Consider the following 144,179-nt stretch of genomic DNA (forward strand, 5'->3'; position numbering starts at 1 on the left):
TTCAAACATATATGTGAAGCTGTGTTTAGACATACCAGACACACTACATGCACGGCAGGTTGTGTGCATCACTGTGTCCGAGTGTGTGTGGGATGCTTTAGTTTGAATATATCATGCAAAGACTATCTATTATTCAAGTAGTCTAGTGATGGTGTGTGTTTTCTAAGCAGAGTGCAAGATGAAGCTCCTCTTGCAAGGCTGCTTCATCTCACACATGCAGCTGTGTTCACTCTCAAACACACAGACATAACTGTGGAGGCTCAGCAGGAGTGCTGACAGCTTGACTGTCTGACTAATGATTTTTCTCCCGCTTCCTCTCCTATCCTCCTCCTCCCTCTCCCTCTCCCTCTCTCTCTCTCTCTCTCTCTCACACACACAGCCAGGTGTGGCCCACACTGACAATGTTGCTCAGAGAAAGTCAGCTGTTTGCCATACTCGGGTAAAAGCTGATCCCGTTAAGCTGTTTACATGCACCTTTAAAACCCGACAAAACAGGAGTATTGCACAGTGACTAAACCTGTGAACATCTGTGAATATCTGTGCACCTGTGGTGGCCCATCCATGGTCCACTAGAATGAAACAATAACTGTTTAAATTACTCTAAGTAAAATAAAAGCAAAATAAACGATTATCCAAACAATGATAATCAATAGTAAGTACTTCAGGATGTTACAGAGAAATAGGCCCTTGATACAACATCAAGCAAACAGCCTTTAATTCCTGTTTTATGAATTCATAATGTCAATGAAGAGTAAAATAATAGAGTAACTGAGTATTATGAGCTGTAGCAAGGTTGCTTATTTTTACCAGATGGTAAAAGGACTGTAAATTGTTTCTTCATTTTCCTTTTTCACTGGAAAATATTATGTTAAGTATGCATACATGATGTGCCTGTTTGCAGGCCAAGTACCACTAATGCTAAATTTTGCCATATAATCGTATGTTTAGTTATGTGTAATGTACTCACATGGGGTTCTAAGCCTCTGACAGCAGATTTCCTAATCACAGGTTTCTAGTGATTATGGTGATCTTGAAATTTAAGCTGATACTACTGTCATTGTTGCTCCGGGAAAAGGCTACTCTAAGCTAAATCCCTCATATGTGCCTGTCATATTTGAATGTAAAAATGTGCGTGGCGCTCTATAATGGAACCTGATGTGACAATTTAATGGCAATGCCAAGAGCTAAGAGAAACATTTATGTCCTCCATCACAAAAATATAAATACTCACCACTGGGCAGATCCCACAAGGCTTATGTCAAAGACCCTAACTTGTACTATTTTCATATTGTATAAATGTTTAACTTACCAATCTCTTTAAGTGGCAAGGAAGCCAGCAGAGTTGACTCAATTTTCTGTGCTAATAGTGACCTCACATAACCAAGTCCCAACTTATAACAACCTGCTGTGGAGATGGGTGTTAAGACGACTGAGCATGCTAGTGGCTCTGCAAGGCTGTGATGAGGCAACGTGCCCACAATGATAATGCCAACATGCTGATGATCAGCGGGTATTTTATCATGTTCACCATCTTGGTTGAGTGTGTTAGCACTAGACACCAAATACAGAGGAAAAGTTAAATGAAAAGTTGAGGGATCACCAAAATGATTACACTTCATCCAGAGGGGGACGTGAATGTCTGTACCAATTTTCATGGCAATACATCAAAAAGTTGTTGAGACAACACCACCACAAATGTTAACCTATTGGAGGTGGTAGAGGGAAGTTAAGGGGAATTTGTTTCCAATAATGCAATTCACTAAACCCATCCTTCTGAGTAGAAGTACTCTTATCACCCCAGCCACAAACTGTTCTGCCTGCTGTCGTCTGGCCGTCGGTACCGCAGCATCCGAGCCCGCACCAGCAGGCTCAGAGACAGTTTCATCCCCCAGGCCATAAGACTTTTAAACTGCCCATAATCTGCACAAACAATTTTGCACTGCCCTATTTTGCACCTCTATTTATCTATTATCTATTTAGCTGTACATTTTATTTTATTTTCTTATTATTTTTTTTAGTTGTATATACCTAATTTATATTACTTACTTGATACTGTTAGCAGTGTTACCGGGAACCAGAGACACAAGAATTTCACTGCCAGTGATTGCTTCATGTAACTGCTGAGCATGTGACAATAAAGTCTTTGAATCTTGAATCTCGAAGTATTGAGTTTGGTTGGTTTGAGGTCAATTGATCAGACTACGGATTAACGTTTAGTTGATCTGATTAGTGTATTGATGCTGAGGGGGTTTTATAAATGTTGCTAATTTGAATAATCCTGATGAGTGTCAGATTATGGAAAACAAGAATGGCTGCTCTTGGAATTATTATTTTTTTTGTGCCATTATCTCTTAATCCCAAATTAATTATTTTCTCGTGATAACGCGTTAAGTTACCTCGTTAAAATATCCATGGCACTAGCAGTTCAGAGGCTTCAGGTGGGTACTAATGACACAAAGTCACACTAAAACATGAATGCAGACGTACAGCGCTCAGTATACGCAGCTCCCGTTTGTGGAGCAGTGGTGCTACTGTGAAGGCTAACCTAATCCATCTTTGACTATTAAAGCAGTGAGCAGTGACTGGAATGATATTGTGCTGGCTGATATCATGCTGGCAGGCAATATTTCAACAGATAGGAGAGGAACACATGGTATTCCCACTGCTTTTTATCCTTTTACTCACACAAAACATACTAACTTGCACACTTTTGTGTACAGGATAGTGCATTAGGAGCTGGAAACCAACTAAGTATAGGCAACGAGATAGGAGTGACTTTTACTTATTTATTATATTGACTTTTTCATTGATGTACCAGTATCCATTGGTTCAATTTGTCTTTATTTGAAATGGCTCTTGTCTGCCAATTTTGACAGCACTGATTTTTTTTTCTGTCTCTTTTTATGTCCAGGTCAAATTTCAAAGTTATTAATGAGGAGAGAAAATGTTCCCCAAAATACCCCGGAGATAATGGTGGTTTCGGCTGCTACCAATTTTTACATGTTTTGAAAGCCTTGCCAACTTCTCACTAAGAATCAACCTCAGTCTATTATTTTACAAGTATAAAATCAAGGTAGTCTTTGTTAAATGAATCTGTACAAAAAAACAAACTGTTGATTCATTAGCTTTGGTTCTTGTTCTGTTAGTAGGTTCTTAGGAAACAGACTTCTTACTATTCTCATGATATTTCCTATCATGGGTTAAAATAATTATTGCGAGTCCCTGTGTGCTTGCTGTTTTAAAACAAATTCAGATTGGTTGAAGGGGTGCACAGGATCACTTCATTAGGACAGCTTGCTGCACCACAGGCCAACTGGCATCCAGTCAACACACACACGCGCACACACACACACACACAGTCTCACAGACTCTCTCTCTCTGTTTCTCTCTCTCTCTCTCTGTATGTGTGTTTCTGGCTCTCTCATACATAGTTTTGAGGCTGCCAACACTGTGTTGCCACTGGTTGTGGGATTAAAATGTCACAATGTACCAATGATAGAGTGGAAATGGAAGGGAAAGAATAAGGAAGAAGCTAGATGAACAGAGAGGACAGGGGAAACGGGAAGTGATAGCAGTAGCAGTAGAAGTAAGAGAAAAATAAGGTTATGAGGAAGAGGCTTAAGAGTTGACAGCAAAATGACAAAAAGGGAAGATGGAGAAATACAGAAGGAGCATAGTGGTTCTGTATATATGTGTTTGTGTGTTTTCCCTCAGGGAGGCCCGAGCATGACATTAGAGTGCCTCGTGTGAAGCAACCTTGTCTCTTTGTCTTCTTTTATCTTTGTGACCTTAATCGTATGTCTGTCCTCCCCTCCCCCTCTTCTAACTATACCATAACTACCAAATTATTCTAACTATTCCCTCTTTGGTTATACTCCCTCACCTACTTTGTCTCTTACCCTTCATTTTCTGCTGAGAAAGCTGTCCAGGAATGCTGGATTGTGGTTTTACTTTGCCGAGTTCGCCCTGACCCCACTTAGCCCTGATCTTAAAAGGTGATTTTTGATGCTATAGTAAGCCTGTTACCGGGTGCCGCAGCTTAGCACACTAGTTAAATCTCCATCCACCAACCACTCCACTTTCAATCACTCATACTTGAACTATTACTGCTCAAAGTGGTCACTCGACTGTCTGTGGCTGGCTGCTTGTTGGGTTGACTCACTACACGCTTGTATTGAACTGTTAAGAGACAAAAACAGTGACAAAGCGGAGCTACAATGAGTTCTTAGCACAGAAACGCAGCTTGCTGCTATATTGAATTTGTAATTATAGTTAGAGAAAAGTAATACAGTGTGAATTTTGTATGATAATTTGTCAGTGTGAAACGTGTGAGGCAGAGCCCATTTGAATAGAAAGGCAGTGGTTTAGCATTGCAATAATACAGTGGATAGTAAAAGGGTACAGATGGTGGGCGGAGGGTGCAGGATGGACTGATACATTTCACTTCGTCTGGGCCAGCTTTATGTGTTTTCTTTTTCAAATAAAATCAATTTTAATGTCAATCCTTACAATTAAATGTAGCCAAATTTAATAATGTAGGTGAACTCACTGCAAATAATAACTAACGAGATTGTACTTAAACAAAGAGGCTTTAAAACCAACCAGCCAACACAGTGAGATCTTTGGCAGACCGTGGTCTAATTAGGGAGGATGGTAACTAATCAATGGTGCAATCGGAAACATTTTGCACATACACAAACTACAGCAATGATAGCAGAGCATCCAGAAATGAAACTCATATGATGTATATATGAGGGCGACATCTTTGAAAATGTTTCTTATTTTTGCTAAATTGAGATCATTACACATTAATGTTGGATGAGATGATGTAGATTTTGTAACACTAAAGACATTTCAGACTAATTAACATTAATGTCACAAAAGTTAAGCATGATGGCTCTTGTTGAATCAGACTATATTCACATCGTCAGCCACAAAAGAAATGAGCTGCTCCCTTATAGCAGCAACAATGCAGAAGACGAGAGTTTAGCAAAAAAAAGTTTTAAAAGGAATTTCAAGCTTAAGGTAACTCTGTGCCTCACAAAGAAATATATGCTGGTAGCTCATACACAGGAACATACATATAATCAGGTGTTTCTGGAGAGAGTCCCTATTCCCAGTTTCTCATATATCATTATGTCTCCATTGTCCTTGTGATCAGCCTTTTTCTTTGGGACCTAGAAGCTCGGAGAGCAGGATAAAAGACAGAAAGAGAGATGCATAGGGAAATGACAAAGACGAAGACAGAAACTTTGAGGAATGGAGAGACATAAACAGAGCAGACGGAGAGGCAGACACACATACCAAGAGTGAAACATGATTAGTTTAGTGAGCTGCTGTGAGGTAGAAATCTGAGGCGGAATGTATAAATAAATTATGGATCATGTTACAGTGGGGTAAACTACTGGATTCTCTGCACACCAAAGACGTTATGGCTGAACTGAATTATATCCACTATGACTTGGCCCAAGTTCAGCAAAAGTGCAACACCCCTGGAGCTGCTTAGATTGAGACAAAATAAAAGTAATGCAAAAGTTTTTGGTTTTTTTTGCTTGATGCATTCGCCTTGTGCCTGTCTATGAAAATGTTAATTTTAAAGCCATACTGAATAAAACAATGTTCTGACATTTTCCTGTAAAAAGAAGAACTAGAGCAACAGTGTCAAAACTAACCAAAATTAAGCTGAAATCTAAATCAAAATTGAAAATGAACCGGCTCATTCAGTGGGTTAAAGAAAATGCTGAAATCCCCGTTTGAAAAGCTGCACAAAATGTGATGAGTGCAGGAATGACAGCCAATAATTCATGACGGGCACAGTACAACCACTTATCACTTGCCGTTAAAAATTCAAAAGAGTCATCAGGTTTTACAATCATATTTAATCCACTGAGACATTTGTGTCCCCTGCAATGTCAGAAAATTTAAATATGCGGGCGAGGGTGCTCCTTCACAACTGTCACAGAGCACCCTCACATTGTTGTTAGAACAGTCCCTCTTTTTCACTCACAAAACAAAATTAAATTTGTGGCCTTTAGAAATTAACTCAACAAATCGTCACAACAGCAGTGGATATCCAGCTTGAGTTTATTTTACCATAAAGGACACTGAGGCTCAAACTCATTTCAGTCCGAACATATAGATTGAAGATAACATAATGGCTAAAAACTGATGCATATTAAAGAGGCACTTTTTATACCCTTGTCGCCACTGCTTAGTTCTCACTCATGCTCACTTTCTCGACCTGTGTGTTAGAGCTGTGTATTGGGCGGCTTTATATAGATTTTAAAGTAATTCAAACTTGTCTTCTTGGATTCTCCACTGAGCCTCCAGGGGCTGCAGACAGAGACAGTGGGTGGCGGTCCAACATTGACCAGGAGGAGCTCTTATACAGTCACTTCAGACTCTGTCATTTAACTTGTAGAAATGCAAGTAAGTAAAACAGGGGGAGAAACTGAAATGCTGTGAGGGATGGGTGGTATACCGGGGTGAACTCAAGAGAACTTGAGTTAAATATAACAACTTTTTAAAGCAGGCTTTCCTGCACTCAAGTTACAGCTCTCCAGTGAACAAAAGAGCTGCTTTTTATGAAAGGTTAGAGAGAGGTTCGTGCAACCGACAAACTGGGTGTGCATCTCATTCACTGTACTGAAAGTACAAATACAGAATAATAGGCTGATATATTGTACACTTCATGATATTATGGGGTGAGACTATAGCTATTACACTGTCTTTGGGGTGGCGAGGGGGCCTGAATTTTATATTGCATTCAATTACAATGCAAAGCTGAATGAAAGATATAATTGTTAAGATTCAATTCAGAGTTGGCCCATGTCAGTAGAGAGCCGGTGGCCTTTAGCCAAGATGAAAACTGCATGAGCGAAGGTATTCGACCGACTGACTGACTGACTGACTGACTTGATATTGAAACCTCTATAACGTTTCCAAGCCTCTGATATTTGTAACTTTATGTTTGCTGGAGACATACAAATGAAGGCCAGTCACATTCACTCTAAGTGGCTTTTTTTTCCCAAAGAAACTGAATGCTCTATAGGTACAGTGGGGCAAAAAAGTATTTAGTCAGCCACCAATTGTGCAAGTTCTCCCACTTACAAAGATGAGTGAGGCCTGTAATTTTCATCATAGGTACACTTCAACTATGAGAGACAGAATGGGGGGAAAGAATCCAGGAAATCACATTGTAGGATTTTTAATGAATTAATTGGTAAATTCCTCAGTAAAATAAGTATTTGGTCACCTACAAACAAGCAAGATTTCTGGCTCTCACAGACCTGTAACTTCTTCTTTAAGAGGCTCCTCTGTCCTCCACTCATTACCTGTATTAATGGCACCTGTTTGAACTCGTTATCAGTATAAAAGACACCTGTCCACAACCTCAAACAGTCACACTCCAAACTCCACTATGGCCAAGACCAAAGAGCTGTCAAAGGACAAGAGAGAAACAAAATTGTAGACCTGCACCAGGCTGGGAAGACTGAATCTGCAATAGGGAAGCAGCTTGGTGTGAAGAAATCAACTGTGGGAGCAATTATTAGAAAATGGAAGACATACAAGACCACTGATAATCTCCCTCGATCTGGGGCTCCACGCAAGATCTCACCCCGTGGGGTCAAAATGATGACAAGAACGGTGAGCAAAAATCCCAGAACCACACAGGGGGACCTAGTGAATGACCTGCAGAGAGCTGGGACCAAAGTAACAAAGGCTACCATCAGTAACACACTACGCCGCCAGGGACTCAAATCCTGCAGTGCCAGACGTGTCCCCCTGCTTAAGCCAGTACATGTCCAGGCCCATCTGAAGTTTGCTAGAGAGCATTTGGATGATCTAGAAGAGGATTGGGAGACTGTCACATGGTCAGATGAAACCAAAATAGAACTTTTTGGTAAAAACTCAACTTGTCGTGTTTGGAGGAGAAAGAATGCAGATACAGTTGCATCCAAAGAACACCATACCTACTGTGAAGCATGGGGGTGGTAACATCATGCTTTGGGGCTGTTTATCTGCAAAGGGACCAGGACGACTGATCTGTGTAAAGGAAAGGATGAATGGGGCCATGTATCGTGAGATTTTGAGTGAAAACCTCCTTCCATCAGCAAGGGCATTGAAGATGAAACGTGGCTGGGTCTTTCAGCATGACAATGATCCCAAACACACCGCCCGGGCAACGAAGGAGTGGCTTCTTTAGAAGCATTTCAAGGTCCTGGAGTGGCCTAGCCAGTCTCCAGATCTCAACCCCATAGAAAATCTTTGGAGGGAGTTGAAAGTCCATGTTGCTCAGCGACAGCCCCAAAACATCACTGCTCTAGAGGAGATCTGCATGAAGGAACGGGCCAAAATACCAGCAACAGTGTGTGAAAACCTTGTGAAGACATACAGAAAATGTTTGACCTCTGTCATTGCCAACAAAGGGTATTTAACAAAGTATTGAGATGAACTTTTATTATTGGCCAAATACTTATTTTCCACCATAATTTGCAAATAAATTCTTTAAAAATCAGACAATGTGATTTCCTGGATTTTTTTTTTCTCATTTTGTCTCATAGTTGAAGTGTACCTATGATGAAAATTACAGGCCTCTCTCATCTTTTTAAGTGGGAGAACTTGCACAATTGGTGGCTGACTAAATACTTTTTTGCCCCACTGTATAGATATATGCATCAAATAGGTCTGACTGCCGTGCAGTATGTTCATGTATAGAATGGCTTCGTCATCACTGTGTTCTTCATTCATTAGAGCTACAATACACCATTTCTTTCTTTTTTCTTCTTTAGTGGATGACATTATCCCCTGCTCTAATTTGAAAATCGCTTGAGGCTTGAGAGGTTGTTGTGGTGAATGCAATATCAGTTGGGATAAATTAAATGAAATTGTTGTCTTTATTGTGGGTATTGAATAGGAGTCTAATCTAAAAGGCACAGTGGCCACTGTCCAAAGGCCATTTTTGTCTCCAACGCTGACATCATGTAGTAAATACTGGAGGTTTTTTTTTTTTTTGGTCAATGAGAATCTTTTGAGAAACTCCACCCTGCACATGTAGCAGCTTCAGAGGTGTCTCACAAGCGCTTATGTCTGAACGCCCACAATTTTGCAGATAAATCCCTATTATGTGTGCTTATCGCAACACTGAATGTAAGCCTTCGTGAATGCATTCATTTTTCTACTTTGGCAAAATAGGGGATCTACATGTCAGGCCAGAAAGCATTCAGTGAATTAATTAAAAGTTGAAAGGGCCATAAAGAAAGAGAGTGACTGAGAAAGAAATAGAAATAGAGACACACTGCTACGTCAGTACAGACACAGAAGAAGGTTTAACAGAGGATTGCATTTGTCTGAGAAAAAAGGATGATGGCAAGTAGGTAGCATCTGCCAGACATTTCCTGTTTGCATCTGAGAGATACAATGAATCTTTATCGAGTGAAGTGAAGTGAAGTGAAGTGAAATTTTATAACTAATTATTATTTCAAATACCCCATCAGCTGATGTACGATGAAAGAGTCCCGGCAAGCATTTCTCTAAAGTATTCAGATTTTACAGTCAGTATTATTTCTGATAACCTACAACAAACTTTGCAGCCAATGTCTTTAAATGGGAAAATACAGAAGTTTAAGGCAGAAAAAGGAGACAAACAAGCAAAGCTGACAATGATGAAAAAGAAAGAGGGTGAAGAGAAGGGTGGTGAAAAATGAACCGGAGACATTGGACAAAACAGTGAAAGACCGAATTCACCTGTTAAATTGCACAGTAATGAGGTCTGGGGGAAATCAACTGTTGAGGAATGGACCACAGGATATATGGTGTGTCACAGTGACCATGGCTCACTGCAGCACTGTGTGTGTGTGTATATGGAAGTTTTTTTTATTAGTGAGGGTTGATTGGGTCATACTGCAAGTTTAGATCAGCCAGCCCCCTCATTATCACTGCACAGTCACACACACACGTATACTTGCATGGTGGGGATAAACAGATAAATGAATGAGCGCTGGCCACTGCACAGTGGGGAAAGGCAATGAGGAGCAGGTGGGAGGCAAAGAGTGAAGAAACAGAATGGAGGAAAGTAGTTAGAGGGGTGGGAGGGAGGAGAAATTACAGTTGTGACATGGAAGAAGAGAGGACAGAAAAGCTAAAAAAAAGTACAAGAGGAGGCAATGAAGAAATAGAGACATGGGGAGAGGGCCAATGAAGCACATTAAAATTAAGTTTAAATTCCTACAGTAATTGTGGGGTGAATACAGACAGATAAGGAAGTATGGAATGCACAAATGAGAAGGTAATGGATAGGGAAGGGAGCAGGCAAATGGAAGACAGGCAATTTTAGGAGGCAGTGATCAAATGAGGGAAATAGAGTGAGAGTGTCAAATGTAGAAGAGGGGGAACAGATGGAAGAAGAGATGACCAAATGGAGAGAGTGTTAGAATATTGAATAGAGGGGCTGACAGGATGGAGATGAGGGGGGTGATAGTGACGGCGATGGGAAGCACATTCTGGACAAATCAGACTTAACATCTCAAGGTCAAACTGCTATTTATTGACAGTGAGGAGTAAGAGGACCTTTTGGGGTCCTAGTTCTCACAGTGAGACTGCTGCTATGACGTGTCATTATAAACCAACTAAAGGAAATACAGTATGAAATTATTTTGGACACGTTGGCTTATGCAACGTTTTTAGAAATAAGATATCAATGTCAAATGTCATCTGATCGTTCCACCACTTCGGTGCTGACTTAAATATCTGAATAACTGTTGGATGGATCGCTGTGACATCTGTGACAGAAATTGGTCATGGTCCCCAAATGATGAATCAGAAAGATGTAACTTTTCCTGTAATATACCTCAACATCTGCTGGACAGAAGGCCGTAAAATAGTCCACACTTGATGGTTCCAGATGTACCATACCGACTTTGGCGAGCCCCTGACTTTCCCTCTAGTGCCACTGCGAGATCTGAATTGGTGGCTTTGAGTGAATTGTGAATTGAAATGCATTTCATGGATGGATTGCCATTGCATTTAGTACACACATTCATGTTACCCACAGGATGAATTGTATTGAGTTTGTTGATCACATTAATTTAGTGCCATCGAAGTCAAAAATTAAATTTGTCCCACACCCACAAGGATTAAATACCCGTAAAAGTAATGGCATTCCTGTCAGCCTATTACAAAATAATTGGCAAATATCAGCATGTTAGCATTGTCACTGTAGACATTTTAGCATGCTGACGTTAGCATGTGGTTCTAATAAGCACATTTTTACTGCCTCACAGAGCCGCTAACACAGCGGTAGACTATTAGTCTTGTGAAATAAGAGTAAAGTGTGATATAATTCTTACATAGATAAAGAAATGTTCTCCAGAGTGGGTCAGTACTCAGCAACATCATACACAGAGGATGGTGGTGGTCACAGATGCAAAAGAACACCTCCAACCAAGTCTTTGAGTGATGCTGGTGTGGTTAGAAGCAAAACACACTGGAAACGTGTGTTTGTTTTTCTATTTACATCGTAATGCTACGATTCACCAGCTATTCATGACACAATCTGGCATTCTCCAAAATGTATGTGGCACAGTCACAGATAGATCGTGACCAAGATTTTATTAGACCTATTTCGCACAGTTCAACACGGAATGAACCTACAAGATTGATGTTACCATGCAATGTTTAGGGGCCTTAAGGTAAAAGAAATGAGTAAGAGGGAGGGAAGAAAGGGACAATGGAGAGGAAGCAAGGGATGGTAGGAGAATGCAGAGATTGGGAGATAACTTACTGTTGTCTGACTACCATTCCAAAAAAATTGGAAAAATAAAGGGACAAGGGATGACGGTAAAAATAAAATTAGGGTGGAGAGTGTGAAGGAAAATGAGGAAATTGAGAGGATGAGAGGCAGTAAATAAAGAGAGGGAGATCTGAGTAGGGTTGGGTATTGAACTTCATTCTTTTATTGCACTGAATGGTAAAATGGCTAGATACTGTACTGTTAAAGTTAAAACCATATTTTTACAACTTTGCATGTGCAAAAACACCAATAAATAAACCTTGTAATTCGTAATTACAAAATATTTTTGTTAAAATGGATTTTAGAAAATGACTATTGATATGATTATGATGATTATGATGATATATTATGATTCAGGAACCTGAAGTTAACACACAGGTGTTAGAAACATCTGAACGATACCCGGTCCCAGACATCATATACTACTTTGATTGACAAAGAGAGGTTAGAGACAGACGGCACAAGACACAAGAGGGAAAGTGAGACAGTGAGAGAGAGACAGGTGGTGGTGTTTGGGGGGTGGGGGTGGAGGAGAGGTCAGTGTTAACTGCTGTGGTCTGGCTGGACCTGTCACAACCTATCAGCTCACTCTGGTGGAACACACACACACACACACACACATAACACAATGGCCGGTGATGTGGACAGGCTAAATAGAGAGGAATAGTGGTGCTGTAAGTGGGTGGGAGATGAAGAGCGGGTGGGGATGAGGAAATTGTTTCAGATGAGAGAAGCTGGTGCAAGATCATACTCCTGAGTGAGTGTGTGTGTGTGTGTGTGTGTGTGTGTGTGTGTGTGTGTGTGTGTGTGTGTCATTTTGCACATGGGGGCTTTTATGTGTCTTTTGTGTGTTTTATGTGAGGGGAAATAGAATCAATTTGACCTATGGCAGAAGGTGTAGGATACCACTGTGTGTACAGTCTACCTGCCTGTGCTTTTGTGATTTGCCTGTGTGGCTGACTTTGCCAAGGTCATGGACCGGCTGAGCCATTCCCACACAAACTTCAAAAATTGTTGTACAGGGTCAAGACATGCGGCTCAAAAACTTTAGCTCTGTTTTATGACAAGAACCTTTTGTGTGGTTGTTTTTTTTTAAAGCTTATGACAGAAGACAAATGTCTGACAAATGTATCACCAGTGCAATGTTATTATTGGTGTCTTGTAAGTGCATGTGGGCTGGGCACTGGTATGTGCATGACACAATGAACATAACTATTGCTATATGCTGAGGTAAAGGGGTAGTTCAGAGATTTGGGATGGCATTTCTGTATAGTTCAGGGAAAGTAATCCCCATGACTATCAGTTGACGCGTGAGGTATAAAATTGAGTAAGTTCCCTTTTTGGTATTTTCTCCTTTGCTTTGCCACAGTACCATATCTGTCCAGATGTATTCAGAAATGCAAGCCTCTGACTTCGAGGGCTCTAAGAGGAGAAAAGGGGGGCAGGATGAGGAAGACAGGAGAAGATAAGGGGAGAAAAGAAAGAGAAGAGGGGACACTAAAGACAGCTGTCAGTCATTGTCGGTCATGTGACCTGGAGGCAGGGCAGAGCGATTATATTACAGACATCACCTGCACACCCAGACACAGACACACACACACACACACACACACACACATACAGTGTCAGTGTGTTTACATGCTCAACACCATTGATAATTGAAAACCAGTTAATGCCGCTAAGGATTGTTAGTGGTGTTTAAGACTTATGAAAACATAATTTACGTCTTATGCAAAGTGCTGCTCAGCTGCTGAGTGTTTACATTGAGAGTTTACTTGTGAAGGCTTCATGTCAAAAGGTGTTTTAGGGATCACTTCCTTTGGAATAAGAGTAAGTTTGGCTTCTCTCTGTCAGACTGACTCACAGGCAGTCCTATTGATTGACACTGAACCCCCAAGAGAACCTGCAGACGGAGAGAAATGGTGGGATACCGTTTAGATGCAGTAAAGTCTCTGTCTAGTGTTCTCCAAGTCTGTTTGTCAGCTCCCTCCTTCCACATATCTATCCTCCATTTATCATTTTTTCCTCTATTTCCTTTCTCTTTCTTGCTCACTCTCCCAGTCATCTCTAAGAACTAAATTAAAATTTCTGCCCTCTATTTTGCACAATTCAACCTCTTTTTGCAGCAGAAGCCGCATGATGGCTGATTGCCAGGTTTCATTACATGAATTAGTCATTCCCCTTTATTTATTATTAAAATAAAATTACATATCATGGTTTTGGTGCAGCAATCCCACCCTAATGCAAAAATCCTTTTGCATTCAAAACACAGCTATTATGGTTATTATTGGTCTTATCTAAATTCGTAAACAAAAACCTTTCCCAGAACTTGTGCTGTCCGTCAGGAATAGTTAATGTCCTCTTTCCTGTTATTCCATATTGTATTTCCCTTTAATGACTTTCACTATCTACAGAATCATGCACGATTCATGCTGCTGCCTCAGATTCAGACATGGCAGAGTAAATTAAAACATCAAACAGATCACCTAATCCGACTGCTTTGCAGAGTGGCTCTATATAAACAACAGCACAAAAAGAAAGCTGGATAACAAGTGAAGCGTCCGATAAATAATAGAAGTGGGCAACAAAGAGATCTGATTGGACAAACTGTATCAGCGAAATGGGGGTGACATTATCAGCGGGCTCATACCCTGGAGTTGCAATTGTTTATCAAAGATATAAGAGGCTTATTTGCCGATGTACAGCGAGAGGCTGATTCATAACGTGAGCGTGAATGTGAACAAACCTAACATGTTCATTGTCAACTTATCTCTGGTGATATGTAGGATAAATGTTTGGAGATGTATCTGTGTGGTAATGCTACGGACTGTTGTGTTTGGATAGATTCATCCTCTTCCTCTCTCCTAATCTCTAATCCCTCGCACAGCTGGGACACTGTGTGTGTGTGTGTGTGTGTGTGTGTGTGTGTGTGTGCGTATGTGTAAGCGTGCTTGTGTCTGTAAGCGTGTGTGTCTGTGGTGCATTTGCATGTATGTGAAACTGAGAAACTGTGCAGTTTAAGGTGTGAGGGAACACTAACATATAGAAAATTAGTTTAAATGGTCATCTGTGACGTTTCAACAGCATTTTGTTAAACATGCTGAGCTATTTAGTTTAAAGATGACAAAGATTTCCACCCTGTGGTCAAACAAGGACGTGATGACTTATGAAGCAATACATTACTGCATCATCATCCCATCAACCCAGTTTGCTTGAATTTGCTTCTGCTTTGGCTTAATCTCATTCAAAACAATGGCCAGTGTTGTTCCCATGAGGTTTGTCAATCCTCCAGGATGTCGGACACCACAACAGAGGAACACTTCTTTTGGTTGTGCACATTCTCACACATATATTGGCCTTAATTAGGAGTTTAGTGTGTGGAAAAAAAAAAAAAAAGGAAAAATAACACAAAAGCAACATTTTTGTTAGAGAGGAGTTCAGACAGTCAGCTCTTATTTACGGTACAGTTGCCTGTTGGAGCCAACACAGAAATTAATTTGTATTTATATTTCTGAGTTGTATTTGGATCATGCATTGTTAATGATATATTTTCTGATTGATCATTTGAAACTTTAGATTTAGAGAAACGTTGCATTGCTAGAATTATTCTAGCGTATCTGGCGCTGGTCATCTCCTTCCTCCGCCCCCTCCTGCATTATAATCAGCTGACAGGAGACAGCTGATTAAACAGATTTATGACCACAGGTCTTAATTTTAAGTTGTTCTTTTGTTTAATTAATGAGAATTTAATTTTGACGGAAAAGTCAACCTCAGAGAGTTTATTTGTTGACGTAACTTTCAATAAATGTACATCAAGGAACGGATTACAGGATCTCTGAGAGTGCTTTTTTTGTACCGTGAGTCTAAACTCATCTCCTAACCTCCAGCACCCCACACGGAAAAGTTGCCCCCACAGTTGCCAATGTGTTTGTTGTACTACAGACAGATAAAGAACAAACCAGGTATTCTCTTTTGAAAGCATCCATTATGTTCATTTGTTGTGATAACAGTGATGTTGTAAAGGTGGATAAATATTTGGATAAATATTTGGAAATATTTGGCGTAGGACGCCTGTTGGTTAAAACAGTGCCGCTATCAAATCTGCATTTTGACACTGTTCACTATTTAGCAATTAAGTAATTAAATCCCTACTTTGTTTTACTTGTTTGGAAGAAGTTGCACATACATTGTTCTAAATAAAGGTTTGTTGTTCACATGCTTATCATTAAAATACATTAATAATGGAAAAGCATGTATATTTGAGTGAAGGTTTTCTTGTTATTAAAACATGTTTGACTACCGATGATTTATTTTCATCTCAGTTTATCAATTATCAACACAATATATACCACTGACAGAAATAGTATGTGCATGTGCATGTTATCACTTGTAGGTACAAGTGTTAGTGTTCTTAAGTGCACTGGACACATATGTGTCATCATGGCCAATGACACAACATCAGAGCGGCAGATCAAATGTTAGACTGTGTCCAGATGACCGTGTGCACTTAAACACACATGCTTTCACGCACACAGTGTAGGCACTTACTTTTTGCCACTGCGAGGTAGTGTGTGTAGTGCTAAAAGGCTCGGCTGTCAGAGTGGAGCTTTTAGAGGTCATCAGAGAAACATTTAACCACATGAAATGCTTTTGATAGACATTTTTGCACTTCGCTAATCTACCTGGTAATTTCGAGTTTATCAGACTCATTAATGTTTCACATTTGGCAGATACCTTGCTCACACTCTGCTTAGGCGTATGCATTTGACAAATGGACTCCACTGAAATCATTTCCATGCATTATTTTTGCTACTTTCGTGCTCACATAATGTGTTACGTGACTTCTATACGTTGCAGTGCATGCTGCTGCATGCATTTAAATTCATGTGGTGCTGTCCTTATTTTTTTGCTTTATTAAAAAAAAGAAAATATTTTTACATACCCAACTAAAACTTAAATGACCTCATTAAGGAGATTAAAATGAATCAAAATCTAATCAGATTTACAGTAGATAAACATTACAGCAGGTGTAATGAGGTTATTCTGAATGTTGACATTCATTTCTCAAGAGAAAAGAAGCTTCAACGATTTGTTGATTGAATGGACTGTGATTAACAAACTTGTGGTAGCCATGGAAACAGTTTCTCTTCATATGTTGTATCATACATTTGTCCTATAGTGTCTCATGAAGCCCCTCTGTCACTATCTTACCCTTATCCTTTATCCTCTGTGAGAAGTGCAGTCAACACCAACACGTGCTCAGCCAGATAAGCAGGTAGAAAATTAGGCTTAATACACACTGACACTTTACCTCCTAGATGCTTCTCTATAACGCCACAGTCTTTGTTTTACGGTGTCTCAGCAGCAAAACCAGGACAAATGGCATATTTTTTTGGTTTAATGGTTGTTATTGAGTTTACACCGTCTTCTGCTGCTTTTTAATGGGATACACTTTGGCACACGGTTTAAAACTAAATGCCAACGGATAGAAAAACAGTATAAAAATAAATGCATTCAAGAATATCATTGAAAAATATTTTTAGCTTGGTTACATCAAGACTACAGAAAGACAGGGAGCTTGACAGTTTTTCATTCCTCTACGGATCTCAGTAGATTAGTCCAACATCTTTACCTCACTCTTGACATAATCACCTCACACCAGTTACACTGATGTGTTCAGTCACTCAAGTGGCTGCAGTGATGAGACAGTAAGGGAGAGTGAAAGATACAGTGTGTGTGTGTGTGTGTGTGTGTGTGTGTGTGTGTGTGTGTGTGTGTGTGTGTGTGTGCTTCAGTATCCATGTGACTGTGTGTTTATGTCGTTGGATTGCAGAGCAGAGCAGAGCAGATGGGTTTATAATGAGGAAACAGAATTATTCTGATAATGATGACCAGATAATTATACTCCATCTGAAGGAGGGAGGGAGGGCGGCATAGGGAGGGTGGCGGTGGTGTGTTGGGTTAAAGAAAACGAGTTAAATGGATGAGAGAAAGACGAGTGCATGTACACACACAAAGAGAGGTTAAGAAGAGCTGGAGTCGGTGTATCTCGAGAAATGGAGAGAAGAAGAGCAGAGGAGATGGGATGAGAGGAGAGCAGGGCGCTCAAAGGCCATTAAAAAATCTTTAAATATCTTGCTGAAATATCTCCAGTGAAGGTTCAAGGCCTGTAAAGGTTTTACTTGAAGTTACATAACCATAAATTCGCTTCTCATGTTCATACTGACCTATTCCATACTAGGTAATAGATTTAGAAGAGCATCTACACTAGAGATGTTTTGGGCATGTTTTGGACGTATGTCTCCCAGAATGGATACACTCTCTTTTATTAATGCTGCTGTCCACCCACACTCATGGCTGGGCTACTTCTTATATGCACCAATCACACCTGTTGGATCCATCTCAGAGAGTTAAGTTAGGTGCAATGCTTCGGCCCGCTCAGTGTAGTAACGATTCAATTTGACCCACAAGGGGAAAGGTTTGCAAAACACATTAAAAGTTAATTCAAACACACATAAAAGCAACCAAAAGATACAAATACAATGTAAGAAAAGAGCTGAAATACACAAGGGCTCAAAAAGGCTGCAGCTGGCCAACACTATCCAACTGTACGAGTGAGCGCACATTATGTGACAGTGAACCTGAGGTTAAATACAAATTGAAAAAATTCAGTAACGGCCAGTTCCACACAGCAGGAAGGTAGCACTAATGAGGATTAACACTGCCGGAGTCCCACAGAGCTAATTTCATTCCTACCATCGTTACTCCACTTTGTGCTTAAACATTGTCAAAGAAAGATATATTATCTATTACTGCTAAAAACACAAAATGTAAATTGTTCAGACAGATTCTTCTGTAATGTTTCCCTAAATACCTGTACTGGTTTAACTGACTTCAAGTTTTATACAGATCTTTAATTTTTTAATTCTTATTTTTCCCTACACTTTGAATTCTTTACAGTTTTAACTAATGAGGCTCCCGACTCCAGTCTTTATTGCAATAGGTGAATAGATGTTTCTGTGCTCGATTTGTGTTCTTAACTGCCTTTCTATTAATTATTATGTCTAAGAAGCCTTCGTCAAGACTTTACAGGTTTAAAAAGTGAACTGAAGGACTTCAGTGTGTTTCTTGACAGAACATATCAGTCATCCTTTTCTGTCAAAGTTTCAGAATGTTCTTAGGTATAATTTATACCAGCTGGTGTTTAACATTTATTGAATGGCCTCTTTTGCAATACCACAAGGAGGTGTTTGCTTCTAGTATGACGGAGTGAATGGGTGGCAGTGCATTGTTGAGCAGATGGTTTGAATCAGTTTAAATGAAATGTTCACCACTATTTTTTTTCCCCCTTTCCTGAGTCTCTCCTGGTGATACTTGTGTTAAGCCTGTGGGTGAGATCCTAAACAGGTGTTATATACCACTTATACTGCGCAGAACCCTCAAACTCCCGCGCTTGAGGAAGACCTATCACCGCCCCCGAGGGGAGGCTGCACCTGGGGTCCTTTCTGGTGTGGTAGACCCCCACCTCTATTGATCTTGTACTAAGTGCCTGCTCTTGTGCTGCCCTGATTAGTGCTTCTGTGCTGTCTTTTAACCCAGTCTTCTCCAGCCACTGGTAGGATCAATAGATAGATAGATACAGTGGGGCAAAAAAATATTTAGTCAGCCACCAATTGTGCAAGTTCTCCCACTTAAAAATATGAGAGAGGCCTGTAATTTTCATCATAGATACACTTCAACTATGAGAGACAGAATGGGGGGAAAGAATCCAGGAAATCACATTGTAGGATTTTTAATGAATTTATTGGTAAATTCCTCAGTAAAATAAGTATTTGGTCACCTACAAACAAGCAAGATTTCTGGCTCTCACAGACCTGTAACTTCTTCTTTAAGAGGCTCCTCTGTCCTCCACTCGTTACCTGTATTAATGGCACCTGTTTGAACTCGTTATCAGTATAAAAGACACCTGTCCACAACCTCAAACAGTCACACTCCAAACTCCACTATGGCCAAGACCAAAGAGCTGTCAAAGGACAAGAGAGAAACAAAATTGTAGACCTGCACCAGGCTGGGAAGACTGAATCTGCAATAGGGAAGCAGCTTGGTGTGAAGAAATCAACTGTGGGAGCAATTATTAGAAAATGGAAGACATACAAGACCACTGATAATCTCCCTCGATCTGGGGCTCCACGCAAGATCTCACCCCGTGGGGTCAAAATGATGACAAGAACGGTGAGCAAAAATCCCAGAACCACACAGGGGGACCTAGTGAATGACCTGCAGAGAGCTGGGACCAAAGTAACAAAGGCTACCATCAGTAACACACTACGCCGCCAGGGACTCAAATCCTGCAGTGCCAGACGTGTCCCCCTGCTTAAGCCAGTACATGTCCAGGCCCGTCTGAAGTTTGCTAGAGAGCATTTGGATGATCCAGAAGAGGATTGGGAGACTGCCACATGGTCAGATGAAACCAAAATAGAACTTTTTGGTAAAAACTCAACTTGTCGTGTTTGGAGGAGAAAGAATGCAGATACAGTTGCATCCAAAGAACACCATACCTACTGTGAAGCATGGGGGTGGTAACATCATGCTTTGGGGCTGTTTATCTGCAAAGGGACCAGGACGACTGATCTGTGTAAAGGAAAGGATGAATGGGGCCATGTATCATGAGATTTTGAGTGAAAACCTCCTTCCATCAGCAAGGGCATTGAAGATGAAACGTGGCTGGGTCTTTCAGCATGACAATGATCCCAAACACACCGCCCGGGCAACGAAGGAGTGGCTTCTTTAGAAGCATTTCAAGGTCCTGGAGTGGCCTAGCCAGTCTCCAGATCTCAACCCCATAGAAAATCTTTGGAGGGAGTTGAAAGTCCATGTTGCTCAGCGACAGCCCCAAAACATCACTGCTCTAGAGGAGATCTGCATGGAGGAATGGGCCAAAATACCAGCAACAGTGTGTGAAAACCTTGTGAAGACTTACAGAAACCTCTGTCATTGCCAACAAAGGGTATATAACAAAGTATTGAGATGAACTTTTGTTATTGACCAAATATTTATTTTCCACCATAATTTGCAAATAAATTCTTTAAAAATCAGACAATGTGATTTTCTGGATTTTTGTTTTCTCATTTTGTCTCTCATAGTTGAGGTATACCTATGATGAAAATTACAGGCCTCTCTCATCTTTTTAAGTGGGAGAACTTGCACAATTGGTGGCTGACTAAATACTTTTTTGTCCCACTGTAGATAGATAGATAGATAGATAGATAGAGTTTATTTTGAGAGAAAAAAGACGAGGAAGAAGAGGAATTCCCTGCCCTGCCCTGTGTGTGTGTGTGTGTGGTATGGGCGGGGTATCGTATGTGCTTTACTATTAGTTTTTCAGCTCTAAATGATTATTTTAATCAATTAGACATCTGAAGTTGAGTTTGCACATTAATCTTTGTTTCTCCTTTCGCTTTAATGTTCAAAGCTAGAGTATCAAGGATATTGTCGGTAAAAAGACAGCACACACACACACACACACACACACACACTTACACACGCCTTGTGGACGACCTTCTTTCTACTTAACACACATACACACACTTTGTCTTTCTCCTTTTGTCTTTCGTATTCATGCACACGGGCATACACGCAGTGAGCTCACTGACAGGTCATTTCACCACAATCTAACATAGCTGAGTGGAAAGCACAGATGCTAAGTATAGAGGCAAACCGAACAGAATACCAACGACTCTCAAGATTACACAACACAGACGAGCAGAGTGATGGTTCACATGAGGCAATAAGGCAGAGTTTCTCAAAGGCAAGTTCAAGACCTAAAGGTTGTCAATGGGAGGCTTGAAATAGGTTAAAAAGAAGAGCTTTGGGGGGAATTTGAATGAGGTTTTGCTTGAGCAAAGTCTCAGAAAAAGTATCACAGTTCAATAGAAGTGGTGATGAAAATGAGATTAAAAGGATTTGCTGATTTACAACCGGCTTTGTATCATCACAATGTTGGTAACATATGCAAAAGAACAATGTTTAACTTTCCTCTGTGTCGCCTCCTTAGCTCCCCGCTCTTGGCATCCGCCGAATCAGATTAGATTCCTTCCAGAAAAATAGTGTCATAACCTTCAGTCCATGTGTTCTGCCCCTTGTCCACTCTCTTTCTAAAACAGGTTTGACGTCACATTAGGTGATGTTTCATCATTCTTTGTTTGCTCTTTGCTGGCCAGCTTTTTCACTTATGCTGCTAAGTAATGCCGTGCAAAATAAACACCATAATTTGACAGTTTATAGATCGTAAATGGACCGCACGGACTGCATGCAGAATTCTGACCTTTAACTTACTTCTGCGTTCAATTCTTCTTACGGATTGTTTCACAGAAACAACAAAGAAAACACGACATTATCCGGTAATTAAATGTTCACATTAAAGATTCTAAAGCGGCTGATGCATCGTACGTGAAATGAACATGGGCTGTGGGTAAGGAGGGAAGGTTGTGTTCTTGATCAAAAGAAAATGGAGGAGGCAAATGAAATAACTGAAGAGCATAATTTAGCAATTCAATAGGCACAAAATTTTCCTTCTATTAATTAAGCCGAGGAGATGAATTAAGTAAATCCAGATTAAAAATTATAAATACAAGGTAACAAATTATTATTGCTTCAAATTATTTTTTCCTCCCTGAAGACTTACCAGACTTAATAGATTGTTCAATTACAGATGGGATTTTTTTTGCCTATTAAAACGTGGCATACAGTATTTTAAGATGGAGCCCTGGTGGTTCATAAAAGCCACTCTATGAAAGTTTACTTTAATTCTAAGTACCTCATTGAAGCCAGCAGCACCTTCCACAAGGGACTTAAACGTAGCTGCAGCACCAGCATAACATACCGCAGAGTATCCCCTTGTGTATTATTGTTTTGATAGTGGGCTGCAGAAGTTGAGCTAAAAAGCGCTCATAAATAGAAGGACAGACGATTAAAGAAAAAATATAATTACTGTGGTGCTGTCACTGCCTGAAAGGATGTGTGTGTCAGTGTGTGTAAATTCCACTTGTTTTTGAAGGGAAAGTGGAGGTGCCTCTCATGAAGTTAATTATTACTTTTCATGTCAAAAGCAGCCTGTGTACGCACTGGTATTTAGCATGTTGCGGCGGCCAACAAGGATGAAAAAAGATCTGCCACACTGGTGCTGTTGTCAGTGCTCAATGAGTTGAGTTGTCAGAGTGTGTGTAAGAAAAAATATGAAGTATCAGCTTTATTATTGTCACTAATAGCTTTTGGTAATATGTGTACATTCATCTCTGAGCAGGTTCCCCTGTTGGGTGTCTACAAAATGATCAGCTGTCCCACTGTTATGTCACATTGGTGTTTCATGTCTTAGTGATGAGACGCCTTTGGGCCTCTGATGTGAGTAATGATTTTCTAATAACTTGCAGCTTGTTAGTTCAGCTGGCTGTAAAACTGACTGCAGAAAATGTCTGCATCCCGTTTGATGTGTGTGTGTGTGTGCGTGAACATGTGTCTCTTTGTGTACTCTTTTCTACGACACAACTGTACGGACTGTCAGTTTCAATTTGGTCGTACTTTGATCCAATTGTGAGAAAACAGACATAATTTTTGCATCAGCACCCACATTTCGAGGTGCCAAAAGCACCTTTTCAAAAGATCTTTTGATGAAGGTTTCTAACAAAAGTTGCCTGGGTTGGGCAGACATATTGCACATCAACAAAATATAGACCAGTGTAGTGTTGCAAAAAACATTGACAAAAACGTCACTAAAAAGTGGCATGCGTTTGTATAAATAACATTTAGACTATATTTATGCCCTTACAATTTGACACCGATCAGCTTTAATTTCCAGCACGTCGGTCAGCCCGACCACATTTAACGAGACTAAGCACTAATGTTCCAAATTTGGCTCAGAGGAGAGAGAATCACCGCTTGTTCGGGTCCCGGCTAGACTGGATACTAGTTTAGTCAATACTTCGAGGCATAGTTACATAATGCATGACCTTATTTTTAAGATTTTCACGTCCATATTCTGCAAAATGTACTTTTTAATATCTTCTCAACATGAATATGTGTCCCTGGTGTGACTATAGAACTTCAGACTCTGAATGTCTGTGAACACGCCATTTAGATTTGGCTTCCTTTATAATGTTATAAGGGAATCTTTTGGGCATGTGACTCTCTACGGCCCTTCAGCAGGCTGAGTCCTCCTGAATCTACTTAGCTGTCCACCATAAGTGTGCCTCAGTAACACCAGCTCCTGGAACTGCAAAGATGTCAAAGGGCTAGAGTGAAGCAGCAGGTTGTTCTGTTCCTCTAAAACTGTTCTTCTAAAGCATTCAGAAAAAGGCTGAAAACAGCTGCAGCGGCCACATCTGCTATGAGAAAAATAATAGGTTTTGAACATAAAACCATGTAAACCTGTTCTTGTTGGACCTCCAAATACAAATATGAACTTGAAAATGGGCAGAATATGAGACCTTTAATGAACTGAACGGCAAAGTGATGCTGGCTGAGTGAGGTTTACACTCTAGTAATAGAAGTAAACAGCTAAGGGTGGCGTCCAGCTGTCTCTTGAACTCTCGCAAACTCTCGCATGTTTGACATCATAATATCCACGAAAAAGTGACATCAAACTTTCCTTAGGAAAATCACAATAGAGAGTGAGCTTTTCTAGTCTCTTCTATCAACTGAATGCTACTTCTTATATTCACTTTGTTGTTGAAAAGAAGAATGGAGGACAAACAGGTGGCAGGATTACCATTACAGGATTCACTTTGTGATTTTGAGTGAAATTTCTCTACATCTGTCTGTCGGATTGCCATGAAATTTGGTGCACACGTTCATGCCCCTGTCAGGACGAAATGTAAATCTCTTAGTGATCTGCTGGATTTTTATCTAACGCCATCAAAAGGTGACAAATAGCAAATGTTAGCTAACATGCTGATCTACACTGATTGTCATTGTGATTGAATGTGCAGGCTGAACTGTACTGTATATTGTAAATACTACTAAAATGTTGTGATATTCCTATAAGCAGTCATGCACTAACCCCTTGTTATGTCTCTGTGTTCTCTTTCTCAGGTCTTTGGATACACCTTCCTGGGCCATCTTTCTTTTCAGTCCATCTACCACTCACCACAATGTATCTTCATGTTGAGTCTTAATAAATTACAGCACACCAGATAGAGGTAGGCATGGATTCACTTACAGCTATTTTGAATAAATATAAAACTTTTACTAATTGAGGGATGCAGAAACGGACTCTCCCGGGGACTGTGACAAGGAGCGTGCACTGTTGTTTCTTTTTAATTACATCTGAAACATACAAACAGTTATTGCCAATTAATTTTCAGAAAACTTTAAGGATCCCCTTTGGGAAATTAGATATCTATAAGATATATTATCAGCAAAATACACTCACACACACACACTTTTATTAAACTAACCACATCAAAAAATGTGTTAAATCTTTGGGGATAACCTCACCTCAGACGTTTGTGAAATTTCTTACTTGTGGAATGTAGGCATGTACATTCATTTTATAAATTAGATTTAAGTTTATTTAAGTTTAAGTTTTTTAAGTTTAAGTTGCATGCACCTGTGTGTGAGAGAGAGATTTACTGCTATTAATGTTGGATAGCTGGAGGATAGATGGATGGGTGGATGGATGGATGGATGGATGGGTGGGTGGATGTAAATCAAACAGCGAGATTGTGACACATGCCTGCTGTTGTCTGAGCTGAAATTAATTTTACATTTTCATAACAGAGCATCTTGGTCGAGCATCTGCTCACCCTTACTGTAAAAGTGAGACCTCAGTGCTGCAGATAGCAATATTATTTTATTAAGCTTTCCTTTTGTTTGGTAGATATGGGATGCAAAGAAACACAACACTACTCTACTGTTCTACTTCTCATTTACTCATGAAAATATAAATTGAAAGGAAATTGTCTTCATAAATGTTCCTTGTCAGGTTTTGTGCGGTGTTAGGCACACTGCTTTTCATTCTGTCTACTACTGTAGGTTATTGGTGCATAATCGCTACAACAAAACATGGAAACCTCAACCCCAGATTCTCTCGTATCTCTTCAGTCTCTACTGCTTTTGCCTTTTTTATGACCACAGAAAGTGTGGAGCTTTTTAATTGGACTTTCTTCCTGTTGGAAGTGTCATCAATATGTGACTACTGGCAGCTCCCCAAAGAGCAGTCATGAAGACATGTCAGGCAATCAGTTAAAGCCATAACAATCCCGCAAACAATTTCTGGCAGTGTAGGTGAACATTTTCTCCTAACATTTTATCAAACAGTGTTTTCTGTTATTGCTTTATATCCCACTGTTTTTTAAATGGGTGCATTCATTACATCTGCACCATTTAAGGTCTTTGCCTTTAAACCCTGCGTCGCTTTATGCTGTTTATTTTTTTTCTGCAGCTTGGTCACCCAAACACACATCAGTGCATTTGCTGTAGATGGTGAATAAGGTGTTTCAGACACAAAGTTACACAAATATGGTAAACGCAGCTGCCAAAAGTTCAAAAGTTCTTTAAGAAAAAGGATAAAGCTATTCTAAGACCAATTCTCATCTGACCTTTTACTTTAACAAAGTGCTGCTGCACCTTTATATAATTCTTGGTTTTACATGGTCAGCTAACTGGGTTTTTGTAGCATGAATAAAAACTGTTTATTCACCAGAACAGTCAGCAATTTCCTTGTTAATAGAATTTTGTGTGAATGCAGCACTCTCATAATGCCCCATTGGATCATAACTGTTACATTGCTTAACATAGCAGAACCCACAGTATTTATATGAGTCTATTTCTTTGGCATATTGGTCACGTTCCAATGCCACTGAGAGTCCATATTAGGATGAATAAAACTGAACAATAAGAAAAGACAGACACAAACTCTTTATCCAAGTGTGAGGGTACACGGCTGTTTGAAGCTGCGCTGAGGACGGGCTGCGTGTACGCCGAGCAGCGGTAGAGTCAGAAGGGGTCCTATGAAGTGTAATTCCACTACAGAGGCTCTCTCCAGCCAACCTATTACAGAGTATTAGCTCTGGCTTACACACCGTTTTAGAAGTGGCTTGAAAAATGATTTTATTACAGAGGTTGCTGAACAATTTGTACCACCATTCTATTTTCCTCTTGCTCGTAGCCTTTCCTGCCTTTCCTCACACTATTTTATTTTCTGCCAGCACCCAGGAGAAACATCTGCCATGAGCGGTTTATTAGAGTGGACTAAACGGCCCAAACATCCAAGACATTTTATATTTCATGTTTGTTCCAAGAAAGCAGAGAGGCAAAAATAGCCACTCATCCAACACTGATTGATGTGACTTCAAATGAGGCATTTGTGACATTAAAATAACTTTTTTAAGGGTTTACAATTAGACATTGAGTCAGACAACTAACTTCTTATCTGCCTAATAGTTTCTAAGATTGCTCGAGATTTCTCCTTTGAACTATGTGATACAATGTTACAATACGGTCTATTTTTATTTCTCTATCCCCTTGTGAAATCTTTCATAGATTACACATCTGAATCCAATAAAGTATGCAGTGTGGTATCAGAGAAATTTCAGTTTATCTGAGATGACTTATCTTGGAAATTGAAGGGGATTGATGTGAGAGAAATGGATATTTGAAGTCTATATCTCTAGAGCTAAAGATGTACAAGTTCACAAAGCCTAGAAAGAGGAGAATAGTTCACACTGATTCCTTTGTGTGTGTGTGTGTGTGTGTGTGTCTGAGGGTAGATGGTTGCTCAATGCTAGCCCTTTAAGAAGTTCTTTGACAAAGATTTTGAGAAAGAATAAATGTCAACCATGTCCCGAGAAACATTTTCTGTTATGTAGAAGTATCTCAGATCTTGTATGTTTACATTTGGATGTGTTTTCTGTAATTAGTAGTAGTCCTGTACAGCATTCATTATGGATTGGTGATTCATTTGCTTGCGTGTTGTTAAATTGCTGTGGTTGGATTTTAGATTTCCTGGTCTTGAAAAAGAGCATTCTCTCTGCAGACAATAACAGGAAGGCGCTGTTCTTTTACTATCAGCTTATTGCAGCTTTTTCTTAATTCACGTTTAGAAGGGACAAGCATTCAAGTCACTGCTGAAACTGCTGATTCGTTGCTAATTATTTTGGGATCCGGTGCACCTGCCTCTAATTAACAAGGTGGATTAAGTGTAAGTACAGCAGTCTGTTGTGTCCTTTGTTCACACATGCGCATATATCAGATAGAAACACTCTGGTTGGATGGCATGGTCATCTTTTTCTATTTAATCAACCTTACTTAATACTATCCTTCTAAGAGGAGCAACATATAGATACTCTTATATACCAAAATAGCAACTGAACACAAGTACTGCAGCTTGGGTCTGTTAATTTAAAGTCCTCGACAGCAGGAAGAAGTTGGCAGTCGAGAGCAGAGCGAGTAACTTTACAGACTTCAAAAACCAGATCTAAACTTAGAGTGTACTTAAACTTGTGTAGGAAACTTATAGACTTATAAACTGTAGATTCAAGCCTACAAACCATCATGTGGGCTTTTTGACTAGTCAGTAAGAGTTATTCGTTAGTAGGTAATAGTAGTTAGTGACAGTGTATTAAGGAGTAGTGAAAAAGATATTTGAGCTTTTCTTATTCGGTGCCCTTTTCTGTTCACAAACCTTTAATTTTTCTTCTAAAAACCATGTCAGATTCAATTTTGTGGCTGCTCTCACAGCGCTGTCCATGCATGTGACGTCAATTACTCACACAGGTCAAAAGTTATGATCACTGCATAAGTCAGCACAACTGTTGAAGCCTCGTGTATGTCTGTACATCTTACAGACCTGGTTGGCAGTAAGGTTGAGTTACTGCGACTACACACACACACACATATCAAGACACATTTAATTACATGCCTTGTTTTAAATTTGCTGTGTCTGTAGGACCATTGCTTACTTTTAAAATAATATTATGATGAATTTAAGGTTGCAATATATTTTTATTATTTTATTTCATCTAAAAGCAACTTTGAGCAAATGCAACTGTCAAAATAAGTCAAGATTAACGACTGCACCTTGGAAAACCTTGCAAAAAAATCACATTACAACCATGATTTAATAATGGCGTTTTCTGCGCCATAATTAAAAACCCTGATGGTCAGTGAAACATTCATATGTGCGTGAAGAAAAATATGCATCTCTAATTATTGTCTAGTTATTGCCATTTCGCCTTGTTATGTACAACACATGCAACCCATGTATATGATCTAAACTCTACATCTATCTTAATACCACTTTGCAGAAAGCACCTAAACATCTGATTGTAGTTTCTAAATACGTCCCCTCTGTGCTGTCTTAACCCATTTCCATCTGAAATGTGTTGTTTTGTCGCTGTGTATACAAACATACATGTGTTACTGTGGGTATGTATTTCTGTATAATCTATGCCTATAGAAGTGGGGAATGCATATATTAAGATAAATATTGTTAATATATTGCAATGTTTTCTATCTAATTCCAACAAACAATGCTGTTGGTGTGATAAACAAAAGCACAAACGTCATTTTAACAGTAAATGAGAGAAACAGCTGAGACCAGTTATTATAATCAGATATCAGAGATTATAGAAAGTCACAGTTTCTAACACCTCGTCATTGAACTAAATATGGCTTTTATTATTGATATATTATTATACAATAACTAAATTCTTGTCTGGCAACGGGGGTTAAAGGAGGCTATTAATGAAAAAACAGAAAATTGAGGGAAGGAAATGATAGACTTGACAGTTCCAGTATGACAAGAACATTATGATCAAGTGGCAGAGCTGCCGGTTCAATTAAAAATGGTTTTTGAAAAAAAGTGGGACATAGTTGGATAACAGTGAAGAAAAGTGAAACACTAAGTCAGTGACAGAATTCTTGTAACATGATTAGCTGAAACGATGAAATAGTGTTGCAATGAGACTAAAATGAGCTTGTCCAGTGAGCGGGAATGTGCTTTATTTACGATGATACAATGACAATGTGACATCAACTGCACTGTTGTCAGTGTGTTTGAGAATTACTTTATTAGACCGCAAATTCCCCCAAAGCAAAGTGCATCTGCAGCTGGATAATCCAGATATCAGCTGGCTCAAAGGGGAAACATCTTGAAGAGGGGATATCATTGCAAGAATTATGAACATGAATATGCAGTTAAGCACTAACTGAACCAGCCACAGACAAATGCAATGAACTACCTAAAGAATTAGATAAGTCTCTTAATGATACTTAGCAAACTGGAGCAAAGGGAGCTTGGAATAGAGGTCTCCAGCATTCAGCAACCAGGAGCTGGAACAACAAAGTATTTAAAGTGAGCTTGGCAGGTGGGGTAAATCATTGGGCTGATCTCTCAAAGCAAACTATTTGCCATCAGTGGGATTCCTGCCCACCGGTGGAAAAGTTGGGTAGAGCTCCAGACAGCCCTAGATTCAGCACCCTGTTACGACCGGAGCTCAGAGATGAAGAATAATGGACAAAACAATCCTCGGTGAGATCATTTTAGTCTGAATCTGATCATTTTTCAGAGCCTGCGTTGCTATTTCACAATATATATCCAGCTCTAAACTATCCCGCATGCCAGTGCCTGATTTCACCTGCTGTGTGTTTATTCTGCTGCGTCATGCCACAGCCCGTCTCCCACAATCCTTTCTATCCAGATGCATGCCAATCCCCCCCACTGAGCTGTGACCTTCACTCAATGGCATCTCAAGGCGTGTCTTGCATTTCACCTTACATTCTCATTGGTATGAATATACAACATGCCAGCACATATCACAGCAAAGGTAAATAACTTAATAGATTTCCCACCCAGAGACCCCAGATAAATAGAGAATCTAAATATTCTATTGAAGCTGAGAAGCATGACAGCCATGTAATTCCCTAAGCTGCCTCTGAAAGCCATAATATTCATATTTCTTCATAGCAATAAAACCATATTACCATATGAAGGCCATAGGATAATATTATTATCAGCCAGCTCTGTGTGTGTGCCTCTCCAGTGGCAGGGATCAGTTCAAAGCACACCCCAAAGCATGAGTGCATGTGTGTGCGAGAGAGAGAGTAAGATACTGTGCGCATGTGCATATGTGTGTGTGTTTGTATCTGTGACTGAGTGTGTGTGATCAGTTCCCTGAAGCGACAGCTGCACGGCGAGTTCCTGAATGGAGAAAGCTCCTCTGTGATGACTACCAAGTGGCATACACGTCTCTCTGCAACCTCTTTTCTCCTCTCCGCTCCCTTCCCTCTTGCTTTCCTTCCCGATATCTGCTGCGTTTCTCTTTATTTCCCTCTTGTCAGTGCTTGTATTCTGATCAGCTCATTTCACCGTGTTTCTGTTGTCCTCTCCTTTTCCACGTCCTTTTTCCTCTACTTATTCCCACCTTCTCAGATCTATTTCTCCCTTCTCTTTTTTTTTTTTTTTCATTATTACTCCCCGCTCACCATAATCACAGAATCAGAACGGCTTGCTGCTGTTCTCTGCAAAATGAGACGCATCTGTCACAGCTAAACCTGTATAAAACCTTGAATGAGGGCAGGGAGAAAGAGGAGAAGGAAGGCAGGAAAGAAGGAAGGAAAGGATGTAAGAAAGCATAACAGGAATCAGGGAAGGGAAGAGAGAAAGAGAGAGAGAGAAACAAAAGAATGAAAAGTGATTAATAAAGAAATCATTAAGAAGAGGCAAAGAATGTGGAGAAAAACCTGATGAAAAGAAAGGGGCTATATTTAGTGGTGCTTCAGAAGCGTTTGATGTCAGAACCCCATTAGCTACAGCACTGAGTATTTGGAGAGATCCTGCTGTATAGACAGTGTGAGTGTGTATAAGCAAGACAGAGATGGATGGGGGGGGGGGGAACCATGTACTGGTGTGCTGCATGGCTCCGTGGCTTTGGAAACTCAAGGCCACAGTATCGGAAACCTGCTCGTGACAGGGTTCAAAAATATAATGAAAAGACACCTTTCCCATTTCCGTTGCATTTATTAAAATCTACATGCAAACATCTTACAGGCAGCTCTTTAAAGGCTGACTTGGCTGTGCTTGTTCCAGCATATCAAATAGCTGATGATCAAACAGCTCCTAGATCTTCATATTCCCTTGACTGCCTTGGCTGCTCTTACAGTGCAGTCTTGTTGATATTGTTGCCGTCTTTGTCACTGGTTTGCAGTTTTTCCTGTAACGCTGTGATTACCTCTCTGGGACTTGTCGTAACATTCAAATCAGTGGAATTGGAGTGGAAATTACTGCAACCTCTTTGACAGTGTAATAATATATAGAGAGAGAGATGTGAGAGAGAAAGATGTAAAATGATTTGAAATTCATATGTTCAACTTGTGCATAAATGGCAGAAATTTGTGCAAAAAAAAAGAAAAAAGCATATATTTAAAAAAAATAGTTTTTTTATGCTTTGCTGAGAAAAAAGAGAAGGCTGCTGAAAAACAGATTTTTTTAAATCCTTTGAGTTTCAGCCTCCATTTCTTCTACTGCAAACAAAGTAGTCATGCCTTGCTGCCACTCACCGGCACTTGCCTCCATTCCACCAGAAAACCCCTAAAAAAAACCCATAAATCACGATGTCACAAGTACACAAAATCACAGCGTCCCCAGTTTGAGACTACAAAGGAGCTCTTGTTGCATGCCCACCCCTGCCTCTCTCTCTCTCACCAAGGTGGCTGATAAATACAGCGTAGGGTACTGGTGCATGAGGAGAGTGAGATGCATTTATTACTAAAAGCACACGTGCCATCTTAGGTGAGCAGCACAAAAAATGGACATGGACATTTTGATCCGACTAAATTCTGACTTACCTTTAATGGAAGCGTGTCGACTGTCTTTAAATAATTATAATATCAACATAGCGTTATGAAAGCAAGTGAAAAGCTAAAGGACTTTTTTTTACCATAATGCAAAGAGACAGACGGACGGACGGTTGGAACCAAGCAGGCAGAGCTTTATGTTACATAGGTATAAAGATAAAATTATTGATGTCATACAGCACTGGTGATAGTGAGATGGGGCTGGCTGACGTGAAGTTATTGTGTGCCCGTATGGGAGCAGAGATGCGGGAATGACGCAACAGAGATGGCCCTCATTAAAAATGGGAATGATGAGAGAGATGTAAAGTCTGTGAAGTAGTGAGGCAGCGGAAAATGTGATTGGTATCACAGAGAAGAGACGGAGCAACAGGTCCATGTGTGTGTGTGTGTGTCAGTGCGTGGGGTTAGCATTACTCTAAACCAGAGGTCGTGGTTAGTATTACAATGGAGTGTGGCGCGACAAGCATTGATGCACTGTTCTAGCAGCCGCAATCACCTCATTATCTACTGTACTGACAGCGAGAGGGCAGAGCCTTAGAAAGAAGATACAGAGTGGGATGGAGAGAAAGAACACAGACAGGGGGGAGGGGGGGGGGATGATGATGACACAGAAGGAGAACCGGATTAGTAGATTGAACAACACAGAATTGGAGACAGTGTGAAACAGCAAGAAAGAGAAGTAAATAGAGAAAGGAAAGCGAAGGAGTCATGTAACAAAAGAGCCATTAGCGAATGTCTGTTTCCCTTCCCTGCTCAGATCTCTGAACGACAGCATCTGTGTGTGTGTGTGTGTGTGATTGTGTGATTGTGTGTCTCAGATCCCAGTGGTGTATCAGTTCCACATTGGAGATTAGGGTTTATCTGGGCAGCTGTGTGTATCAGCACCTGTGTAGCTACGTTGATGTGTGTATTTGTTTGTGCTGCTGTGCGTGTATTTGCAGGCAATCAACTTTGTGCATCCCTCAAACCCCCCCCCCCCCCCCCCCCCCCCCCCCCCAATCAAAATCTCTTTGCAGCTAGGTGACCGGAGATGGACTAAGACAGGGGTGTCAAACTCAATCAAAGAAAGGGCCAAAATTTAAAACACGGTCTAAGTCAAATTGCCAACACTGCCTCCAATAACATCACATTTAGTCACAAAAGAAATGCAGTAATTATAAGATTGTAAGATTGTGTGCCAACCACTTAAATAATAGGGAAAAATAATATTCAAAGATGCGTGGAGAGTGCACTTAAAAGGAGCTCTTCATTCAGCACCAAATAAAATCGCAATGTAAGCTGCACGAACAGTGATGGAATAACAGCAGTATTTCTTAACAGGAGGAACACAGCAAAAGGCTCATTTTCTGTCCTTACCGCTTTCGCCAGGGTAGCCTTGAAATTACATTTATCAGAGTAAGCCAGTTTCAATTACATCTTTTAGAAGGCTATCTTGAGTGTCCTTCTCTTGACAATGAGATGATCTTTGCTGCTTACTTACACTGCATGCCCACAGCACATTACGCTACAGTACACCGTCCCTCAGATGTGAATGGAAAGGGCTGCCAACAAAGACTGCACGCGGGTGGGAAATTATCAACTTCTCTAAGCTACTTTTCTGTGTTTGCATTACTTTCTGCAATATGTAAAAATACTTCTTCTTTGGGAGCTTCTCTCTAGATCCTTCCTCATATTCTCCTTGAGGCTCCTATTAATTGGCTTGCTCTTGCTTGTGCGTCACATGCCCAGATGCGTTTTAACCATAAAGGACTTCTTTATTTAGGCACAGCATGAAAAGTTAATGCGAGGACTCGCGTTTAGCATGTCATGTCATGTTCAAATATCTCTGAAATTGAGGAAAGCAGAGTGCAGTTTAGTCGGGTAGAGCTCACTTACAATTCAAACTCTACAGCAATCAAATCATTATATTATACTGTAGAAATCTGAGGCGTCGTGCCCATTCGAACTGGGGGAGGCACGTTCCCCACCAGATTTTTGATATCTGGACTATCATATTTATTTTATTGCCATATTTATGTCGTTATAATTATTTTATATTATTAGTCAAACATATATGTCTAATTATATCAAAGATCATATGTCGTGCAAAATGGCATGCACCCCCTTTCGCTGCTGTAATGGTTTCTTCCAAAACAATGCCAGAAGCAGGTGTTAGCACACACCAGTCAGGAGAATAAGAGATGTAGGCAACAGCTTAGCATGTGTTGCTAGAATGGATAGTGTAACATCAATCCCTTTTTCAAACATGCGAAACTGAAATGCAAATAGTTATACACACTTGGTTGCATCTGAGAAAATAACGGCATCATTTGCTTTGCAAAACAATCGGCTAGTACCTGCTAAAGTTAGTAGCCATTCCTCAGTGTGGTTTCCTCTGGCCCTCTGGCTCACTTGACTTGTGATATGTCAGCATATTATCCTGTTTGCTATTGATAAAGGAGAGCCATGTGAATCCATTTGATGTGTCCTGATTAAGATGCAGAGGACAATCTGACAGAAAGCCCCAGTCAGGGGGTTGATAGTGAAGAGGTAGGTTATCCTGGGTGAGATTTGTATGATGGGGTTATAATGTTTTTTTTCTTCATGGAAATATTTGTATATTTAAATAAAAGACGTGTTCCCTCTTTTGTGTGACCGTTTCAGACCAATCAAGGGATGATGATGATGATCAGTAATAATAATGCTAATAATAATTGCAGACAGACTTTAAATAGGCTATTGCTGCTCAGTCTTTTATTTGTGATGCAGCAGCCGCAGTCTCATCTTGTACTCATGCTGTTTCATTGTGTTTGAAAAATGCAGCTATTACTACGTTAGTAGGTTAGTGGCATCTGTGCCTTTATTCTCTCTTAATTAATTTGCACCCACCCCACCCTTCAAAGTCTTTGAATACATACGTCAAATTACAGAAAATTGAACCATTACTTTCTTTTTTTTTCTTCCAGTAAAGGACCACTACGCCCCGTGCTCTAATTGTGCCACCCAATAATTTTGCCAGCTTGCATGAAGCCGCTGGTAGAAATCTATATTCAACCTTTCATATCAAAGCAAAGCAGAGTCAGAACTGCATTGAACAAACACTGAAAGCAAAGTTGTAGTTCTAGGTTGGAAAGCGCTTTCTGACCCGTTCAATCTGAAACATGGGTTCATTTATGGGTCGACGTGTTGTCTACATGGGAATGTGTCTATTCATAGATGTATGCAATGACAAAAAGTCAGTGTGGTTGAGTTTGAAGGGTAAAAGCAGAAGGCCAAGTAAGATCAAAGGAAAGAGTTAATATGACAGAAGAGCGAGTACTTTTCTGCCTTCGCTCTCAAATTATTATCTGTTGAATTATCAATTACGTCAACACATTTGCGATGATTTCTGAAGCATCGCGTAATTTTTAAAGAATAAAAGAAAATATTGCATTAAAATAAGGAGCTCTTAGCCCAGCAGCAGCGCCACGCTCTCCGAATGACATAACAGAACGCTGTTTCCGAGATTACAGCTGAGGCAGCTGCTGCTCTGCCAAACAGAGGAACGAGCACTTCTTTTCCCCGTTGATTTCAAAAGGTGAGCGGCACACCTCAGAGGCTATGATAATACTGATCCCACCACAGAAGGTGTCTCCACTCTTATCCTCTCGCCATAGGAAGGTCAGGGTCAGCTACAGGACGGCACCACTGAAGCCAACAGGGATTCGGTTTCTCGTTTGAGGACATGTCCATGCTACGGTACCACACAAATCTAGAGTTACAGTACAAAACAATCCAGTTTATTTATTCTCTTTGGCTTATAACCGGGACCTGAGAGCTTAATTCCGTGCCATCTCATGTGGAAATGTGTGCTGGTATGACAATAAAGCTCCTTGAAAACAATTGCTCACGTGGAACTGTTGATAGGAGCGCCTAATGCAAAGCACTCAGCAGCCAGCTAGGACAGAAGAAAGCCCCTGATGCTACCGTGAACAACCAGTCTCATCGAGCCACACTGGAACAGGCGTTCAGATGCAGACTGAGCAAGTCGGCCTGTGATTAATCAGCTCAGTCACTAAACAGAGCGCATTGGACTGCAGGCCAATTTCGATGATAGCGTGGTGGTAGTAAATATCTTTGAATGCTTCTCACTGCAAATATTGATATATGCAATCAATTTAGATTAATCGCAAAGCATGTAATTAATTCGATTCTAATTTTTAATCACTTGACAGTTCTACTTTTGATACTGATGTTGAATCAAACGACGAATGTGTAAGGGTTTCTCATGGTGCAGATAAACCTCTGTAATCTGTAACTCTATTGAGCCTTTTCGCTTTTAGCTCTTTTTTTTTTTTTTTTTTTGGATTTAACACATTTTGGATTTAACACATATGGATTTCAGCCATATCACCTAATCTTAATAAGTGGATGGAGTTGGTTCACATGTGGGCACAGCGGCTGTTATAATATAACTTTCAGCTGATGAAGATCCTGTGACGTGATTGAAAGCTGGAGAGAAGTGAGTTTAACTTGATTTAGCAGTTTTTGTCAAACTACTGTTCTCAAGGTCAAGAGGGAACTTCTTTTTCTTTGCTTAGTGATTATCTTGTGCTGTGAGAGTAATTACTCTGTCTATACTGTCAGCCACTGCACTGCGTCACTGCAGACAGTCTTTGCTGTGATCTAGAGGTTGCTGAACTCCCTTACTCATTTTGTATCTTCAGAATTGGCATTTTACTTTAATCACATTAGCTTTTCACTGATTTCTTTAATCCAATGCTTTTCATGGGAGCTATAAATGGCCTGCTGCACAAATCCAACAGATATGAATTTTGGCATGATAAGAAAGCAAAAGATGCTCTTGCCCATGTGATGAGGGACTCTAGAGAGAGTCTGGGTGCACTTTGGGGATTTCCCCAAATTGTGAGTTAACTTAAAATTAGACAAATGGTTGTATTTATTTCATTACAATTTTGGTTAATGGGACCACGGTAAAACGTCTCCCTCTGATTTAGAGTGCTTATGAATAAAAGCAGCAGAGTAGGTTTGTTTTTATGATAGTACAAGGACACTTTGATGCAATATGTATCTTGGACCAAAATAAACTGTGGACCACTACACTGTTACTCCACTCTTTATGCAACTCTCTCTCTCTCTATCTCTGAATGTATCTCTCTCTCCCCCACACACACACCCTCTCTGACGGCAACACTCCAGATTCATTACTTGCAAGATCTCCAGACCAATCTTGCACTTTCGCACAGCCCCCATATACACACTCTCACTACACCCCCACAAACATAACACACACACACACACACACACTCTTCCCACCTCCTCACTGTTATCATCCATGTGTCATTGGCTGTTGCTAAGTTACAGGCCCCCACCAGTTTTTTTTTTTTTTTTTTGCGGCCAATAAAATCTTTGCCTTCACCACTGGTTTTGACAGATACCCCTTTCTGTAGGAGCACTTTGTTTTTGCTTCAGCTTTGTCTCTTTTCATTGCTTTGTCCAATCCACCTGTCCATGTCTTTCTACTCTTCGCCATGATTTTAGGTTTTTGCTCCCAATCTCACTCACTCTTTACCTCCTTCTTTCCCTCCATCCACTTGAGGAATAGAACATATAATGAGTTATAATTACTGAGGAAGTGAGAGACAGTTGACATATTGCTGATGTGAAAGTGGAAACTGTACAGATTTGTTTCACCATTAATCACTACAGCATTGTACGGAGATTAAGCTGCACTGCAGCTTTGTACAGCTATAGCCTCACACATGGGTACATATGCGCACAGACACACAAGCACTCACATTAACACACTCATACCCTGTCTATGCCTAGTGAACTTTGAGTCTGTGTGTATCTCTGTGTGTATGTAGAGTATGCTTGTGTGTGTGTGTGCGCAGCAGATGGATGATGCTGCTTTCGAGGTCGTTAATAAGGCAGTGTTCTCGCTAGGTTAGACTGCAGAAATAGATGGAGCACACACATACTGTGCGCAGTAGAGCACTGATGCTCAAACTGCGGCCCGTGGGCCACTGCCGCCTCAGAGACCTTTAGTCCAGCCCCTGTACGTGACAAAAAATGCATTACGCCTTATGTATTAATGATCCACGGTCAATTTCCCTTTTTTTTTTTTTTTTTTTTTTCAAATTTCACTGTGAATAGCCTGCATTATAATACACTGCTCAGCCACTACATCAGACTATGGCCCTTATCAAACTCTGTCATGCTAGGAATGAAAACTTGTAGGAAGCTACTGGCTGCATGGCAACTAGTGGCACCTCGTGAATGTTTTGGGAATTATGTTCTGTCAGCAATGCTAGTGCTGTTAGCTAAAGCTAGCAATCGAGATGGGCAGCATGACAGCAAAACGATTGTGACCTGAGGGAATCAGCACCATAAACCTCAAGAGAAGTTATGTTGATGTAATTTATTATCATTGTGCCACTACTATTACCACTACTACTACACTATTAATGTTATTATTATTATGTAATGATAATGTGTTTTGTGTCTCTATCTTTCTCTCTGTTGCTGGAGATGCTTTCTGGCATTTTAATATTTAATAAATTAATTACTAGTTTTGGAATGATTTTGTTTTAAGCTTTAATTTTTCCTGTGTGCTGCTTAATGCTGGCTCTCTTAATTCGCAGTCAGTCATTAAAACTTTGAGAACCATAGCGCCAGAAGGGAGTGGACTTTCACTACAGTCTCATTCCACTCCGACAAAAATACTCCTGTCCTGTCCCAGTCCTGGAAGAATTTGTGTATGGTGCTATATTTGATATAGTTATTTTTGACGTCTTATATATCTTCAGATTTGCCCAAAAGCTCTGTCGGGGTGATTCATGGATCATTGTCTTCCCCAAATCTGACTCTAACTCCATTGTCGATATTTGAATTTTGGTGGCTGCACCATATGTCGTTAATCCACTTTGTGGAGAATGATTGGTGAATATTCAGATTCAACATAAAGAAAATAGCATTTACTCATCGTAGAACTGCATATTTATGGATAAAAACTGCCCCTGTCATGGTCCCCGTCTCACCTGCTCTTCCTGGCCCTTCCCAGTCATGTGATGAATAGTGAAATTGACTCCTAACCTGTCGGGATCTAACAGGAATCACACGATCTACAGGTTTCTGGAAAAAATGTCTCCTCTAATACTCCTCCTCTAATACAAAACATGCAGCCAGTCTTCGCTGCACAAAAAAACACTTCACTGAGCACTTATAGACAGGGATACTAAAGACAGGACCGCATGATCACGCATCGGTACACAGATTTATGCATACAGACAGAAATGTATGTGGCATACACACACGTTTCTGGGTGTGTGTGCATGAACACAGCTGCACATATTCAAAGAGGCAAATACGATAAGCACTCAGTGAGCACATGTCACATATATTCACATATATACAGGAACATGTTCATGCTTTTGCACTGATACAGTAAATTACACACATGAGACACTATGCAGTGGCTCTGCTCGAGAGCTGACAGGGTAATCCATCTCCATTGTGAGGTGCAGTGTACTCTGGGAAAGCAGGCTGGACACGGCATAAGTGAGGGGCCATAAATACGCACACACATACACACACACACACACACCCCTACACCCCTACACACTTTATGTGCACAAACAAAACACACACACATACATGCACACGTGCAGACATGGATGAATTGCTGGTGCTGAGTGCAAAGATCACATCCGTGGATTATTTCCAATTATAATCTAATGAATGATGGGGCACAGTGCTAGGTTAATATAGCAAGAGCATATAGACTATCGCTGAGCCAGAAGTGCACTACAAATGTGTCCATAGCCTCAAAATATGATTTATTGTGTTTTAGATGCAGATTTTTGAAGGAAATAATCTATTTTTATACACCAAAGTGTTATTGATTGCTGGTTTTCAAAGCTTTCACATCCCTGTAGAATTCCCGCAGTTATTGCAAAGCAAAACACTGTTGGGTTGGCAAAAGTAATTATTGCTCGCAATTTGATCTGATTTCATGCGCATGTACCAATATTGTCACTGACAGACACACAGCCTACTCTGAGTCTTCAAACACCTCTAGTAAAAGGTTGCATGTGGAGGCACTCATTATTATTGTCATCTTTTATTTTGCTCATTGGGTGAGCAAACAATGAAATTCTACCAGATTGTGTTACTTATATTACAGTGCACAGGTTGCAATGGTGCTGTCTTCACACCTTGCATGTGCAGTGTATGTTGAAAGGATATATGTTTTTGTTAAAACGTACAGTGTACCATTTTATATAACTAGAGTGCCACTTTAGTGGGAGTAAGCCTCGCCGATTGTGAGTTCAAAGGTTGTCACTTGGGAGTACAATTTATCACTGGGTGCCCTTACAGTAAAGACGTAACATCACATAGCCGAGACTTGGAAGCAATAAGAGCTGCCATTGTAAAGGTGCACTTCAATGGGCAATTAAGGAGAAAATGAAATGACATTTGCTCGATCGGAGGTTACAATCATGCCTTACCTTGTTAAGGTAGAGATAGCAAGCTCGGGGGCAGGAACTGAACCCATTTCTGGAACTTCAGATATCATTTTGAAAAATTATCCCCATAATCCCATCAGTCTATGGGGTATTAGCAGAGCATGTGGGTCAGGTCACCAGGTTACTAAGAGAGTCTTCCGCAGGAGTAAGTTGTTTCTGGAATTTATTTTGCCAGTTCAGACCTACTGAGGTGAACGCTGTGGAGCAATGTCAATTAAATCAAGCTATGCCTACATCATCCCCCATCTCATTATCTGCTCACTCCCCCAATCATTCTTCCTCACTAACTGCTACATCTTACACTCTTTTCCCCTTTGACTGATATCCTCTGACTTGTGTGGTTTTCTGTGGTAATTTCTCTCCTGTCTTTTACACCACCTCTTTCTCAATATGTCTGAAACGCTTATTTATGTGTGTGTGTGTGTGTGTGTGTGTGTGTGTGTGTGCAATGGATTTCACGGCTAATTGCTGTACTAACACTGTTTTTAAGTTCTCTTAGTTGTAGTTCTTACAACTGCTAATCCGTTGGAGTGTTTCTGACCACTTCTACATTCTGCATTTTGATCTCACGTTCTTTAATGTGAACCCTGCAAACACTGTTGCTGTCTTATGTTTTCCATTATCCTGTAAATGCATTATGTATGCAAAGAAATAAAGGAGCTTTAGCTGGCTTTAGGCTACTTTGATCAGACACCGACTTAATCAGAAGAAAGTCTGCTTAAATTGAAAGGTGACACAAGCTCATTGCTTCTTCAAACAAGCTAAACACTTTAGAATTGCAGTCTGCTATATTTACAACAAACACATTAGTAAAGACATGCGCTTGTTTCCATTGATTGGATGTGAAACCCTGAAGAAAAATTGACTGTGAAAAAGGAGCATAAGGGGCTGTCTTTAATCTTCACAGGTAGAGTCGATATGACCTCTGAAAGAGATTTTTTTCCTTTAGAAAATGGACATGTGGGGTGTTTTGGCAGTGTGTGTTTCTAATTACCGCTTTCTTCAGAGCTCTGCAGTATTATTGAAAAGAATATCAATGGTGCCACCATGTTTATTTCCTCCAAAGCAATGGTACCTATAATTGCATTTGAGGTGCTTTTGCATTTTCTCCCTGTAACTAATGACCGTTCTCTTCCAAACAGTGCATCCAAATCCCAGAATTTTCAACACACATTTAGCAACAAGCAATTTAGCATTCCAGCCTGCTACAATATCTGCCTCAACACATTGAAATACCCGTTGCCTGGTAAAAACGGATTGATTCTCAAATGCAACATGGAGATCATACTGTCAAGCGAAACAAATAAACTGTCAGTGTGTGCTGGTGTATTTTCTTTGGCAAAAACATAAAAAAAACGTAAACATTTATCACTGCTGGAGACGTCGCCAGTGTTGTCCTGACAGCTTTTACAGTCACTTGTAGAAAATGAATATCAATGCAGAACTCATGAGTGCAATTACTGCAAAATCATTCTGGATGCATTTGGTCTCACATAAAGAAAAATCATACCAAATTTTAATGACATTACATTTAGTTACATTAAATTAAGTCTATCAAAGTAAATTAAGTCTATCAAAATTTGTTGAAAAAATATATATCTAGTCTAGCATTTGGTGGGTGAATGCCGTTTTCCTTTAACTTGAAAACTTCAGAGGTTTGACAAGACTGAGCTACTTATCGTAGTTTTAATGATGTATTTGTGATTAATAGTTTTCTTGACTGAAATCCAAAAGATGCATGACTGCAGCATGCTAAATAGATATTTCCTCAGATTTCACCCCCAGCAGTTATTTCTGCAGATTGGGTCTGCCATGCATCAGTATGCACAGTTTAGTATAGTTCCGTGCAGTGCTGAAGTGCCACAGCCCACTTACCTCTGTTGTGTTCTTATAAAACTAAGGCCACCCTTCTCAGCACCACCTTGTCCCCACAAGTGAGGTCCCTGTACTCCAGTCAGAAGTGGGCTGTTTTCCATGTGAGTACCAACTGGATCAAAAGTGTTGCTGATTTATGGGCCGTAACTGTTTGTTAGCGGGAAGGCCCCACCTGTGTTTGCCCAACAGGGTACTAAGTGAGTTCTGTTTTGGCTTAATCTGAGGGCGCCAGGATAATACAGTGTATGTACATGTGAACAAACAAGACCACCAAAATTGAGTCCAAGATAAGTCCAAGACCAGTTAAGACCAGTCAAGACCAAGTTGACAACAGATCAAGACCAAGACCCAGCTTAAACAGTTTAACCAGCAGCCCACCAATTGATACAACAGGAGAGCCCATGTGATATATTGTTCATTATCAGACCTTGAAATGGTCATTACTTGTATAAATTAAAATTTGGTATTAAGCTATTTGCAAACAAATCCTGGTGACTTTTCAAATCCAAGAAAGCATTGGGCACAAGCCTGTCCTCAGCCGACTATAACCACTAAACCAAAAGCTCTCTTTGCAGTCACCTGTCACCTTTATTTGTGTAGCTGTTCCTGGACTCTTATTTGCAGGTCTGAAAGAAAGTTGAATGCAGGAGTCATGAATTGCATAGTGGCCAACATTCAAACGATTCTCAGCAGTACAGTATTCAGACTATCAAGAAGTGTGAGACTTTGATTATGAGGCTGTATAAGACAGCCAGTCACAATCACTGCTGGTTCAACCAGGTGGAGTTTCATTGAGTTGGGACAGAACCGTGGAGCTCCACATTGCTCTAAAGATGTCTCAATAGTTAGCATTTGCAAAGCATTAGATAGTCATTCAAATGATTGCCAACAATGGCCAGCCAGGAGCAGACATCTTGGATCTGTCTAATAGATGTTCCATAGATGAACAAGCACGACAGGAGGTAATGGTGGGTGACTGACCACTATCGTCCTCACTGTATTAGACAGAAGCATCCATATGTCCATACTTCAATAGCATAACTCATGTGAGACATCTAAGTGAGGTGTGTCTAAATGTTAAAATAGAAATAGAACAGTTAAATGAACACTTATTGTCATGTAGACCGACTCTGTACGCATGTAAACTGGATGAGTGGGTGAACCAAGTGAAGGAAGTGTGCATTTGAAATCACTTTTGGTACCAATTTTCTGCAGCATAAGTGCATTAAAGATACATTACAATGAAGCCATCGTAAACCTGAGCGAGACAGGGTGACGGATAGATGATGGGGGCGCATAAAGCGAGCATAGAGAGCCTGGGAAATGAGAAAGATTGAGCAAGGGGGCCCTCAAGATAGATGGTCATGAAAAAGAACAGCAAGGGAGTAAAAATGAAAGCAAGGGTGGGGGATGATTAGAACTGAGAATTACATCCTCTGTAGAAAACATAGAGTATAAATAAAGGTTTTAAAGAGGGAAAAGGCAAGAAGAGCTGAAATGCAAGTAGGAAGACAATGACAAAAAGGGATGTGTGAAAGAATAATCAAAACTTGGATTGAAAGAGAATCCCTTTGTTACAGATAATGATGGACAGCTATTGACTAGATCATAAACAGTAAAGTGAAGGTGGGAAAATGTGATCGACATCGGTATAAAAATAGGAATGACGGAGTGAGTGAACACAGAAAGCACAGATTATGTAAACAACAGGTTAAATGTGTGCTACATGAGCGGAATAAGATGGGGAGGTCTGGCAGAGGCAGTAACCCAGAGTAATGGAGAGAAATATATTGAATGACAAAGGCTGGAAGAAGAACCGTGAATCGTCTGTGTGTATGTAGTTTATAGCTAATCATCGTGTCTGCTGTATGTTTTACATTATGGAGCGATGGAGAACATGAAGTATCAAATCACAGCATATCTATTTTTAGCCGGGCCCATAAGATTGCATCCATTTTCATTTGTTTGGATAAACCTGGCAGATTCGCTTAAATAGATAATACACAGGGAAATCTGAGATTAAAGCGTATAGCAGCACTGGGTATTTTTTTTTGTCTTATGATGCTGTAGTACATTGTCATCCCTTGATAAAAATGGACTTTAGCAGCATAAAGGTAGGAGCAGAATCGAGGAGTTGTACTGTATACAGGCCTCCTGTTGAATACAAGTTCAATGCTATTGATTAGCCTATTAGTCAAACTGGGCAGACTAATATGCTGCTGCCCACTGGTACACACACATATCACACCATGAGTTTTGAGTCGTGTTGTGTAGTGTTTGAAAACGGAAATGGTTCCATATTTAGCTGCCTGGTTAAACTATAACCAGTAGAAGTGAAATCTGTGACACATTGAGTCCCTGGCTGTTCTAAGGAGATGGTATGAAGACAACTCAGACTACAAAGAGGTGATCCTTTCTGTGCAATGAAACTGAAATAAATTCATGCAGACCAGGCAAATTGATTTGTCCTATTGTACACGTGTTCAGAGCCAATGTTGATGAAGCACACACCAATCTCACCAATCTTTTTGAAGAGGCCAGAAAAGTCTCTATGAAGTTTTTAAAAATACACACACATGTAACTGATTAACCAAAGATGCTGTGAGACCCCTTACTATACATTCTTATTCATGGTGTCTATATATTGCTATGCACCAAGTGCTGACTGCAATGCAAGGTGATGAACAATGAAAATGAAATGGGTTCAACAATGTTGTACTATATTGTACCACTGCATTTTAAGTGCTATAAATTGGATAGATAAGTTCAAGTGTTAAACTGTGCGTGTCCCCCGTGCGTCGAGTGTCATCATGCTCCTCCTGCTGACTCCTGTTCATTTGGACTGCAGATACAAAAAAAAATTATAATACTAATTAATAATGAGTTACAGAGAAATAAAAAAACACAGAGCACAGACATATCTCTTTTTTGCAATAGCTCAGTGCACTAACGTCTGCTGAAGAGGGAGTTAATCAACTTAAAGAAGGCTTCAATCAGCATACAAGCTGGTGTGGATGAGAGACGGAAGTAAGACTGTAACATCTCCCTTGCCTTACTGGCCTTATCGCCATAATCGAGGGGAAAAAAATAAGTCAGTGCACTGTTCCCAACAGTTTAGTGCTGCAGCCGTAATGCAATCTTGCCACTAAAACAGCAGTTCACCGCTGGATTGACAGTGACACTCCACACCTTCTGTATTACACCGTTTACAAAATATCAAACTGGTAGAAGAATCCCTAGTGTGCTTCAGAAAAACACCATGAAGCTGCACGATGATGGCATACAAAACAAAACACAGCATTTAGTCCAGCTCCTGCGCACTGCCACAATCTACTACCGACTCTCTTCTCTCTATCCTGACTTTATTATAAAGTTCAAAAAGGAGTTTTCTTAAGGGGGCACTGTTTTTGAGAAATCACTGATTTATACAGTGCAGTACCTAGAAAAATATGCTGCTAATAGCACTGGCAACTTTTACATTTCTTTTGCAGATACTTGTAAAAGTTAAATATAAAGTGACCACTTATTTTGCCAAATACAGGCATAGACAGGAACGATTTCAATGTGGCTCAGCATGAAAAGGCAAATAATAATGAAAAGAAATATTGGACCGCAGAGAGATTATGCCATTACTCATTGCCTTTTTTCTTTGGAGTAAACTTGGCTTGGTGCAATATTAAACGTTTAAAACCGTGTATACAAGACCACAGTTTTAGATGAGGCGACAAAGTTCATCACCTCAGCCACACTGAGTGTGCTGCAGTTACCATGATAGCCAATTTACCCTGCTGCCAAAGATAGCATTTATATTTGTATTCTGGAACAAAGCAATTTAGTGCTTTTTACATTTAATAGGAAATGTGTACTTCTAAATCACACTATGTGGATTGTAGTCTCTTGATAAGTGCTGTTCGTGTTTCACAAATGTCTAGTACTAAAGATAATCATACTGTAAATTACAGTAGAATCTCTCATTTTGTTGAGCTTACATGGATCTTTACATATTCAAAAATGCTTATATGTTTAAACAGTTTGCTTTCTTTGTAGGTCAGTGATTCACTCTGATGTTTGCCACTTCCAGCCACTTGCCTTGCCTTGAGATACTGTCTGCGGATCTACTTCAATTCATTGCTCATTTCCTTCTGTCTTCTAGTTGCCCGGTTCCCAGGGGAGGATAATGGAACGGCTTTGGTTCTCTTTGCTGTTGCTGGCAGCAGCATGCAGGGGACAGCCGTGTCCGAAACGCTGTATGTGCCAGAGCCTTTCTCCGTCGCTCGCTATCCTCTGCTCCAAGACAGGCTTGCTGTTTGTTCCTGCCGCCATTGACCGGCGGACCGTGGAGCTACGGCTTCAAGAGAACTTTATTACAGGTAACATAGTCTGTCCTGTATTCCATTTTGCCATCGATAAAAGCAGGGATTAACACATTTTGCATGGTGCAGTCTGTTCATCCACATCAACCACGGGAAACTTACGATCAATGCCTACAGATGTATGCGCGGTTTGGCATAGGCTTGATATAGTGCTACACTATAGAATGGGACCACAGTGTTTTGATACTAAGCAGTGGAACAGGGGCATAGTCACAGCAAAAGAGCACTGAAGTGAAAGGTTAAATATGCAGTTGAAATTTAAAGGGCACGTTGAACACAGTTACTGGTGTATGTGGAGTCACATGAATGTAACAACATGCTATAATTGCTTGTGCATGCAGAGTATGATACCACTGAAAACAAATATTGGCTTAAGTCATACCTCTTTTATGTTGGACTCTACATGACAATAAGTAATAGTCCTTCTGAGCCTCGATATAAGTTTCATACTTTCAACTTTTTTGTTTTGTGGTTCATTCTAGCAAATCTCATTCATGATTCATCTCATCCTTATATCAAAGAATTCTCTGGGATACTTTGAAAAGTACTTATTTTTAAGAACTGAAGTGTTGCTTTATCCTTTTATTTTAATCTGGATTCTCATTAGCTCCCACCAAGGCAGCTGCCTAATCTTTCCAGGCTTGACTTTAAAGAAATTCTATTCAGTGGTTCACCAAAACAAAAGACATACAAGCTAAAAAACAGACTGCTGTCACGGGGTCCAGAAAGATAATGACAGCAGTCAAAAGGTCGCTGTGATAAATGTGATCATAGTAGTGTGTTCAAGCAACTTGCTCCATCTCATTAAATGGTTTTATAAAAAGCTACATATTACTACATATTACATATTTATGCTGTTAAACCTATTTGGTGGATATGCATCTCCGAACTTCTCCGTGCAAATGTAATATATTTGGTTACTTAGAACGTAGTTGATTGAGTTTCTCTTTGTGTTTACTCTGCTCGCTCCCAGCTGTCCGAAGAAAGGACTTTGCTAACATGACCAGCCTGCTACATCTGACCCTGTCCAGAAACACAATCAGTCAGATTCTTCCCTCAGCTTTCAGTGACCTGCGGCGACTGAGAGCACTCCACCTAGACTCTAATAGATTAACTGTGATCAAGGTAAGACTGATGGATGGTCAGCTGGATGGATTAATGATGGTGTATTTGAATGAATAGTTAGATGGACTGATAAACAGAAGCTTTAGAGCAATAAAACACAAATAAAGTTTAAGGTCGGATGAGTGGGTAATGAATACTCTACATTGCTACAATGACAGATATATGCTGATGATATTACTGTGTAGCTACTCAAAGCATTTTAATTTTTTTCACCAACCAGGATGACCATTTCAAAGGCCTGACCAACCTTCGTCATTTGATCCTGGCCAACAACCAGCTCCACTCCATATCTCCCCATGCCTTTGATGACTTCCTGTCCACACTGGAGGATCTTGACCTCAGTTACAACAACCTTGCCCAGGTGCCCTGGGATACAATTGGGCGCTTAACCAATGTCAATACATTAAATATGGATCATAACCTCATAGAAAATGTTCCCCAAGGGGTATTCACCAACCTACACAAACTCGCCAGGTAAGTGGATAGCCAGAGGATGGAGGAAAGAGTGGATGATGTGTGAAGAGATAAATAATTTATAGATGCACTGGCTGGTTTGATTATCTGAATAAATTACTGTTAATCCAATGGTAATTTGTATGTCTCTGTATTCCTCCCACTCCTCTTCTCCCTCATCTCCTCCATACCCTGTTCTTTCACAGGCTAGACATGACGTCCAACAAGCTGAAAAAAATTCCCCCAGATCCGTTGTTCCTGAGAATCCCAGTTTATGCCAAGTCCAAAGGCTCCCCCCTCTCATCCCTGGTGTTGAGTTTTGGTGGCAACCCCCTTCACTGTAACTGTGAACTTCTGTGGTTGAGAAGACTGACCAGAGAAGATGACCTCGAGACATGCGCCTCTCCCCCTGACCTGAGTGCCAAGTATTTCTGGACAATACCAGAAGAGGTGACATTTTGAGATTTTAACTCGTGTAACTGGGAAAAAGGTCATCTCATGACCTTGAAACCAAGATAGACCTTTAATAATTAAAAAGAAAAAGCATATCACAGAAAATAATTTGGATTTGGAAAAAAAATCTGAAGTATGACCTTCTCCTTTTTTGCCCCTTAGGAGTTTATTTGTGATCCACCAGTTCTGACCCGTAAGTCACCTCATACAGTTGCCATGGAAGGCCAGCCTGCCAGCCTGAAGTGTAAAGCAAATGGTGACCCGGAGCCTGAAGTCCACTGGATCAGCCCCGAAGGCCGACTCATATCTAATGGCTCCAGGTACTGACACTCTTTCTGTACAGCTCTGTAGTGTAGTTTGATCTACAATAAATTATTTAGATTGCTTATAGATTGCACAGTTTCTCAAAATTAAAGGCAATTAATATGACTTTTCCTCTGAGAGCACCATTCCACTTTCAGTGATGTCAGAAACCTGGCATCCCAGTTGGCAGGTGCAATAGACGGGTTGTTTAAATGTTCCTCCCTGCACTGTTCCAGCTCGGTGCTATGTGCCAATGTGCAACCGAGTCATAAAGACAGCAAGACAGTTTTTTTTTTGTCTTGGCTGTAGTAGTAAGGAGTAAGCATGACTTGTGTGGGCCAACCACCTCCTGAGTCAAGATCAGGAGGTGGTTTTTTGAGGTCACACCTTTCTTAAATCTCCATCTGGTAATCAGGTTGGCATAGGTGTCAAATATGTGGGTTCCTAGCTATGGTTTTGCATATACAATAGTTGTCAGTTGTGAAAAAAACGTTTTGAAATATGAACCCTTTGATTCCTTTCTTACACACATTTGACAGAATTTTGATCATAAAAGGCTAGATTATGGATATGAAGCATTGTCAGGATTTTGGGCAAATACCATTTCAGTTAATGCTTACACTCATAGCAATGAAGCCCACAATCAGTCAGCAACATAGCCTCTCAGTCTGGCAGTCATTGCATTGATTTTGGATAGAGTTTGGGTGGATGCTGGTGGTGGAAGATGGCAAAGTACTGATGTGACTAAATGGGATGATAAGAACAAGGCGTCTGTGTGGGTGACAGAGAGGGAGGGCTTACATGATTAGGTGACGTGAACCAGTGGGGTGTTGCTTTTTACATTTAAATTGACCGTGGTTAATGGTGGATGACTTTGTAACCAGAAGTGAATCAGTCTTACTCCTTCTACATTGAAATGAATTGGGTGCAAAATGGCCTGGCCCATTTTCATATGAAGGTCTTACTTTGCCAACCCAAGTTGCAGTCTTCACTGGAGAGAATTATAATTGGATCCTATCTGATTGGCTAAGCTCCAGCAGATGTGACTCAGAGAGGAAAAATGAAAAAATAAGGATTAGAGGGAAAGGAATTAAGAATGAAAAAAAACTCTTACTGCCTGAACATTTGTAAAGCTCCCTGTATCTGTTTGTTACTTATTGTTTGTTTGTTACTTTAGATTTCAGTTAATATATTGATTGATTTATTATACATCTCACTTTGTTTCAGAACTTTGGTTTTCCCCAATGGAAGCCTGGAAATCAATGTAACATCCCTGAAGGACTCAGGAAACTTCACCTGCATTGCATCCAACGCAGCAGGTGAATCCACAGGAAGGGTGGAGCTACTTGTCACAGCGATGCCTCATCTGGCAAACAGCACAAGCCGCAGTCGCGACCCGTCCTCTGAGCCTGCTCCCTCTGACATCCTAACCTCCTCCAAGGTTGCGCTGCCGAACAACGAGACAAGAGGGGCAGACCGGAGGGTCTCATTGGTGGAACTCACAGGAAACTCTGCCCTCATTAGATGGAGCAGTCAGACTCCTTCAACTGGAGTCAGGATGTTCCAGGTCCAGTACAACAGCTCTGGAGATGACACACTGGTTTACAGGTCTGTCTATCTACAGTGTCAATGTGTGTTCTGTCTGTGTTATTTAATTTTCCTTCTATGACACAGTATTTATGGTGACTTCTATGAATCTTTTTGGATGTATCAGTAGAAAGCACAGCTATGCCAGAGTGTGTGTGTGTGTGTGTGTGTGTGAATGTGTGCGCAATTGTGTGCAAGTTAATAAGGAGACATCAGCCGCTGCTATGAGGATGAGAGCAGATGATAGATGATACAAATGGAGATTAGCCAGTCATTCAGTCGTAAAAGTCTAATCAACTGAGATGATAAAGACATCTGTAGTGGAGCAAAGCCATTGTCGTGTTCACTGAATGCAAGGACGCCTGGGCCAAATGTGACGATTGTAACTGTTGAAAATGTCTTAGTGGTTGTCTGTCAGTTTGCTTCAGTGCTGCACTGATGTGCTGATGTTGTTGTCACATTGATTCATTGTTGATATTAACATGGCTCTATAAATATGGCATTTTCCATGTTTTGTTTGGTTAGACTTGACTAGAGCATTTATTTACTTGTTGTCATCACGTTATCAGATTTGACTGACTGCCATTACTTAAAGTAGTGACTATCAAACCGCTATAGCATTTAGTATAATGAAACGTTTCAATTGAGAAAAGACAGACTGTCTTATTCAAAAGTTGCCCAAAATAAACAGGTAAGTTTTCTGCTATGTGTGCACAATATGCTACTGCACATGCAGCATGCTGTCACCCTGAGTCTAAATAAAATGGGAATGAACACCCACAGAATTTCAATGGATAGTAGGAGCAGTTTAAAGTATAGTCGTAATTCTTCTTGATCGTGGTGTGATAGCAGCCACAGAATCATAATAATGTTATCATTGAAATGAGGTGCATTTACCGCACAGCATTTAAATAGGTCATTTTGTGGCGTGTCATATTAATCATAGAACTACAGTGAGAATATGTTAGATTTGTGACCCTGTGCATGAAACTCAGAAGCCAAGCCACTTGCAACAGTATTGCCTAAATCTCTCAGAAAGCCTGGTAAAGCCATGATTATTTTCAGTTCTCCACAAAATTGTCATATGTTGTGATGTCGCCATGACAACATGTCAGGGAAATCTTCTAGGTAATGAATGTCAGTTGGCTGTAATAATATCACAGATGAGTACCGCAGACTATTTATTGATATCATTATTTCAGAGGTGCAAATGCAATGGCCAAATTTATCACACTGTCTTCAAATCAAAATTGCCCAACAGAATATTCTGATAACCAATTTAGTTCTTCTTGCCCTTTTTACTCTTGAGCAGCAGCTAAAATTGTCCCTTGGGAGAAAATAATTCTTGAAAGAAGACCGTATGATAGAATATGTCAAATCCATCCGTGCTGATAGCAGAATCAGACAGTTCCTTTTAATTTGTGAAAAGCCAACACTGTGCGATATGGAAATGGGGGGGCTCTACTGGAAAGTTTAGTTTAAAGATTATGATGTTATTTCTAAGCCAGAGAAGACACTTGTTTATTCAGACAGCTCATCTAACTGCAGGAAACAAGTAGCGTCTTACAATTCTTAGCATGGCAACCATTCTCTTGCATAGCAACGGTCCATCTGCACCTGCCCGTTCAAGGTTTGATGTAGTTAGTGGGCACAGTGGCCCACAGTGGCAGGTACAAAACCACTCCTTACTTGTCAGATATAATTATGTGTAGATACGTTCATGTGTTTTGTGTGGGTAGCTGTGGAACTTTGAGCCACACGTTTTAAAGCAGAACTGTCAGTACTATACATCTGTGTGCACGTGATATTGATACAATATCTCAATGCTTTTATCTACATTTTAGAGAACCAATAGCTGCTGAAGTAACTAATTTCCAAATGTATTAAAATATTATTAGTCAGTTTGAATGACCAGTCTAACAACTGTGCTCCAAATACCTGGCCCTAAATTTGAAGTTATAATCAAGATTTTAATGAAATTAAGCCTTATATTTTATCCTATTTATGGTTATCTGCAACAATGATTCCATATGTTTACATCCAGTAATCCTCCATATAGTAGTTTCTATTGTCAGTGGCAGAATCCACCACTCCTGTGCTCGATTCAGATTGCCTCACTAAGCACGAGGCATGCATGCATGTAATCCAGTAAATTGTATCGCATTAATATCTGCCTCACTGTTTTCTGTTCACTTCCTTTAACTTATAATATTTGTATGAAGTCATGCAAACATAAATTCCGTCTGCTGTTGCTTCACAATAAAAGTGTTCAGCTCATACAGGATGGCTTTTATTGTGACGCAGCCACAGGAAAGCACAGTTATCACTGTCAGGAGTCATTCATAAAAATGCAACCACAAAACATTGCAATGGTTATGTTTGCGCCCAATGTTGAGTAAGGGAACAATGTCACAAAAAAAACACCGCTTGAAGCTTTTAGATGAAGAGCTGCAGATGACAGGCTGCATATTTCCCATTCCTCGGTAACCAACTTTACTGTATCATGCACTTGTGCTGAACACTAGTTGCACCATGTGGAGAATGAAATCAGATCATGGTCGCAATTATTTTTGACTTATTTGTTAAAACAATGTGTTTGTTTGATTGCACTGCAAACAGACACACAAGTTGCTGTTTTATTTTTGACAAAGTAGCTGCTTTAGGAGTGTTTGCTTGCACCATTAAACCCAACTTTCTATTATCACAATAACCATGAGTGTCACCAAATCAACCACGACTGAAACCTAATGGATTACAACAACAATAAAATACAAGACCTTCACATAGATCCTAGCCTAGAACCTAGCCGCTGACAAACAAAAGAGGAGAAGACACTAGAGATAACATACTTAAAGAATGTGGTACAGCACAATGTAAAAGTGGGACATGTTTGCCTTTCATAAGAGAAAACATGTGGATGCATTTGATACACTGTAGCATAATCTTAATCTTATCTGATTTGCCTATGTCTATTCATGCTTCCTGATCCACAAGATCATGTTCAAGCAGGTAGGTAGATATATTGAAGTTTTGTAATGCTTATTTGCACTGAAGACTTTTCATTCACGAACATCTTAATGTATTGGCGCCATGAAAACAAGCAACATCATATCAGCTGAGGTTCTTCCAGCGACATACAGTTCAGACAGGTGCTTATCAGTTCAAGAACGGCAAATTTCTCAGGGACAAAAGGACCTGGGGCACACTGATCGGCTTACAGCCTATAATTATGCATATTAGCATTTGAACACTATTATGTCTTCATCAGAGACAGATCATCATGAGGCAGACAACATGTGTAGTGTAGAATTGTGGGTGAATAATTGGTCAACCAGGATTTCACATCTATTGGATGGTGAATGTATGGGCAGATATTGACATAGTCATGTGCCACACCCCTAAAAGGATATCAGAAGTAAGAGAACACAGACATCTCTTATGTTACAATTACAAAGATAAAGGTCCAGGAAGAACAGATACTTCATAATGAAGACCTGAATTTGTCATGTTTTCTCAATTCTTCCTTATCTTCACACCTTTGTCTCTGATGAAGTTAGTCTCTTATACACAATTAAAGGCTGTAAATCGATCAGTCTGCTCCAGTTCCTTTTGATCCTGTAAAATCATATCAGCTGGTGCTGAAAAATGTGTGCCTTAAAAAAATACCATGTTGTAATCGTACTTAATCGCATAAGATCATGGCTGAATCATGGCTCTATTACCATATGTGGAATCACAAGGCATCATGAGATTAAAATCCATTAGAAGCCATCGTCATTGCACCAGCTCTATTCTGAGTAAAAGGAAAAAAAGCAGCCCTGAGTGTGTCTGTGTGCATGTGTGCACAGTTCCTCTCTTCTGTCTTTCTTTGGTCAATATCCATTAGGAGGGGTGAGGCAAAATGCCATGAAGAAAGAAGAGGTGGGGGAGGAGAAAGGAGGAGGTGGTACTGCTGAGGAGCAGAGAAGAGAGGAAATAGGAACATTATATTAGTGTTGCAAGGAGAGGCCATTTGAGCTTAACACAATCATTTAGTTCTATATTGGTTATTTCTGTTCCATTTGTTTCATCAAACAGCATAGCCTATCCGTAAAACGGATCCATATCATATTCTTTGACGCCTCAGTGCTACTGATTAGAATTGATAGCATAGAAGTGTGTCCCCTCTTTGTAATTAGAAAGTGGGAAGATTGCTTTGTAACACAAGTGCTGATGAGAGCCTCTACATGTACGTTGCATGTCATACACATTATAGTTTCAGTGGACAATTTCCCCCCCCTAGTGTTTTCAAGTGGTATTTATACCACTGTTGCAAAAACAACCAGACTGGTATCTTTAAATATTCAACCATCTGTCTGCTTATCAACTCCTTGATCATAACAGAATACAGTAACTTTTACCACTGCTCATTTTGGAAAGGCCTACCGCAAGAAAACTCAGATCCCAAAGCTGTGATGAAGGCAACATCTGCTCATGTGTTATTTATTGAAGTACAAAGAATGCCATGTTGCTAGCAGCTAATTTTACCGCTAATAGCATGGCTATTTTCCAAAGCAAGAAACAACCAAAGCATCCCAGTTCAACTACAAACCCAAGGCAGAGTAAACATAGTTGGCAGTTTGTGGTATTTTCTGAACAAATAGAAAAAAATGCCATCTGCTAACACTAGCATTAACAACATGGCTAATACCATTAATGCTGACTCACGCTGCAGGAGTTTTAAAATCCTAACCAATATTGAACATTTTGAATTGAATTTATTGAATCGACATTGTTGCATTCTACACATAAGGAGGATCTTCACAGATTCTTCTCTCTAATGTCAAACATGCGCATGCTACAAAATAATGGTGCATCACAGACAGGATATGATGAAGACTTTTGTGCCAAAGAGAGCGATGGGTCACCTTGAATGATCCCATTTGACGTCACAGGGAAGCAGATGCAAATAAAATGGAGAAGGAGATGGTGCCACTCGCTAATGCTTTGCAGTGAGAAAAAAGCAAAAGCAGAAGACTAAACAAGTCTGGTCAGAGAGATGCGCTCACCACGGGTTGTCTATTATTCAGTGAGAACTGGAAGAGAGATTTTAACTGTCAGTTATATCTGTCAACAGTAGTATGCTAACTAAAGCTGGGGACACACTACACAACTTTCACAGTCTCTACAGATTTTGAAAAGACTAGGAGTACACACTAACAGACTGGTTTCAGCAGATTTTTGTATGACGACTGAAAGACTGGGGATCACACGCTTAACAACTGCGCCTGATGACGGATCACAGACTACATGATTTGTCAAACCGACTAAAGCCAACTGAACGCATCAAACTCTCGCACAAACTCTTGCGAGGGCGACAGTTTAAGGGGTAAACAAACATGCCAGTTGGTGGCGGTAATGCATCAATTTGTTGTTTGCCAACCGCCAATAACAGTTTTCTGTTGTCTTCTGACGCTATTTCCTGTGTCCCACCCTCTCTTTTTCATTGGCTGTTAGCAACACGTGTTTGCAGTTGGGGTGTTAATCAGTTCACACTACCCGACTGCGTCCAGATTAGGCTCAAGAAATTCAAACATGTTTGATTGACTGCGACTGAGGTCAGGTCGGGTCTGTTGCCCTCACACACTTGCAGATTTGCGTCTTCACCCCTCTTGCACTAACCATGCTGACGGTCCCCAACTAGTGCAGACTAGTGCAGACTTCGCCCAACGGGGAATCGTGGGTAAAATCTGGCAAAAAATCTTGTAGTGTGTCCCCAGTTTAATGTTTGGGCGAGGATGTTTAACGTTGTTTCGATGTAATTATCCAGATTGTGAATCCTAATTATCAGGGTGGTGCTGCTGAGTCTGCATATTTGGAGGTTTTAGATTGGATTTGTAAACCCCTCACATAACCAGTCTAAGCTGAATATCAGTACCAACCAAGGTACCAGACCAGATTTATCCTCTGATGTTATTGTTGGGATGGGTGAATTTGGAAGAAATAGGCCTGTAGTGTGAGCCCGGCTTAACAGGTTGTATTATTTACTGGTTAATTACAAAGAATGCCATCTGAATGGCAATCTGGTGCATAACGGTTGTCACACTTACTCTATGCTGCAGATCAAGCCTTCATTTTCCCAGGAGATTGTGCTCAATGGCGGACACACTTGCACAGTAAAATCGAGGCTTATAGGGAACCAATCTTAGCGCTGATGGTGTCATTTTTCTATAGCTGTTACACTGCGCGATCAACATTTACTTCAAAGTGATGAGTTAGAAAAATAGCACATAGAATGCATTCTATATTCACTGCATGATATTTGCTGCAATTCTTGATTTCATTTCTCCACTGTAAAAATTACTCCAACCAGTGCATCCAGACCGCAGCATTGTCTGAGCTATACACTGCCCTTGGTGTCTTTTTTATTTAACTTTTATTCAAGCAGGCAGCTCAATTTAGAGGCATTTCCACTTTAGAAAGACCACCAATAGTCCAGAGATTTTCTAAAGAGTTCTGAGCATACAGAGGGCTCTCTGACGCAGTCTCAAAACCCCATGACTACTTCCAATCAATGCCATTATAGTACCAAGACTGTGTGTGTGTGTGTGTGTGTGTGTGTATGTACTTGTAAGCCATCGGTCTGCAGTGTATTACTTAACCCTGTGTCTGAGACATGCTCTTCAAACCCCCCTGACTAATATAATCAATGCCTATTCAAGCGTGTTTGTGTGCACATGTGCAATGAGTGTTTGTGCGTGTGCACACTGGACCAGCTGGCAGCGGTGTATTAGCCAAAACCCAATGTCAGTTTTAGTGCCATCAATCGCAACTGAACTCGGCAGGAGGCCTCTCTAAGTGTCCTGAACGTCGATCTCTCTCTCTCTCTCTCTCTCTCTCTCTCTCACTCTCTCTCTCTGTGTGTGTGAGTGTGTGACCACCTAATGGATGGCTTCTGCTTCAACATATTGCAATGTCAGCAATCTGACTTGGCAGAGTTGAGATGTGCCAATCAGAGCATCCTGTTTGAGGAATAAAATTGCAACAGCAGCTGTAGAATAAGCGCTGCATATCACCTGTTTACAGTAAGTACACTGCATTTGGTCAATATTTTTCATAAGCAAAACCATCTGGAATACCAAGATGAGCCTTGCACTTCAAAAATCATTCACTCAAGTCATTTAATTTCTTACATATAATCTTGCAGTGGTGTGACTGCTTTCTGGTATAGCTTACACTCGTTCAGTGACGTCAAAGAAATGTGCTTCAGCGTTTGCAAGAAGAAGATTTAGTTCATCTGTACTGACAAATTTAAACAATCTTACCAATGAATTACATTAAATATTAGCAACATGCTAAATTACTTTTTTCATACGTACAGAGCTTTTTGCAATGTGATGTGGCAGCGTTCAGACTATAGGTGCCCACTCCACAAAGCACACACTTACAGTAAAGTCTGGTGTGGGTGCATGACAGGGTTTTAAGGTGCATTTGTAGAACATTAACCTTTGCCATCAGTGCAAAGCGCTATGATACACACACTCACACTTCTTGAAAATAGATACAGTGTCTCTTCAAAACCTACTTTTAAGCTCACACCTTTGACTTTTCTCCTAATTCACACCACTTTGCTCTAGATCAGGTATGAATGAGTGTATTTTGAGCACATATGTGATACTTTTTTTGATTGTGCGAGTTTAAAGAGTTCAATGTGAACCTTTTTAAATCACATACACACACACACACACTGCAGAACATTACTGTTACCTGATGCTTCTGGCCTCTCTACCTTTTCTTTGGATAATGGACTCGCAGGCATAAAATCTGAACAGACCAGCAGAATATAAGTCAGGATATAATAGCTGTAAACATGCATTAATAAAACTGAGATCAGGAGCAATAGATAACTGCTGTTATGCCTGTTTAGCAAATTTTAACTTTAGGTGCTTTCTAAGATGCTGTGCTCATTGTGTGTTTATCGTGTTATTAACACATCATTACATGGATGATGAAAAGCTTTTCTCAATTTTAATACATATCAAACCTGTTGTAGCTCCAATAGGCAGGGCTATTTTTCCCTCACAGCCTGGGACAAATTGGAAAGGGAAAAGTTTATTTTTTTCTTTAATTCTCTAGACTACCTTCTATTCTCTTCTGAAGTAATGTAAAGCTCAGTACATGTAGTACATGCAGAAGGCTGAAACCCATTCGAGTCGTTGGCATGATAATGGTGAATTAATTACCGAATTAATAGTCAAGCAATATTAATCTGGAACACGACAGAAACAAAGTCAGTGCACAAATAGCATTTATGCATGTGTGAGTGTGCGAATGTGTGTTGGTGGGTGAGTTGAGAGTTGAATTGTTGAGTAGAGGGAGAGGTAGATGCATGTAGTCTTACATAGATTCTTTTGACCTTTGCAGTATATGAAGCGTAAACAAGCTTGTTCAAGTGTGATGTGTATCTGTCCATTTATGAGCCTGTTTATCATCCATATCCGATGATGGTTACAGTTAATAGCCCCAAATGAAATATAAAATGAATAAGAAATTAAAAAAAAGAAAAATAAAACATGTACCACCACGAAAACATACACACTGTCGCCCATAAAGTTGGAATAATTGTTCAATACCCCCAATTTTGCTAAAGCCTGAATACACAGTTTGCAAAGGTTAATTGTGGTTTAAGTTTCACTGTGATGTGTTTGGAAGAGTTTGATCTTTAAGTTGAGAAGATATACACTTTATTTATCAAGAATAAATCACATTGTCACAATCATTTCATGAGAAGAGGTAAAAAACATTTTATTCCAACTTTATGGGAAACAGTGTATATACAAATATATATGCTAATAATCAAATGATGTCAGTCTTTATTTCTACTTCTTTCTTATGTGTTTTTCACAACTTCACAAATCACTGAACCTGCTAGTCATAAGCAGTTTCCATTAAGTGAGAGTTCTGCGTAAATCTTTTATCATCGCTGAAAATGTCAAGGAGTTCCTGTTGTATTACTTATGACTCAATTTAGCTTATTTTTAGTTTCACTGAAGCACGCTGGTTACCTGGTAACATTTTGTTCAGTTCAAATTGAGTATTTTGGAAACATTGCACCCAAAAAAGAAGTGAAATGTGAGAAAATGTGTCTTTGCGTATTATGTTCAATCATACCCTTGTTTTATGTGTACTGATGCAGGTGGAGAAAACACCTACTTCAATTTATGAATCAACATTGACTGAACAGACTGTAAATTAATACAGAATTTTGTATGTAATGGTGGGCTATTTGCAATGCTATCCACTGCTTATAACCTAAATATTGTATTAGAGTGAGGATGAGTGTGTGAAAGCAGACAGAGATAAACTGAAAGATTTTATTCTCTGTATTCATTTTTGATCCAAAGAAGGTTCAAAGGACAAAACTGCTGAGTTCCACAATATTGACAGATAATATTGATATTTTTTTTTATTATGTATTGATTTATTTATACATATATATATATTTGTCCCTTCTGTCAAATTAATAGGTTTACAGGTCAAGCTTAGAGGCACCATCTGTCGATAGTAAAATACTCTGGCGTCAACGGAGCTGAACAAACAAATCACAGAGACATTCTGTGACAGACTGTGTGATATGGATAGTCAGTTAGTCTTGGTTAGCACTGTTGCGCTCTAAATTACAATTTAATCAGTCAGATCCAGCGACATGCGTTTGACCTTGGAATGGGAAATGATATCTTAGGTAGCTCATGAAAACACTGGCTGATAAACTACTGGTTTCGGCCGCAGTGTGTGGCAGCAGCTTGCTTTAATAATTTCTAACTGTTTTTTAGAGCCTGACGGCTGCTTTCATGCTCATCTGCAGAAGAAGGTTTGATGTTTTGCATTTTAACCCTGATCCTACCGACTGGGGTACCCACAGACCCCAGAGCTATCTCACAGGTGTTTTGTGCTGTTATTCCACTTGTTAATGACTTTGTCAAACACTTTGTTCCAAATGACTTCATATCATTGTTTTTCTGTTCAAATTTAATTAGTGCTTGTTAAAAATACCAATATATTGGGGTCCTTGGAGACCCCAGTGCTATTTATCGAGTTTATGTTTGCCGTGGGTCCTATAAAGAACTGCACCCTATCAGAGGGGGGTAGGGCCACTCTGTCAGTCACTTTGAAGGAGACACACACTGATGCAGCTGACACAGATTTCATATCCTAAAGTATATTTTTGTTTTTTTGCATTTTGCTCTGATGGTTGTACAGTGCGTTTTTCCCAGTTGGTAGGATGAGAGTTAAAGGGTTGTTAAAGCACTGCTGATACCAGCATTTTTGGACTGAAGCTGGTGATAATGTTTTTTTTTTGTTTTCACGTCAGACATGTACATGTTCCTAGTCCCTCCTATGGAAAAAACCCGATAGAACTTTATGTGCAACTATATACAAATATTGTTACAACAATTACCACTATCAGTTATGGACTTACCATTGAAATTCAAGTTAAGCTCTTGCTATGAATGAGAGTAAACAAATTATCACCAAACTGAAACATCATATCTGCCCCTACATAATGCAAACACACACACACACACACACACACACACACACACACACATTCATGCACGCTCGTGTGCACAAAGCCACTGGTGGCAATGAGCAGTCAGTTTGCTGTAGGTCACTGTCGTTAAATTGAATGATTCACTGAGTATGTACTTATGAGCTTAAGGGCCTAATGACGAATGACTGTCCTCACACACACACACACACACACACACACACACACACACACGCACACACACACACACATACACGCACACACACACACACACACGTGCACACACACACATACACGCACACGCCTGTGCATCACTGGTACTTGCTGCATTCTTGCCAATTAAATGCAGAACTAATGAGTCAAATCATAGAGGTTAAGTTCAAAGACACTGATGACATGGTCTATTTAGCCATCTATCCTTCTTTCTCTCTCTCACATCTGCAGTTTTGTTCTCTTTCTTCCTTCTTCATAAAAGCTTTTTCTAAGTTTCTTTCTTGTCCCCCAGTTTATGTTTTTTTTTTTCACTTTCCTCTCATTCAGTCTGTATCACTTTCCTATATCCACTTTTCCCTCTTTGCTCTGTCCCCGTGTTTTTGCTGCCTCATTCCAACTCTCTTTCACTCTGGCTTCATCATCACTCAGGGTTCTCTCTTTTTATATGCGCTTTTGCTTTTTCTGTTCTATTTTCCTCTTTGTATTCTTTTATTTGCAGTTTCACCCTCCCCATTTCCCCCTCCCTCCATATCCTTCTTGCTCTGCCTCCCTCTCCTCTCCCTGATATTTGCAGAGCTCAGCAGAACGCCATCGGCTGCCTGACCCATAATCCCCTTGTTTTGCGTCTTGTTGCTGTTTTCACATCGTTCCAAATCGATGTTTAATTATCCTGCGACACGCCCCCACTCCCATCCCCACCACCAGTTCCCTCCTCTCCCCCATCGTCAATCGTCCACTGCCCCCTTCCCTTCCCAGCTCCACATCCAGGGAAGAGTAATTAAAAAGACACATGACACACAGTGAGAGATGGAGAGTGACGGGAGGGGGAGAAAAGTAGTCAATGAGAGGAAAGGAAGAAAGGTGAGGATGAAAGGGAAGAGGCACTGGGTTAGATGGGATGACAGTGGGGCAGGAGGGGGAGGAGCAGAGCAAAGAGAAACAGGGGAGGATGAGAGGAAAGGAAAGGAGGGGATTTGGATGGTAAGTAGGGATAAGAGACAAGAGATGGTGGATGGATTGCATCCCACAACACTCAATGATATATGAGCAAACAAACTCTTCATTAATGATTGAGCTTCCATCATGGGCTTGCACAAGCTTAATATTCAAGCGTGGTATATCTATGTTTTAAGCTGCCTTTTAAGCTGTAGTGTCGAACTCAGACTTCCCGATGTGGCAGCAGCTGTGAGAAGCTATAACATCGCTCATTATTCAAATATCAATATTTATAAATTGCTTTCATTTAATTAGTCATCGACTCCTCCACATTGTGACATTATTCCGAACACATTTTCAGGCCATCACAAATGATTCTTTTAGATCAATGGGAATTCATAACACAGGTTTAGGTCTTAACTCAAGCAAAATGCCACTAGTGTGCTCACACTGCTCTGATGGAGATGTCAAGTGAGGTTTGTGAATGATCTGAGGAAAACTATGTTGACATTTGAAAACTCCAGCTGTTATCCTACAAAGTGTGCACTGCTGGTATGACTAAGAAAATAGCTCGATAAAGTATTTAATTTACACATTATGTCTGAGTGCACGTTCTTTTTTTCACTTGAATTTCCTCCCACAGTCCGAACATGCACATGCAGGTCAGCTCGATTAAAAATACTGCAAATGTCTCATTCACATATTAGGTGAGATTTTTTCTGTTTGGTGTAGGCAGCAATGTTAGTTGTAAGTAAGATTGGGGGGTGTTTGGGAGACGTTATACACCTGTAAACCAAAAGTGGGTGCCAGTCAAGTTCAACAGTGGATTATGTGTGCAGGAGACTGTTGAATCCTATTTTTGTGGAGTTTCCTTCAGCACCATCAGATCTATAGGCAGCACTGTCACTATTGCTCATTGTCTCATCTGCACAAGTGTTGATTATAGAACCTTCTTCTTGTTGTAATCACTTAAATGAATTCATTATTTTCAATTGGTAAATCCATCAATCTCTTTTCTGACGCTTATGTGGGTTCAGGTCACGTTCATTTGATTAATTATACCATTCAGGGGTATGGTTACATAATGTAGGGACGTAAAAATGTTATATAATAGGACAATTATAATTGTAGGTCATATCGTCCCTACTGATTGTCTATCATGCTATCACGCTTTAAATTAAATTGCATTCTATGTGTTATTTAAAAAGACTTAAATTTAACCCGTCTGCCCCTGCAGACACCCTGTTTGGCCACATTCACCCTGTAACGCTGAGCAGAAATGAAGGGAGAAAAATGAAAGAATGGAAAAAGTCATTAAAAAAGAAAGGAGAGAACAAATATAGATGGTGAAATTATAGACAATGTCATTCTCACCATTTTCTTATGTTTCATCTAATTAAAAAAAAAACAAAACCCAGAGGACATCAAGACAAGGATCAATAGTAAACAAGACAAGTTTGACCAATTCCTATCAGGGAAACTCAATCCGATATATTGAGTGCATTGACGTCCAATTTAGTTCAGTAGTAAGCCAGGATGGGATTAGCAAAGTATTAGGCTGTCCTTGTCCTATTTGTAACTGCTTTGCAGCTGACTTGGGGTAATGCATTTACAGTATGTCATTATTATTTTGTTACTTTCTTCTCCGTTAGGGTGTTACAGTATGTTATTAACACTGATTACTTATTCCCCATCTTGATTGAAGTCTTATCCTGTTATCCTTCATTCATTGAGGGTAAAGGGTTAAGGTTAAGGGGTATCAGTGGCTGTGATTAGGATTACGGACAGGATCCAGGGATTTAGTGGCAAATCAATTTAGTGTCATCAAAGATGTAAAAACAACAGAGTATAAAAAGATACAACTATACTAAAATGAAGTTTAACATGGAATCTTCTAAAGCAAGAAAGAAAGAACCACAAACAGCCTCAGATATTTTAAAGAAAACAACAAATCTCCTCGTCCTTAATGACAAAGAAACAAGCTTGAAATTCATACAGTCAGTCATAGAGGGGGAGAACCTCCACCCCACCACCGTCACCACTTCACTGAACGTTGGAGTGAAGGAAAAAAGGAGTGGCACTGTAGCTGTGAAATATGCAGATTTTTCTTAAATGGCTTTTATTCTTTAAATATAATATTAAATAAAATAGAGAAAGACAAAGATCAGAAGTCACAACAACATGAAAACCCTCTTTGACCTTGTTTGCTAACTTTGCATGTATTAACAGGCATTTATGAATACATTCTAAAAACAAAATCATTCATTTCTTGTGTTTTCTATATCAGAATTCCATTATATTTTCAGTCCTCATAATCATTCCAACCTTGAACGGTTCTTCCTCGTACCACTTGTTAAAGAAATAAATAAAATGGGCTTTAAAAACCATTTCTCGATTTTTAAAATGCATTAACTTGTTCGAAGGAGAAACGGCCCTACTATAAATACACTGGCTTTTTCTCGTGCATGCGAGTGCGTCCGCTTGTGTCTGATAAAGAACAGGGACACGACATGTGAACCCATAATCGTGAACATGTCTGTTTGCACGTCATCTGAAACATGATTACAACAGATGTATTGATATTATGCTCCGTGGATGTGTGGGGTATCATGAAAAGTTCCTGTTGGTATAGACTAGAAACCTAACACTGCGGTTGCCTTTCGCTCTCTCTGTGTTCCCCTCTCTCTTTCTTCTCTTTCCCTGCCATCCTCTTGCTTGATCCCTCCATTATTCATGCCATCTCCCTTTTACCCCTTTCTCCAGTGTCTTCTTTTATCCCCTTCTATCTTCTAACCCAAGCTTCCCTCTATAAATAAACAGACGCATCCCTCCACACATATGTGTACAGAGATCCACTGTTATCCTGTATTGGATCATACTTTTCTATTTTTCAAACCCAGTGTGCACGTTGTTACATCGATCTGCAGCAGCTGTTCCTCTGTACACTTTCTCCATCTTTCATCTCTGTTCATCTGTGTGTGGCTCTGTTAATCAATTTGACCCCATTAATATTACATATTGTATGGCTGAGTCCCTCTAAGGTTAAGCTGCAGTACATGTGTAAACTAATGACTTTGATTTGTATAACTGCTGTGTATTTCACTTCACATTATTAGTGCACAATTGGCTGTGCATTACACAGTCTGACCCGGCGGTGCTGTGGGGTTATTTGGGATCTCGCATGGACAAATCTGTGTATTTAAGACTCCGTTTTATTTGATCTGAATAATTGCAGTTTGTTTCAAAGTGGTGACTATGCATTTGAAATATGTCTGATCAGAAAATGTCAGCATCAGCCCATTTGTTTAATATTTTATTCATACCTGGAGAATGTGCCTGAATTTCTATGATGATGTGCAGAAAGTAGCAAGAGTGAGCAAAAAAGTAACACATGCGGTGTATATATATATATATATATATATGTGTGTGTGTGTGTGTGTGTGTGTGTATGCATATATATGTATATATAGACTTTAAATGCATCTTTTAGCTGTGTTGCATGATATAAAGGCTAGTACCAGTGATCAGGTTTCCCTTGAATTGTAGCATTTGTAGAGTTGGTTCATTTGGTTAGACAGACGGTGCCGTCTACCCAAAGTGCCAAACATTATTAATTTGAGCATTGCTCAATGCATATCTATTTCTTTTTGTCATAAATTGTTATTAATTCAAAAAGTGGAAAGATACACATATTATTAAACACACATTATTAGAGAGTGACTACCCCCACCAGGACCAAGACCTCCCATCCACACCCACAACAGTTCTTTTATATTACAGAATACATGAATCCATAGATTTACAACAATGCAGCCAACTGCACTTGCGTACACTGTAATGCTGTACTTGCACATGTTCGTAGCAGCTGTTTTACATGTGCTGCTGCAGAGGCCCACGCTTGGACAGCCCTTTCTCGAGCTCCATGTATTTTATCGGTAGATTATTCCATATGTAGTATGTTCAGAAAAGACATAATTCATTCTGTTCAGGTAAGGATTCCATTTAGAGATAGCATTTTTTTTTTTTTTTTACTGCTATAAGACTTGCAAATACAATATGCGACTTGGAGGCTGACAGATCCAGTGATGAGGTGTCATTCAAAACCATCAACCTGGGACAACAGGATACATGCACATCTACTAAATCTGATAGGGTAGATGATAATACTCTCTGGAAAGAGGCCACCTCAGGGCGCTCCCAGCCCATATGAATAAATGAGCCCACAAGGCCAACACTACACAAATGACAAATTGGAGATAGTTTGAGTTTCATAGGGTGACACAGATCTAATGTTTTCATCTGCCACAGATTTTCTTATCTCCAGTGGAGCAGAGAGAAGTTGTGGTTGTTTCAGTCGCATGCCTCGTATACGCCATGATTACTTCACTATTAAATCACTAAAGCATGTTGTCGCATTTTGCTTTAATTGATACACCAACTTTGACATTTCTCGTGGATTTCTCTCAAAATCTATGAGGAAAAAACCCAACATAATCAGCATGCGAGCTGACATCAACACCAAGCCGTACTTTTGCATTTGCTAAACGATCTAATATCGCTCACTCTGATCAAGCTGCGTCTGAGAGCTCATAACATTCACATTTGGCACGTGCCTTCGTCCAAAGCAACTTATGAATGAGGTACAATCCAAGCCTCAGCTGGTCAAGGAAAAACCTCAGAGAATAAGTGTGTCACAACACTTAGTTCCATGCTCCACCTGACACAAGTGCCATGGGGTCGTGGGTTCGTGAAGTGACACATAAGTGCATAGGAAATGGCAATTCTTTTCAGAGAGATGGAAAAAGGGTGATAGAGAAGGAGAGAGAGAGAGTGTGCGTGCGTGCGTGTGTCGTGTTGCACTGCACAAAAGGCACTGCTGTGACTCAAACCCAGGCTCTCATGTTTACAAGAAAAGCGCTGTAACCAACAGCACCAGTCACCTTATACCTCTGTTTGGTGAGATCCACAGGACTCAGGAAAGACATCAACAAACAAATGTGACCCACAAAAGCAACCCCACTGTCTTCCCACAGGTTTAAAGTGCTTTATAGCGGAGTTGTCCTTTAAACAGTTAAATCCTAAAATACAGTAATTAGGAATGATAGATTCCCATATGTGATATGTGATTAATAATAAGTAAAGTATTTGTGCTGTAGCAGCTCCTTAACAAAACAAGGCCTAGAAACCTTGATATGAATAGTTTATCAGTATTTCTGAATAATTACTGCGCAATATTACAGAGCTCTAATCAGTTATTTATAACATCTGCCTAAAACATGAGTACATGGAGATTAAAGGTGCCATAGGCAGTAAATTGTTCCTACCAGCAGCAGCCTGTACATCTAATACATTTGGATACAAGGTGATGTCGCAATCTTAGTTAGTCACCTGTTCAGTTTCTGACGATGTTATCTCCTTTGTCAGTGTGGTGAAATGTAATTAAAACAAATGCGCTGAGCAGTTTTGTTGCGGTTGTTCATGTTCAGTTTTCACCTCATTCTAATCATAAAATTGTACCTTTTTCGGCTCTCCCACCGCTCTATAAAGTTGAGTCATGGCCTTGTTAATTCGCTTAATGTGCTTTGATCATTCGAAGATTAATCCTGCCCTTCACAGACATCATTCATTACGCTCAAAATGTAGTTTAATAATGTTCCCATAAAACCCATTATGGCAACCCACATACTACCCCACAGACGTAAAACCCTGAAACATCTTCTTCAACTCGAAGATGCATTTCAGAAAACTCGTCCATTCCTGTATTGCTGATGATAAACAATATTTACAATCTTGCTACTGATGTCAATGGCTGCCTGATATTTAAAGGTAATATTTGAAATGCATCCCCATGAACGCTGTCTCTCTTCCACCCAAATGACACACTGCAGACAAATATAGCTTTCAGTGTAGTTTTCTTTGATCCTCGTTTACATAAACATTTTTTAAGCATTTGCCTGATGCCTCTTATCGGGAGTGACTTACAAGAACTTCAAAGAGGTGCATACATTCATTTTCATTTCACTTTCATTCATTAATTTTAATATTATTGAGATGCAAGGCAGAGAGGGGGAAAATAGGGCAGAGGGAAGAGTGAGGAGCGGGGAGGAAAGTGCGAGAAGAAAGATGCGAGAAACATGGGAGAAGTTACAGGTTAGAGTTGAGGACAGATGAAAGAGAAGACAGGAGAGGAGGATGGTGAGAGGAGAGGACAGAAGAAGAATGACTGGGAGAAAACGGAAAGAAAACAGTCAAGGAGTGTGGAGGGGCATGGAGCAAGATGAAAAGACAGGAAGCGAGGATTGGGATGAGGGTAAGGGGAGACAAAGGGTGGAGGGAGAGTGAAAGATAAAAGAAAGATGAAATAAAGGAGCAAAGGGGAGGAAGGGAGCAGTGCCTCATTAGGAGTGAAGGACCTGGCTCAGCTCCTCACAGAGGACCTGCTGCCAGTGGTCCTACCGACCGTCACCAAACTCCTGAACACACAACAACCATCTCTTATTCATTCACACAGAGCAGAAAAGTCAGATGATAACAGAAAACAACACTTACACAAATCAAAGAGTTATATCGAACTTTAGGGGACAGATACCTGGAAAGAGTGCTGCCATTGGGAAATAATTGAAAAGTTGCTGACAGGTTGCTGAGTGTTCACTTTTTCCCTAGCACTTGAATTCCAGAGCATCTCAGTGGTATATATGTACCGCTGGCTTGTGTTTTTGTGGTGAAATGTGGCTTTGTCCGGGATTAGTGTAAAAAAAAAAATCAATCTGGGGTTTTCTCTTGTCGAAAAGCGAATGAAGAACAAGCTGGAGTGTTTGTAAACAAAGGGACCACGACGCACTTCTGGGTGACCAGCTCCATCACAGAACTGGCTTGCTGAGTTTGGAAAGATGCCCAGACGATAGGCTGTCTGGAGCTCGAACAACTCCTTTGTGCCTGGAAAATATACTGGGTTTGGTTTCTGGTCCTTTGGAGAAGAGTACAACATGAAAACCCACTTGTTTGGAATTTGAATAAATAACTTAAGAGACTGTGATGCCAACTCGGGGTCAAAGCCAGCTGTCCCAAGGATGGAAGAGAGCCCGTCAGCCAGCTGAGCAGAATGCAGATGGGATTTTTGAAGAAGTAAAAGAAGCACAGCTTTTATTTTCAAATGACTCAGTCTGATTTATATGCATCACAAAGAATAACGGACACACAAAAGAATGTAAAATTAACTGCGACACAGCAGTTTGCCATATTAGCTGGCAAATTAAAACCCGATGCATAGTTACCGGATGACAACGATACATATGTTTTTGTAAAAATGGAAGTAAAAATTATTATTATTAATAACATGGGATGTGGCCTCAGCACCCTTAGGTTGGTGACTTGGGCTAAGCTAACATAAATGGAAAAATTGAATAAAATATGGATTGGATTGCTGTAGACTTCAGTGCATACATTAATCATCCCTACAAGATGAACTGCAATAACTTTGGTGATCTGTTATCTTTTAATCTGCCACCGTTAGCCAAATGCTACTAATGTCATTCCCTGCATCCCTGTCTGTACTTTGTGTTTGGTGCTAATTATCATACAGCAAAGTAACACCTAAACTAAAATGGTGAAATTGGTTGATACTAAATCATATCTGCATCAACATCAGCATGTGGGCATTATCATTGCGAGCATCTTAGCATGTCAACAATAGCATTTGGCTCAAAGCATCGCTGTGCTCAGTACAGCCTCATAGTGTCGCCAGGATGGCTGTAAAGTCTTAATTCTGTTTCAATAGATGGGCCGATGGAGGTATTGTTTTGTTTCATATTGTCAGCGCGGTATGGTGAAAAAGATAGTGGTGAAAATATACAGTATGGGGTTATTTGTAAAACAGGATAGCACATCTTTATCTGCTAATAGATTCATGGGAGAGAATTTTTTTTTTCCCCACTTCTACCAACTTGACTTGATAGGTTACAAGATATTACAAGTTTCTTTAGGAACACAGTCACCACCTCAGAAAATACTCAAACAGAACTGCATGCTGTTCTGCCACTCTTTGCACTCGCACTCTAGCGCTTTAGAACACGATAATTATATCGTGAAATTTACAAGCTACAAATGTTGCATGACAGGGTTGCACCCTGAATGTTATAGCTTCTGCTGGTTTAAAGTCAGACTGTGTTTTTACTGCATTATTTTGCACAGAGGCTGTTCACAAGCAAAGGCTCTTTCTCTTTATACAGTTTAGATCTTTTGGTATTGCTACTGAAAGGAGTGCCAGTGTATATGAAGTGTTTGTGCTAGAAGGTTGGACAATCTCCAAGTCAAAGCCAAGTTGATTTTGATTGTGTTGTTTCAAAGCTAAGTATTTTATGTCTCTCTTGTGCCCTGAGCTAATGGCCTCACACGGGCACTGAGCAATCACTGTTAATTGTTGAAAACAGCGTCCCGTCACTGCTAATAGGCCGATGTCTCAGTAGCGGTCTCTTTTAATTGGCCCATTTGAGTCTGTTATACTCCACTGGGGTGTGCACTGTATGTGTGTGTGTGTGTGTGTGTGTGTGGGAGCGTATGCACATACAGTATGCACTCATGCATGCTCATGTGTGGGATCTGTCATTTATTACTGAGGCTAGTAATAAGTATCTCTCTCTCACTGTCCTTCATGCTCTAAACCCGTCTCTCTGCCTGCGTCTATTTGTTCTTCCTCATTCTCTCTTCTGCTTTGTCTGTAAATTCTCTCTACCTCCTCTGTCATCTTCGTCCTATGTTCTCCTCTTCACTCTCTCACGCAGCGGGGGGGGGGCTACAGTAATAACCGGCTCTTAAATAACCGCCGTACACGGGGTCAGAGACCTCAACTTACATATTGTCCTGGAGGCGCGCATGGAAAGGTGTGGTTGCTTATTATGAGGTTTATCGAGGTGGAGATGGAGAGCTGGAGAGAGGCGTCGGCCTGCAGTCTGCAGAGGAGAATAATCACAGCCTACTGACTCCTTACTGCACCGCCCGCGCTCATAATGTACATGTATGAATGTGTGTCTGCACTCATCTGTGTGCGCATATGTCAGAACACCATGCGGCAAAATAATGGCTGCTGTAACTTTGTGTGTACATGCATGCATGAGGGCCTCTTTATGTGTGACTGTGCATGTAATGACAGACATAATATGTGATGGCTGCTGTTCGCATTTGAACATGTGTTGTTGCAAACGTGTGTCTCTGCTGCTGTCTGTGTGGATACATTTTGATTTTGATTTAATAGCATTATTGCGTTTGCTGACACTGCATTTGCATAAGCCAAGTAGATCATTTGCAAGTTTTGTGTGTGAGGGTGTAAACATGTAACCAAGGCAGCTCATGTCAGTGCATCAGTGCAATCAGTATTAATGGCTTTTTTTTTTTCCTTGTATAAAATATCCAGGCAGCCTGAAAGCTGAGTCTCCCATTCTCATTCATTTTTACTTCGTACTCTTTGTTTCTGCTCTTTAACTGTCCGTCTACATCTTTGCAGCGCATGTCTTTCTTCTCTGTTCTACTTTGTGAATATTTTTCTTTCTCTCTCATGCGTGCTTACAGTACAGGAAGGTGCGTTTGACTTCATTACATTTTAATGTGTGCATTAAAAATCAGGGCAGGAACGGATGATCTAAATAAGAGCTTCACATTTTCCCAGCATGGGGTTCTATGGAGAGTTCTGAAACAGAGCGTTCTCTATACACAGTTACAGATTTACAGCTAATCCAAGTCACTAACTGTGGTTATCTCCCAAAAACTTCAACAAATGTGAGACATTGGAGGTTGCGGCTATTCCCACTGCAGGTGCATTTTAATTTTGGCTTTGCAGACTAATCTTGCCACCAATTATCACAACGTAGAGTATGTGGTTATCTAAATAGATAGTAATAGAATAGTGGACTTTGACTCCACTTACTCAGCACATGAGGGACAGTGTGTTCAATTTAAGAGAGAAAGCAAACCAACGTTATCAACATTGGAGTCATGTTTCATTTTTTTCATTTAGCAGCAGCACTACATGAAAGCTGAAGGCTTCAGCAGGCCCGGATCTTCCACTTGACTGTATTGAACTGAAAACATGTTTTTTCTTGAGCCCCTAAAACCTCTGGCGTGTATCAAGTACAACATGTCATTGAACTCAGAGTCTATCCCAGCTCTTACAAGACTCTTAAGCCATTAACAAGCATCAGCATCAGCCCCACTCTCTCCCCCTATGGCCCACTTAGATGGATGTAAAATTAGGCTTTAATCCGCCAGCTGAACTAAATACATGCTCCCCAGTGTCAACACCGCTCATTCCATAATATTTCATTTCTCTCTCTCACTCTCTTCTACATCTATGTTCCCTCTTTATCCCCTTCTAAAGCGCAAACTAACACGCCTCCTCTTCTATTCTTTTCATTCCTTCTCCCCCTTTCTGTATTTCATCTATGATAGATGTGCTAAATTTAGTACTTGGCCCCCACTGTCAACACTGCACTTTAAATGAATTTAATCTCCTCTCTCTCTCTCTCTGTCTCTCTTTTGCCCCCTTTTCTCTCTCTGTGGTTGATGGGCCATGAGCGGTTTGTGGATCGATAGGTTTGATAAATGGAAGGAAATCTGGCAGTGGCTCTTGAAAATCTAACCTATTACAGCTGGTTGAAGAGCTAACTGGTTAAGTGTCTCCTTCTGTCTGTGTGTGTATGTGTGTGTTCGTGTGTCAAAATGACTTACTGCCCGTCAGTCTGTCTGTCTGCCTGTCTATCTGTCTATCTGTCTGCTTCTCTTCCTGTCTGTTTCTGTATTACTTGCTTGTTCAGCTGTGACCTGGTTGAGAGACACAATATTATTCCCAGAGGATAATGATGTCCTGTGGTCACTGTCCAGCTTTACAGAGAGGCTCTTTGATTATTCGTCATTTAGATGACTGTTATCACTCTTGTTCATTTGCATTATTTTGCCACTGTTGCGCATTTCTAACATGCATTCCTTTCACACTAGCAGGCAAAATCACCACATGATAAAAGATGAGAGAAATTGTTCTCGCAATTACTTCACAAAAAATACCAACACCTTGCCGTTTGCTAGCTTATTTGCATGCAACTCCTGTTTTGTTCTTCAGTCTTGTGCGTTTCAAGGTCACAAAAATAGAAACATGTCGTACCGCTTGCTTGTTATAGTCTGTGAAAAAAGAGTCGGCAAAGTGAATTGGACATGCAGAGGGAGGCAGAGAAATAGGCAGACAAAGTTAGACGGAGGAAAAACACAGACCATCGCTGCAACGTTGGTTACATTAACGGCAGTACATGTGGCTGCAACATATCTGTTATGTCACATCACACATTGTTCCTGTATTCAACCGGGACATACAATGTCATTGTGGTGTCTTCAAACGTTATGTCCTTCAGGAGGAAATTAGCGGTATTCTTTTCTCATGTGATCTCTTATATCGCTGCAGATGCCAAATTCGCTGTTCAAACAATCAAACTAGTTCACTTTATTGTACAACAGCCAGAACAAGTCTGAATGCAACAAGCCAGCCAAAACCACATGGTAATACGGATGGGAGAGTTTGATCTCTTCATGATCTGAGATGAAGTTAGAGAGGACGATTCAAAACAAACAAAACGAGCTTCTGGCCCAGTAATTTTATTGCTTGGGCCCCAAATAAAGACATTAAATGGCTACAGTAGATATATTCTCTGGAGTTATGAGCTTCTGGCCAAAATGACAAGCATGTTGTCTTTGTCGGGCTTAAGCTGCATGGAAACTGGGACAGAATATTTCTTGCCATACAGGGGCGGTACCTGTTTTACAAGTATCATACAACACTGGACATCAGTGTTTTGCTGCTGTTCTCTTTTTCTCCATTTCAAAAACTAAAATTAACTAAGCTATATATACATTTCATGACTCATATTATTTGATTTATATGCATGTGATTCTGCTCGTATTTGAGATCCTGACGACGACAACCTCAGCAATATATATGTACAAAAATTATTGCAACTACATGACAGTCCATCACTAGATTATAAAGCGTCTGAATGTAACATAAATTTAAGTGGTTACTCACTGGAAGCCCAAAGTGGAGCACAGCAGGACAGCTTTTAAAGTAAGTGGATCAATCTCGATCAATCTGTATGTAGAGTATATGCACAGAACAGAAATATAAAACTCAACACTTTTTCTTGCTGCTATTTTTCACAAGATGAAATAAAAGATACATTTTTTTTTTCTCTATGCACACAAAACCATATGTCTCCAAGTTAGTGAGCAATTATCTTTTGCCGAGATAATCTATCTACCTGACAGGTGGGGCATAAAGATTCTGATTTAACAGCAAGGTAATTACACAGGTATGCCTTGGGCTCAATAAAAGGCCACTGTAAAATATTCACTTCTTGAAAAAAAGACATTTATCAGTTACTAAACTATGGATTTCACATGACTGGGGCTACAGATATTTCATATTTTTGGTAACACACACTCCAAAGAATAAGGGGTGGGGGGTGGGGAGGTTGTGGATCAGAAAACCAGTAAGTATCTGGTGTAACCATGATTCGCCTCATGCGGTGCAACACATCACTTCTGCATAGAGATGATCACACACACCAATCAATGGTATTCCATACATGCTCAATGGATGACATGTCCGGTGATTATGCAAGAACCAAGCAGTATTAAGATGTGTACAGATTCTTGCAATGTGGGGCCATGCATAATCATGGTGCGACATGAGGCGACGGCGGTGGATGAATGGCACAGTGGTCGGCCTCAGGATCTCGTCATGGTATCTCTGTGCATTCAAATTGCCATCAATGAATTGTTCGTTGCCCATAGCTTGAGCGCGCCCATACCATGACTGCAGAGCCAGCATGGGGCGCTGCACACATGACACCATACATGCCGTCTGCCATCTGCTCGGCTCAGTGAGAGCCAGGATTCACCTGTGAAGAGAACAGTCTCCAAAGTGCAAGATGCGTTTCCCCACTGAAGTTGAGTTCATGAATATGAACTGCAGTCAAGTTTCCCCAGTCAAGACCCTGGTATGAAGGCCAAACATGCAAATTAGCTTCCCTGAGGTGGTTTTTGACAGCTTGTGCAGAAATTCTTTGGTTTTGTAAACCAACTGTTGCATCAGCTGTCTGGGTGGCTAGCCTCAAATGATCTTGCAGGTGAAGATCTTGCATGATTACATTTGGACTGGTAATTGTAAGGCTGGTCGGACGTACTGCCAAATTCTCCAAAATGACATTGGAGACTGCTTATGGTAGTGAAATGAATATTCAACTCACGGGCATTAACCCCAGTGGACACTCCTGCTGTCATCATGCCGATTGCACACTATCAAAATAGAAATAAGCCTTTTGTGTGAGTGGAAAACAAGAATTGTTTTTGTTCGGTGTATATAACTTGCACTGGTTTGGAAAGTTTGATTTAATGGTCAGAAATAAACTATAAAATATACATTTCATAAGCATCTAAGAATATTCCTGTTAAGAGTGTAAATGTACAGAAAAACCTTCAGTAATGAAGTTAAAACTTAATGACTTTCGCATGTGTTCAAAGATGACTAAAGCAATTACAGGAGCCACCAACGCTCTGTAGACTTGTCATGGTGTGAAGTGATTTTGATTGATTTGTCAAAAGAATGTGCATATGGCACATATTTATTGTATCGTGTCATTTTTTTAATATTCTAGTGTATGTGTATTGCTCCCAAACTGCTAAGTTAGACAGCTAACTGAAATGAATTAAAGATTTTCTTCAGAACCCTGGACAGCACTTACGTACGGATGCTCTAACAAAACACCCTTAACCTCGAAGTTAGATTGTTATCGGGAAACAGAAGCCAGATTCTTTTGAATTATTATCTCAGTCAGGAAGGAACACCCTTGTCACTGCTGCGATCTTTGTCACTATTTACAGTGGTGCAACAATTGGTGCCATGTTGTATCTTTGGTAAAGACTATATGCAGTGGGTTGCCTTAACTATTTCATACCAAAAGTGAGCTGGACACCTGTTGTATGAGCTGGGCCTATTAATTTTCAATCAGAGGCCACCGACTACAGGTTGGAGGTCTGTCTCTCCCGCTGTGCTGCTTTCTGTTCCATCATCCCGGATCTTATGTATAAAAAATCTGAGAAGATGCATGATAGAGGGGGAAAACAGTGACACGAGGCGTGTGGATCTGCTGTTTCGAGTATCTTCAGCTCCCATCAGCTACTAAAAGGTGCGACCATTTGACACACGGATGAACTGGAAGTTCATTTCAGTTTTCTAACTGCAGTTATCTTAAAAGTTTGCAGCACACTGTTTGCTCAAATTCAAGTAATGTATATGTGTATTCAAGTTAAACTTTCAAGTGTTTATATCAAATACTGTAATATTTTTGTTGGACTCAACATAATACCGGTTTATTGTTAATAAAAAGTCACTGGCTAGTTGTTGCCAAAAAGGATCTTGTCAGGTTCGTTCAGCTCTAATTGTTTGGCCTGTTGAACATTAGATTATATAAATTCATTTATAACTCTGTCTCTCTATTTATCTGTGGTACGAGCCGAAGTGAATAAGAGATGAGGACAGGACAGAGATGAAGAGAGATAAGAGGAGATGTTCTGTTCATAATTCAGAGCAGGCAGAATCACAGAGATGGCAACAGATAAGCCAGACCTCACATTATAATCCACTGCAGGTCTGTACAGACTGCGGCTAGTAGGTGCTTATGGAAATCACCAGGCAAAAAACACATTAACAGCAACAAGACTTACATTACAGATAAATTACTGTAAATAGCTAACAACAACACTCTAAGACACCCCACATTACAGATGGATTGGACAAAGTGCTCCGCACATAATAATAACACAAACAATCAAGTCCAACCTCTACACACCCACCTAGACTCAGCTACTGTGGTGTTTCATTTATACATACATTATGGATATTCACAGCTACTTTCACCTTATTGATTTCAAAATGTGATATTTTCCCTGCTAGGCCAAATGCCCCTGGACTCTCTGACTTTGGTTGTGTAAATGCCTCCGGGCCGAGCCACAAATGCGCTGAACCCCTAACAGCATCCCTCACAGTTACTGTGAATTTGGCAATAATCAAGACTGATAGAGATATCTCCCCTTGCTGGGGCTCTCTTCAAAGTTAGTGTTGGAAAGCCATTTTCCTACTAATGCTAATGTGTGTGGCCTATGAATCCACTGTATTGATACCAAAGCTGCTCTTTGAACTATGGACTCTGTGTGTGGGTGTGTGTGTGCGTGTGTGTGGTGTGTGTGTGTGTGTGTGTGTGTGTGTGTGTGTGTGTGTGTGTGTGTGTGTGTGTGTGTGTGTGTGTGTTTGTGGCGTGGTGGGGATGGCTGAAGGAGGGATTAGGTTGTGACTGTGTTTGTGTGGGTCTAAATCCCTAACAGAGCTAGCTGACCTCAGGGCGGATGGAGAGAAATGAGTTCATACTCAAGAAACACACACACACACACACACACACACACACACACACACAGTCTCAGTCTCAGTCTCTCTCTCTCTCTCTTTCACATAGACACAAACACACATGGTTTGGGTGAATAATGGCCCAGTGAGTAGTGTGCCTATGGGGAAAGCTGTCAGTTTAATTGAATCCAGTATTCTCCATTCTCCCTGCCTGCTAATTGATTCTGTCAGGCTCTTCTGCTTGACAAAGAGACTGACATTTTCCCCTGCATGGTTATGACTGTCACAGTGTGAGTGACTGTGTGTGTGTGTGTGTGTGTGTGTTTGTCCTTGCACATTATTTAGAGCTTAGAGCTACATGAACCTGTGTGTTTCAAGCATGTTATCAATTTATGAGGACTGGACTGTAGAGTTGGCTGTATGTGTGTTTGTACTGGTCCATGCTATGTAGTCATGCTAAGATATGTACAGTATATGAAAAATATCATTACAAGAAGAAGGTGAGCAAGAAGAATGAGTATCAAATTGGTTTATATTTCTGAAAGGAGACACTGTTTGTGGAGGAGTGTAAAGTTTTTAGAAATCACTTTTATCACATTTATCAACGAAAAAAAGGGAAAGGGCTTTTTTAAATCATCTTCTTAAAAGATACAAGTAGGCTCAAAACTTTCTAACTGACCTAAGCATGATTAGTTATTGTTGCTATATTAGACAACTTCTATATGGTTTATATTCACATGATCAGAATACCCAGTGTTAGAGTTACACATCCACCAGGTGCATTTTTTGACATATTGTAGTAGTCTGAAACATATAGTGGTGATATACAATAGGCGCTCGGCAGCTGTTACATCAGAGCGGGAAGCTGATAGAGGTTGTTAAATATAATGCTTATACCCAGCTGTGATTGGTGCATTCAGGGACCGGGGCGGAGCTTAGTATTGGCCGTTTGCTCATTCATAATTTGATACATAGTAATTTATAAAGGAATGGAATCATTCAATCATTTTGAAAAAAAGTTTTAAAAGAAGAGGAAAAGGAGAGGACATAGCTCTCACTGGAAAAGTATTCTGACAGTTACTTCAAATTCTGTTCTGGTCTTGTATGTATATAACTACATACACATTTGTTTTTCTCTTTGTCTAACTTCATCTGCCTTTCTATCATTATGGCTGGGGGAGCGTTTTACCAAAGTGTCAACAGCACCTACATCATTTTTATTCCATTACACCTCAGTCGTTGATGTATTGCATTCACTTCAGCCCAGACACTCCAGGCCCTCTTTGCTGCCCTTTCAAACAATACGAGATTGGCAGTGGAGAAAACACACATGCCTGCATACACACAGAGATACAGAAAACACAATGTTTTGACCAATATGCAACCGAGAAATGGCAGTTTGACAGTTGGTGCAAAGGGAAAGGGTTAAAGCATTGCTGAATATTTAGTTGGCAAACATAAGTGTTAAAAATAAACACAGAAATTCATTAACATTGCAACAACACTGCACATTGTTCAAGAGCTTTCAATAATTGAGGTAAAAACGAATCAACTTCTCTTCAACCAGTGACTGGAATTATTTCTAACCTACACAAGCCAAACTATGCTGATATACTAAAGATATGGTGAGGGAGAAATTCATTTCCTGTTTGAACTAGGAATGCACCAATCGAACTTTTCCTTTTGCCAAACATCAAAACGCAGGCTCTTCTGCTGATACCGAGTTATGTACCAAGAACCGGTGCGCTCTTCTACCCAAATGTAAAATCTGTAGACATCACTGCAAAGAACTCATTGAAATCACTTTTATGTGTTATAAAATGCAGCCAGAGGTTGTACTTAATGTTGGTACTGATGGCTTTTTACAGGGTCACTCTTATTTATTTATTTATTTTTGTGTGTGAATGATGCTATTTCAATACCGCTGGCACTTGCATGGCACCATAAACGGATGTACGGTACAGTAAAACACAAGTTTTGTCAATTATTCAACATGTTTACTGTATGGTTTGTGCATTCTATAGAAGTGTGCACATACTGAAAATAGCATAATAAAGGGTCAGCGAGCATCATGCAAAGCCACTTGAAGGTTAGTAAAACAACCTCATGGCAACCTCTCAGCCTCATTGGGGGACAGCCACATGTCACTGTCTGTCTTGCACCTCCTGACTATTTTATTTTTGTTTCTGTCAGTCTGATAATCTCTCTGTGTTTGACTGTCAATTTGCCCACCTGTCTCTTTATCTTCCTTTAGTCCATCCTGCATCCATTCCTACCCCCCCCTCCATCTGCCTATGTGTCGACTGTGAATCTGGCTTCCCCGGCGGAGGACATACACACAACATACAGTAGACACAACTAATCTCAAAATAATCTCTGCCCAGATTATCTCTTCCTGTTTGTTGGGGTGATGGAATCGGAGGCAGCGCAGTGGGAAAGAGAAAGAGAGAGATTAAAGTTATGGGGTCAATAACTTCTCCAGTTCATGCAGAAACATCTTATGAAACAACGGCAGATTGAAGAGTTTTATGGGTATTTATCTTTGATAAAAAACATCCTCAGATTGGCTTATTGCGTGGTGTGAGTATATTGGAACGGGGTTTATCTTGAGCTGTTGCTTCCACAACTAACCACTATTTTAGATGAAAAAAATGTGGCTGTCACACAAAGGTACATGGTGTTGTTAAATATGTACTTCAGTGTTTGCACTGAGCATAGACTAGACTTGTTTTGGATTAAATTAAAAGAATGAATAAATCAATCAAATAAACTGTTATTTAACTGAGTAAAATGCACATGGACACAAAACGTGAAACGGAGAAATGCATTCACCAAGTGTGCATTAGTCCCAAAGTAATTACGTGTGCTTTAGCTTTGTCAGGATTTCTTCAAGGTTGTGGCCTCATTTATTTTACCTTCAACATGCAAACCACGGGGATGCAATTAAAACACTTATGGATCATTATAGATTTGTGATTGGCTGAGCTAGTTTTTCTACACAAGCCGAATCAATCTCAATTTATTTCATGTATTTTTTCATATAAATCAGTTTAGGTTGTCAACAGTACAACGTGTTGCAGTCGTATTGGGTTACCAATTTTATATTTTGTGTAATCGGATAAAAAAGTAACAACTCTTCTGTTAGCAACTTTGATATGAGCATGTTTAGCATCAGTCAAGTAAATGCTAACACAGTATGTGTTTACATAATTCCACTGTCTTTGTCTTTTGGGATTAAAACAGGTTCTGGGTCAACATGTTGAGGTAGATGTGACAGCACAGGCCATTTCTAAAGTACAGTATTAATATAAAAAAAAATGACATGATGTCATGTATTTATCCCAAAAAGGTCATTCATTGTCCTCAAACGTGAGAGGTAAGGTTCCAATATTAAGTCAAAGATCATTGCTGTAGCGCAGCAGCAGCAGAAGAGATTACCCTGGTACTCATCGCATGGGATATTCTCTTCTGTCCTCAAACAAACGGTTTAGGAAATATCCCACTCTTTTCACTGTGCAGTGCATTTTTTTTTACAGTTCTGATGCAAATACAGCCCCTATTCAAATGGCTTTTTTTCTGGGAGCAGCACAGACCACCACAAGACTTTGGTGTTGACAGTCATTCCTCTCTGCTGAGGTGTCCTTTATCATGGCATTTCCAGTCAGGCCTATAGCTGACCATGAACTCTGATCTCTGTGTGGTGGGAAGACATGTGGAAAGACAGCTTCCCTATAGAGATCAATAAAATGTCTCAATATTATCGGCCATAGAGGAGGAATGTCTTTTTCGGGCAGATGTACAATAAACTGTATATGAGACTATCATAAATAATGCGTGTGAGTGATTATAGGAAAGGTCTGACACAAGGACAGATTAATGAAATACAAACAAACAACAGGAGGAAATCTGAAGGAAATCCAAGAGAAAAATGAAATAGATCTCAAAACGCATGTAAGTGTTTATCATTTCAACATAATAAACGTCATGGCAGCATTTCTGTCATTAAGTGCAAATTTCAAGTGAGATGGATGAAGCAAAGTAGTATTTCATTACATTCAACCTTAACGTGTATCTATCTCCATGTAATGTGCCATAATGTCACTCTAAAGGTCAATCCTGAGTATTAACTTAGTAAATTACTTTTGTATTTTCCTATAAAGGACGTGGCTTCTCCTGAATCACAGGGTTAAGCTGTAGGAAAATCCTATATATCTGTATTATTACAAAAGATTACTTCTATATTTATCTCATATAGGACGTCTGCCAACAAAGGGCTGCAGTTAGCAGACTGTAATACATGAAGTGTTTAAGCTGAATGTTAAGTCTTGGGCTGTCGTTAGGGACAATAGTAACACTGGGGATTAGCACTGACTTTATCTCATATTGGTTATCCTCTGCCCTCTGACTCACTGAGAGTGAAGGTCATGTATCTCTTAGTATTGAATCATACGTCTACCAGTGAGTACTATCGATTTATTTTATCACTATGGGCACACTCTTAACAGTGGAGATTAGCTTTGTTCAAGAAGAAAACACAGTGACAGTATCTGTGCGTATTGCAGTCGTATATTAGAGCACAACACAGGCAGCTTTTGGGGATTTAATGAAACTTCAGGAGGAGAGCACCATTAAATCAACTGACCCACTTATGGCGGCGCTCACAAGTGCCATTTGTAGCCCATCCCTGTGCCCGTGCTTCCATTGGGCATATGAAATGTACGTCGGCCAGCTCTGACTGCTACAAGAAAGACAGTTCCTCACTTATGCAACCACTTACCTTCCATCCCTCATTCACTTTGCAGCGTGCATCCAACTAACAACATGTCCCTTAAGGTCTGTTCCATATTGAGCAGCACGATGTCATGTTCAACCTCTGTCTGCCACAGAGGAATGCTATTTTCTAGCTGCACGTATACCATATTGAAGACATGCTGTACCTGCATCCATATTCGCCTTCCTATAGTGAAGTGGTAATCATAAAGCTGCTTATTAGCTCTTAACATTGTGTGATTATTTGGTTTAATGTCATTATCAACACAAGTCTATTATGCTTACTCCACCGCAAGCTTTGTATTGTAGGACTTCTTTGTGCTCAGCAGCAAAATAAGGCTGCCGTGACCTGTCAGGTGAAAATATTGCAGACAGAAGGGGCATTTATATTCACATGAATAGCTTTGAATGGAATTCCAATATTGTAGAATGATTGATCATTGTATTAACACTCAGAAAGAACACATTAATCAAAGGCTTATTTTGGTGGAACATATAATTTTCAAATCTACATCTCAGATGTTCATGCTAAAGGAACAAAGAACTCTGCTGTGACAGCATTTGTTGTTAAAATTTTATGGTATCCAACTCAGACTTGGCAAGAGAGTTACCTGGAAGCATCAACCACAATCTATTAATTATGCAACCACTGAACACAATGGGAATTTTTCTTTTTTTTTTTTTAACTATAGTTAATGCCTGCTTACAACAGGAGGTTTTTTTCCTTCTTCAACTGCACTCAAAGTTCAGTGACTTTAGAGCAGCGTCTGTGCCAGAGCAACCAGATAATATTGGATTCAGTGTTCAGATAAAAAGAAATCCCTCTGTGGTCAGTCAGAATTTATTGACATCTTCTATCAATGCTATTTGGTCAGATTTTATTTCAGTAGGCAAATATGGGCATCACTTATCAGATACTGCACCATTTATGGTCAGTATGAATCAGGTAAATATCACATTATTTTACACCTTTCTTTTCTTTCTCCACTTCATTTTCAAACAAGGTACAAACAAGACAAGCGGCAGTGCACACGTCTCTTTCTACAGTAACTCGTTCTTTTGGGGGATCCCAGTGAGCTCTCATGCCAGCTGGAAGCACCCTCAACATATCTCTCCAGCGCTTCCTCAGGCTGCCCTGGGCTGTCCCTTCAGTCAGCTGTGGCCAATATATATTCAAAGGGGTGCACATGAGGAGTTGGCATCCCTACCAGGAGCCAAACAACCCTTAGCTGGCTCTTCTGAGAGCACAGGAGCGGTAGCTTAACTCTGAGGCCCTTTGGATTGCCTGGTTTCCTCGCTGTCTAACGAATACTGAGCCAGTTAGCATGTGGATAAACCTCATCTGGGCTGCTGAAATCCATAATCGCATTGGTCACTTCCAAATGCTCTTGAACATAGGTAAAGATCAAAATAAAAACTGTTTGGGGGAAACAGTTTTGTGTATTGTGGCTCTGCTGCCACAGTCCAATAATGCGCCTGAATCTATGCAGCCGCTTCATCTACCGGCAAATCATCCCATGACCCTTCTTTGAAAGTGAATGAGAGCTCGACTCTGATACCGTCTAAAATTCAGCAGCAAAACGCTCCAGTGCACACAGGAAATCACAGTCTGTTAAGCAAAGAGAGGACATCATTTGTGAACAGAAATGCCATCAGAATGTCACAGAACTGGAAACTCTCCGACTCTCAGTGATTTCCCATCCATGTCCACTGCACACTGTGAATAAAGACCAAATTTCTCACCATAAAAGTCTGCAACACCACATATTCCCAACACTCCTTGGAAGCCTTTAGCATGCTATAATCTCTTATCTCTTTTTGGCAGCAAGCAAGATAAAAGATCATACTATTATAGTATCTAAAAGAGAATATGTAAATTGTATTACAGGAGTTTGCTAGCAAGTCATAAAAGTAGAGTGGCCATACTGCACTCATAAATCCCAACTGTAATAGGTTTCAAAATGAAGAGAAGGAAATAAATTAACATTATATATCAGTTATATATTATGTAGCCATCTTTAAACAGTATGCAGTCATGGATATAATCTGTTCTGTTGATTTCCCTATGAACATTAGTCGTGCACTGTGTACAACTTCACTGTGGCTTGTGCAGAGTGGACAAAGCATCTGAGCCTCTTAAACAGAAGAGAATAGTATAATATATAAGAGAGAAGAGAATCATGAAGAATGATGAAGAGTATAATTAATCCACAGCATTTTATCTTCACCAGCATCCCATTTGAAAAAACATCTAAAATATAATAGTGAAAAATAAAGTGAATCTACATGTTAGTAGAAGTGGAAATCCGCTGGGCACCCTATACTACACATAAAACGACATTCATCATATGACGAGTTTGGATATTGTAGAACAGACAATTCTGGTATTTATGGGAGGGAAAATGTTGGTTTTGCATTTTTACTGTGACGTGTGCCACCTCTGCAAACCTAGATGTGCTAGATTCCACTATAATTACACACAATAATCATAGCTACAGTTAAGCGTGTGTGTGTGATTACTGTTATAATCCAGCGCCCGTACTATAATTAAACAAGGACAAGTTTCTTCGAAGGAGAATCTCATGGGTTTACCTCCAAAGATCCAGGTCTAATTCAAAAATCACCACAAACTGTGTCCCTATGAAGCAAAGTCAGACAAATTACATTGCAAATTTAAACCATAACCTACTTGGACACTGCAATCCTCTGAGATGTGCTACTTCTTATGATATCAGGAGATGGTGATTGCTTGTACTAATGAATCAAGGATTGGAACTTTTTCTCTAAATTGTATGGTCATAATGAGAAATTGAGAAAGTTGGTTAGGCGACTCCCTTTGGGTCAGAGGAATTTGAACAGGTGGATAACAAATGTGTTTAGGGCAGGGGGACGAAGAGAAAAGATATGACAGAGACAATAGAGGACAAGAGGGAAATAAGGAAAAGTTAGTCCAAACAATACATTTTCCTCCAGAGCCGGATTTCTTCACTCCCTGTCTTCCTCACAAACCCCTAACCCACCCCTGGCTAGCTAGATTGTATGTTCGGGTATTTCCACCATTATTTTGTTACTGCTGTTCCCTTTATTGTCCTTGTTAGTGGGGTTGTGTCAAAGCTTTCCCTCTGTCACATTTGTAGTGCTGAAGTCAGCTGAGGACTCTGATTGACTCTCAGCTCTTGCTCTTGAGACTTTCTGATCGGCTGTCTGGTTTTTGCTTGTCTTTCAAATGGGAAATCAGCAGTTCACAGAGATGTAAGCTTGTTGTTCCTGACTTTGGAGACATGAGTGACTGACTAGTGCTCTGTACATACAGATTTGAGCTTACCCTATTTTCCTTTATCCATACAGGAACAACTGCGTGATAATCATTCTTTGTCATTTTTTATATATAGGTGAAAGCTAAATCGGAGATTTCTCCGGAATGTCCTGATTTATGTACACTGAAATCCTGGCACTCTACCCGCAGTTACATTTTAAAATAACTTTTAAAACTTTCTATAATGACATTACAAGCTGTAACACACGCTATAATGTGAAATCCACACAGGACACAAAGTCATTTGCAAAAGAAGGATTCTGTTCATAACTCTGCGTTATTTTCCATCAACCCAGTCTTAATCAATAATATTCCTCTTCTAAAAACATAAAGAAAATACTAAATTGATTTAAAGGGGGGCATGTGGAGTGCAAAACAAATAGGCAAGCCTTCCTTCCATTGTAAGGATCCATAAGTTGGATTTTGTTTTCATCATTCTCTGCTCTTCATAATTGATCCAGCTCTATAGTGGCCTCGCACTCTATAGGTGCAGCGCAGGGGACAGCTGGAGTTCACACTCATCAATGCAGCCTCTTCAATTATAGCTGCAATGTAATGAAAGCTATTTCTTTTGTTTGGAATTCACCCTGTGCCCCTGCAACGCATAGAGTGATCTGTTTCTTCCAATCTAAAATAATGTCTTTTGAAATACAGCGCACTGTATGTGTGGGGTTATCGAGGTCTGACTGCACCGTATTTCCCCTTTCCCCACTTTACACTCCTCTGCAGCTGTAACGCTGCAATTTACACCTCAACTGTGACATTTACGATATTTTGTTTGCAGTTCCAGATTCACGGCAAGAAACATGTTTCTTGTCTTTGATTCATCATAGGACTGCTGTGCCTAATAACAGAATTACATTAGCTCTCTTTTCTGATTTCTACTTTTCCAACCTACTCACAGAATTTAAAAAAAAAAAAAAAAAAAGAGAGAGAGAGAGAATGGAGGCAATGTGAGGCAAAATGTTCGACCTTAAGGCCAATTCACTCTGTGTTTTCTGTTCGTCCTTGTAAAAGTTTTGTTTTCTCAGTGATAAAGGGTGGAACATTCATTCATTCAAGGGACTGCTGGCCTCACAGATGGAATCATGTTGAAAGTATTAACTTGCTGTTTTGTCCATGCAGGACAGAGGTGGTGGTGGGAGGTGAAGCGGTTAACTATGTACAGTTTGAGCTACCCACCCAGAACTACTAATGAGACAGTATATCCCATTTTCTCTCACAGCAATGTCACTCATTTTAAATGATCTGGCAACATGCAGCGTAGCAAAAACAAGATATGTCTACGTAGGCAGAGGTCACTGCTGCAAAAATGTTTGATTTGCCTCGGAAAAGAAATATTAGCACAATTCCAGCCAGCCAAGTGGCCAGTGGCAAGTTAATTGATGCTGAACGGTAGAGCAGTGTTGTTGTTGGATGTCTTTAGGTATTAGTTGGAACTCTTCTCTTCTGTCAGAGAAAATGAGGCTCAAATATGGAGTGCTTAAACACACCTTTATAAACGCAGTCTTACAGGCTATCAGGTGATTGTTGTATTCTACATGTTTTTCTTTTCAGAACAGGCTCTTTAGACCCCGCATGACAACAACCATTTAGATTCCTGTCTCTCTACGGTTTTTCTTTCTCCAGCCCAAAACATAAAAAAGAAAAGAAAAGTCCCTCTTGAGATAACCATCAACATCAAGGCACTCTGGCTCACACATTACACTTTCGTTCGTGGTGATTATTATTTCTTAGCCAAATAAAGCAATAATAGTAAGAGTCTGTGGTATCCCAGGGTATAATACTATACACAGCCAAGTGATCATGTTGGTCATTTTGTATATGGTGTCAAGCAATAAGACGTTTCTTTGTTCATATAATAGCCACAGTGATACGGTTATGGGCTCACACACGTTTTCATATATACATCATATTACACCCAAATCAAGAGCAGTCAAGCTGCCAACCCTACACGTTGCTTAATGACCCCCAGCTTATCATCTACTTATAGGACAATTTGTTGTACTTAGTAGAAATTGGCCATCTGTACGGGGCACTGGCTGGGCAGGAGCAGGAAAGGACCATTATAAAAGCAGAAACACTCTGGCAATAAAACCACTCAGCTTTTCCTCCACCACTTAAAAACAAAGGCTGTGATGTTTGTCACTATGTATTTCATGTTACATACATTTTGAACTCAATCTATGCTCCATTCATTCATTACGCTAATGTAGTAATCAAGTCCAATTAATATTTTATCAATGTCAAGCGAAATCACCTCTCTAACTAGCTACTCTACAACATTGCTGCTCTAAATAGGAATAGTAATGATGTGAATAATTACTTATATTAATGTTATATCTTGTACGAGCCAGTATTCATCTCACCTACTAACCAAACTGTACAATCAACCATACAAAAGAAAAGTTAAAAATGTGTTTGAATGGATAATTCTGTAAATAAAAGCTTTAGTTTAGTTATAGGTGAAAATCCAAAATGTTGCAGCTTTAGAAAGGCTTTTAGAAAGATATAAACAGGGAACAGAGCCTTAAGTGTAAGGGCAGCTTTTATTTTGTAGTCCATTTCTGTTGAGATCTCAGGTAAATATGATACTATAAGAAAATGCAAGTTTTTACAGATACAGAACACAAAAGAGTAATCGTCTGAGAAAGCAAATGGTACAGCTGTACATAACACTGAGGGCCGTTATTTAAGTTGCTATGCTATGATATGTGGGTGCTATGCTGAAAAAAATAAAGAGATAGTGTAAATACAAGTTTATGCATCTATCTCCTAGAATTTGCTCACTGTTAACAGGGAAAATATCTGATGATTGCACTGCCAGTTACATCTGCAACAAAAGTGCAAATGATTTAAGAGCAAATGTTCTCGCAAGGTTATCACCCAACTCTAAAGGTCTGAACATGTGTGTGTGTGAGAGAGAATATGAACAGAAATTATACAGGCAGAGGCAGGGAAATTGGAGATGAAGGGAGAAATTAAGCAGGAGAGCGCAGAGAGGAATGATGTGGGGAGAGGGAGAGAAAGGCTATAATAAAAAAGAAAGAGCGGAGCTCCGTCAAAACACTGGAGGAGTGAAAATCTTACATGGGAACCTTAAATATACTGACTCACTTCCCCTGGGGAAGATGAAGTTGGACGGCTCACCTCCTAAGAGGGGGTGACAGGACAGGGCCCTGAGCTCGCCCGGCCCCAAAGGGGAAGTCCACAAAGAATGATTAATTATGTGGCACTTATTTTCATAATTAAAGCTTGTAACATCAAATTTTGTCCCCTGGGTCCTTTGAATACCTAATGGTTACTGTGTTCTGCATAAAATGACAAGCTCTGAAAGTGATTTTATTAGATGTTCATTTTCTCAATAATGAATTATTTCAACACAAAATAAACATTTTTCAGCAGATTCTTGTGCTGGGTTGAAGAAATCCTGCTTTTTGATTCAAAGTTGAATGTAGGTCTGCACATTTGTGTATCAATCAAGCCGTCCGTGTTCAATCTAGTGACATATTTTGTGTCACTTTTTGCAGTGTTTTCTAGCAGGACGGGCAGGCTATGTGTGCTGTGGGGACTTTGCTGTCAACCCTTTGCCCTCCTCTGTTCTGCACCGCCTGCACTGGACGAATAATTGGCACATTAAATTATTTAAAAACAGCCAGGGCACATTATCATAAATATTCACTTGACGTTCTGCTTAGATCAACAGTCAGAACCCAGAGCTCTGGATGTGACTTCATGACATCTCGTGTGTGTGCGCGTGTGTGCGTGCGCGCATGGAGAAGTGTGTATGAATTTTGAGAGCCCAAGGGCTGATTGATGGACAGTATTTACAAACAAAACGTCCTTCCGTCAGTCAGCATAACTGAGTGCAGACTGCATGAAAATGTCAGGCTCATGCACAGACACAGATGTGCACGTGAGTGAGCGTATACACAGTGGACATGGAAATGTCAGCCACTCTCAGACCGGGGCACACTCAATCAGAAACACGCGCACACAAAGGACCAAGTGGAGCAGCGCCCCTCGTCAATCTGCTGTTGTAACACGTGGCTCTAACGAACCTGTCACTGTTCTCTCCTAAGACAAGACAATAATGACACGCTAACAAACTAGAGCTGCTGATAACAGGTCTATTAGCATCTGTTAATGCCATTTGACCACCGAGGCCTTCGTCTGCCTCGTACTGACAACGCCTCAGCTGCACACGCGCACACAACGGCAGCTTTACGCGCCCTTGTGCATTCAGCGCCCAACGCATTGTGCGTGTATGTGGGCATAATGCTATTTTACCTCCATGATATAACAGTGGGAAATGCTAAGTTAACTTGTATTTTCTTTGCATAAATCCATATAACAGGTCTTAAACAAAAAGCTGTGACACCACCGACTGTTTTACTATACACACAACATGTTTTGCATTATCTCCCTGCCTAAGTGTGTCTTTGTGAATGGAGCACAGACTGCAGAATATTTAAACAAAAAGATAAAATATCAGTCATAGGTTTCTGATTGTGAATGCATACCAGTATTATTACAGGGTTTACTGCCCAGCTCTATCTTCAGTCCAACCTTACAACACAAGAAGTGACATCCGCCATGACTGACTGTGAAAGGCAGAGATACCTGTCAATCTAGCAAACGATACTCGTAAACCTACCGGTTATCAAACTTCAATATTTTCTTCTTCTTCTTCTTTTATGTGTTCGATGAAGTGACATAAGGTTGTGAAGAATTTGGGTGGTTTCCCCGTACAGTAACTGCTGTCAATTTTCATCAGCCTGAATGTTAAAGCATATTTCATTCAACATTCAGCTAGAGCCTGTCACTCTGTATGCAAGTCTACGTGGGATATTGTGGGTAATACTTACTTGTTGATATTGCACATGAATGTCTAGTTTATAGAATTAGCTTAAATAAATTTTGCTTATTGAAAAGTAGAAATGTTTTGGCACTTAGTGCTCCCAGTCTGCACATAAAGTCCGAACGGGAACCTTTTTTGCATATCGCTCTGAAACACACATTCACAAAGACATGACTTCAACATTTCTGAGCCGGATCGCCAAAGTGTGACTTGAAACTAAATTGTCCGTTATATACAGTAATGTTTCTTTGTTAGTCAGAAAACACTTCAGCATTTTAACACATGAAAAGCACACAAGCAAATGCTTCTTTTCCAAATGTGGAAAGTAAATAGTGCCAACTGAAAAACTCTGGAAGCTGTTTAACAACTTTACACTGTCCCCTCATATTGTGGTTGAGCTAGATGGTTGATGTGATCTATCTATCTATCTATCTATTGCAAATGGTCTCTAATACTCTGAATCTTACTTTGGGAAAAATGTGGTTTGACTGATGTAAAGTTTTAGAAGAAAGTATGCAAATTCTGTTCTATTCTCTCTGGGGTTTTCCATTGCAGTTATCAAGCAGTTAGATGGTGAATTGCACAGTTAAGTTGTTCTTCGCAACACACAGGCAAGGAATAACCAGGGGAAATGACAGTCAGACAGTAATTACCAGTCTTCGATTGCGGTAGTGTTGAAAGCCGTTAGAGATGAAAAGCCAAGAAAGGATAGCTGATGAAGCAGGGGAAACATGTCAATATAAATTCTCTCTTAAAATGTAGAGATGCGTGACAAAATATGCCTAATGGTTTCAAAACACACTAACGGGAGAATGGTGGATCCAAACAGTTCTCTCTGAACCAGATCACACCTTAAAAATATGCAGAGATAGCAACATTACCATAACTATTCAGTATTCAGGGTGATACATGTGCTGTGACAGATTGCTCTCTGTCACAGCACGGGGGGGAGAATGTCTTGCTCCCTAGTTCCAACTGGATACTGTGAAATCTCATCGAGCTCTCAGTGGAGGTTAAAAACGGTCTGTTGGAATTGGGGTGCGGTTTGTATTAAGAGGCATTATTAACACCAGAGGCCAAAGAGTAAACTGTGAGGAGAGAAGAGACAACTTACTAAATGGCAGCAATGTTCAATAATAGAGCCAGAGAATAATGCAAACGTGTGATTGCAATTCCAAGTGTTAAAATGCGGAATCACATTAGAAAATGGGCTTAATTGCTCCATGATGAACCACATTACGCCTATGATGCAATTATTTCTAGACATTTGTGATACTACCCGGCAAAAATGTGCAAGTGCTGTGATTAATATGGTAGAATCAATGTACACACTATAATATTAAAGCAGAGTTTTTGACCCCTAGTGGTACAATGACACAGTATCTGATGCTGTAACAGTGCATGTACATGCTAGTGATGCGGTATTCAAACCAAAGGCGATCCAAGCTATTCCAAGATATTTTAACATTTGGATGGTGGAAATACTCCAAGGAATGTAGTAACGCACCGACAAAAGGTGGGGAAGAAGTTGGCTGTGGTAAAAACGAATATGGACAATGTGAGGAATGCTACAATACAATATGTCGCTACAATATCTATTAGTTTTCAAGCACAGTCACAGGAAACAATGCGTAACCCACTCTGCTTTTAACCAAATTACGTGAAAGCACTTGTAGTGGATGTACTGAATAATTGAAAGGTTTGGTCTAGCTCCTAATGTTTACATGAATGCAGACAACAGGATACACTTGACTGTACTTTTTCAAGGAGTGACTCTCATCAAAATCCACAGCAGCTTAGGTTCTCCCTTTCATTTTATTGAATTCCTATAGCTGTCCTAAGGCAGCAGGATGGTTGCATTTTCCACCCGCAGCCTCCAGTCACGTAATACCTGTGTATATTTGTGGATTTTTTCATGCCTCATCCAGTGTGCACCTGCAATTCTAAGGCACGGTGTAGACATATGTAATGCATAATTTACACAGTATTGCAACACAATTTTTGTCTCCCCTTATGTCTGGCCTTAAATGGATATCCATTTTTCTCTTTGATCTCCTGTATCCCCAGCTGATGAACAGGTTATACTTTGAATATAACTTACGTGCCATTTCATAACAAATTGCATTTAATGGGTATAATCTGTGAATTGTTTAGGCTAAAGTCAATGTGTGGACTGTTTTTGCACCATGTAAGATGTTCTTTGTCAAGTGCATCTGTTATGTTATAATGTTTTATAACCAGAGCATGTTGTCTCGCACTGCTGATTCATGGCTGTTACTGCAAGGGTAAAACCTGATTCTGACAAAAAAAAGAAAAAAAGAAAAGAAAAAGCATCTTGGCCAGCATAATCCGATTAGACGTTCTTTAAAATATCAGCAGCAAATGGGGTTAAAGGGTAAATACAGTACTTTGCACTTTTACTGAAGCAGCAAGGTGTAAAATGGGAGCGGTGCACAATGCTTAAAGATCTGCCTCGAGGTTTAGTGCTATTGCTCTCCCATAGGAAAACAATAGCTTGTACTAAATGCAATGCTTTTGCAAGTGATCATGTGTAGATGGCCTTAGTCATGTTAAAGAAATAAATAAATTGGGGAAAAAAAGGGATTATCTTGAAGAGTTGACAGCTTATGCAATCATTTAAACACATTAATCAGGCTATTGTCACGCTTGCAGTATTTTTGAGCGTGTGTACAGAGAGCCAGATCACATGGCGTGCTTTAATCTGTTCAATTCAAACAGTGAGATAGTTTATCTGTGATGCGTATTTGAGTCTTTCAGTGTTTTTGCTGTGTGTGGGCGCACGTCCTTGTGTACGTATGTTTGCTCGTGTGCATGTGTGCTTGTGGGTGTGAGGATAAACCGAGGAGTGACAAAACATAACCGACTGTTGATCTGTTTGTGTGTGAGAGAGCGGCAGAATCATACAGGCCATTAGTTGTGCTCGGTAGCTCTGTGTGTCTTTGTGTGTCTGTGAATCTGAATTGTAGAGGAAAGGAATCCATTAAGCTGTTTAACTCTCTCTGAGTGTGTGTGTCCGTGGTTGAACCCATTAACTGAATAAATCATCCAGTATGATTGCAGTGTCAAATGGACTTGCTGAAGCATTTCTGCTTTGCGCTGAAGTCCTTGTCCTTATTCTTTTCGTAAAGTGATGACACACTCACTCAAGACCCAAAACTCCCAGTCGTAGCTAATTATTGATTGTTTAGAAATGTAGAATCAAGTCTCGCACATCTGTAGAACTGTGGATGTGCAAAATGTGAACAGATGTCGGCCAATGAGCAAATCAAGTGCCATATGCTGATTTCATTAGATATAAATGAATTTGCTGCAATCTTCTTTTAGCGCATCTGGCACCAGTGTAAAGGGGGTAAATAAGAAAACTGTCCTTGAAGTGGAAGGTTCATCTCCTTGTGTCAGCCACCACACTGTTGAAGAAATCAGGTCCTTCATTGCTCCATGTGCTCTGTTATGGACCCTTTTTGAAGTCATTCTGGTGGAATGCGAAAGAATAGCATTTATAGAAAAATATTTAATGCTGTCCAGAACATTTAAGGAAATCTACTCAAGAAATCCTACTTCTTCAAGTTTACGATGGCAGATGGTTTAAAGTTCAACATGGCAGAGTTTCCTCCATGTCCAATCCACTCAGCTCATCTGTAGCTGCCTTTTAGCAAAGCCTCAGGGCTGCGGACGTTTTCAGGTTTGATTCCTATTAAAACCAGAGCACTTATAGGCGGCGGGGGGGGGGGGGGGGGGGGGGGGGGATGGGAGGCAGTTTGGGGGGGGGGGGGGGGGGGGGGGTGTTCTACCAGATTTGCCCATCTTGACAATAGTGGGAGAAATTGCGTTTGGAGGCAACAGTGATGGATGGCAAAGATTATCTTGGCAGCGTGAAGGGGTTCACAGATTCAGTCTCACCAAGTTTGGTTGGATTAGATCAGATTGATCTGAGCCACTTCAGTCATAACATAATTGATATTTATGACCTGACATCTGCACTCGTCCTGATCAAGTCCAGTGGTGCAGTGGTGTGTGAGGTTTTCAGATTCAACCGATGAGAGCAAGGTGAAGAGGTGAGGTGCATACCTATCGCTGATGATGGATATTCATCGAAAATATTCATTTTGGACCTCAATCCGATTCTGCTCTCAAATCATGCTCTTACCCTTCGGCAAGACATCAGGGCAGTTCAAGTTTCCTGGTTCGATTCCTATTAAGAACTCAGTCCACTGATCCTTTCACACCAGACTTCACAACCACCCAAGGCCAGACACACACACACAAACACACAGAGAAAAACACGCAGAGCTATCTGTCAAGATATACTTGGAGGTTCAATTCTGCTAAACACATTGGGATCTTTGTGTGCTTAGTTCTAAGCGACTGCATATCACCAGCTATGGCTTTACCTAGATTGTTGTTTTTTTACACATTTATTTTAATGCATTTAACACTGTGTTATTGCATTTCAGATTAATTAGCAGATTGTTTGATAACAGATGCACATTAAATCATGCATTAAATCGGGGATTATTTCACAGCACTATCCCTTAAATACAGTCACAGACTTAGTTTCCTTTCCATTTGTAAATGTGCCCACAGAAGGACGCAACTGTCATATTTTATTCAGTGTAGCCTAGTCATTACAAAATAGAGTAAAACAAATCAAATCAACATGACAAAGAGCTCACTGAAACGAAACCAAGTGACAACAAATCACAACAAAGTGGAAAATGTCAAAGACTGGCTAAGAATGCAGTGCATTACACATGGGGTCTCATTCATTAGTTTGTCTCTGTTGCTATATTTTTACAAAATAATACCTCACACTATTTTCTCTGGCAAATTCTCCATTTTTGAAGTGATGACAGTAGAAGGCCATCAATCGTGTTTAGTTCATATTGCACCAAAACATGAAAGTTTCACAATAATATGTCAGTACAGCATTGAAATATTAACTTATTATCTAAAAAGAACGTGTGTCATTGTGTGCATGTTGAAAAGTAATGGCACAGTTAGCATTAGAGGTGAAGCAGTCACAAATGTTAAAAGCTGCACCCTCTCTCTCTCCATGACAATGTCATTATAATCAGTCACGACTTTTGCATAATGTGTTTTGAGTCACATTTTTGCTCTTTAAGACATTTTTATGCACCTCACTTTGCATCTTGAGAATCTCTGCTCTGGTTTTTACAAACAGCAAAAATATGGTACAAGTTTAAGCAGTGCGTCAGACTGCACATATCGCATTAAAAGCCCACACGTACGGATTTCACTGAAGGACAGTCAGCCCTGGTCTCCCACTGATTTCCCAGAAGTTTCTCCCTTAATAAACTATGATTTAGTTTGTCACACTGCAAAGATGAGAAGAGAGACAAACAGCCATGGTATCATTTTGTTCAAACACAGTTAGGAGACCTCCCAGTCGGTTTTTTAAAGTTTAATAAGGTGGACTGCGATGTTGTTTTCTATACTTTTTTGTTTCTTTTTCTTTTTATACCCCTTTTGAAATTGCTTTCGGGAACCCCAGTCCAGTTCAGCTCTTAAATCATGCTCTTACCCTTCGGCAAGACATCACGGCAGTCCAAGTTTCCTGGTTCGATTCCTATTAAGAACTCAGTCCAGGAATCCTTTCACACCAGACTCCAAAACCACACAAGGCCACACACACACACACACACACACACACACACACAGAAAAATATACAGAGCTATCTGCCAAGATATACTTCCTGGTGGAGGTTCAATGCCATCGATGAGCTTGGCACTGATACTAGACCCTGCTGCCCACTGGCTCTCACAAACACAAGCACAAGCCTCCCATCAGTTCCATTTCACTCTGGCTATACTGCAAAGCCTGTCTGTCTCCATGCAGGGGTGGAAATACATTTATGGGGGAGGGATGTGCATAGGCAGAAGAACTTAGAGTATGTCGGAGAAATGTGAATGAGGCAGAATTGAAATATGATTTAGATAAAACGAAACAATGACACATGGGTGTTTTGACATTTCCACTAGTTATACTGAAGACCCCTAGAGAAAGCAGAGAGAGAGAAAAAGAAAGCAACACTAAAGCAAGGTAAGCACAGAAAAAGCATCTCTCCTGTTTACCTGGGCGATCCCCACCCCCCCCTGGATTTCCCCCAGGAATGTATACAGGCAAGGAAAACTCCAGCTACCGTGTTTACCTTAGGAAAGACGGCGGTAGAAGTTGACAATGGGAAGAATCAGTAATATGTTTAATCAGAGAATGATGATGTCTGCAGCTGTGGGGGATGGATCTGTGTGAGCGTTTGTCAGATCACAGGCTTATGAATTCGAAGTCTGTGGGGAAATAAGAACAATGAGGTGGCTGTGGTGCCACAGGCAGCATCGCATGGAAATATATGATGATAGTGCATGTGTCACCGCTGCAGCTTTCACATAATACAGCTACAAGCAGATCTTTTTTTTGTTGTTGTATGACTCAGTGTGGTGGTGAATGGACAGAGCAGGTTTGTGCTGGCAGGTATTTTGGCTTTCTGATTGAGCTCTATACAGTTTGTTAATCAATCTGGCTTTCATGAGGGCAGCCCCACAGTGCAATGTCAACGTTGAAGACACTGTCACATAATTTGGTAGGCACCTAATTCCACCGTCTTTCACTTTCACACTTTCACACTTAAGAGTCTACAAAGATTAATAAAAAAAGCAACTCTGCCATGTGTTTAACTCCTCACCTTGCTGCTGTAAAGTAAAGGTGAACTCCAGTGACGTTGGGTGTCGTCAGAGGTGAAACAGAAGTGAACGCTTCAGACAGAGAAGGCAGCAAATCGCTTTTCAACCTGAAGTTACTCTTCAAGACAGATTTTGTTACTTTACTTATTTAGTCACACTAGAGCGCCAACATCTTAGAACAAAACAGATATGCACTAGACAAACAATTACTTGCGAGATAAACATTGAAATAAAGTTATGTCTGGGCCACACTCCTTACCTCTACCAGTGTGTGATGGCTACCTCGCTGCATTGCTGTGACTCGCAAACATTTGGTGTCCACACAGACAGCGTGGCTGCTGTGGTGCTACTGCTGCTGCTGCTCTGTCTGCCAGCAAGCCTTACTGTCTACATTGGCTTTGCCTTTGATAATGGCTATCAAATAAAAGCCTGAATGAATTCTGCCAAAAGGAACGCTACAGGGCTTTTAATTTGAAATGGGTAAAGGCATTGCTGAGTAGTAAAATACGTTAATATTTCAGTGACATATCCTGCAGGTGAAAATGTAGTGAAAGATGTCATGTTGCTGGTATGACGTCAACATGACCACCAACAGATCATCTATTTTTGCTGTGAACCGAGCATGTGTCATGAATATTGTAGACGAGACGCAGAAACAGTAGATGAGCCACAGCCAAGCCACATGTGTGTCACAACTGCTTGTTTAAAAAGAGAGATAAAAAGCACCGGGCTCGACAACACACACTCGCTGCTCAGGTAGGCAGTGTGTCCCAGGCATAAGTACACTCTGCAAGCAAGATGATGCTATGATTCCATTGGTTTTTTGCAATTTTGATCCTGTTGCCAAGGCCAGTGGCATCCACTGGCAGCCATTTTGGGGGGCAGAGGAGAAGGGGACTAGGCAGTGGAAGCAGAAGAGCCTTGGGCAGAGCAGCTGGAGGCGCAGGGTGCAAAGATGCAAAGAACAGTTGGAGTGGAGGCAGTGGAGACATTTTCTTCGGAGGAAAAATTCTTTCGAGTTGTTGAAATTCTGGGAAGCTTGTATTACAACACAGAGAGAGAGTGTGACTACATTCTCTGCCTACTGTATCTTTACATAGCAAATAGTTGTTTGCTACTATATTAATGTTCTGAATGTCTCATGCAGGATTTTTAAGTTAAAAAAGAGTGTTTTATGCAATTGAACCTTGTACATGTAAAAAAATGCTGTTGAAGCACTTTTAAAAGAAAAACCAAAGTGAGGAGGATAAAACAAACGAGCGCTGGAAACAGGCAGTGTTAAGTGGGTGAACAGTTGCCATGCATCAGAAGTTTCAGACATAATCTTGTGTAAACTGAAGTTAAGGTGATGTGTGTCTTGGCTATTAAAGTGAACAGTCCAGCTGATTAAATCACGAGGTGCAAAACCTGACATTACCTTTCTTTTATCTATTTGTACATTGGTTGAACCAACCAACTATTTAAAGTTCTTTATTATACCCTAGTATCACAATGTGTGTCTCTCTCAGGGCTGCACATAAAGTAAAAACAAGGAGTAACGTTAGAAAAATGTATAAAAATGGGGTAGAGCACATATAGAACATTATAAATGAAATATTTCAAACATTTAAACAAAAACATGCTGTTTCTATGTCTTATTTACTGGTAATGCTATTTCAAGGATGCATCATTTCTTTCTAATGTGCGTTTCCATAAAGAACTGTGTCATCTGGAGCTAAATTTACAGAAAACTGATGTTTTGTAAAAACAGAAAACTTAATTTAGGCCTAGGTAGACATTCATTCATTCATTCATTCATTCGTAAATTACTATTGAATTTTTTTCTCCATATATATTGAACTGTATGGTTGCCTCTTGTCAAATTACACACTTTTGCATCCTCACCTCACCTACTGTACATCAGCTAGTGTAAAAGACTCTAGGTCATGGTTGCAATTAGTTTGAACTGATTAATATAATTAATTTAAAGTGTATGAACTCAATACTGACCACAGACTACATGTAAGAAGAGGGTGTAGCCACCATGATGTCACACATTGGGTTGTGGGCCATTTTGAAGCCTCGAGTTGAGCATTTTCAAAACTGCCATCTAAACTTGGAGCCAGAAGTAACACATGGGTTTTTATCTGATTGGTTAGTCACTAAGTAGTCCTGTCCTCAAGCGTACCCGGATTTATCATCTATTTTACTCTAAATGAGACCATAATTTACAAAATGAACATCATGTTGTATTGAAGAAGACTTGAAACTAGCGATTGAGACAATAAACTTCTTAGGAAAATGTTGACTTGTGGTAATAAATCAAGTGAAAAGTAGGGTTGTTTTCTTATAGACTTCCAAACAATTCGCAGTCGTTTTGAGGCAGTGGAGTCGTCCCTTGCTGGCCATTAGAAAGAATGCAGGTTTAAAGTACTTCTGCAATGTCTTCACTTTTCAGGCCCAGAAGCTTTGTTCACTTCTTTTATGCAGCCTATGATACTATGACTGTGATTTCTCCATAATTGAGGCCAAAGGGCATTTCCAGAAACTATCTTGTAAATGATCAGGAACTTATGAGGAGCCTGACAATAATATCTTCATTTTCTTTTTCTCTTTGCTTTGATAGGATGATTCCATCCAGCAGCAATGACTTCCTGGTTCGGGACCTCGCCGCTGGACGAAACTATGATCTTTGTGTCCTGGCTGTGTTTGATGATGTCATCACATCACTGACTGCAACGCGGCCTTTGGGCTGTCTGTCATTCACCACAGACACGGAATTCAGCCAGTGTCAAGCCTTGCACAGCCACTTCCTGGGTGGTACTATGATCATCATCATTGGAGGGATTATTGTTGCTTCTGTGCTGGTTTTTATTATCATATTAATGATACGATACAAAGTTTACAGCCACCAAGGGGCAGGCCACGGGAAAGCAGCTATTGCGGCAACTGCAGCAAGACCGCAGAGCAACGGACAAGGAGGCGGACAGGTCCAAGTCCTCCCTCGCTCTGCCTCAAAAATGCCCGACAGCCATGACGACCAAGCACTAGCGCCGTCCAGGGCCATGTCGCCTAGCAACACTCTGAGAGACACTGTGGCATTGGTCGAGGAGGACAGCAGTGGACGGAGCATAATGATGGCAAGGACTGACTCTTTGGCCAATGAGGAGTTGCTCTCGCCCACCAAGGCCCGCTTCTCCTCCAGGGTCGCCATTGAGATGAAAAGCAGACCGCCATCTGTCGCCAAAGAGCCCACCTCCCCTAAGGAACTGGCAGGTAGTAGAAAGACATAGGGGAGGCAAGCAGCACAGCCAGGCATTTCAGAGAGGTCGAAAGCAAGACAAAAACAAGTTGACACAGAAAGAGTAGGGGGAGACGTACAAAGAAGGGAGGAAAAAACAATACAGTCAAACACAAAGATACGGGGGATGACAAATAGGCAATGTGCAATAGAGGGTGTGAATTTGAGCAAGATAATAAAGGAGTGAAACAGTGTGAAACTGAGTGAGTGTGAACGAGAGTGAGTAAGAGAGATGCCTCCTCATGCACCAGGAAGACAGTAAGAGAGATCGAGGGCGTCTGTAGAGCTGAAGTAGCATCTGAGGTTGTACTTGACTTCCTCCCCTATGACTGTTGACAGATCATATCATAGCTTCTCTCACTCTGTTTAAGGTTGTTTTGTTTTGCTGTTCTTCACATAAAACAAAACAAAAAAAAAATCTTGATTTAACCTCCCCGCAGTGTAGTGGAATTAACCTACAACCTTACATCCTCCACGCTCATTGATTTTTGTTTTCTGCTGTTGCCAATTATCGGGCTTAATTTCTGAACAATGGAAGATGGTAATTACTGAGTTTAGTTTGCTTGCCGAAGTGAGTTGTGCCTGTTGCTTTGACCTTGTTGCCAGAAATTGCACTTTTTAGGGTTTTTTTTCCATTGCATAGTTAGTATGGCTGTGTCAGCGGCAAACTAATCTGATGTGGGTTGGTGTTACAGAGGGGAGGGGTTTGGTAATGCAGGTGGGATCACCCATGATGCCACAGTGAATGTAATTCATGATAGCGTTCCTTCTGTGTCCTCCATTAGGGTGCTACCAACTATTTGACTTAAAGCACCCTTAAAGGCACCCTTATTAAAGGTTGACCCAAATTCAATACCAGATTGGAAAAAATCCAAGGCTCCCAATTCCCTTTTATAAAAAGTTGAAATGTCTTTAGGAAGTTAAAATTAGCAAATTTTAGCACTCTTAAAAAAAACTGGATGTGTTTTTATGTTTAACACGTCTCTGTGTTCTCCTTGGTACAACAAGCATTTGCTACATGGGGTAAAAGACCTTTTTAAGTCTCTGGAGGGACTTATTAAAGCTACAAGCATCAGGCATTAGCTTAAATCCTCTGTGAATATTTTATTCTTACACAGTGTATCTTCCCCTATAAAAAATGCATAAACAATATAAAGAAGTAACAACAATAATACAGTTTGACACCATTGTGTCTCTTCATAACGTAGAACCTTTAATATAGTATATGTATGAATGCTACTACAAGCTTTATGCAGTCACAGTTCGGATTGTGCCCCCTAGGGTGCTCGCTATATAAATTTTAAGCAATTTACTTTTAGATTCAGCTGGAGTGTAATTGAACCCTCAAGGGGTAACAAAGAAGTCTCTGGCAGACACATATAATTTAGAGGGAATACACTGTGCATAACATACTAGTCAGTCCGATGCAGTCACAACTATGATTGTATATGTATATACTGCGGTATGTGAAACTATAGGAAATAAGGTTGAGATAGAGGAGAAAGAAATCAGCATGACCAGTAATAGCAGTGTGCCGGCTGAAACAGGTGTACCAGTAACGGCAGTAAGCAGTACAAGCACTCAGCTAAAGTGAGCTTTAAGTAAAGTTTATTCATACACTGTATTTGCATAGTCCTTTACACTGATTAGAAATACACAGCATGCACAGAAAAGAAGGAGAAGAAAGCAAAGAAAATATCGATAAAATGCTTCAGAAAAGGGTTTAGGATTTGTTATAAAAAGGAAGGCTGGAGGACCTTGTACAGTGTAGCAACGATTTGCGATGAAAACCTGCCCCTTTGACACCTAGAAATGAGAAAACCCAAGTTTGCACTGTTACCAAACACTAATTTCTGGAGATGTTCAAGTGAGTGTAAAGGATTTCAGCACAGTTACAACCCAGTTTGATTCACTTAAACTGGTTAAATTCCAGCTTCAGAAATCTTAGTACTACTTGAGCTCAAGGCTTCCCTTCAGTGTCTCCTGATCTGTTGCCTCTCTCGTCTGCACAGGGATCGACCTCTTGTGCCCGCTTGAATAAAGTATTTTTAGTTTCTACAGCAGCAGCTACTGGCTTGCAGACAGAAAACGAAGGCAGACAGAAACCAGGTGGACAAAGAGAGATGTAGAGATGTTTTCTTCTCTACTGATATTATAATAATTTATTTAGGATTGTCACTGTGCATTAAGTGGTTTACACGTAGCACAAAAAGCACAACATTTACAGCACAATGCTGCATGATTATACTATGATATACTTTATTTCTTAACAAGCACAATGTTGATGGAAAATTGCTTTTATGTAACTCAGTCATTGCCAGCAAAGGCTATTGGATAAAAACCTACATTTTCTGTAATCAGGCCCCACTTCTCTCAATTCAAACGTTTAAAGGGGAAATGAAACAACATGCACATTCTCACAAAGATTGCTTGAAATTCTCAATAGCGCTCTAACAATAGGAATCCACAAGAGCTTGTGAGTTTTCTTTTCAGGTAGGTTTTGCCTGTACTAAGCCCACTCCAGTGCACTTCCCCTTTAACACTAATCCACTCAGGAAATTGGGGTTTCATTTGAACGAATAAATGAGGACATCATTTCACATGAGTGGCTTAAACAGCGAGTCGAAATACTTTATCAACGGCTGATATGTCATTCAATTGGCCGCTCTGAATGGGTTGAAATGAGGTGTCATTGAGCCTCACGTAGATAGCGGGGAGGAGACGGGCGACCTGTGCAGAGTGCAGCAGCTTAGCCAGCACAGTCAGGGAAAGTTTTCACCTCCACAATCTGTCGTTAGTCAGTCCGGCATTTATACCGCAACTCGATGTGTTAGAGGTTGCTCACATCACAGTTTGTAATTAATGTATAAAAGAAGAGTTGCGCAGACTTTTGATGGTGTCAAGTGCCTTGCTAACCAGCTGTTCTTTGCCACCCTGAAGCTATATGGAGGGGAAGTTTGTGCAAATGTAGTTCAGCAAGTGTTCTGCGAAGTTCATGTCCAAATTGGAGTTATAAAAGAGAGGAGTACAGAAGTGCTCATTAGGGCTGTAACAGGCTAGAATTTTGCTTGAATTCTAATTTGTTGTGGCACTGAAGTGCCACCATATGCACAGACTCAAACATTCCCCCTATAGGCCTAATTAACAACTTTAACCTTAAATCTCAACTGACTGAAGTATGTCAGTCAAATGAGTCCCCACAGAGCATCCCAGACTACAACAAGACAGACAAACAAGATAATTATTGTGGTTATTATTTTGACACTTTACCAAGGAGGAAAAACTTACCGCTGGCCTTTGTGCTATCTGTTTCCTCTCTTTGATTCTGGGATCATTGGCACTTTGAGGGCAACCTACAATGAGGGCTGATGCTCATGAGTTTGTACAAAGGCTGTTGGGGTTTCTCAGGGTGTAGCTGTGTCTGTGATGTGTTGCACTGGTTGCTGCATTGCAGAGAAAGGCAACATTGATCTGATCAGAGAGAGAGCCGCAGTGAGTCAGAGCGCCTGAGGAACAGAGCCACTGACAGATACACAGAGAGACCCCATTAAAGGAACACGGTTGTCAAAACTGTGACCCAACATGAAAAATAGACACATTGTGGGTGATAGTTTTCATTACTTTCATTTGCTTTTTTTCATAAACATCCGCATGTCTGAGCTGGATACATAATTTTGAATTTGTTATTTTCTTAACTTAAATCATGTAAATTATTTTTTAAAAGTGTGTCTTAGATTTTTGGCTTCTTAGAAAATAGGCCTCTTTGAAGTTACAGGATGAGAAATTGGCATTTTGCCATAGACAGAACATATTTTCAAGTCTAAACACCAGAGACTCACATTGAAAGAGTTATTGGTATCTGTAAAATTCCCACTGGTGCTAAAGCAATCCCTTCCTAGACCAATGGAAGAAATTGGAAGCAAAATCCACATTTCTCACTCTCTAACTGAAGTTAATGTGAGTTCTTCAGCAGTCTGAGTTAGTGTAATCAAGTGGATGTCTTCCAGAGTTAGTCTTTTTAGTAGGAAATTCTGCCTTTCTGTTTCCACTGTAACTGTCTGGCACGGCTCAGAAAGGAGACACTGTCCATTAAAGCACAAAGACGGAATATAAGCCTAAACAGACAATAACTTCGGGACATACTCACTTGATCCGGCTGTCTAAGACTGCTGTAACCTCATATTCGCCTCAGCTGAGCCTTTTAATACACTGTTTGCACAGGAGCCCCCCCCCATCCTTTACATTAGTGGCATCACTAAAGGAATCAGGCATGAATACGGCCTGTATGTATCCTCCGTGAGTATTGTATTAACAAACACTTGAAAAAACCTGAGCTCGTCCCTTTAAAATAAACCAGTAAACAGATACACAGCAGAGGCACTCCTGGTGTCACCTTGGAGCTTGAGATCTAGCCTGTGACTGGATGCTGCATGTGGAATCAGCATGAGAAGTAGCTCGTTAACCTGAATACCAAGTGGGGAATTTCCTATCAGGATTAGCAGTAATGTTATGCTTGGCACAAACATATTATGATTATGTCAGGCAAAGTGCTATTAGTTCAAGAACAGCCAACCAAACATTGAATATGAGTGTGTCTGCGTGTGTGTGTGTGTGTGTGTGCAATGTCTTACTGATGTTGTGGGGACAAAAATCCCTTCACACAGTCACAGTGTGGCCGCCCCTCCAGGTAAACCATTAATTTTAAGAGGTTAAGATTTACATTTAGGTTCATTTTAGGGCAAGCCTCCAGGTGATGAATGTAAGTCAATACAATGTCCTCACAGTGATGAAAACAAGTACTTGTGTAAGTGTATGTGTGTGTGTGTGTGTGTGTGTTGGTAAAGCTCAGGGTCAGATACCAATTCCCTGCAGGTCTGTGCATGCATTTGTGTGTTGTTACATACAAGGTTTAACCGCCTTGAGCCAGAGCCAAAGCTCCCACAAGGCTGGGCCAGATAGAGAAACAGTCGAGGATAACACAAGGATGTGTGTGACTCCGTGTGAAGTGCAAGTGTGTGTTCTCCCCATGGCCCATCCATGACCCTGTAGCCTGTCTGTCCTCCGTGTATTCTAATCTATCATCACTCCTTTCAGTGTCATCACGTATGCCCGGCCTCATTCTTCACTTCAATTCATCTCTCGGAATCTCCCTCCCTCTTCTCCTCCCGCTGTTTCCCAAGCTCTCTCTGTCACTTTCTCTCGTCTTTCTTCTTTTACCAGCTTTTTTTTTTTTGACTGTCCTGACATTTTTGCTGCCTCTCTCCCTCTCTCTCTCCCCCATTTTTGTGTGCTGTTTTGCTGCTCACTGTTTTTCTCTGTTTCTCATTGTTTCTCTCCATGTCTCTCATCCTTTCTACTATTTCTTTCTCTCGTTCTCCATCTCTACTCTGTTTGTCTCTCTCTCTCTCTCTCTCTCTCTCTTTCTCTGTCTCTGTCTCTTGGACGCCTCCAGCAGCAGTCGACAGGCGGCCTCATAGTGTCGAATGGAGGGACTTTAAGATCTGAAGGTCTCTTGGCCTCACAAAGAGAGCACGCCCGCACCACACAAAAGAGTAATAACTGGCACTTAAAATTTGAACACTGTCTGTTTTTTTTTTTTTATAGTATAGTCTTCCCACAATTCCTCCCTTTCTCTCTCCCTGTCACTACTCCTCAACTGTCTGTCCCTTCTGCAGCCTCACTCCTGTGTAGCATGCTGCCATCTGAGCCCTCCTTTTGGGGTTTCTTGCTTTCTGGTCAAATCAGTTCACACAAATAACAAAAACATATTTTGGTTCTTTCCTCTAGTGTTTTTGTTTGCTGCGGTTTTGACATATCCATCATTGGGATTCCTGCCTCCGTCCAAATACAATGAAGCAAAATTCAGTAAAACATTTCCACATTAACGTTTCTGTCAAGAGCTGCAACAATTAGTTGATTCACCCATTAGTTGATCAGTTATGTCAAAATGTATTTATACAATCCAAAGACACTAATCACAGTTTGCCTCAGGAGGCAGTGTTTGACGCCCTCTGTCCTCAGACTCTCGATTTTGATAAGGAAAAACTCCCCAAAAAAACATTTGAACAGGGAAAACAATGGAAGAAACCTCAGGAAGAGACACAGACGAAGGTACCTTCTCTCAGGACGGACAGATGTAGCGTGTACAGAACAGACCAACAGAATATATATACATATATATATACAAATTAACAATGACAACATTTCTGATACTGGGTGTGGATCCAGGCGGACAGTGAACATCTTCAGGTGTCACCAAATAGAGCCTGATCCACCTGACGTTCTCACCACCATGGAGACGTGGAAGAGGACAGGCCACAGATATAGAGAAAGAAATAGAGCGAGAGAGAGAGAGAGAGAGAGAGAGCTAGAAAGAGAGAGTAAAGGAAACTCACACAGCTTGGAGGCTTGTGGGAACAGAGACAAAAACGGTGGGTTAAAGAAAAGCAGCTGTTATTACAAAGTCTACAGTTTATTCTTGTCTGTAGGACAAACATGGACTATAATTACAAGGGTTAAGAGATTCATCGGGACTGGGACAGTGAAAAAAGATGATAAGTTGTAGTCAGCCGCTTAACCCTTGTATGGTGTTCGGGTTTGTGGGACCTGATTTAATCCGTTTTCATGATCTTTATCAAAAGAAAAATGATACGATTAATCATTTTTTTAAACTCAGACTCACCAAAATGAGCCAAGGCAAAAGTTAGAAAAAATAATTAATCGTATCATTTTTCTCTTAAAAATGAAAACGGGTCCCACAGACCCGAACACCATACAAAGGTTAACTGATGATGAAAATACTTGTTGCAGCTCTGACAATGGCCCTCACAGTGACCATTTTTCATTGAAAATACTCTCTACTGATATAAGTATATTATTAAATCTGAGCAAATTGAACCCATCTGCATGGTTACAGGAGCTACAACTAGAGGAAGGGAACTTTTTGTAAAATGGGTGAACTGATCCTTTAATTGATTTCTCATTTACAGTGTCTGTTATGTGTCCTTGACACGTTCCCTCTTTCCTGGTCAACCTCTCTGTATCTCTATAGATTGATTGTTTGCCTTATATTTCTTACTTTTACCTTATTTCCTTTCAAATGATATCTCTCCTTGAACTGTTTTTCTTCTCATCTAACCTCACATGTTTGCTACTTTCTTACTTTTCCTCCCCACCCTCCCACATCTCCTTTCTGCTGGCACATCCTTTTTCTTTAATACTCTGTTTGCATATGCTGTTTATTTCGAATCCTGTATTACCCGTCCTATCCCTATCTGCTTTCAATTTATAACACCTTTGCCTGTAGAGTGATTTTTTAAAATTTCTTATGTCCTTTCTATCCATCTCCCGACCGCTCACGCTGCGGTATCGTCTTCGCGTACTGCCTTCTCCTCTCTCCTCTCTGTATCACCCCATCTCTCTCATCCATCTGCATGGTGCAAAGAGTGATGGAGGAGAGGAGGGGAGAGGAGTGGATGATGACGGAGGAGAAGACAGTGGAGATGTGCAGTGGTTGTGATGGATGAATACAGACTGAGGCATTAAGAAGACTTTGCTTCATTCTTAAACTGACACAATAAGCACTGGCTGTACATAAATGTAGTTAAAATATATTTCTCCTGACAAATACAGTTAAGAAGTGCTCTCCTGACAAACATACACATTACAAATAACAGCTGCAGCAATATACCACCACAGCAAGTACAGCTTCATCACTCTCCGAGCTATCAGGCTTCTTTCCCTTGTCAGCAAGCCTCGCTTATGCAGGCATTTGCTGTCTCCTATAACACAAAGCTCTCCGAAAAGAAACTAAGCACATTCTGAGATGTAGAGAAAAAAAATAGTTTCGATTGAATTTTCTCTTTTAATTCTCTTTATTATGTCACCTCATATGGGAGAACGTTTTTTTTTTTTTCAATTAGCAGTGAATAGATGTACAACTTCATGCTTTTAGAAGCATTTAGATATGAATCATGTGCATCTGTGCAATGGTCGACACATACTGAATTGTGAGCCGTGTCCTTTTCATTTGTTTGGCACCAAGTCAAGTCTGACGTTACTACAAAGTCAGGAAAAAACATGACATTTTAACCTTTACTTCCTCCAGTTTCATACTGTTTTGATTTGGTTCTTCTTTCCCTTAGGAGGTTATATACTCACAAAAAAAATGTCTTCTCTGTGTCTCTGTGAATATTAGCTTTTCTTGAGCTTTTAAGTCATGACAGAAGTTATGAAAACAAATGTAACAGCCACCGGAGAATTGTATAAAACGGGCCTGTGGGTAGGATCAAGTCTAGTTCAATTTGGGACACAGCACAACAGAAGTTAAAGCGGCTTAAAGTTCAATTGTGTGTTAACAACATATGCACTTTTCTTAATGTTCTGTGTTATTACTATTCTAATTGGTACATTTCAGATCTCACAGATGCTAAATAGTGTCTTCTAGACCTCTGCTGTTTGTTATCAGTGCCTACGTCGTTTTCAATCCCTCTGTGAAGACCTGATGCTCTACTCCAGTTCCCTGATTTTTTTAATTGTCTTTTTAACCCCCTTGTTCTAAATGTCCCTGTTTAGAACACAAATGTTGCCCCTGTTGGCCTTGTCCTTACAGTATCGTCCTTTTTCTTCTAGCTGAATACAATATCTCCAGTGTTCCACTTTCAAACCATGCTGTTCTTGCTCTCCTTTTCCCTAGATCCCTGATGTTGTTGTTCCATGGGGCACAAGTGGAGAATGAACGTCACCACCAGGGTGAAGCTGGTGAAAACTCTAAAGAAAAAAAAAGGCCCTATAGCTCCTCTCCCGTATCTCCTGTTTACTGTACCCATTACTTTGTTTCCATGAATATCATGGGATTATAGACCTGTACTGTCTGGTTTACTTTTAACTGCTTATCTTGGTTCTCATGTCTGGATTGGACGAACACGTCAAGGCCCGGTGTCTGCTTGGCTGTTGATTGGCCAGTGCTGCAGGATCCAGCAGCCTGTGTGATTGCCTGAATCACTTTTAATTGAATGACACACACTGAATGCTGAATTGTCCTCATCTGTATTAGTATGGAGGCAGATACAGTGGGCATAGTGCATTTAAAACGCAACACAAGGAGGCATCTGTGCATAGGTCTCAACTTAAAAATGGACAGAAAATATGAATTAACCTTTCAACCATCTGGAGCAACATCAACATGCACAGACAGATACCAAGCGGATGGCAAAAGCAGACACGGAAAATAATTGGCTAAACAGTAAAGGAATGACAGTCAACCTGGACATACAATGCGTTAGACTGCATAAAGACAAAGGGAATAATATCACACAGAAAAACTTCTGGATGGGTCTGATTTTGGATATGAACATATGTTAAGTACTCTAACAACAATGTTTCTGCAGCTAAGCATATGAGACTCTAAGTGGCTCCAATCCATGTGGAATTATACAATCCCGCTGGGCTGAACTGGTGCTGAAATTTTGACTGGACCCTGTTATCTCTCAATCAGAAGTCTGGTTCTGGAAAGCACATTAGGGAACCTGAACTGAGCTGGATATTCAGGACTGGACTGGGTCCTCAGTAAACCTGCACCCAATGGGGCCTGAACTGGAGTTGCATACTGCTAAAGGATTCAGACAATGCAGTGATCTGACTAAACTGGACTAGACAAGATAGACCTGTTATCTATTGGTCTAGTCTGTGTATTCTACCGCTCCAGTCCAATATCTAAAGCGTTCTACTGGATGGGAGTGGTGAGGACCTTGCGGACCTTCATCGGCCTCTCTCACATCTCTCAAGGCCCACTTAATCAGGTGAGTAATCTGCTGATTAGCCCATGAACCTAACCAAACAAGCAGCCAAATGAGAGGATCTCTCACCCAAAGACCCGGGCTCATTAATTAGAGTGACATATGGTAACCCACTGTCGCCTTGGCCGTCCACCAATTCTGGGTCCTACCCCATAGTTTAAGACACCCTTCCACTTTGCAGTGACTCTTCCCGCCACGTGTGGTCTGTAACCTAATGAGGGCAGCGCTCTGAGGAGTGCCATCTAATTGCTGTCAGCTAGACAATTAGAGAGCCACCTTGGCTAAACGATCTGCTTCGTTACCACTCTCCACTGACAATATCACAACAGGCGACAGGAAATGCTCCCCCTCTACTGTTTGTGCCTTGCTCTTTTAGTCACTCCTTATCGCCCTCTCTCCTCCTCCATCTCTCTCTCCCTCTCTGTCCATCAGATGTCTCCTGTTATTCTCCTCGCTGCCTGAGGCAGTGATCAACTACTGGTGGAAAATATAATATGCTGCGAGAGGATATGGTTATGAGCTAACACCACAGCCTCAGGGATGGACTTTGCCTGTACAAGGGGAGTCAGCAATATCCCTTTAGTTATGGACAAAGGTAGCAGTTTGATGCTGCAGAATCGCAGAACTCCCCAGGCTACTAAGATTTTCGCTGTCAAAATGAAGTTGCACATTTATTAGGAGGTAATTAATGGCTCACTCTGTTAAATTGTCAAATTTCAGAGTTCTTGCTCCACACTGAGTTATAAACCTATTCAACAAATAATTTCCAGAAAAAAAAAATAAAGCACGATATATTCAATACCTGAATGTGGGTGTAACATAAACAGCACAGGATAGTGTGAGAAGCAACTTAACTGAACTGAGGTCACTTATACTTCATCCTGTGCCATGTTATGTTCCAGGCGTACGTACAGCTGCTGCTTCAACAAGCAGTATGTCAAGTGATAACTGAAGTGCTCTCCACTGGACTTGAATTGCAACACTGATCCAATCTTTTGTTAATGAAGGACTCATGCTTCCACAAACTGCACTTTGTCCATTAAAACTTATTTCAAGGAACCTTACTTACAACTGTACATGTAATAAGCTTTTCAGACTGCGCAGATAGCAATTACTATTGAATAGAATTATCATGAATTACTTATCACGTATGGAAATGTTCCCCTAATTGCAGCAGTTCTGTGTAACAAAGTCTGATTCATAGTAATTGCGGTGGTGCTGAATCACCGTAAGTGCCTTTAATTGACAATTTCAAGTAAATTTCAGTTTGGCCAAAGATCATTTATTCCGCCCGACACTCATGAATACACACCGACATCAGCAAACTGTAAGAGGATTCTCTTTGAGTGAGAAAGCACGGACAGGGAGAAAAGGAAAAAGAGGAGAAAACAAGATGGGACAATGAGGAACATAAACTCTTTTCTCAAGCAGATGTAACCTACAAACACAAACAATCAGAAAGAGGAGATAAGGCATGACTGATTGTTTTATCATTTAATATATTTTGCCTGTTTGGTAATTTAATTTTGGTATTTGTTACCAGTGGACTCATGCGCAACATCCTATTATGCAAATATAAAATCTATGACATTCAAAGAACAGATAGAATATGATTCTGGGCTGTGTTTTGACTAGGCAGAAAATCAAAGACATTATTTTCTCCTGTAAGTGATGACTACAAGATATTGCAGGGACCAGCAGCTGTGACAAGTGTCTACAGTTTTAGCTTAAAATTCAATAGCAAAGTGACAGAATCACTTTCATTGTTCACTCAGTAATAATGAATCAGTCTATCTGGTCCTGTACACACACACACACACACACACACACACACACACACACACACACACACACACACACAAGAGACAGAGTGGCAAACATGGGCACTTCTCTCATAGTTATCTCCAGTAGTTAGTGTGTGTGCTCTCTTAGGACGAGCATGAGCAGCATGAGTATGATTGCAGATGTCAGACAACAGAAGCTGTTTACGCAAACAAACATTTCCTCTGTCTGTTGTTGCTTGTGATTGTTTGAGCCATCTTGTTCATTTCTTACACTCGTGCATGCACACACATACACACAGAGAGAAAGAGGGAGAGGCACACACACACACACACAAACTAAAAGCATGGTGTAAAAATAGATCCCATATGGAAAAAAATAAAATAAAAAAAATAGCCTCATAAAGTGCCCTTAGTTGTGCTTCAAAGTTAAAGTTAAAGTTTGGATGGATCATATGCTGCATTTTTAATTTTGCGACCGAGTGGCAAACTCATTGACTGGTGGGTAGGTGTGATGGGATAAATAGATTTCACCCTGCAGCAATTTATGGCATCTCACTCATCATCACAAAATAATGACGTATTTTGTTACACCGGAGGGATGAGGTGACAGTGGAAGAAAAGGTAGAACGGACATTTGATTACTGCGCTCTCCTTTGTTAAAATCAATGGCAGTCGCCATGCCAGTGAAAAATGTGTCCATTTCATTCCAACTTTATAGAAAGTTTTAAATGTTGAATCCATCTGGAACTATAAAGCGTATAAACCGCTTTCTTTGCCGTCACATTAACTCTGTGCTTAAACAATGTCATTATCAAGCATATGATGGCAGCTAAACATCGGCCTGATTATACTGATTTATGTCTTTGTTCCTCTAGTGTGACAGATGTGGATAGAGGCTAAATTGGGACTACAACAAGTTCTGTGACACCGACTTACAAGAGCATGTCTCTCCGACACAGAATTACTTTGTTTTTAACATGTTGTCATCCTCTTCGAGTCACATGTAGTTACGTGAAAAGAATATGTCAAGTGTACATCAAGATCTCTTCTGAGAAGGAAAAAAAAAAAAAAAACTGTACTGTCATCTCCGGAAATAAATCCCAGCTTTATTTGCCTTTCTTTCTCTCAGTCATAAAAGTGAATGAAGCTTGCTAGATGCTCTGCAGACACCTTGATAATGATAATAATGAATGACTTACGCATGGTGTTCCTTCCTCCCTGACACCCTTCATTGCTCTTTCCTCCTACCAAACACACTCCTCCTCCCTACCTACAGTCAAGCATGGTGGCCATCCCGGCACGTTAAGAGTTTATTACAGTATCTCCGTCGAAATCTGTCCATCTTGTATGGCTGAAAATATGGCGAGTGTGCAACAATAAAATTTTCATGAGTGTGTCACTTAATACAATCTTTACAGAATAGTTTGATGGTTTGGGAAATTCACTTTAGAGTTAGATGAAAAGAACGATACCACTCGCTTCTTTGTCACTGACATATCAGCCAACAGCCAGTTAGCCTAGCTTAGCATAAGATTGGGGAGAATTACTAGCCTTTATACAAATGTGAAAGCCATGTTCTATGGGGGGGGGGGGGGGGGGGTTTGTATGGGACACACTGGCGCAGGACGTCACTACCAAGCTAACTGTTTCTGTCTTTATGTTAAACTGAGCTAATTAGCCGCTGCCTGTAGCAACTGGATATTTAACTGGCAAATATAAGATTAGTATATTTATTCTCATGTAATTGAGAGAGAATAAGCTCATTTCCCAAAATGTTGTTCTATTCCTATAAATGTGTTCACCAAATGTGTGTTATATTGCTTTGCCAAAGATAGACGTATAGAGAAAAGCGACATTTTTATGCATTTCAGCCTCCGAAGGAATCATCTGGTAATTACTGAACTTGATGATGTGAACCAAACATGTGTTTTATACATATTGCACTCTACTCTCCAGTTAAACACCGCATGTGAACTGTAGCACGGTCTTGTTTCCCTTAATGTGACAGCTTCCATCTGTGGCCATATTGTGGCAGCATTTTACAAGTCCCTCCTAGCAACCGTTCATTGTATTAGGTTTATGGAGGCTAAAACAGCACAGTGAGAAACACATAGGCTGGAGCTGTTATTACAACCATAATGTGGAGGAGATGCAGTGTGCGCTCCCTCCATGTGGGCTGATGGGCCACGCTATGACTTCAATTTAAGCAGCACGCCACATCTGGTGGTTGATGTGGCAGTGATGTAGCAAGATGTGGCCATGCATACTTTACTGCATTTGAATAAAACTGTCTCTCAAACGCACACACACACACACACACACTTACGCATCTAAAAATGACCCTACGCTCTCCAACACATTGCTGCAAGATCTTGCGCTCATTATACATGGCTTTCCAGCTGTGTGAGTGAAAACTATGCAAAAGAAGAAAAGGAGAGAACGTATGTGGAGCCTATATGTGCGGAGAGAGCGTGTCTCCCTACTGTATAAGTGTGTGTGTGTGTGTGTGTGTGTGTGTGTACCGCGGTGTTGTCTGACCTGTGGTGATGTAAGATGAGTGTCCTACAAGAGCATGAGAAGGTGAACAATGCCTGCAGTAAGAAAAGATGGGGGGGGGGGGCTAAAAGTAGGAAGGAAGCGCACAGGGAGGACAGGAAGCGGGGAGAATAATAGAAAACAGAGACGGAGGGATAGATGGAACAGGGACAGGTTCAGATGTACTGGGAGGGGGAAAGTGAGAATATGAGGAAGATATGTTAAAAATAGATTATGCAAGAGAGAGAGGGAAACAGAGGAGGAGTAGGGCTCGGTAAGATAATTCTAAATTTGCATGCGTGCGCTTGTTTATTGCAGGTTGACATGGTCTTCTGGTATATGTGGATGCTCCAGCGATGATCTTATTGTGCCAATATGGCTTTTTAAATTGAACTGTTGCAGAAGAGTGAAATGCGGGAGAGAGGCTGTGCGAGATAAGCAGCTTTATAAATACTGTACGAAGAGGTAAAGGAGAAAGGGGAAAGGCAGGGATTAAAAACAGGAGGGGGAGAAGAACGAGGGGAGGAGATGCGAAGACGACGGGCAGGAGTAAAAGAGGAGGAGAAGTGGGAGAAAAAGGATGAGGAGAAGGAATAGAAGGGAATACAGAAGAACAGCGAGTGGGATGTGTGGAGGATTACTCAACGCGTATTGAGCTCCAGCTGTATTGTGCTGTGAGGTGTCTTTGGTCCCTCAGAAAGAAAACATGGTTGTATGAATAATAGATGACACAATGTATACGCATGAACACAATGCGTGTTTATTTTTGCGTGTGTTTCTTGTGTGACTCCCTCTCTCCCTTCTCTTTAAATACTTGAAGAACGGATCTTGACAGCCCGGCAGATAATGTGTTCAGCTAAACAAACACGTCAACACACGAACTCAGTGAGTCACAAGTGAGATCTTGTGACCTCAGATTGATATGTGCACATTTGCGAGGACGATTAACCGAACATGAGTCTCCCTCTTTCAGTGTGTGAGTTATGTAGTGGATGAACTCATGTGTCAGCCATAATAGAAAGTTGACATTTCTGCCAGTCGTCCACCAGGAAAAGCAACTGGAAAGCTGTGAATGCTAAACTACCCTGAAGTAGCATCCAAAAAAATAAATAAATAAATATGGCAGCTTTCTGGGCAGTTTTCAGCACTAAAATGTGAGCACTCCTGGGATTTGTTCTGCAAAAGACTTTGCTCTCAGTGTTCCACCGTGAGTTTGTGAAGGTCAGTAGCACAGCATAATCGGGTGTTTTAAAGCACTGCTGTCGATTTGTGTATTCAATAAATGTCTACAGCCCTACAGCGCAATTACGATAACAATAAGGATTTGAAAGCCAAAGACATGAACGATGATGATGATTTACACATGACACCTACTTTTAATGCTTTTACACTGATCTTAGTATATTTGCACTATTTCCTCACAACACTTGAATGATGAAACACTGCTGAATCTACAGGATGGTTTTACTGGCAGCATTTATTTTTTCCATTAGACCACATCTGTCAGATTCGTGCACACTGCAGCATTGAAAGTGATTTAAACTTCTGGTTTACGACAGCAGAATAATTGTCAATCGGCACTGAGAGCTTGTGATGCAAATGAGTGTTTAGAACGGTTTAAAAAATTTAACACAATAGCAAAACCAAACTAGCAAAAACTTGACGTGACACATGCGGATGTACGAGTCAATTGCGTCGCAGCTCACAGGAGTGTGTGTGTGTGTGTGTGTGTGTGTGTGTGTGTGTGTGCGCGTGTGCACATCTGTGTGTGTGTGTGTGTGTGTGTGTGTGTGAGAGAGAGATCAGTGCGGCAGCAGTGGCTGCAGAAAGAGAAGCTATAATTGGATGCTGCACTTTTACCAGTCAGCATTAGTTGGTATAAGATTCATAAATATACTGTAAATCTCCCCCCTCTCTCTCTCTCTCTCTTTGCTTTCTGCTCTAACGCCAGCTTTACCTGCATCTCATCTGCAGCACAGAACTGGAACTGTTTGATGCGTGGTGCACCTTGAGGATATAGATGCAAACAAATGAAAAAAAACAAAAAAAACAACCCAAAAAACAAAAAAACAAACAGAAGCACAGTATTCAGCAGGTTACAAAATGATTCAGAAAATACCCTGAGCAATTTACATATAAATGGCTGCAGCTGCGTTTCCTAATGCTAACTGTAAATTCCATTTCAAGAATGAAAATATTCAAGACTGTTACTGCATCGCTATACTCTCTCACTGTATACAGCAGACCCCAGTATATAGTGAGGGTAGTAATAAAAGTTTACTTTAGTAGTCCGTATTACTGCAGTGCTTTATATAGGTTTACTGACAAGTTGCATCACGTCCCACTGAATGCATTTCAATGCTGTATGACAGGAATTTACCTTGCTGAAGTGTAATGCCAAGTATCGTCGCTCACGCTGCTTCAAAAGTGTGAAAACGTACGCACTGTGTTACTGTATATTTGTCTCATTTTAAAGTCAGTCTTATTGTGCTCTTTATGTTTTTTAATGCAGCGCAAGTGACATAATGTAAAGTGCAAATAAAATAACCATTAAATCAATTACAGTGCAATCATTCCCACATCTATAGGCTACAGGGACTTTGAGTTAGCAAACCTCCATTTATCTCTCTCAGCAGAAACCCATTTCCTTCTGCAGGCAGCAGAGAAAATGGGACTGTTGTTGGATTAAAATCTTGTGGAGGTTTAACGTTTTAGCTTCAGATCGGCCCTGTGGCTTTTATATTGACAGCTTTACACCGAAAACGCTGATTGCCGTTTATTTGTATTGGGAGTGAATGGGATGATGGTGAGATTCCAGGGTGTTGAATTTGTAAATTGGAGTCTTTTAGGTGTTAGAAACATAAAGCACTCCGCTGTGCCCTATTGGTTTACCGGCGGATTCAAAGCTTAATGCAAATGATGGTTAAGTTGAGTAAGAGAGACAAGGTTTTGTTTTAAAATGTTGGACTGAAAACCCTGAATGAGTGTTTAGGTTATTACAGGATTATGTTGCAGTGAAATGTTAGGCTTGGTATCTTGTTTAGAAAGGTTTATGTAATCTGCTTTATGTCTTATACAACCCATGAACATTTCATCTCTGCATGGTGCAGCTTGGACCAAACACTAAATGCTTTACTATTTCACATTTTAAATAATGCATGCTGCTCCTTTGAATAAAAAAATTGAACCAGAAAACTTCATATTATACTAAATATGGCTTTATTTTTGCCATATACCCTGGGGAATGCAGTTTGAGATACAGACATTTGCATTAGCTTTGACACCATAAAAATGTCATTTTATCCTTGCCTAGATAGGATTAGACGGCTTTTAAATAATCATCAGCAGATGTTCAAGTATGATTAAAATATGTCGGCTGAAGTTACGGTTCACATTTATGTGTAAGCAGTAATCACAGAGTGCTTTCATGTCTCTTTGTTAGTACAATTCATGCACATGTTGCAGTGTATTACGGGGGGGGGTTGGCGATGGTTTGAACACTTGGATCAACGTTTAGTGGAATTTGTAGCCTGCTAGTGAGAGTGTACATCTCAAAAGAATGCCAGTCTGCTCAAACCCCTCAGATCTAGTGTAAGTGTACGGCACAGTGCTGACATGTGAGCTAGGAAATCTGTGCGTGTTCATTTGCAGCTGCAGCTAACGTTGCATTGTGTTGCAGCTAAAATTGCACCAGGTTCATCCTGACTTTTTTTTTTCCCCTTCTGAGCCCTCTGGGCAGACACTCTTAGTGGTCTTGTTAAAACATGATTTAATTGCATTTTCTCACAAAGTGCTAAAGTCAGTCTGAATTTGTGCAGGCCTAGCTTGCGCGGTTGCTGTGTGACTCTTGTCACACTTTTGGTAAAGGAGTGCAAATGAGGCTATGTTACGATCCAGTTTCTGTACTCATTTTCACACTTATGCTTGCACTTGAGAGCTGTTTTTGCTAATTCAGTTAAAAGAGATGCACATACATCTCTGCAGAGTCACATAAACCTCCCCTGCGTATTAAAGGTTGCATGTTTCACTGCGATGTAGAACAGAATAGAATTGTTAATTGTATTAATGTAGAGGCTGTGATTGATTGTGTGATTACATGAAAACACACATTCTTCATTGTGCCCACAAGGTGATTATAACAAGCTCACCATTCATGCATTCTTTTTTTCTTTTTGTACAGCTGTGGCATTTAATTTGTTCATGTAGAGCTATTCAAATATGATATAATAACAAACCATTTTCATCAGTTAAATAACCAAAAACATAGCTTAACTGCACAGATATTGTATTTGCTTCAATGTGCACAGAGGAATTTCAGTGTCTATTTAAATGTAAATCCAGCTTAAAGGGCCCTTTGAGGTATAGTTGCGGGTGTTGCATATTTGTGCTTTGGGATTCTTTGCCAACCAAAGAGAAGCGGTTTTCTCTCAGGAGGACCAGCTTGGACTCCAAGTTCATTAGGAATGTGTCCGCTGATGACTCTTCCATTGTAAAATATTAACTTTTAATTTAACCGTTGTTGCCATTGACTTCTACAGGGGGCCAAACTAAAGAGCCTTAAGAATGGCCTGTTCTGAGCCTTGATATGGCGGTGTTATGTATTGGTGCGAAATTATACACTATTGCCACACAGGAAGCGGTGATGATGATTTTTTTTGCATTTTTTTGTTTGCTAGTGTACGATGAAAATTCTATGAATAATCCACGTGTTTCTCAATCCACTGTCAAGTGCAAGTCCCATGCTGCATGCACTCATTTAATGTCATTAAAGTGCAACAGGCTGTTATTACAAAGAGCTTTAAAGGGACTGATGGGAAGTGTTTTGATTGACCATTACTGAAGGCCGTCACTCATTTATCATTTATATCTATGTCATTTATCTATGTGGCCTAAGTGCTTCTTGCTAACAAAATCGGCATTATTGCATAATTCTTACTGTTCAACAATTTCAATATCAGTGTATTTACAACCTTAAGTGCAAAGTAACTTATTTGTCTGTATAAATCAATATTTATTGTTGGATTACGGGACTGCTGGAGGCATTTGCTCTGTCCATTTATTAACTTTTTTTTTTTAACCAATAACATTTAGATAGACTCAGTGCCTGCCAACAACTCAATGAGCAATTTGAGAATAGCACCAGGTTTCCCCCATGACAACGACTTACAATGTGACAGCTAATCATTTTAGCATGCTCACATTACACTACTAATGAGGCCAGCAGTGGGAAAGTTGTTGGAGGATGTGGGGCCCAGCCAACTGCCTTCCATCACATTTCTCCCATAAATCTATAGTTACTTAGCTGAACATATTTAATAATGTCCTTTGGCCAGGAAAGCAACTGCCCACATGGTGTGGTGTTACTGTTAAATCTAGATTCAGGGATTTTCCCCCGGCACGGATTCTATGTTTTCAGAATTTCTTTTTATTTTACAGTTTTAAAAGTTTTGTGTGATAAGAAGCACACAGACGACAAATCAGAATATTTTTTTCTCAAACTCGATCCCATTGGATCTTTGCCTCTTGTCAGTTTCAGCATCTACAGTAGAGCACTGAAACTGAGAAATCAGAGAGCAAGATAAATGTGACTAAGTAATGTAGGCTGTCGATGTTTTCTGTCTGCCACGGCCATCCCTTTGCGGAATGAAGTGAATGAAGTGCTCTTCATAATTTGAAGTGTAATCAGCTGCTGATTTGGCCTGATCTGATCCACAGAGATGCAACTGAATTTGGCTCATTGGCCCTGTTTAGAAAAAAACTAAAAAAAAAACATGCCCATGACACACAAAGCACAAATGCTATCCAGACCAACAGCACATTTCTTCCAGCTAAACACATCATTTTGCCCAAGGCTGAAAATACAACAACGATGTTGTTGAATCCTGCTTTGGGTTGGACATTGTTTGCATCAGAAAATTACATAATTGGTATCTTGATCATGTTTAGAACTATATATCTCAGAATTTTAAATCAATTTTGGGTCTGTCTCCAAAAACGTTCTGGGAATTAACAATGGCACAAGCTTAACTTCTGAAACAAAGACAAAACACAGTAGATAAAAATGTTTGGTTAAACAACAGTAAGATGGAGGCTAATTTCTGTCTCTTTCTTTTTGTTTTTCTTTCAGATCCAGTGATCAGGAGGGAAGCCACATGCCAGAAGTCAAGAGGACGGATAAACAGATAAGAGAAAAAAATAAAGTAGCGGGGTATTAGTTAGCCAAATCACGTCAACTTCAGTTACCAACCTCATAGATGTCATCGAACACTTTTAGCACAATCATCATCACGGTCATCGTCATCAGCATCTTTGCGGTCATCACTGAATATGTTTACAGATCCAGAGTTCCACAATAGTAATCAAAATACTTTAATATGAAAAAAAAAAAAAAAAAAAGCTGTATGACTGTATACTGCATTGCTAACATCTTGGCCCCGCTGTACATCTTCATTGTCACATCATGGAGTGCATTTAAGTGCACACAACATAATTGATAACAGATTCACTTAATGTTCTATGTCTGAAGAGAACACACGTGTCTTCATGTGCGTCTCCCGGACGTCCCTTTATATCAATCATTTCAATAACAGGTGCTCTATACTAGCATCTCCCTCATTATTTCAATGCTTTGACTCAGATTTACACGCTGGTTATTGTAAATGGGATATGTTGTTCACAGGTGTCATCTCAGATATGTACTATCCAGTGTGTGCACACAATTGCACTCACCGTCATCAGCGGCGTTATCGTGATGATGTGCAGTTCCCTGCAGAAAAGTAAGATGGCAGGAGAGCAGGCAGACAGAGAACCTCAGACTTTTTGACCCATCCCAGAATAAACACACCCAAAAAAAAAAGAATAAGTAAATGCAAACGCTATGTCTTCACTTTTACCCTTCTGTGTTCCTCTTACATTTTCTTTGGGCTTTATCTTTTGTATGTGTACATAAAGCAATTTCAAATCTTATAGTTTTGTACATGTAATTTTTATGGTGTGTGGAAATTTTCTAATAAAATAAAACAAAAATGGACGCCTTTCTCCTAGACTGGCTGCATTGTTTATTTCTTTTCCTTTTTTTTTTTTTATCTTTATCTCGTCATCTTTGGTTTTGCTGTAGTTGTCTGCCAGAAAGCACATAATTAACCTGTTACAACACATATTCAAGCCCTAACCAAAGTTGAATATTTCTAGTGAGGGTGAAAGTAAATATTAGTAGTTAAAAACAAACCAATGAGAGTAATTTTAGTTGTTTCTACCATGTGGCAGAATTTGAATGCGACTGAATTGCAGCTTGGAAATGTCTTAATTATTGCCACAGCAAGTGTGTGTTGTGGGTGGGAGTAAACAACCATATAGATAAATATAGAAATAATAAATGTATAAGTCAATCACCAACAGTATATATACCGCAAACAATTAAATGTCAGTCTATATTTTAGTCACCTCTATTTTACATTTTTACTCCAGAGTAATATTAGATAGAAATATCCCAGTAAAAGGGTGCATTCCAGACTGGCACAGTGTGCAATTGAAGACAAACTATGAGCGCTAATCACTGTCAGGTAAATTTCTAGCTGAAACGACCATAGCAGGCAGCTGTTTTCAGCCAAAAAAGCTCGGATTAACCCTCTGCACACTACCTGTTCAGCATCAGACTGTACACAGACCAGTTAGAGACTAGCTGGTGAGCCTAGTATCAAGAGCCAGACATTTCCCTCAAGAGTTGTTTGAGACCAGACAAGAGATGAAGGGAGAGTGAATATTGGAATTACATTCATCAAGAGCCAGAGACATAAACTCCAAATAAATGTTGATTATTGTTTCGTATCTGCTGGATGTGTAAATAAGCAACTATTTACGAAGAGGTTCGCCCCATCAACTTTCCATGGTGATAATATGCCAGTGTGGTAGTTGACATCTCGCTTCTGCTGAATCCAAGAGGTCGAAAAATCAGTTATTGCAGGTTCAATGTCATACACTGGTCTTTACAAGATGGATGTACAAAAGGAGGAAAAAAAGAAAGGTGTGTAAACATATCAGGTCCTCAGGTAAGGCTCGGTGATCACAAGCCAAAATGACTTTGCTCTAAATGATCAGTCTTTCACCAGCTCTTACTGCTGGCAGATGTTTTGCTTTTCTTTGCTGATGCGTCAACATGAAGTCTTCCTGCACATGACTGGATGAATGCGTCGCTGATGGGCTCCTCACTGGTCTCTGACTGTGATTTTCATACTGGAAAATCAGTACAGCTGCACAGGAAGTGCTGTCGAGTTTGTCCTTAACTATTCACTGATAGCGGTCAGGGTTTTGTAAGTTTTGCAATTCTCACTGTTCATGGATGCATTAATGTTATACAGGCTGACACTATAAAGACATGAGCTTCACAGGAAGCTCTGCTTTCATTGAGCAGTAGTACCTTTTAAAAGGGAGGTCTTAGCTTGTAAAATGTGAAGTGCATTCCTCCTGTTTCTACTCCCTGTTGTTAATGCTTCCTGTGAACATAACCCAAATCTGTCTGCTTCCTCACTTTCTCTCTCTCTCTCTCCTATTATCTCCCCCTATCACTTCTCCACCCCTCATCTATTCCCCTCAGCCCCCTCTACTTTTCACCCTCATTCTCTCTTCTCCTAACCTCCAATCCCCTCATCTCTGTATCTCTCTCCGCTCTGTTTTTCCTCTCAACTTTAATACCCAATCTGCTCCACACAACTCCATTCTGCTCCCTAGATCTACTTCATTCCTCAGTTCTCTGCTCCTTAGTTCTTGGCTGGCAGCCAGCACCAGATCAGCTCCCCACCCTTTTTGTCTCTTCTTTCTCCTTCACTCTCACACCACCTGTTAACTCTATTTCCTCCCCCCTTTTCTTATACATGACGTAGAATTAGAATGGATGATGTATAATACAAGGAAAAGTAAAATATATCTCTCCTAACAGAAGCAGAAAAAGGAAATAACTACTCTGGCATTACCGCTGCACAGCCATGTATAGGAAACTTAATGGAAAAAGGATGAACGCACAGTCAACCCATGAGCTATCAGCAGCTGTAGAAAATGTGGCACCTGGGTCTCATTTTGAGAAAAATCCTAATATTAAAATTTGATTCATGTTTCATTCTTTTAGCTCTATAGCAGGCCGTGAATATGATTATGATGAGAAACCAATGCAGCACCGTAGAAAAAGTAGAAAACATCCTGATGAGTAACTATTATCATTATGACTTAATTATGAAACGGTCACCTTTGCATGTGTGCACGCTTCAAGTTTCCTTCCAAGGGTATGAATAAAACAACAACATATCATCTTAATCACCGTGATACTGTATTAAATATAATCAGTCATGCTACTGAATTAATTAATTAAGTCAAATATTAATGTCAACATTATTTGCATGGTATTCATATGAACTCCATCTTGCACCATTGAGAAGTTACAGTAGTTTCAGGAAAATTATTTTGTGCTCATTAATATGTAAATCTATGCAGCAAGGTGCTCCAAATTTAATCAGACCATCTTCTACAGGGGCAACTCTTCATGTAGGTATTGAATTCCTGCCATGTACTGCTCAGGAGTTAGTGTCCACAAAAAAGAAAAGAAAGAAGGTCCACACACAGACAGACAAGTGTCAGCATGATGGTAATAAAAAGAATTACAAAGAGCACAAGAACTTTTGTCACAGTGTCCTTGGCTCTTTGTGTGACTTTTTGTTTTGCTGCTTGTTAAATCCGAACCTTGAAAACATGAAAAAAAAATCTATTATCATTGGCTAGGAGATTAACTACAAGGCCGGAGAGCTAACGCATAATTGGACAAATAAAAAGGCTAGCTTTGATTTGTTTAAGAAACTCGTAGCCTTGAGTGAGAAGCCTTGAAGGCTCTATACCTTACACACAAACAAACACACACGTAACGCTCAGTCACACACATACAGGTATCTTCCGTCAAATACCCAGATGCATACGAACACACACAGTATGGCGTGTATGTATACACATTCACGCTGAGAGGACGTCCGCAGAGGTAGAGAGAAATACAAAGGCTTATAGAAGAAATGAAAGTTTCTCCTCTGAGGTTGAGCTGAGGTTACTGACTTCCTCCATATTTAAGTGTCATTACCATTACTAACTGCTTCTCAGGTGACAGACTGGCACAGACAGGAAACTGAGACTGCAATTTCCTGTCTGTGCCATACCAACAACCAATGAAGATATCTTTCCATCCTCTTATATAGTCTCAGTAGACTGAGGAAAAACTAGAAGAGAGAGTGCTGGAAGCCATGCAGCCAACATCCTAAGACAGATTTAAATCCAGGATGTCTAGCTGAATATCATTTGCAAGTGTTTAACGTTCCCTCCTCATTCACACTCGGGGGAGTCCACTGCTACACCCGGATGTGTTATGCCTCTGAGGAGTGCCTTTTCTCTGATGCTGTCGACTCAGGTGGAGACAGGCCAACTTGATTTGAATTTCTTGCAATTTTAAGGTGTGAAATGGTTTTGATGGATGACAAACGTAAATGGAAGTAAAACTATCTACAAATGTGAGCCATTTTCACCAGATTTTGGATACATTTTTGATACACACAAGGCGAGCAGCAACCACCACGGCAGCACATTCAGTCCAAAGGAGGAAAACCTTAAGATCGCAGTTACACATAGCCACATACAGTGTATTCTTGACTTTCCTGAGCTACGTGCTAATCGAGGTAGGCCCTTGGTGGTGATAATACACCTAAACACCAAAAGAAGAATAACTTGTGCACTTTAGCAGTTTAGAGATTGAGAGTATTTATAGAATAATACAGGATGGGATGTTCAAGCAAGACAAAGGTCTTTTTCATCTTTGCAGGCTGAAACCGAGGTGTCATCCTCACCCACACAGATCATTCAGTGGTTAAACTGGACCACTTCCCAAAATCTCAATCTGTCTGGAATGCTTCTTGGATGCGTTTAGACTTTTGAGACTGGATCTGCGCAAGATGCATGATGGTTAAGGGAAGCCAGCCCCCCCCCAACCACAAAAGTTTGGGTAATAAACTGTAATAAAGTAAAAAAAAACAACAAAGTAACAAATGTTTTGGTTTCACTCTGACAGACGATCGTCTTTTTTCAGCGAGGCCTGAAGGGGTTGTTGTTAAGAGTGATATTTGCTTGGAACTGCTCTCAGCCTGTCGCCATCAGCTCCACATCAGAATTTTCCAAACAACTGTGATGACTGAAGATGGCAACATACGATTATATCTTTGACGGAGTATGACGACGCTCTTTTATAGTGTTTCCATGGTGACGGAAGATGAAATGGTGAGGGCTTGACATTGTTCCATTTCTGTTTTTATACCACTTCACTCCCCCTCTTCACCCCTTCCTTGCCAGTGTCCCTCCGTGTGACGCGTATCACACGTCGGCTTCCTCTCGAAGTGGAGAGAAGCTAACGCTCTCCCGAAATGAGATTCAGCTAATGTCAGTGTCTGCACGTGCTCGAACCAACAGAGCCACCAGGCGTCCACACGTTTCATAATGATGACAACTCACAGAGGGAAGGCATGACTCACGGGGTGAAATAATGTCTTTCCAACTACCTGCCTACATTTTACCTGGCAGAGCCTGGTGATGGATTCTTTCAACGGGTTATGTTTTCGTTTGGGCCTTTTTCACTATGAAACTATTCAGTGGCTACAGCTGAAGCATCAGAGAAGTATATCTGCTTCTTATACTGTTGAGACCTTAATGCTCCATCCACAATAGGCAATATTTGCAATACACCTCATCAATTGTACCAGGCAACTGAATGGACTTTAAGAGGCAACTTACTTGCTAAGCAAAGGGAGCTGGGATGATAAACGCAATTGTTTGCAATCAGCAGAGCTCAGTATTTATAATAACGGCACCTCATGGTGTTTTTCGTTTAATCTTCCGCAGACAACCATCAGATGTGTTTTAATGAGGACAGCTCACAGTGAGAGATAACTGAAAAACTCTGCTCTCCCCTGGTTTTATCTTAGGTTGGATGCACACCACAAGATCTCATCAAGTTTAGTTCGACTAATTAAACCCAAAGTTACCGTCCTCTCCCAGCTCAAATTTTCCAGATGAGGGAACTGCTGTGAGGAAGCCACAAAGGAGAAACCCGATGGCTGGATTCTGAAAAAATATTTTTTTCCGAATTTGTATGTGCAGACCTGCTTAATTGGGGCTAAATCTTGTCAAAGCTTGTAGAGTTTGTCCACATTTGGAAGGAAGTAGCAGGGGGCTGTAGTGATCTGAAACTGTATCTAAAGAAGCAGCACGGAAACCTGTCCAACCAGTGCTACATGCTGATTCATGTCACATCACTGTGTACACCTCCCTTGCTGCGCCGCGACTTAGTGTATTGCATTTGATATCACACCTGCACAATAGGACGTTGCATGAAACAACCTTCATCATTAATATGCAATGTGCATCATCTGTGGGTTGTGTGTGTGTATGTGTGTGTGTGCGTGCGGCTGTGTGAGAAAGAAATAACATACGTTTATTTGATTTACTCATTTTCTGCAACTGTCTGTAATTTCTTTTGGTGTTTTAGTGATGTGGTTTATGGGTGAAAATGAAGAGCTCCTCTGAGTGATTCAGTTTCTTCTCACTGTCCAACACAGATTAAGTAAACAGAACGTGCCCAGGGTGTTTTCCTGTCTTCTGCTCAGTGTAGGCTGGGACGAGTTTGTAAACCTCCACCATTTTCCCTCCATAAGCAAGTACGGAAAACAGAAATGCATACGAGTTAGTCTCACTTCACAACATGCCTACTTTGCTCATGTTAAAATATTTACTTTGCCACTGCAGCACATTTTTAATCAATTTCATCAGTCTTTGAAGAATGAAAAACAGCTGAAAGCTGTCTGTGTGGAGCTCTGCTGCAGCGGCTGACCACCACAGCGAGGCAGATGTTAGTGGAGCTACTGTGTAGAACGTATTTGCACACACGCGGTATAGTATGTCTTTAAAAGTACACTCGCACTCAAGCTACCCAAAAATGTGTGATATGGTCTGATGTTCAAGCATGCTGTCAAACTAATCAACACATTTAAGCCTTTCCTCTCACATCCGAGTGAGGTTTTATGTGAGCCTGTTCCTGATTTATATGAAGTGCTTAGTTGTTATTTACTGGACTCAATCTTAAAAGACTCATATGACTCAGATGCTGCCACTGTTTCTGTGGTTTCTAAAAGTGAACTAAGATCAAATGGAATAGTCAACCTGTTTTCAACTTGATGTTGACAGCCGACAGGAAGTTAGACAGGAGGAGATGCTGATTCTTGGTTTTGGCCATAGTGTTTTTTGATGCTAAGAGGTCTGCTTCCATTTATTGTTAATGGAGAGTAGCATAGGAGGCAGAAAGAGGCTTGAGCTTTGAAAATTATCCGTCCAACGCAATCCCCTGCAAGGTTTTCAGCAACTGCAGCAACAAACGGTAGCTCTTTCAAATGTTTGGGAATTTAAAATTTGAACGCTATTTCAATTCTACTTGAACACAGCTACTGAACGTGCATTAGGTTAAAAGCTGAATTGGTTAATTGATTCGTTTGATTGCTATGTGCCGTAGCTTCGACCAGACGAGGGCCTCGCAGCTGCAGACAGCACAGAGTGGAAAGCTGTAGGCAAAAACACAGTGACAGGTACAGGTGCAGTGTGCACGCCTGGGTAGCCAATCGTGTTATGCGTAGAATTAGATAGATTAGCGTGTGTTAATGCTCCAGGTTCAATCACAAAGGTCTTTAGCATCATCAGATTAATTTGCTGCCACAAAAAAACTTTACTAACGATAAAATTACTGACACAAACCTTTCTGCTCACCCCTAAAAGACATTTTTGTGAAAGGCCTCTCCATCTGAAAGTCTCGTGCTGAATTTCAGTCCCAGTCCATCCCTTAACCTGGCTGTGAGCAGTGCCAAACTGGTACGAAAGACATGAGAAAATGTTGAAAGTTTCACAAGTCATCACAGTCTAGTTAGAGGACAGCTTTATCCTATCCCATCAAAGATAAACAATCTGGTCAGCCAATCAGAGTAGAGATTAGACTCGGTGGAGGGACTTGATTGAGATGTTACTGCCTGTGGTGGAAGTAATCTCAGTCCAGTGCCTGTGTGTGTGTGTGTGTGTGTGTGTGTGTGTGTCCCAATACAGGCCATCATCCCTTATCTGCCATCACCACTCATCCAGATCCTTCTATTTTTATATAAAAGGACCATATCTGTGTTCTACCATCCGTATATCAATCTCAATGCCTGACTGGATTTCAGACCATGAAGAGGATGTTTAATTCCTAACATCTTTGAAGAGGAGTCCCTCATTATAGGAAGGAGATGTATTTTATTTAATATAATTTGTTTCAATAAGTTGTAAAATTGTTGTTGAATTGCATTTGAACTTTTCTCCTTTGAAGGTCTGCTTTACGATTTTCTAATTTTGTACTACAAAACATGACTATTTTCAAGACACATAGGCGTCACTCAACTGCGAAATGGGCTTAAGTGTTGCTGGAGGGGGACTCAGAAAAGTTAAACAGGAAAACTTGAGGATAGATTTTAGAATAAAACGGTTTCTGTAGATTTTGAGACACTGTTTGCACTTGTTTTACCAACCAAATTATGTGCATTACAAACTTAAAAGACATGATACAGTTCAAATCAGTTTCAGCACATTAACTCTAAATATGGTAACTTTCATGCTTAAGTTATTTTGAAATTGTGTCCGACTGGTGTGCTTAGAACTCTGAGACAGTTTGGAGACAAATGGCAACCAAATGTCAAATGTCAAAGAGTAAATGTTTGAAATACTGTAAGTCTGATATACTTACGTGAAGTTTTGCCATTTCTCACCATAGTGTTACTATATCAGACTGTATTGTATCGTAAGTATGATAATTACAATATTTTCCCACTTGCATTCAGAGCTCTTCCCTCCAAAAAGAATTTAGATGAAGTAGCAGTGAGCTCAGTGTTCTTCCATGTCTTTCCAGAATACATGTATATATATATATTTTTTAAAGGTTTAACATTACCTGTACAGTTTTGTTACTATTCTGCTTTAGAAAAGCTTGGAAAAAATAAGCTCCCATGTGAAGATACATATTTTGCTGCTAAGCCCCTTTAAAAAATCCCTCAAAGTTACATTTTGTGAATTATGTACTGAACAGACGCTAGGTGGACAGGAGTTCTTCTCCACTCACACTCGAATGAGCCGTTATGTGTCAGCAAAGCAGAGGAGCCGACTCGCTGGGAAAGGATTTAGACAAGAACTGAATTTACTTGTGCTAAATTAGCTATCAAAATTGTCGGACAATTCCCAAAGCTAACAAAAGGTTCCTGCATGTTCATCTCTCCCTCTCTGCTGTGCTATATGAATACTGAAAACTGAGCATAAACAAACCCTTGGCCTCTTGATCCTCTGCGTTTAACTGAGGACAAAAGCCTTGGAAGTTTAAGTATGTTTTATGCTGAAGCACCCGGATTATTTCAAGTCTATTCTAATCACTATTTGTTTCACTTGAGGATGTCGACTCGTGTCAGATTTCCTGTTTATTGTAAAATCTTACTAAGGTCTGATGTGATATCTACTGTGCAGAGCTTGGACAAGCACAGGACTTGAATCCAAGCACACAATCTTAGATCATGAACCCTCCGTAATTAACTGTTGCCTTTACTGTACGTCCAAAGTGAATGTGACTGATTCAATGCCAAAGTCTGATACTGCAGAGAGAATTTAGTAATAATCTAGCAAGGCCAGGGGAGCCCATCCAAACTGAGAATCATCTCCCGAGACCAATGAATCCATTCACCATTTCTGTCCCAAACATACGGGCTCACAGCTGTTGGTGTGTGAAAATTTGCAAATTGCATGGACCTCCATTTAGTGTCCACCATTTAGAGTAATATGAACTACTTAAAGTAGCTTTACCCCGAGGTCTGAGCCTAACTCCACCCACTGCATAATTTTGAAGGGGCTGAGAAGGCAGGCTGGTGTGTGTGTGTGTGTGTGTGTGTGTGTGTGTGTGTGTGTGTGTGTGTGTGTGTGCGCCCAGGAGTTGCTCAGTGCCAGAGAGAAATGGAGAGCAGCACGATATCACAAGTCACCTATGCTACTGAGGGCTCTTTTGAGGTGGAGGACTTCTCCCCTCCAGAATCCCTCAACGCAGACGACCTTTGTGGTCAGACGTAGCCTTTACATCATTTAAAAAATGGGCACAGTAATAGCATGTAGTAACATTATAATGACAGTATAAAAGCTTACGCCAGATCAGGCCTTACTTGTATAACATTAGTAAGAAAGTAAAACTATGACATTAACATTAACAGTATAAAAAGAAACGTTTTCTGAATGAATAAAGTAGTAAATAAAGATGTAAAGTATCAGACTGTGTGTGTTATTTAGCATAAAAAGTTTGGATAGTTGGCAGGACAATAACATCGCACAATTCAGGTAGTTCGACTGTAACATCAGTGTCAGCTATAATACGTTCAATCAGGTCGCCTCCTCCCCTGGATAGGGAGGGGTAGAAAGTAGGCTGCCCAACTCTGATTGAATGTCATTAACATTCTTTTTTTTTTTAATGGAAATTCATATAATTATATAATCTTATACAAAAGTCCTAACCAGTTCACTCTATGTCAGCACTGCAAGGTTCAGGGCTGATTTAAAACACGTTGAGCCATTTTCAACACATGAAATGCTGATTTCATGCTGATTTTAGTAAACAAAATATCAATATTAACACCTGCATTGATGTGTGACAGTAAAACCATTTAGTTTACAGCTCAAAAAAACAGTCTGATTGTGCAGCACCTCTTTAATCTGAGTTATGTGTACCACAGACAAGGCAGACAGGCATTTAGCAAACCAAATGAATAATTCCTATGATATGCAGTGCATCCCCCCCCCCCCACCCCCCCCCCCCATTATCAACAAATGTAATTAACCAATTGTAGATTTTTTTTCCCATCTTTCTTGACCTTGAGTTTTCGGGCCATCGCTCTCTGCCCCCTGCCCAGTCATGGAAGCTGAAAATCCACAAAAAACCACCAACCCTTAATCATTTCTACCAGTCGTCCCAGGGAACAGCTGATTGGCTACTGAATAAAATAATATGGGCTTGCGGAAGTCCTTGCTTTAAAGGGACTCAAAGATGTTGAATGGGCCTTTTGATCTATCTCTAGCGGCAAAGCTTTGCCTATTACACCATTTACCCAGGACGCTGAGGTACCCTTTACTACTGAGACCTTATAAAAATCCATGTGCAGTGTGCTGTTAATTTGACTTCTTTACAGTTCAGGTTAAGTCCCAAATTACAGTACATCTCTCCGACACACTGTTGAATTTCCTTATTGCTTCCAGCCATGAATGAGGGTATTTTTTCTGCATTGTTTTCTAGTCTTGTTGCAAGTCATTTGCATCTCCTCATCTTTTAATGTTTTTGGGAATACAATCTGTCAACCTTGTCATCCTTATCTTGTAATACTCGGTAGAAGACATTAGCACTCCACACTCAACAAAGCCAAGCGACAACTGCTCATACCACCAGTGAGTGCAGTACAGTAGACTTTGTTATCTGACTACAGATTGTCACTTCATTTTCATTACGGTTTTTAAGTAGCATCACTGTTGTGATATGTGATATTTCCACAGTTAGGCCTTATTCCAAAAAGACAAACATTTAATATTTAAACATCAGCCTATCCCTGGGCTCCGTCTAATGGGTGCAAGAACAAATTGAAAGATTGAAGATTTAAAAATTTACAATTTTCTCCCCAGACACTATAAAAGCATTAACAAAAACATGCGACACAGTTCTGTAAATACATCTCCATTTTATACAAATGCAACATAAAAAGAAGAGTGCACAGGAGCTGCACTGAAGTTCTTCTAAGACAAGCAAAAGGATGATGAATGAACAAACTCTGACGTATTCTTGACATCAAAGAGGGGAAAGAAAGTTGTGGCTGTGTGTTCAACATACTTAGTCTTTGTCTGAGCTTCACGATGGCGATTGTGTTCTCTGATAAGACATTTATAGTGCACATTTGGCTGCAGTTACCTTTGGATTTTAGAGACATCAGCCATATCAGTGACATTTTCCACCTGCTCCTGTCTCAGCATCTGCTGCTGTCTGGGTCAGCTGCCTCTCTGGTGGCAGTAGCAGCCTGAACTCTTTTTTTTTTTCTTCTTTTGTCTGTTTTTCCTGCGTCACTCCATGTGTTTTCATTTCCTCCAAGTTCATCTAAAATGGAGCAGCCACAAATTAGTATTGTGTTACATTTCTTATGGTGAGTTTAGATTTAAGTGGAACTTTTAACACCTGAGATTACATTTTTTAACACTGATGTTGATGATGTTGATGATGGGATTTTAACAGATGGTGATGCTGCAATGGAGTAATACTACACTAAAACTGCATTCTATCATTTTGCGGTTTGGAAGTAAGGATAACATTAGTCCTGGACAACATTTGGCCAACAGCATTTTTTTTTTCTTTGGCTATACGGTAATTTCACATTGAGTTAACATAGTTCATATGTCATTTCATCCATTATATGAACATAATTATTGGCAAACAGGATCCAACTTCGCCTGTGGATATGTTGGCACAAGTGAGCTACAACTGAATGAGAAGCATTAGAGGATTTGGCAGAAGGGGCTTATTCAGCGTTACTTACGGCCATATGCAGACTGTATGGAAGCCCTGAGAGGCAAGAAAGAGGAGAAAAAAACACATCTGGTGATCCTGATCTAATCTAATCTAATCTCTGATCTAATTTATTTTCTATGCTGCATTTCTGAGTTAGGAAGAGCTGACAATAAAAGGCTTTGCCAGAATAAATTTTTCTTTTTTTGTCTTTCAAAAACCAGAGGGGAAAACGTTTAGACACATTTTTTGGGGTGTTTGTTGTTGTAGTTCTCATGTGGCAGCGTTTAATAAATATCTGGTGTTGTTTGGCTCCGTAGTAGAACATTCAGTAACTGATTGCAGGTTTGGATGTTCACTCCAAAGTGCAAGTATAACAACACATAAATATCAATCTATTTATTCATCTTGCAAAAACTTACAAAAAAATCTTATTCAAAATATTATTTTTCTTTCATCTGTGTAAACAGGGATGGGGAGGGGGGGAGGTTCTTAGTCTCAGTGTTTGTGTTGTGATGCTAATGATTGGTTCAATCTCCTACTTCCTCTATCGTGTCAAAGTTCAAGATGATATAATAATTTCTACTGGAAGGAATCCATTTAGTTTTGGTTTAACTGTGTATGAATTGATGTTATGGAGCGTTATTGATATTGTAAGAGGAACAGAGTCATTTTAGTTTGTTTTATTGCATCTGATTTTGGGGCTTATTTCATTAAGATTATATCACTATGATCACAACATATTGTTTTACAGGATAGATAGGTAAATCTATCTATGCTGTAAAACAATATGTTATGAATATCTACGGCACAGGAGTCAAGGTGGATAGGGAATTCAAATCTTTGTTTCTACAGTGGGACAAATGCAACCAGTGAGGTCGGGAATATGGATATAATGTTACTCTGTTAGGCAGTTACCAGTACACTGCCCAACAACATACACGTGGTAATGTTAGTCTGGCCTCTACCATCAGACAAATCCAAAACTGTCGGACGTATGGTAATGTGTCTCACACATACATCCAGATATATTCTGTTAATGTTTCATAAAAGTAGACACAGAGCGCAGCGTAGGGAAAAAAAAAAAGTGAAGGACGCATAGAATAAGGAAATGCTGAAAGGTCAAAGAGAAATCGAGAGAGGGGAGGAGAGAAACTGAATGAAAAAATAGAGCGTTGCAGAGAAACAATTTCTGTTATTTGAGAAAAGTGGGGACAAAAAGAAAGTGGAAGGTTAAGTGGTTATCAGAGAGATTGAGGCGGAGACCAGAGAAAGAGAAGAGAAGAATGTGGGGTGGAAGTCATTGCAGTGACAAACATGAGGCGCTGACTCTACCTTGGCTTAAAGGATACTTACTGAGATTGAATAGAAGAAAGCAGAACAAAACATGAAGTTGTCAGTGATGAAGAATAAGTTGCCTTGGTGATTAAATTTCTCTTCACGTAGAGAGTCAAGGCTTTTCAAAGAAGTTAAAGATGTGTGAAAGTATGTTAGGCAATTAACTGACTACAAGAAATAATATAATATGGTAAAATTCCAACACCACAGTGTGAGTGTGAGGAACCACTGCTCTGAAAACAAACTTAATAAAGTATGCCTGTGACTATAGTGGTATGTGAAAAATATAAAGGTAAAGCGGGAAAAACACTGAGAATAATGTTATGAATATGTTGAATACTTAACATACTCATCCGCCCCTCTTCAAGGAGCGGATGAGTATGTTAAGTATTTACTGAGGTTGCTGAGGTTTCCGGAAACAATTTTGCTGTTCTGACCAAAGTGGGACGGTAATATCAAATATCTTTAAATGAATGAAACCTGTAATCATTGCTGTATAATACACAGAGCTGCTAACATGCTCTTAAATGCAAAAGAATGCCTGTGATTTATGTAACACCTCGATACAAGGCGTGCTGATCAGACACCAATGTTGATATCATGCGTCTCATAACCTGAGGTATATATGCAGTGACAAAGCTTTTGGAAAGTGTGGCAGATGATTGACTTAGGTGAGGTATTTTCGTGTGATATCTGGACAATGATGATGACGAGGAGGAGCCAGCACTAAAAGATAATTAGTTCCACACATATGTAGTGAGCCATCTGGTTTTTCTGCTAACAAAATGACTGTGTTGTGTGGCAACAACATTCAGTTGTTAGTGTAGAGTACTACATTATTGCTTTCTTTTTCATACTTCCCGATGATCAGCTTTGCTTACTCTGGTGGACAAAAACGCCATTTTGGTCTCGGACCAAAGAGCCGCAAAAACACCCACACAGCCACACCCATAGACAGACATATTCATTGGCCCTTTTGACATTGTTTCGTTGCAATTCCTCCACTAAACATCAAATTTTAGGGCAAAGAAAACAATCATTAAATTGCAAAAGACAGTTTCTCTTTACATAACACATTATATTGCTAGTTTCTAAACTTTCTTTTATTAAAGGACACTATTTTTTGTCACCTTGAAGATTCAAAAAGAAGAAAGAAAGAAATGAAATAGACATGAATAACTCAAAGTAGGGATATTGTTATTCAAGGTTTGGTCAATATTATATTCTCTAAATTGGTTGGCATAGCAACAGTTTTTCTGGTACACGACACAAAAGATTAATACAATGAATCCCATCAATTGACTAAACTAAATTAAGCTTTTATTCCACTGTCTTGTACACATCTTCATGAGGAACGCTTGAGGAAATAATTATATTTAAATCAAATGATTGGATTTGGGTATTTTCTCATTATTTTTTTTTATTCTAAGAAACGTTAACATTAATTATACATCTTCATACCTTTGCTGCAAACTTACACCTCCCACCCTCCTTTTCCTGTATTCAAAAATAACTTGTCTCATTACTACAAACAGCAGGAAGGGAACAGAGTGTGATCCTGGAAGCCAGGGGAAGGAATACTCAATAGTCACTTTAAACAGTTGTACCATACGTCATGATACAGTACATGACAGAGGTGCTAAACATACCGGCAATTTCAATGAGTGGAAGGAGAAACAATTAGTTTTATTCCTCAAGGCTAGTATGCACACGGTGACAGGTCAGCCCCATGTTTTGCAGTCAGTTACTTTAGAGAATTGGGAGACATAGATGGAATAAAACCTCTTTAAACACTTTATATCATCCTCATACATAATAAAACAATATGCAGAGGAGCAACAGGATGACCTTGATGCTTATAGCAACATAATGCTGGAAATCATTGGTGGGTGGACATCATTGATGCCAACATCAATGAAGTCCACCCACATCCAGACAGCTGGCATCCAGGGCACATTGGTTGTTTCTCAGATGAAGCTGAATGCATCTGCTGAAGGTTAAAGACTTAGGCTTTACTTAAAGTTCAGTGTTGACGTGTCTCAGTGTTCACTTAATCAGAATTATATACATTAACTGACAAGTATGTTGAAAGGTGAACATATTTCTGCATCGACTTATCTTGAAGAAAATTCTGAATGTGTCCTGAAGCAGCCATTCATCTATACAGTTGACATGGAGAGAGTTTGCTTTTGTCAAGCACCCTCCAATGTAGTGGTGGAATCGAACGGCAGAATTGATGCAAGAATGAGGAGGAGCCTTTAAAATGATATGCCCTCCATCCACCTTCACATCAGCATTACTGGCCCGGAAAGAAGATCGAGTGAGTGTCATGGGATCCTAAATGAAGCCACCAAGCTGTGGACGGAAAGCCACACCAGGAAGCTCATGTCTTCCCAGAGTGAGGGGAGGGGAAGCTGATGCTCAGGTCAACCCGAAAGCACTGGGATCCAAAAGGCCTTAATGGACAAAGGGGTCCAGGCTGAGGGAGAGGGTGTCGTGAGCACCAAGGAGCAGCCTAGCAGGACACCTTTTGAGACGGGCATGGGATCAAAAATGCATTTATGTTTCTAGCAAATGCACAAAAAGCCTACTGCTGTGTGTTCACACCAAAAGCGAAGCCAGTTTTTCATGCAGCGCGATCACATACAAAGTCAATGTAAAGACGCGAATAGAGGCGAGTGCACCCCGGGCGAGGCAAATGAGACTTAAGTTGCCTTTTCACATGAGTGGAAATGTTTTGGCTTGAACGAAAATTTTGTGTGGCACAGAGCTCCGGGTGCCCACAGATGGCTCCCCGGCACTCTGAATCTGTCTGATGTTGTGACGTTGAATCAGAAAGGATACGCTTACTCTAGCTGGCATGTGTGGCCATCCGGAGCTCTCCAACACAAAACACATACAGAGACTGGACAAGAGGGAGAGGGCTTGGAGACGAGTCAGCTGAGTAAGTAACTCTTTGAAATATGCACGAATTAAGATCAGTATGAATGATGGAATAGTGGCACTACAATGGGACAGAGGGCGCTAAATCTGGTCTGGTTTTTGGACCCCCTAGATGGCTACTTATTCCTACTAGCTGGCTACTCCATATCTTTCATGGAAAGCCCTCACATATAATATGACAGGTACTGTAAATAGGGTTGGTGTATGTCTAGGAGCGGTCTATGACTAGTGCTGCTGTGCATGAACTCGCTGATCACTTTGCTGCTCTCCCTATGCTTCAAAACATGACAGATTGGGCTGAGTTCACGATCGACCCACGCCGTGTAAATACTGCCCTGTCGGTTCATTATGCGGCTGCTGTTGTTTCAAAGAGCAACAGATGAAACGCACAGAAGATAAAAGAGGCAATGGAATGATGGAGGAGGAGTGGAGGAAAGGAGAGGAGGAGTACAGGCGAATGTGGAGGGCAGAGAGGATGGTAATCAGATGTCAACCCTGCCTTATCCGCCTGTGCAGCTATGCGCGGACACACACACACACACACACACACACACACACACACACACACACACACAACACACACACACACATAGATGCACTGGGTTGTGGTGATGGAGCACATGGCTCAGGATCCGTGCCCTTTTCTTCACCTTCCCTCTCATATCTCTCCATCTCTTACTTTTGTCCATGTATCTATGCATGTCCCCCCCTTATGTTTGAGCTCTTCCTCTGTATACTGTCATCCATCTCTGTGTGTCTCCAAGTCTGCCTTTAGTGTCCCAAAGGGTGTGTCCTATTAACTGTAAATTAAGGACACACTATGGTGAGAGGAAATGAATCTGTTCTCCTCCCATCTTTCCTCCATTTTGCTCTCATATCAGCTACCCATCCCATCTCCTCCAGTACTTTTCCCCTTATACTCTTTCTTCCTCCCTCTTCTTCTGCTCCTTTTCCATCCCTCGTTCCTTTGCTCAATCCCTCTGCCTCAACACCAGTTTCATCACCCCACTCCTCTCTCCCCTGTTACTCCCTTGCCCTCTCATTACTCACTTGCCTCATCTTCTCCTCCTTCTTTCACCAATAAGCCAGTTGTTTGTGTGTGTGTGTGTGTGTGTGTGTGAGAGTGTGTGTGTGTGTGTGTGTGTGTGTGTGTGTGTGTGTGTGTGTGTGTGTGTGTGTGTGAGTGTGCATAACAGTGTGTTACACTTTCACAGTTACGGTATGTTTTCTTTGATAGTCCTCTCGCTGGCCTGCATCCCAGTTCTTCCCTCACATGGCTGAACACACAGACATTAAGGAAAAAAGAAAAAAGCCTTCCGTTTCCTCTGCTCTGGCTCAGTTTCCATCATGCTCATCTTAGCTGCTTCTTTCCCTCTTTTCTGCCATCTGCGGGTGGCATCAAGAAAAAAAAAAAAAAAAAAAAGAGACAGACAGACAGACAGGAAAAAGAAGAGAAGAGGAACAGCAAACATTAAGCTGCAGAGAGACAAAAGAGCAATGAAGATGCTCAATATGATGTTAAAGGGGTAATTTGCGCAGAATTGTTTGTGCAAGTCCTCCTTCCTCTGAATCCCTGCTATGGAGCTAGCAAGTGCCTAATTAACATGACCCACAGAGCAACAATAGCCACATTTATGAGAAAAAGACCTGATTGAAATAAGCCAGAATTATCCTTTGCTGTCTGGATGGAAGGTAAGAGGAAAGAGACAGAGATGTGCGCCAACATGTGGAATAATAACTATATGCAGATGTCCAAAGAGTAGATTGATACTAGAAAGCGTTTAGTGTGTATGTAGCTACAGTATGCAAAATAACACCTTTAGTGGTATATGTGTAAATAGCAGGGATACTTTGTGCCTGTGAATAGAGGCAGTGACGTGATGAGAGACCCAGTGAGTGAATAAGCAAATGAAGCTGATCTCAAGCAAACAGAGATGCAGTTCAGCTGCCAGAGAGATGGATACTGGCACAGCATGGCTAATCACATGCGCACACACAACAGCCACGCACACATATGAGTGGGCACAGACATGCGCCACATGTGTAGGCAATAACACTGCACACACAGCGCACTTGCACATACTCTTGACAAACGAACACGTAACACACTCCCATTACAGAAATCTCCTCGTCCCACCGTAGTGCCGAGAAATGCAAAGTTGTCTAACATTCAGAATCTGAACTGCTCTTTGCTGCCATTGTTAAGAAAAAGGTTTGGTTTTGATGGATCATCACTATTTGCAGTTTTGCCTTGTTAATGCATATCTGACAAATTCATGTACCATCCACCTGTGTTTATCCTGCCATTGTTTAAAATTGAAGTACAGGATGCCTGTGTCAATCCACATATTTGCAGTTACAAATGAGGTGAAATAAATCACACAAAATGTTCCACGATGCCCTGCCATGGTACAGAACGTGCAATGTAAAAGTGAAGATAATATTTCTTCGAAGAATGAAATATTATTCAATTTATCTGTCTCCTCAGGAATTTGTTAAACACATCTTGTCCAAATCTGCTTTGTTTTCTTTATATCTTCATAAAGCACATTGTATTGCATCTTTTTGTATGAAATGTACAATGTAAATAAAGTTTTGTTACTGTTGTTGTTTTGTAAATGTGCTTATAGCAGCCTGAGAAGCAGGTATTTTGTATCATACCTTTCCTTAGGCAAAACAAATCATTGTTTTATGAAGAACTCATTTGGTTTAGGGTAAAACCGTCTCAAAGACTTTCCTAAAGCTGGATGTTTGAGACAGAAAGCACCAAGCTGAAAATGAAAATGAGAGATGCAGCTAGTCTCTCCAGCTCTCCAGCTGGGTATTTCGCTGGCATCCTGCCTTCACTTGGATGCCTGTGACACAGATATGATCATCCTATCATTGGACTCATTAGGAATTCAGAGACAGCAATATCACAAAAAATGAAGATTAGCTAAGCCTTAATTTCTTAATGCAGCTGGGCAGTTAGCTGGCAGTTTGCCACTTCAATGAGACTCAGCTTTAGCATATTATCATCACATCATTGAACTCACTTAGAATGTAACAAAGGCTTACATTAGTGAAGGCTTTTAATTTCAGATGCAGTTTAATAGTTTGCTGGCAGCCACCCACTTTTAAAAAGGCTCTTAAGTCGTGATTTAAACAGGCAAAAATATTTTTTTTTCCCTTCATCATTAGGACACATGCTATAGGCCTGTCTGATCTACTCATGTCCATCTACTATGCTCTGATTTTTAAAACCTTGGAGGACAACGTAGAGATTAAAAGCCTTTGCGTCATGTCTTCCATCACACCTGTTCAAAGGTGCATGTTGTTGTGTTGATAAGAGATTTTGATCTCAAACAAAATGCAAAAAATATTATTTATTCACTTTATATTTCTGCCGCATAGTCACAAGCCTGTGTTGAATCTCTGAGTAACTGCAGCACACTTTGAAGTAATAACAACATTTGTATTGATTACTCTATTTCTGTGATTATACTGAGCTCCTGAATGCATTGATCTGAATGCAGGTGTAATTACTTTATGAAAAATAGAGTTTAAATTTGAAACATTTATCTTGTGGAGGTAGCAAATTAACGCTGACAGTTAATATGACTTAATTTTACATTTCACAACAAACTATATTGATCAACTTAATACATGGTGGCATGTTGTATTAGTTGGAATTGCACTGTGGCAAACTGGCCCGGACCAAAACAAAGAGAACCTGTAGACTTAAGACACATATTTGTCTGACTAGAAACATCCAGATTTGAAGAATTTGATATAAATGAATTTGGACGTTACTCAATAGTGTGAAAATCTTTTTTACAAAACAGAAAACAATAAACAAGAACCCACAAAATCGCCTGGGAGATTAATAACTAACTCCAAAACATTTTTCCCTTTCTTTTTACCAAAGAATTACTGTAAATATCAGAGAATGTATCAGTTGTAAAGAGAGCCTCTTTCAAGAGCATGCATCTGTTCATTTCTGACCTTGCTGTTGACTTTAACCTCTGGTACCGCACTGAGGGAAGTCTGATGTTAGGCGCTGCAATTGGTTATCAGCTCCCTGACTGACCCCGGGACACTGGCCTGCTGCAGTTTTCTATTATTCATTAATACAACCTCGCTTTAGTCCAGATGGTCACGTCTTTGTTTCTGACTGATGTGATAAGAAGTCGGGGAGCTTCTTTTGTGCTGCTAAAATCTAGCGGGTCGTGATTCAGTGTACATGCCATGAACTCGCTATATCGAGTTTACAAATTCAAACCCACCGATCTCATATTTACTGTCACTATTCAGTGAGATGAGTGTATTAAAGATAGTCCAGGAAGGGAGCCCTAGTCCCAGTTGTGGCTGATTAAAGTGCTGCACAGTTGGACCAGAGTGAACAGGATAGCGAAGTGAACTGAGGAGGGTTCTGATTGACAGGCAGCTTGTTACCAGTCCAATTAGAGAGTGTTTACCATCTCCTGCTGTGTCTGCGTACGTGTGTGTAACTGTGTACACGCTTATACCAGTATAGGTGTGTGTGAGACAGTGTGCCTGTGTGTAGAGAGTAGCATCTGTACGAGTGTTTACGACTCCTTCGGCAGTACTAGCACACTCGCTTATAATTGGTGTGTGTTGTATTGACAGCTCGATGCAGCAGTCAGATCTGTAAATTGACAGACAGATGGAGCAGGTCTCCAGAGGCAAAGTAGTGATCAGATCAGCTTTTTGCCAAACTGTCCTCTTCCTGTTTTGGTGCTGAATTTCGCCTTTATATGTTTAAGTTGGAACAGGAAAAAATGATGAGTCATGTTTTACATATGTTAGGTAGGTTAGAAAAAACACAAAAAAACACATATTTCACTACATTTTAACGTGAAAAAAATATAAGTGGTTGTTTGCAGATTATTGAGAGTCACGATTTCAGATTTGTTCAGGAACTTACAGTGGATCGCTGTGGCAAAATGCGTTTTGATGAGTGGTCTCAGCCACAACACAAAGCTTCTCCCTCTGGGTCCTGCGGATATTTGTGTGGCTGCATAGCTCAGAGTACCATCTGGTGAGCTCCCATATGACAAATAGTCATACAAAGATTCATTTCCAAAACACTTTTGGGAAGAAAAAAAAAATCTTTACCTCTGATTTATTATCCAGAGCCTCCGCCACATTCTGTGGGGCCCAGCCTGCTTGGTCATTTTGCCAGCCAGAGATAGAGAGTTGGCTATTATTTTAACTTTGTGCTGTAGTATAAATCATTTTGTAAGAGAGTTTTTTTCAAATGGTCGTGTTGAATCTGAAGCACTCATTTAAATGTGCTACAACTGAAAATATTCAAAATATGCAAATCAGTAAATCCATAAGATATAATTGCGTGAAATATAATATCTTGACATTCTCATTAGCTTTCAGCATTTGCTTGAAATCATTTCTTGAGAAGCTCTCAAACAACACATGAATAAAGCTGAGTGCAGGCGGACGCTGTGGGAAGACAGTGAGGGATCCTGAACGACTTCTACTTGTTGTTCTCCTGCACAGAAGCGGGTGGAAACTAGCATCTGGCATGAACCTCCGTGTGTGATGCAGTCCTAGTGAATGTCCTGAAGGACCACACACACACACACACACACACACACACACACACGCAAAGCTAATGGTTACATAACTACACTGCAACCAAACTTATTTTCCACGGTTAAATAGAGGGAGATTGGAGCAAAAAACTTTAAGCGCTGAGTGCCTCTGTGCAATACTGACGGTAGATGAACCAA

At 40.3% G+C, this 144,179-nt stretch overlaps 1 protein-coding gene across 1 annotated transcript; it reads left to right on the forward strand.

Moving 5' to 3' along the window:
• Positions 1–47,200: 47,200 nt before the first annotated feature.
• On the forward strand, positions 47,201–106,882 carry LOC139199943 (leucine-rich repeat and fibronectin type III domain-containing protein 1-like protein). Its single transcript, XM_070829151.1, has 8 exons — positions 47,201–47,393; positions 48,370–48,521; positions 48,742–48,995; positions 49,181–49,424; positions 49,590–49,747; positions 50,958–51,338; positions 100,703–101,352; positions 106,830–106,882. Exons 1-8 carry the CDS (start codon positions 47,201–47,203, stop codon positions 106,880–106,882), a joined length of 2,085 nt encoding a protein of 694 aa, XP_070685252.1.
• Positions 106,883–144,179: the final 37,297 nt, after the last annotated feature.

The sequence above is a fragment of the Pempheris klunzingeri genome, chromosome 4 (genome assembly GCF_042242105.1).
Source record: "Pempheris klunzingeri isolate RE-2024b chromosome 4, fPemKlu1.hap1, whole genome shotgun sequence".
In the NCBI taxonomy this organism is placed as follows: domain Eukaryota; kingdom Metazoa; phylum Chordata; class Actinopteri; order Acropomatiformes; family Pempheridae; genus Pempheris; species Pempheris klunzingeri.

Excerpts from the sequence above, each read along its gene's own strand:
- LOC139199943 (XM_070829151.1), top strand. The coding sequence starts at position 47,201 with ATGGAACGGCTTTGGTTCTCTTTGCTGTTGCTGGCAGCAGCATGCAGG. Across the intron at positions 48,996-49,180 it reads AACCTACACAAACTCGCCAG|GCTAGACATGACGTCCAACA; the intron begins GTAAGTGGATAG and ends GTTCTTTCACAG. Across the intron at positions 101,353-106,829 it reads CTCCCCTAAGGAACTGGCAG|CAGCAGTCGACAGGCGGCCT; the intron begins GTAGTAGAAAGA and ends GGACGCCTCCAG.